Source organism: Erythrolamprus reginae, chromosome 2 (assembly GCF_031021105.1).
Source record: "Erythrolamprus reginae isolate rEryReg1 chromosome 2, rEryReg1.hap1, whole genome shotgun sequence".
NCBI lineage: Eukaryota > Metazoa > Chordata > Lepidosauria > Squamata > Dipsadidae > Erythrolamprus > Erythrolamprus reginae.
In genome coordinates this window covers 248,569,749-248,686,208 of record NC_091951.1, presented here as the reverse complement: position 1 = coordinate 248,686,208, position 116,460 = coordinate 248,569,749, and the positions used below count along the sequence as shown (strand labels likewise).

General features: G+C 41.5%; 1 protein-coding gene across 2 annotated transcripts; it reads right to left on the bottom strand.

The window, feature by feature from the left end:
* Positions 1–7,240: 7,240 nt before the first annotated feature.
* Positions 7,241–96,953, bottom strand: PTBP3 (polypyrimidine tract binding protein 3). Of its 2 annotated transcripts, XM_070742425.1 has the most exons (15): positions 96,835–96,950; positions 79,731–79,764; positions 50,394–50,469; positions 41,467–41,636; positions 34,068–34,214; positions 30,728–30,892; positions 29,575–29,685; positions 28,530–28,704; positions 25,403–25,480; positions 24,474–24,613; positions 21,322–21,355; positions 20,339–20,431; positions 19,387–19,603; positions 13,194–13,271; positions 7,241–12,773 (listed from the first exon to the last, which is right to left on the bottom strand). In XM_070742425.1, the coding sequence occupies exons 1-15, from the start codon at positions 96,840–96,842 to the stop codon at positions 12,641–12,643; spliced, it is 1,659 nt and encodes a 552-aa protein (XP_070598526.1). In that variant the 5' UTR covers positions 96,843–96,950; the 3' UTR covers positions 7,241–12,640. The 2 variants fall into 2 exon arrangements, with proteins under 2 accessions (XP_070598526.1, XP_070598527.1); XM_070742426.1 differs by lacking the exon at positions 79,731–79,764 and having other exon boundaries at positions 96,835–96,953.
* Between the last annotated feature and the right edge of the window lie 19,507 nt (positions 96,954–116,460).

Sequence of the window (116,460 nt, the reverse complement as noted above, 5' to 3'; positions counted from 1 at the left end):
TTCAGCTCTGCTGCACATGCATGGGGGCTGCACGCATGCACTGGGGGGCATGAATAGGTGCATGCATGGGGGAGGCGCTTTGGTACTTGGACCAGAAAAAGTTAGCCTTCACTAGGATAGAAGAATGGGGGAGAGAAGAAAAAGTTTAGAAGTGTACTTAAAAATAAAAGCAATAAAACAATGGTGTATAGAGGCTCTTACAAGACCACTAGGTCCAAGGCCTAAAATTCTAAATGGAAGGATTGGTTTCCATATTTGAGGAGGACCAGTTCACGGGAGGACGGGGGGGGGGGGCTTACTCTGTTACTCAATTACTCCTCTCAGCAAACCTGGCTACCATTAAGAGATGTTGAATGTGACCATTTGGGAACATTAGGCGGTTGATGTAATGATAGGAAATGTCCATAAAACTGGTCTTTGATGGTCAGAATGTGAGCGTCATGAATCTGACACTATGCCCTCAAGGGGTTTTTGTTTGTTTGTTTTGCCTTGAAAAAAAATTATAAATTCCACATGCCAAAAACAAGTTAATGGCTTTGGCAGCCACATCCTTGCAAATTTCCTGGAAGGGCTCCTTTTCACAGCCAAGAAACGAGGGGGTACAGGTGGCAAAGAAGTGATATTGTGTCACTGGCAGGGAATGGGTAGGAATGTTTTGCTTGACTGTGTGTGTGTGTTTTAAAGGAGTTTGGTAGAATTGATCTAGGGCAGTGATGGCGGGACGTTTTTGGCTTGGGTGCCAAAATAGCATGTGTGCATGCCCACACCCATAATGCAATGCCCTCCCCCACATGCATGCATACAACCCCCCCGAGCTGTCCCCACGTGTATGTCCACAGGCCTCACTGAAGCCTCTGGACTGCTATTGGGTCATTTTTCGCCATCCCCAGAGTTCAGAAAAGTCCCCTGAAGCCTAAGGTTGGTGAAAAATACCCCAATGGGAATTTCCAGTTGGGCCATTTATCACTGTCTCCAGGCTTCACAAGGCTTTCCTGAAGCCTGGGATGGTGTAAATGGCCAAAAAGAAGGCAAAAATATCAGCTGGCCAATGCGCACATGTGCGCTGAAGCTGACATGGCAACACCTGACGTGCCTTAGATATGGCTCCATATGCCGCCTGTGGCACACATGCCATAGATTCACCATCACTGACCCGGGGCAACAGCAGTGCTTTCCAGTGAGGATGGAAATAAGGGTAGGGTTTTCTGTGGTGTTAGATGGCAAGAGAGATCTTTGCCTAGGACAGTGTTTCCCAACCTTGGCAAATTGAAGATATTTGGACTTCAACTCCCAGAATTCCCCAGCCAGCCTTGACTTTCCTGACAGCAGGAAACCACCTTCCCACTAGGCTCAATGGCCTTATTTTGGTGGTATAGCAAAAGGAGCTGTTTCTCCGTTTTCTTTTAGCATCTTTGCATACTCCTATTTTTATTTTTTATTATTCAAAGTGTTGGTCATGACCTTTAAAGCCCTACATGGCAATGGACCAGATTACCTCCGGAACCGCCTGCTACCGCACGAATCCCAGCAACCGATAAGGTCCCACAGAGTTGGCCTTCTCCAGGTCCCGTTGACTAAACAATGTTGTTTGGCAGGCCCCAGGGGAAGAGCCTTCTCTGTGGCGGCCCCAGCCCTCTGGAACCAACTCCCCCCGGAGATTAGAACTGCCCCCACCCTCCCTGTCTTTCGTAAACTACTCAAGACGCATTTATACTGCCAGGTATGGGGGAGTTGAGATAGCTCTTCCCCCTAGGCCATTACAAGTTATGCATGGTATGTTTGTGTGTATGTTTGGTTTTATAATAGGGGTTTTTAGTTGTTTTTATTATTGGATTGTACATGTTGTGTTTATTATTGTTGTTAGCCTCCCCGAGTCTGCGGAGAGGGGCGGCATACAAATCCAATAAATTATTATTATTTTCTACCAACTAACCCTGCTCCCCATTTCAGTAGAACATTGCATAAAGCCCTGATATCCTTCATCAATACTGTCAGAAATGAAACACAACCTTCTTGTGTTGTGCCATGACATATTATACTTGAGCAGAATTATTTTTCTTTGCTAATGTTAACATGGGCGTACCTGTATGTGTCTCTCCCTCCATTAACAGAAATGCCTGGCCAGTGAAAGATTCAATCTAACCTTCCAGAGATGCATGTTGAAAGGTCCCTGGGGGATCCTTGGTGCGCTCTGCTTTCTTGCAGACCTTTCATTACCCAAACTAAGTAACATCATCAGGGCTAGTAAGGAGCAGGGCTTGTTATCGATTTGCTCAGAGGTCCCTATAATAAGTAAACACTGGTCATCTTGAAATCAGTCTTGGGAGAGCTTTAGCACCGCAGAAAACTTTTTATTTACGCATTATCACAGTCTCGTCTTTAAAAGAACAATACAGTTTAAGTCTCTCTTGGTGCCCTAGATTTATGTTCTTCCAAGCAAAAACAAACTTAGCGAAAGGAAAAAGGCATAAATCTACAGTGCAAGCAACCAAATAAATAAATATGAAAGACATGAACGGCTTGGGCAGTAGTTGCCTTTTTGAAGAAAAAAAAATGCAATAAAAATTATTCTCCAACTCAGATAAATGGAAGTGAGCCCAGAGCCTCAATGAATACAGATTGCCCATTCACAATGGAACTTACATTTATTTTTATATGCCTTGCTGTCATTTGCTTCCTGCTGAAGGGCTGAGATGAGAACAGCGGAGCATGATGGAGGACTGCTATTGTGCACATCAAATAGAGAGCAAATATTGTCCTACTGGCTTGGTTGTAATCAGATTAACAATTGCCTCCTGGTTTGCTGATTAGACAACCAGGCAAGCATAAGCAATAAAGTGTGCTGGAGCAGATAGAAATGAAACTGTGTGTGAATGGGGGAGTGAGAGAGAAAGAAGGGGAGAGGAGTCTTGGTTCCCATCAAAATGCTTCAGTGGTTATTGTGGTGCTTGAGCATTTTTCCTGTAATAACATTGACCGCAAAGGGAATACGGCACCCCTTATAATATTAAGCAACATCTCTCTTCCATGGATAGATTTTATTGCTTAGCAGGCAGCTGTTGTGCTAAACTGTGCTTAAACTGTACAAATGGCCATCAACTGAAACCAGCACATTACAGGAAAAAAGGGAGGCTATTGATGCTACAGTATATATAGGAATATTAAGCAAACACAACACGACAGCAAAGCTATTAAGAACCTTCATTGTAGCCTAAGATGGGGATATAAGGCAAAAGTTAGCATGTAAGAGCTAGACATAGCATTGTGTAAACGCATTTCAAATTTCATCCTATTTTCACCAGAGTTCTTCCTTTCTCTTGCTCTCCCAGAGCCTGAAGATGTGGGATTTTTTTTTAATGATGCTGATGCAGGAACTGTAACTATAGAGACCTCTAATAGTCATTAGAAAAGCCCATTTCCTTCAGTATTGCTATACTGAAAGTTGCTGGCTGCCGATTGGTCTCCGAACACAAATCAAGATGTTAGTCATCACCTATAAAGCCCTACATGGCATTGGACCAGATTATTTATGGGACTGTCCTCTGCCTCACACATCCCAGCGACCAGTTAGTCACACCCAAGTTGGCGTCCTCCAAGCCCCATTGGCCAAACAATGTCGACTGGTGGGTCCATGGGGGAGAGCCTTCTCTGTTGCGGCCCCGGCCCTCTGGAATCAACTCCCCCAGAGATCTACACCGCCCCCACTCTCCTTGCCTTTCAAAAGGCATTGAAAACACATCTATGCCAGCAGGCCTAGGGACTGTGAGCGATAGCTTTGCTCCGGCCACTTTTATGAAAGAGGAATGATTGTCTTGTTTTATTGTGGGTTTTTAGTATTTTTAATGTTTTAATAGTATTTGTCATTGTATTTATTTTTATTCTTGTGTGTGCTCTGAATCTGCGAGAAGGGTGGACTATAAATCTAATAAATAAATAAATAATAAATATATCCTGCCATTGAGTTTGGCTTGGTATGATGTGTAGATAGTTCTGCTCTGGAGATGCCGTTGGAGGGAGAATGGGAGAGGGACAATGCTCACATTGGAGGAGTGGGTGTTGTGGTGCCTGCTGGGAAATAAAGCAAATGGTGCATGGGAGCATAGGCAGGGGGTGAAACCCTGCCAGCTTCCCCAGTGACTTTCCTTGTGGAAATGTGACTAGCACCAACAGGATTGATGGATCTCAAATGTTTAGTTCTATTGTCTAAGTCAGTGTTTTTCAACCAGTGTGCCGTGAGACATGGTCAGGTGTGCCGCGAAGCTCAGAGAGAGAAAGAAAGCAAGAGAGAGAAAGAGAACAAGAGAGAGAAGGAAAGCAAGAGAAAGAGCGAGAGAAAGAGAACAAGAGTGAAAGCAAGAGAGAGAGAAAGAGAACAAGAGAAAGAAAGCAAGAGAGAGAGAAAGAGAAAGAAAGAAATAGAGAAAGAGAGAGGGAGGGAAGGAGAGAGAGAGAAAGACATAGAGGGAGGTAGAGAGGGAGAGAGAGAGCAAAAAAGAGGAAGGAAGGAAGAGAAAGAAAGAGGGATGGATAAGGGAGAGAAAGAGGGAGAGAAATAGAGCGAAAGGGAGGAAGAGAGAGAATTTTTTTGTCCAAACTTTTTTTAGCCCCCACCCTCCCCCCGCTCAATGTGCCCCAGGGTTTCATAAATGTAAAAAATGTGCCGCAGCTCAAAAAAGGTTGAAAATCACTGGTCTAAGTTAGCCCATTTTAGGAACCTTTGATTCAAAAACTGTTGCCCTATGACAGAGATGTCAAACTTAATTTCATTGAGGGCCACATCAGGGTCATGTTTGACCGTGGAAGGCCGAGGTGGGCGTGGCCAGCTCGTCACTTGTGTCTGGGGCACCTTTGGTGGTCCGAGTGCACTGCCAGTGAAAACGGACTCTCGTGCTCCATTTTCGCCTGCAACGGCCTCCTGCAACCCTCTGCCTGCAAACAGAGCGTAGGAGTGCCACCTGTGGCCCTCGTTAGCTCAATTTTTGGTTGCAATGGCCTCCTGCAACCCTCTGCCAGTGAAAATGGAGCTCAGGAGGCCACACACAACCCTCTCAAGCTCAGTTTTCACTCGCAAAGGTACCGCAGACTAGTCCTTCATTTTTTACAGGGTGGCCCTACAGGCCAGATCTAAGGACCTGGTGTGATCCAGCCCTCGGACCTCGAATTTGACACCCTGCTCTATGATTAACTGTTTTGCTCAATTTAAGGTTACAGACAGAAGTTTTAGTAGTATGTAGACAGCCCAGGCTAAGTGCCTCTTTCTTTAACTGCCGTTATAGGCATGTGGGTGGCTAACATTAAAGTGGAAAAATAGTGGATGTATTAAAAATGGACCATCCAATGTTGCAATTTAATCCCCACCCTCATTTTCATATGCAGTACACCAATGGAAGTTTAAATTTAGAGACTTTAGTCATAGAATGTTGACAAAAGGGAAACAGAGGTCTGTTCTTCTTCTTTTCTCTTTTACATTTTGCAAAACTTCCACAACTGTCCCACAAGTTAAAGAAGCCAGAACATACTGTAACTGCTTGTGAAAGCAGGATGCACTTGTTACATCACTGCAGCTCTCACCAGAAACCTCTTGTGCAGTGTAATTACTGTATTGTCCCATCATGGTTAAGCTGTTATTTCCCCCCTCCATAACTTTTCTTAATGCAAAGTTAACATCTGGAGTGCCAGAGCTGGGAATGAACATGCTTTGGCACAGCTCTGAACTTCCAGTCCTTGATATTTATGTCACCTTTCATCCTCCTCCAAAGAGCTCCAGATTATTTAACCATTGTTTTTTAAACTCCCATCTCCTTCACAGGGATGCTGTACAAAGCCCTTTCCTATGTCAGCCTCAGTCAGCCTCTGAGGCAGAATAAGCAAAGACTTTTGACTGGGTAATCAGGTAATTTCAGAATGGGATAGAATTTCAAGGCTCAAGTTACAATTAATGAATTAGGAAAGAAAGAAAGTACCAATGCATTTGCAGCCAAAGTTACTTTTAAATGGCAGTCAGCATATGTGTGCAAGAGCTTGGAGATGAAATAAAAATGTTGAGAAGAGAGATAATGGGGTGTGCTGGGGGACAAAAGAGAAACAGGACAGATGTATTTGCTGCATTTGCATAAGGATGTCATTCCACCTATGCCATCATTGCAGTCTCCTGTGACCACTTCTGGATAATTCAATGGCATTTGATAAATTCCTAGCTTGCTCATCACTGCTATCTGTTAACTGTTTTGCAAATGCTTTCATGACCTTTGCAATATTGATATAATAAATTAATCAGCTATTCTTGTGTACTTTAACAATTTCCTGCTGTGGTCTAGCAACAAATACAATAGCATGACTTTGGTCTAGTGCAGGGGTGTCAAACCTGCGGTGTCACGTGACGTATCGGGACTTTTCCCTTTGCTAACCAGTCGTGGCTGTGGCCAGTGTGGGACAAATCTGGCCCACACGTTTGACGGCCCTGATCTAGTGAAATGGCAAGACAATCTAGTGTCCAAAGAGAGAGAGGCAAGATTATAAAATCATCTCTGTTGGGACTTAATCCAATGGAAATGCAAAGAAAAGATTTGCTCTTATTTTCCTCCAGCCACTCCCCCAAATGAAGCAGATTAGAATTAAGAGTTGGCGATGGTATTCTGACTTGATGAAATGAACAAGGACAAAACAGTTCAGAATGTGTTTTACTCATGGCAAAATGTTTCTCATGTTTGCTGGCTTGGGGTGGCAAGTGATGACTTGTAGCTGACAAGCTATCTGCTGTTATACTTTCTCTGCTGTTAAGTAGGCTCAGATGGCCAGATACTGTATGTGTGAACTAAAATGGATAACTATTTCTTCTAAAGAGTATTTGTCCTAGAACAGATTAAAACAAAACAGTACATTATTTGTCTTACATTATATATTACTTTTTATAAGGTGGTTTCATGGAAACATGATTATCAAAGACTTGAGACAAAACCCAAAGAGAGCAGGTATAGATGGCCAATAGAAGAAAGAAACACAAATAAGAGACAGACATTAGCTCAACAATTAAAAAGGGAAACCTAAAGTAATAGACAAGAACGCAGAAAAATTTGAGAGTACAGATGTCATGACATTTATTAAGAGGCATGCTACAACTAGAGTTTTAGAAAAAGAGTTAGGTAGATACTCAAGTAATAATCAGCAAGTACACAAAACTTAAAAGAAATGGAATAAAACGGCAGCGTACAGAAATTCAAATTAACCATGCACTACACAGTTAGAAAATAGGTTTCTTTAATATTTCAATTTCTTTGCATTTATAACATCAAGTTATCTCAACAACACGGAATCCTTTCTCCCCTCCAATGCCACAAGCTGCTTAACAAACAAAAGCTGGTACTGTTGCTTATCAAAATATACAAGACAATTGATGTTCTTTTTATTAATAATATAAAACCATTTTATACTTGTTCCCAAAAACCTTTTTTTTTTTTGCCAGGTAAAAAAATGTTGTTACAAATATTTACAGCATTTTCTTGTGTTAGATGAATATTTTTACAAACTTAAAAAGGAATTTGTGAACACATGAAAAATTAGGGAATGTCTGGCTCCTGTAACTGTGTGCCTTCGTCTGAATACAGTATTAAATATCCATTAACCCCCTTCCCTTAGACCATTTTATTTGGTCCACATTTTTAGAAAAATCTTATCTTGTTTCATTAATTAGTCTGTTCACCACCAACAATCACATAAAAGGCCACTTTACATGGAGTCTTTCAAGAAAAATACCTCAAGGACAGAACTGGCAAGATGTTTCAGTAAAACCAGAGCAAGCAATCTTTGGTCATTGCAAATGAGGTGACAATCTAATAATGCAACGTTTTGTTTGGTCAGCAACCGTAACTTGAGAAAGTGGGAGGCTTGTTTGTCCAGAAACTGGAGAATGAATTGGGGAAGGGAAAAAAACACGATTAAAGAGATGAATTAAAAGTATAACTGATTGGGAGTTTTCCTCCTATCTTCAATAATGATGCACATTAATCCAAGAATGGGGATTTCTGCAAGATCTTATTTATAACAGAGGAAATATGTATCCTCCTCACTAATTTATTGTTTTTCAGGTTAAAACTTATTGTGAGAACCATAAAGCCAGATGTCTTAAACTCCTGAACGGTACAGCATGATTCATGTTACAATGGTAGACAGCAAAAGAGCTATAAACTGACTGAAACAGTAAGCAATCAACTGCACATAAGGACATTATGTATTCATGGGTCATTTGGTATTTTAGTCTATATAAATACATATTTTCTTGAACATAAGAGTACTGATTTTAAAGACTGAAAGACTTAGCAAAATAAAAATAAAAATACAGAAATCTACTGAAGGCACATAAACTTTGGTCCCATTTTGTTTTCTTCTTTGTAAAACCCTGAAATTAAGATTTATGAAGCTTTCATTTTTTTAAAAATAATTCCTAACTGTTAAGATTTGCTTTAAAATTGAATAACAATTTCATATACTACATACAGATTTTTGCAAAGACAATTAGGAGTTTGCTTCAAAAACATATGTGTGCAAATTTCAACAGTTTTCAGCACAATTCAAATCTGGCAGTTGTAATTAAAGTTACCAGTCCACAAAAGTGTCAAGCTCAGTTTTGCTATTCCCAGAAGTACCACCATGGTCTTCCTTGGTCATACTTAAATAGGCAGCAATGGATTTGGCTCACAAAATGCCCCCCACATGCTAAACTTTAGAGTAAGGATCCATTACAAGTGGAGCCTTTCAGTCTGGAAGAAGAGGTACTACACAGACAGCTCAAGGCTACTTTTGAAAATATAGGCACACAGAGCCTACCCACAGAGTATCCTTCAAGCACAATTAAGAGAGTACAAAAGGTGAGAAACAGGAAAGGCAACCAAGTTAGGGCAAGGTTTCAAATTAATGTTGCTTTGACATTCAGAAACCTGCAAATATGTCAGATAGAAACAAAAATTGTGGCGTAATTAATTAAATTAAGCCATATTAAAATTTCGGCACATATATATATATACCAATTATTATTAAAGACAGAATGCATGGTATGAAGAGACTGTAAGAGATTGCAGCTCTACCAGCATGCATACCGCAGTTATTCTTCCAGAACCAATTTTGAAAGGAAAAAAACAGTCTATTTATTTCCTAGTTTATAGTCAAAAATAGCCAGTTTGCATTTCATTGTTAAACTATTATGGCTTTACCTCTAGGAATAAAAATCCTAAGGAGTGTGGGTGATTACTTGATTGAAAATGTGAGCTAATACTATTTCAAATTAGCCCCTCCACAGACCTGAGGTTTAAACCTGGTTGTTTTTGAAGGCATTTTAACTCCGATGCATTGCTATCAGATGAGGAATGTGCCACAATTCCTAATTTAGAAAGCATTTCATCACAAATGTTTATCTACGGAACTGCAAATCCCTCTTCATTAAACACGCTAATCAGTTTACTATAAAGAGCACCTTTGCTACTACTGTTATTTATAAATATGCTCTATACATTGATTAAAACCCAATTACCTTCAATTCTTCAACCCAAACAGTAAAGATCATAAAAATGCCTGACAAGGAAGATTGTTACTTCAACTGCACTTCCAAAGGAATTGCAAGGGCCACAGAGTTTTACAGCTTAACAGAAAATAAATGATAAGACAATGAAAAGTGGTGAGGATGATCAAATAATTTCCTATACCAGGGTGTTTGATAAGGCAATATTTGCAAAAAAAATATGTTACCCAATAACATATACTTAATTAAGCCATTTGCTATTCTATGGTAACATTATTTGTTGCTAATGTTCTGCAGCAAGGGAATAAAAGGGCAAAAAAATGGTAGTATCTGTTTTTATCATAATCCAAATTCAAGAGGTTGCCTTCTAAAACATTCCACGGAAGGAGAAAATTAAGCTAACTATTGCTATAAATGGAATTCCTGTTTTAAACGCAAAGTTTGTACTGCCATTTTTTATATTTGCAACTCATGGAAAAAACAAGTTTGCCAAGTAAAATCAAACTCAAAATGTTAAACACACATACACTACAACCATGATTTATACAGAATATAATGTAATTATGAGGAGACCTAACTAAAAGAATATATCCAAAATAAAATCCAAAACATTTGCCAGCATATTAACTATAATTATAGGTCTAAAAACTCAAGGCTGAAATAGGAAATTTTATAGGAACTATGGTATTTTTTTAATCTTAAATTGACCATTTAATTCTCTTAACTCTACAAAATTGTTTTTTAAGATTAGTAAAATCAATAAATTAAATGCTTGCAATGTTTATCAGCATAAAACATAAGGTATTTCACATAATACACATGCGCACGCACACACTCACACACAACACTCTTGATATTATACATGTTAATGCTCAGTCTCATTTTTTTCCTGCTTCAGTTACATTCATCAAGTCCAACTACATCCCCCTCTGTAGCAGCATTAAACACATGGTGACCAAGCCTAAAAGTAATTTAGCAAGTTACAATAGAAGGCAAATTTATTGGTTCTCTAATCCAAGAAGCTATTTTAATGGCTTAAGGAGCTGTCATCCTGAATATACTTATTTTGAGCCATGGTCCACTAAAATTGTTAGAATGAAAGGGAAACACTAAGGCTCATGTGCCATAATAGAATCAGGCACTTGGTTTTAATCACTTTGCTAAACTAAGAAAATATGTTGCTAGTCTAGAGTTGGCTTGTTTTAATAGACTTATTATTTTCAAACAGCTGCAAGTCATAGTTAAAATGGGATCAGATCTTACTGGACACTAATGTAGCTTTACATGAAGAAACATACATGTTGACAAAAAAACACACATGCTAATCAAGTGTCCAAACTGTGATTATCAACTATCTTCCACACACAACTATATAAATTTAAGGCAGCCAGTGTCTCACTGCGTATCCTTTCATGCTACAGCAATGTTAGTAAGAAACTTGCATTTCAAAGGTAACTTATAATTTTGTCATTTTAAGGAGTTTAGAGATGACTCTACAGCTGTGAAATTCTTTTTGCCAAGCAAAAGCTGGTATTCACAGAAAAACCTGATCTGCTAAACCTTCCAAAGACAATAAGCACACATCATATTATCGTGTTCCATTTCTTTTTCTAAATCTTTGTCTCCATTTTCAAATCAATGGAAAGGATTTGCCATCCTTTACTGACAAGGAATATTTTATAAAACAATGCATTTTTTTCAGTAGACGTAACATCTTGAGACCCTTCTAAAAACATTGTATTACAATCATAGAAATAACTTGAGTATACCTATATTTCACAAAAAAATAGTTAAGATTGCATCTTTCTCTCCAAAAAGGAGTGAACATTCAGTCCTGAAGTCTTGACATTTGTGAATGCAAGTCCATCTGCGCTAAGCACAACAAACCCATTACTGTTGGGTGAAAAGAATCCTGAGGCAAAATATTCTCAGAGTCAATAACTCAACTGTTAGATATCAACCAGAAACTGAGAACATTCTCTAAAGCCCAACAAGGGCATCACTCAACTGCAACCCCTAAAATATTGTGAAGAGGTCTAAAAGCAGGAGCACTGACTTATCTTCATTCCCAACCTACCCATCCCTATACCAAAGCACCAAAATTTGATTTGACTATTACTTATTAAAAACATCTTTAAAATCACCAAATGTTTAAAAACTAAGACAAAGGGAAAAAATTTCACAAAGCCACAATACAGTTAAAGATACTTCAGATAAAACTCTAAACTATTATATCATTATAAGCACATAATAAGGCACATAAGAAATTAAGTAAGTACACAGTAATTTTGATTTACATATTAGAGATTATAGTGGTACAAAAAACCCTTGAGGTTTAATTTTATATGTTTAAACAAGACCTTACCAAAAAAATAACCTTTCTAAAAATTTGTCAAACCATATGACAGACCTGATTTTTTTTTTCCTTAGGAGTGTAAACAATTATTTTTCTGAAAGAAATGTACAAAACTTGAAATTGGGACATATTTCTTCTTTCATTTTCTCCAATATCTTATTACACTTCATCCATAGTAACAACAGTTATCTCTCACACTCTGATGTAATGCCTAGTTAAAACTGTTGACATGGTCACCTTAGGACAATTTACCTATATGGGTTACAGAATTAATTGGATATCATTATATTACTCCAAGGAGAAATAAGGCACGGCCTTTCCTCCAATATTTTCAATAGTGAATGATTAAAACATTAATTGGTAAAAAAATCTATTCCCATCAAAAATATTTTGAATGTAACTGATATATAAAGTAATTTACCAAAATTATTTTTAAAACATTCCATCAATCACATTGTTTGACAGGGAACATAAATATTGTCTAGAAATAAAAGCTTGACTATGTTCCTGAAATCACACACACACACACACACACACAAAGGTTCTACTAAAGAAAGTAATTAACATAATTTTTTTTTGTGGAGGACTATTTGCCATTACAGCAAAAGATAAACCCATGATTTGTTACAATGTCTAGAATTACACATGAACCACACAAGTTTCATTGTTTAAGGATGCAGCGTTGGTTTGGCCTGTTATGGTCTCTGCCTGAAATTTTTACTGGAATTATGGGCACACGCGCTGAACTCCAAAAGGTCCTCAATGCATCAGATTCAGATTGTAGATTTAGAAAAGGAAACTCTGAGGTGATGATTTTCTCCAAGATCATGATTATGAAGCTCAGTAAGGGCTTGGATTGCTTCTTCCACAGTGCCCAATTGGATAAGAGCCATTTTGCGGTCTTTTCTAGAAGCAAAAAGGTAACAGTTAAGTTCATATATGTATAAAGCACCATGCTCACTACCACAACTCTCAGGATTCTGCCTGTATGGTACTTATTTCAGAAAATCTTCAGAGGCTCTCATTCTGCTTACATTGCAAGAGAAAAACAATGCTAAAAATCCTGGTTGTTATTTAGACTCCAATTTTTTTTCTTCTATGTCAGTGTTCTAAAATTTGTTACTGTTAATTTTGTTAAAGCAAACCCTTTTCAGCTACAGCTTTCCAGTTCTATGCTTTTAATTTCATAAAAGAAAATTCAAAGACACAGTCAAGCTTTTAATTTTATGCAAGCATGTTCCTTCCCCCCGCCCCCAACAGAGGTCAATCAATATTAATTCAAGTTCATATTGTCCTTCATTCTTTACTCAAAATGCAAAAACTTACGGAAAGAATTTGAAGGCTTTCACAATACACCCAGTACCAGCAAAAAGATCCTTTAGGTCATCAACTGTGATAGAAGGCCTGTAACATGGAATTAAGTACCCAACGTTAGCAAACATTCAAGAAAAATATTCTTCCCACTGCCTCAGAGGTGCTTTTTCAAGAGGCAACTGGACTTTCTGAAGAAGGTTCTTGGAAGAGAAGTGAAATGTATTCAAAGAAAAAATAGAAAGTCCAGTTGCCTCTTGAAAAAAGCACCTTTGGGACAACCATCACCTGGATGACTGACAATCTCCATAGACATTCTTCCCATTTGCGCTTAACAATAACATAATTGTGTGCTGATGATACCAATCTCCCATTTTTCCTTTATCTCATTACAAAAGCAAGCCCATATGTAAGGCAATTGTGAGCAGAATTATTGTAAAAGTTCTATTTTCAGCCTCCTCATTTGGCGTTGTCTAAATACAGTTTCAAGATACATAAAACCTGTAAAACTCCATTGCCAATTATCATGGAGCCATGTTTGATGGCATGTGCTGCCATGACTAGATAATCTACAGAGGCCTGCACTGCAGCTGTTCCTTTGCTATGGTGCTTTTGCTTCCCGGATAGCTTTTATATCTTTCACCCCCATTTCCGTTCACCCCCACTTCCACCTTTGAAAACTCTCCAGGACTTCAACAAGTAACGGACAGGACAAGTGATTAAAGTGAAAATGATTCTATTCTCCCAGAAGCTACCCTGAACGGCAGAGAAGTGAATCCTGTGAAACCCAGCAAGACTCCAGCCAATCTTGCTGCTGCAGATTGGTGGATATTTTTCATACTGGTTGTGAGGTACATCTTGCCTGTAATAATTGGCCTGCCCATATTTCAAAACACCCTCCAGCAATAACTCTGAAAAGTTCAGTATAGTGATAGGGATTGTCTACGGCTGCGATGGCAAACTTATGGCACACGTGCCACAGGTGGCACACGGAGCCATACCGCAAGGCACGTGAGATATTGGCCTATGTCAGCTCCAGAGTGCATGTGTGTGCTGGCCCGCTGATTTTCAGCTTTGGGGAAGATTGTTTCGCCCTCTGGACACTCCGGGGAATCTTCCCTGAAACCCTGGAGTGTGAAAAATCGCCCAACAGGCAAGCCTGACATTCAGAAAACGCACTTCTGATTTGCCCGTCGGGATGTTTTTCACACTCCGGGGCTTCAGGAAGCTTCCCTGGACCTTCTGGAGTGCAAAAAGCAGCACAAAAGGCAAACTGAAAGTTCATTTTTCCAAACTTCTGTTTTGCCTGTTTTTTTCACGGTCCCAGGCTTCAGTGTGGCCTGTGTGCATGCGTGGGGATGGGGGGTTGTACACATGTGCCGAGACAGCGTGGGGTGTGTGCGCATGCGTGGGAGGAGGGAAGGAGTGCATGCTAGCACACACACACGTTTGCCACGCAAACCAAAAAAGGTTTGCTATCACTGGTCTAGGGCAGTGTCTAGCTTGGTAAGTTTCACGTGTCCCTTGGTAAGTTCCACATGTATAGACATCAACTCTCAAAATTCTCATAAGTGCTGAGGACCTGGAAGTTCATACATCTGGAAAATGCCATATTTGGGAAGTGCTGATATGAGGGACGTATATGTTATATCAGCCTTGTTTAGGGCCAAGTCAAGGATGAGTAGATAGCACTTTAATTCAGAGGTCCATTACAGAATCACATGCACCAAGTGATGCCAATCCACAACTTTTTATGACATAATAGATAGAGGGTTAGCATTAAAGTTGCCAAGAGGATTTTTTTTTTAATTACTGCATCCAATGAATACATTTCCCTCTGAAAAAAGAACAATGTTTAGAGTATGAAGGCCAAGGATGGAAACAACTTAATTCCTGCAGAAGTCAAATTATCCTGAGCAAAGGCAGTAAGTAATGTATCAGAATAATGCCTAATGTTCCCCATTCATGCCAAATGAGCTTCCTTGGCTGCAACTGGGCTGTGTCTCTTGGTAGACCAGCAGGAAAATGCAATATAGGCTAAAAATAATTTTCTGCTGTACATTCTTCATTAAGTTAGAGTATTTTTGGAGTATAAGACGCACCTTAGTTTTGGGGGAGGAAAATAGGGAAAAGAATCTGCTTACCAGATATTCATCTGGCTAGCATCCTTAGTCTGGTCAGCTTCAGCACATTATTTTATCCCCTGGTTAAGGCTTTAAAAAAACCTTATTTGGGGAGCGTAACAATGAAAGAGCTTGCAAGCCAGTAAGAGCTAGTAACATCATTAGCACCTGGTTAGGGCTGGAAAGAAACATTCAGAGCAAGCAGAGCAATGAAACAACCCTACAAAGACTTAGGGCTTGGAAAACGTTCTTTGCAAAGAGTAACAATGAAAGAGCTTGCAAGCCAGTAAGAGCTGGTAACATCATTAGCACCTGGTTAGGGCTGGAAAGAAACATTCAGAGCAAGCAGAGCAATGAAAAAAAGCCCTACAATGGTTTTTCCAAGACAGGGTTTGGAAAACATTCTTTGCAGAAAATAAAAATGAAAGAGCTTGCAAGCTAAGAGCTGGGAAGATCGTTAGCATTTAGTTAGGGCTGGGGGGAAAAGCTGCAAAAAAGCTACATTCAGAGTATAAAGATGCACCCAAATTTTGCCAACAACAACCTGGGTCCTTGTTTTACCAATCTCGGAAGGATGGAAGGCTGAGTCAACTTTGAGCTGGTGAGGCTTGAAACTGCCAAACCGCTGGCAGCCAGCAGAAGTAGCCTGCAGTACTGCATTTTAACTACTGTGCCACCATGTCTTTCTCTATATGTATGTATGTATGTATGTATGTATGTATGTATGTATGTATGTATGTATGTATGCATGTATGTACACACACAGACACATATACACAAACATATACAGGTGAAACTAGAAAAATTAGAATAAAGTTCACTTATTTCAGTAATGCAACTTTAAAGGTAAAACGTATTATTTATTTATTGGATTTCTATGCCGCCCCTCTCTGAAGACTCAGGGTGGCTTACGACATATAAAACAGTAAAATACAATAAAATGAATCCAATTACATTAAAATTACAAAGCAATCTAAAATCCTAAATTAAATTAAAAATCAATCACATCCATTCGTACAACAACTATACAATCATTCTTGGGCAGGGACTAAGATCAAATCGGCCCAAGCCTGATGATATAAATGAGTCTTAAGACTCTTTCGAAAAGCAAGGAGGGTGAGGGCAGTATAAATCTCCAGGGGGGAGCTGATTCCAGAGGGCCAGGGTCCCCACAGAGAAGACACTTCCCCTAGGTCCCGCCAAATGACATAGTCTAGTTGACAGGACCTGGAGAAGGCCGACTCTGTGCATTCTAACCGGTCGCTGGGATTCATGTGGCAGTAGGCGGTCCCACAAGTAATCTGGTCTGATGCCATGTAGGGCTTTATTGGTCATAACCAACACTTTGAATTGAGTCTGGAAACCAACTGGCAGCCAATGCAGACTGTGGAGTGTTGGAGAGACATGGCCATGCCTGGGCAGGCCCATGACCGCTTGTGCGGCTGCGTTCTGCACAATTTGCAGTTTTCAAACACTCTTCAAAGGTAGCCCCATGTAGAGAGCATTACAGGAGTCGAACCTCAAGGTGATAAGAGCATGAGTGATTGTGAGTAAAGACTCCCTGTCCAGATAGGGCCAAAACTGGTGAACGTGGGCAAACGCCCCCTTCGCCACAGCTGACAGATGATATTCCAAGGTCAGCTGTGGATCGAGGAGGACGCCCAAGTTGCGGACCCTCTCTGAGGGGGTCAAAAGCTCCCCCTCCCAGGATAATGGATGGACAGATGGAAGTGTCCTTGAGAGGCAGAACACACAGCCACTCCGTCTTGTTGGGGTTGAGCTTGAGCCTGTTAGCACCCATCCAAACCCTAACAGCCTCCAAACACCGGCACATCACATCCACTGTTTCACTGAGCCCTTGGATGATCTCGCCTAGCGGTTTCATGTAGATACTAAAAAGCAGGGAGAGAGGACCGACCCCTAAGGAACCCCACAAGAAAGGGAGTTGACCTCTGACCCCCTGCTAACACCAACTGCAACTGACTGGAGAGGTAGGAGGAAAACCACCGTAAAAGGGTGCCTCCCACTCCCAAACCCTCCAGACGGCACAGAAGGATACCCTGGTCAAAATGAGAGAGATTCATTACATGCAAGGCAAGATAGTTCAAGCCATGATTTGTCGTAATTGTGATGATTATGGGGTTACAGCTCATGAAAACCTCAAATCCACCATCTCAGAAAATTGGAATATTGCAGGCAATCAATAAAACAAGGATTGTACATGGAACAATATTGGATCTCTGAAAAGTATAAATATGCATATGTACTCAAAACTTAGTTTGGGCCCCTTCTGCAGAAATTACTGCCTCAATGTGGCATGGCATGGAAGCTATCAGCCTGTGGCATTGCTGAGGTATTGTGAAAGACCAGGATGCTTTCAGCTCTTCTGCATTGTTTGGTCTCATGTCTCTCATCTTTCTCTTGGCAATGCCCCATAGATTGTCAATGGAGTTCAGGTCAGACGAGTTTGCTGGCCAATCAAACATAGTAATCCCACGGTCATTGAACCAGGTTTTGGTGCTTTTGGCGGTGTGGGCAGGTGTCAGGTTCTGCTGGAAAATTGAAGTCAGCATCCCCATAAAGCTTGGTTGTGGAAGGAAGCATGAAGTCTCCTGGTAGACAGCTGCATTGACCCTAGACTTAATGAAGCAAAGTGGACCAATACCAGCAGATGGCATGACTTCCCAAATCAACATAGACTGGAAACTTCACACTAGACTTCAAGCATCTTGCTATGCGTGCTTCTCCATTCTTCCTCCATACTCTTGGTTTCTAAATAAGATGCAAACATTTTCAGTCTGTGTTGATTTGGGGAGCCATGTCATCTGCTGGTGTTGGTCCACTGTGCTTCATTAAGTCCAGGGTCAACGCAGAGAGATTTTAATTTTTCAACTTTCACCTGAAATAATAAATTATAAATGGGGCCTGTATACTAGACTTTTTACTCTACCTAACTTTTTCCCCACCAGTCTCTCCTATTTAATATTTATAATAACAAGGCTTACCGTTTGGCCATTGTATGTATTGGGTAAGAGTATAAAAGGTATCTCAGAGTGCGCATCTGGCCATGTTGGAATGATTTCATTTAGACAATTTTAAATGTCTCATTGTGCTTCCCTTTATACCACAGGAGAACTTGACACTCCAAGTGGATTTTTCTCTACTTACTAAATGTACAGATTAGCCTGATATTGAAGTTGCATCTTTTTCTCATAGTTCAATCTAGTGACATATCTCTATTCTCAAAACTTGTTAAGTGCAATTGCTGTTAAAAGATGATGGATTTGAATTACAGTATGTTCAAGCTTGGATATTCTGGCAAAATGTGTCTTGCACAAAATTTATGATTGTCACGTCTGCCATCTATAATATGCTAATTTCTCATCTAGTTTTATTAGCTAATACTGTTTTACTGCTTTCCTTTTGGTCCTTGACTATAAATTAATAAATAAACTCCTATGAAGTTTTATTTATTGTCCCATAGTTAATTAAGACTTTTTATAGGCTTGTGGCATTATAAATACATTTTATGATCCCACACTGAAATGAGACAGTGCTGAGTTGTATTTAGGGAAAAAATAAACAAATGTTCTTGGGCTTAATGATGTCACCACTCTGATGTTTCTAAACTACTCTACACATTATTTAATTTATGCACACCAAGCTACAATTATAAACAGGCAAAAGAATTCTAAAATTCAGATACCTGCAGTTTCAAAAACAGCTTTCTTCCCACATGTATCGTATCATGCTCTACCAATCAAATTCATATCCTGGTAATAAAATTGGCAGGACAACAATACAATGGTCTCTGGATGTTCCAAATACAATAAGAAACACCTTTTTTTAAAAAATGCTCTCTTAAAACTCAGAAGTATGAGTTTTTGCCACTATTGCAAACTCAGAAGCATGTATCATTACCAACCTCAAATCAACTACTCTTATCTTGAACTGGCCTACGATGCAGCAGATTCCCTCAAACATCTAATGAAGGAGGCAACAAATCACATGTTTAGGCTGAATGGAAAGGAGGGAGACACAACAGCTCTCTTAAGCAAGCCTTCTTTATATCTGGATGTACTTACGGAATGTTGGAGAGGTGAAGAGTGGCAGATGGAGGGAAGATATTTTGGAAGTTTTTGGAGCCAGGCTTCTTAAAGCGATGCAAAGGGCTATTGCCATAGTCCTTGGTTAAGCCCTGGTCTTCTTGGCCCTCACGAGGGAGCTGTACTGTTTGATGCTTTGAGAGTGTAATACGGAGCACTTTCCCATATAGTTTTTGTCCATTTAAATGATTCATGGCTGAAGTATTTAAGACAATAAAGTTAAGATTGGGGCAAAATAAATAAAAAGATACTGTCCTAAAGCAGTATTTTAAAAGATCTGTTCCAATAATCAGTATATTAGATTCACCTTTTGCTAATTTTCAACTACACTGATTTTCATTATGCTATTTACAGCAAAAATTTCAATAGCAACAGCCCTTAGGCTTATTTGCTGCATCATAGTGCTTTGCAGTCCTCTCTAAGCAGTTTATAGAATCAGCATATTGCTTCCAACAATCTGAGTCCTCATTTTACTGACTTTGGAAAGGTGGAAGGCTGAGTCAACCTGAGCCGATCAGGACTGAACTTTTGGCAATGGGAAGCGTCAGCCTGCAATACTGCTTTTTAACCATTATACCACCATGGCTGTTTCATTTTATAATGTTTCTGAATTAGAATCAAATATATTCTAATTATTATTTGTAAGAACAGGAGATCACTATGCACAATTAATAAAGTATAGAAAATGAAACATGCATTAACTTCACATTAAAAAAACTTCAGTTGAAAAATAATCAAATTAATTTTTAATGAAATGAAAACCAATATCCTATTGCAGAGGTAAAAGCAGCAGTAGCATTTAGTTTCCATTCTTAAGAGTTTTACTGTTTTTTTAAAAGAGGAAAATAACAATAGATGTTTACTATAAAGTAAACGAAACAAGCAGTTTATACAGTGCAATCACATGATATTTGATTAATATGTTTCATACCTAGTTGGGCTTGAGTTGCATCTGCCATTTGAACTAAGGCATTTTCCTTCTTATTAAACATGATTTTTACACGGTGGACATCACCATAAACACCTGCAAAAATAAAACACATTTTGAATTCATTTTCTGCAGCAAGATCATTCCAGTTATATATACATACCAGTAGCTGGATACCTATGCTTTGCTACGAAACTGAACTTAACATCAAGTGGAATGTCTAAACTCCCAGCCACTAAGTTGGATGAGTCATGTGCTGGCCAAGTCCACTGACTATTGGAATAGAGTTCTTTTCAGGTAGGGAGGTGTAGTAGAACATCTAACTCCTTAACATCAGAGCATGGTAATAATAATATAAGAAGTAATTAATGATCTGATGGTCATTTAGAAAAATCCTTTCTTAGCAAGCAGCCAGAAACCAAGAGGAACATATGTGCCAAGTTTCAAGTTTGTAGGCTTTATGGATCTGCAGATTTTGTGATGATGCATGAGTGGTGCCGTGGTGCCCCAAAAATAAGCAGTACCCCCAAAATACATTTCCTCTGGTTAAGGTTAGGGAGACAGAACTGGAAATCAGGTAAGACGGCAAAAGGAGCCATCTTGTTCCACATGTCCCAAAATAATAAGACCTCCCCAAAAATAAGCCCAAAAATCATGGTCTGATTTTTGGGGAAACATGGTATTTGGCTTTTTTAATATATAGGTGTTATAATGCCTCTGCTATGCCAAGGAAAGCTTTAAAAGTAACATATATTAAGCACATCTGAGAACTGTGCAAGAACTAGGAGAAGAGATATGAAAATCTACAAGTCGGATATATTCTAATTATTTATAAACGAATCAAGTTCCTATACAGACACTGACAAATATAGAGATGTGACTTAGTATTTTCAAAAACATAAATCAATTACAATTTGTATTTCAACAGGAAACATTAGCTTCTCAGACAATATTATGTATTTTCTGTATATAGAAACTAAACTTACCAAACAAGATAAAAAGCCCATCTGGTGTGATTGCCTGCAGAGAATATAACAACAATTTTGTAATGTATAATTTGTAAATCTGGAATTTTCATATAGTTACTGTGTAAGTTTGTTTTAATATATTCTATACTATAGTACTGTACATCATTTAGCCATGTTTTTCATTGATAAGGCCATATGATTGTTTAGATTTTAACAAATAGCATAAATCTACTTATAATAGTTGGCAGTTCAATTAAGTTTGAAATAAGATATTAGGAACTGCAATATTGTCAAAAATCAGCTTTGTTATATATCTATGGCTGAATTTAAAGGCATTGTTATTGTGAAAAGAGAATTGTTCTGGCACTAGAAAGCTTAACAGCTTCTTTTTCTGTAACCTGCCATAACTATATCAGATAGTCAAGAGCATAAGAAGGTACAGAACAAGGAATGGAATGTCTGTTATATCAATGCAATATATACATTGATACAATATATATGTAAAAGCCATTCTGGCCACACGTCATATTATTACACATTTACAATTAATTTAAAAATACTATTGTGTGTCTTCCAATTTAGGTACAATTTTTTTTAGAAAAAAAATTGACAAGTTCATTTAATAGTGGAGATGTGATGCTCAAAATGTAAAGTGTGTTATTAACAATGAGGGCAGGTACTACCGTGTTTCCCCGATAGTAAGACAGCGTCTTACTTTCTTTTTACCCCCAAAAGCCCCCCTACGTCTTACTTTCGGGGTATGTCTTATATTGGAAAAAAATTGTCGAATTTTTTGTTTTAACCATAAAATTAACATTTATTAACAACCTGAACAGTATTGTATTCACCACTGTCTCTTTCCTTTCTCTCATTCCCTCTTTCTCTCTATCCTTTCTATCTCTCACTCTTTCCTTCTCTCCCTCCCTTTCTCTCTCTTTCCTTTCTCTCATTCCCTCTTTCTCTCTATCCTTTCTATCTCTCACTCTTTCCTTCTCTCCCTCCCTTTCTCTCTCTTTCCTTTCTCTCATTCCCTCTTTCTCTCTATCCTTTCTATCTCTCACTCTTTCCTTCTCTCCCTCCCTTTCTCTCTCTTTCCTTTCTCTCATTCCCTCTTTCTCTCTATCCTTTCTATCTCTCACTCTTTCCTTCTCCCTCCCTTTCTCTTTCCTTTCTCTCATTCCCTCTTTCTATCCTTTCTATCTCTCACTCTTTCCTTCTCTCCCTCCCTTTCTCTCTCTTTCCTTTCTCTCATTCCCTCTTTCTCTCTATCCTTTCTATCTCTCACTCTTTCTTTCTCTCCCTCCCTTTCTTTCTCTTTCCTTTCTCTCATTCCCTCTTTCTCTCTATCCTTTCTATCTCTCACTCTTTCCTTCTCTCCCTCCCTTTCTCTCTCTTTCCTTTCTCTCATTCCCTCTTTCTCTCTATCCTTTCTATCTCTCACTCTTTCCTTCTCTCCCTCCCTTTCTCTCTCTTTCCTTTCTCTCATTCCCTCTTTCTCTCTATCCTTTCTATCTCTCACTCTTTCTTCCTCTCCCTCCCTTTCTCTCTCTTTCCTTTCTCTCATTCTCTCTTTGTCTCCTGGGGCTGACTGTGCCTGCCCTGCACCCCCCACCGCGGAGGGAAAGCATTTGGCATCGGCACCCCCCCCTCCACGAGCAGCAAAAGCCTAAGCGTCGGAGCCGAAAGGCAAACAGCGCACCCCGCTGCTTAGGCTTTTGCTGCTCCTGGAGCGGGGGAAGAGGATTTTCTCCTCCCCGCCCCCCCGGCAGCCAAACGGCGCTGAGGCTTTCGGCATCGGCGCCCACCCCTCCAGAAGCAGCAAAAGCGTAAGCGACTGGGCACGCTGTTTGCCTTTCGGCTCCGTCGTTGAGGCTTTTGCTGCTCGTGGAGGGGAAGGCGCAGATGCCGAAAGGCAAACGGCGCGCCCCGCCGCTTAGGCTTTTGCTGCTCCTGGAGGGGGGGGGATCGGTGCCCACCCCTCCAGAAGCAGCAAAAGCCTAAGCATCTGAGTCGAAAGGCAAACAGCGCGCCCCGCCGCTTAGGCTTTTGTTGCTCCTGGAGGGGGGGGGATCGGCGCCCACCCCTCCAGAAGCAGCAAAAGCCTAAGCGGCGGGGCGCGCCGTTTGCCTTTTGGCGGAAGAGGAGAGGGAGCGGATTGGGCAGGCGGGGGCAGCGCCTTCTACTGCCGGCGCCTCCCCGCCCCCCGCCTCCCCCCGCGGGCTGGCAGGGGGATGGGGACTGTGCGCCCATGGAAAAGGGTGCGCGGGGGGGTATTTTGGGGTCCGAAGGCAAACAAGACAGGAGTTGCCATGGAGAGGACTTTGGAAGTGACGCCGGCTGCTTTAAAATAATAAATTTACTCAGCGGTAAGTTCCGCGGTGTCTTTCAGCGCTTCCTTACAAAAATGGGGGTGGGGGAGAAGGAAAGAAACTGGTACAGCAGCCGGTGTCACTTCCAAAGTCCTCTCCAAGCAGAGGATGCTACCTCTACAAGCAGAGGATGAAACCACAGCCGGCTCCAGCGGAGGCAGAAAGTGACTGCAGCAGCAGCCAGCGGACGCTCGTAGACTGCCGGCGGCGGCAAAAGCAAGCGTAACGTAGAGAGGATCCGGCGGCAATACCCCCCGTGTTTTCCCGAAAGTAAGACATATGTCTTACTTTCGGGGTATGGCTTATATTAGCCGACCCCCCTGAAACCCCCGATATGTCTTACAATCGGGGGTGTCTTACTATCGGGGAAACACGGTATAATATTCCCTTTTTAAAATAAGATTTTGTTCTGAGAGAAACCAGTGGTTTTTGAGGATGCTTACAATGACACTCATGTTCAGTGAATTACCCAATGGTGATAAGAGTTTACCTCTTTTTCTTTATTTGAGCAAACATTTCAGAAGGAATCAGACTCAAGAGGATTACTTGCTATTTGGACTGTATATATTAGTTTTTCTGTTTGATTACTCCCTTTCCTTGTTTTCAAGTGCACTGACGTGTGTTAATTAAGGACATGAATGTCACTAGCAGATATATGTGTGTGGAGGGGGGGTGTTTACAAATGTAAAATACACATTCTTTTTGGGGGGGATTATGACCTTTTTTTGGCAAAAGAATTAAAAAACTATTAAAACAAAAGCTATGTTTGAGTTGTGGCATATGCACATGTGTTACCCTTACATCAGGATTGAGATTGCTAACAAGTAACACGGAATTTCCAGGCAATCCTGTAACTCCTTGGAGAGCCATCCTCCCAGTCATTGCAGAGGTGGAAATTGCAAGAGGACCAAGTGCACTAGGAACAGCCGAGATCGATAAACCTGGAACAATCAAGAGTTCCAAAAAGCATTTCAATAAAAACAAAGGTAACTTCATTTTTATTTCTCAGGTTAAAAGTAAATCTAATCTGAAAATGCACCTCAGTCTATTTCTCCCCACTGGATTAAATATCATACTTTGTGTTTCCATTCCATTTTGAAACAGCAACCTCAATGAAATCAAACTCTCATCCCAATCTTTGAAACTTCTCCCCATGTTTTATGGAAGAAGGATTCTTTCAAAATGCTGTATTAGCCAAGGCCTTCATTCTGATGTTTCCCACTAATCCCGCTAGTTAAATATGGATAAAACACTCTCTTTTATTCTCCTGGCCAATTGCAGTTTAATAACGAAATATCTTTGATTTTCTAACTGGAATACAAACAAATCCAGAATGGAAAAATAGTCAAGCGATATTAAAAGCTTTGTTTTTAGTGCTTTGTTAATGTGCTGTCAAATCAAATAATAACAAGTGACCAGTGAAGGGCTACCAAAATTTTTATTACCACACTGTGGGGGTGGCTTATGCAGCATGTCCTGCATTTTCTTTCAACATCTTTCAGTGCAAATTGGGTGCTCCAGGATGGAGCTCCATTTTTGCTACCCCACTGCGTTCCCCCCCCCCCCAGTCCGGGCAGTAGCCCACCCCTGCACGTGACCCAAACCATTAAAAAGTTGCCAACATATTTGCCAGCGTTTGATTCTAACACAGATATAAATATTTAACAAACCTAAATGAAATATTAAAGGCAAACAATTAGATCTTTACTATACTAAAAAAAAGTCTTTACCTGCAGCTTGAGGGAAGCCAATGGCAGGAGCAAAACCAGCTGCTCCTGCATATGGTGAGGAGATGATACTTGGAGCGCCTGAAGAAGGGAAACAAATTAGACCAGATTGCAAGTGGTTAATTTCTAGAAAAAGTAAAGTTATTCAACCCCTAAAGGAAAGATTCTTGTCTTAGATTTATTGCAGGAGATGAATATATGCCCTGTTCAATTCAGTTTATGTGATTCTCTGCTCTGCTTCTATCTGAAGATTGTACTAGTAATTAAGTGATGAATAATAGCTGTACAATCTTTTCCCTCAATATTAGTATAATTCTAATAGGCATTTTAGGATCTGTTTCTCTGACAGGATATTAAGTGCAAATAGCATGTATACATGTAACACTTTCTCTGTAGTTTATTAACAAGGGCCCAGTGCTTCTTTTTTCTTTTTAGGTTAAATTATATAATGCTATTTAATTTTTTTCAACCTTCAATGAGATAGCAAGAAAAATACAGCAGTTGATTGATTGCTTAGCCGTTGAAGATTACTTATTGAAAGTACTCTTTTCAACTTTTAGGTGAAACTATGACATTAAAAACAATTGCAGCAACTTGTACAAAATGTAGAATATGATGTGCAGAAATAAGCACTGAGCAAAGAATTCAAGTAGGCTCTATTTCATGAGGCCAATTCACATGATACAGCTATGATGCTTTGGAAACAGCAGGAAATTGCCACATTCAGGACTACAACCTTTACAACTCAATAGCTTCCCAAACCTCTTATCTTTATTCACAATATGGCAGTTACACAAATACTGCAAAACACTATATATTTTATAGTTATAATACAGCATGCATTGGTATTGTGACTTGTATTTGGCAATATAGGCATTTATCATTTAATTCACACTTCTGCTCTCCATTATAATTCATTATGCAAACAGCTAGCAACAAAGAGCTTATTCAGCCAGATAGGGCCTGCGTGAATACTGATATCAAATACATACAATACCCTGTATTTCTATCCAAGAATAGTAAAGAGTTTTTGCATACAGCATGTAAACTCTCTTTGCAGATTCGCACAAATGGATACCCCAACAAACTAATTAATTCACGATACTGGATCAACATATGGCTGCTTGAAAGAGAAGGTGAATGTTTTCTTCTCTTAGTACTGCCACTTATTTGTTCTTCTAATTTTTAAAGCTTAGGCTCAGAGTTTCCTGAAGCTGCGTATTGTGTATTTAGATAATTACTAATAGAAAAAGCTGGACAGGAGGAGAGGAAATTCACAAAAGCCTGCATTCATCTATTTTGAGCAAAGGTGTCAGGGATCAGAGTGCATCTTGTTCACAAAAATACAAATGCAAGGTTTGGGAAATTCTTTCCAGGACAAATTTCTGCTTGAACACTGCTCATCTGGAGTAGATCTGTATCAATCAGTTACCTGCCAGGATCCTCAGAAGCCGGCCTGGCAGAACCTGCCTCCTGAGCCCTCTTGGCTGGCGGGAGGCGAAGCGCTAGGGGGGGAGGTATCAGGCTCCATCAAGCGGGCGATGGCCGGGAGCCGCTGAAATGAGAGAGAACTAGGGGCAGGGCCATCGCCCGCTTGATGGAGCCTGACACTTCTCTCCCCCCCCCCCCCCGTGCTTCAGGATCCCGGCCAGCAGCTTCAAGTGGGCAGTGGACGGGAGGGACCTCCTCGCCTCCCGCCCACCGCCCGCTTGCAGCTGCTGGCCGGGATCCTGAATAGCTGGCCGGCAGAACCTGCCTCCTGAGCCTGACACCCGCCCTCCAGCGCTTAGCCTCACGCCGGGCAAGAGGGCTCAGGAGGCAGGTTCTGCCAGCCAGCTATTCAGGATCCCAGCCAGCAGCTTCTTCAAGCAGGTGGTGGGTGGGAGGGGGAGGCAGGGAGGGCTCTGAGTCAGCCACCACAGTCATCAGCCACCATGGTGGTGTGTTGCTTGAGCTGCTCCAGCACCGATTCCATCTTCTGTTTTTTCACGGGGGAAACTGACATGATTGCGCGCGCGGGTGGCGAAAGAAATTAAAGCAAGAGGCGCACTGCAGCATCCGAGCCTTTTCTGTAAGAAATAAAAGGGGATCGGCATGCATGCAGTTTCTGGGCCTGCGCCGCCCGAAGGTTTTGTCTGACAGGCGGCCGCGGTCTGCTTTGGCGGAAGATGGGAGGGCGGGGCCTACATCAACACAGAACCCGCACCCGCCCCTTTCCAAAGAGCACTGGGGTGAGCTAAGGCTGCCCTGGGCAATGGGCACAACAGGCGATTGGTGCAGACTTTGGTTTTGTTTCCTGCTCGGCAGCCAATCAGTATTGCTCTGGGTTGCATAACGAGCAAGGCGGTGTCGTGGCCTTAACTTCCTTATTTATTTAGTCCAACCGTGGTAACTTTTAAGACTTGTGGACTTCAACTCCCAGTTTCTCAGCCAGCTTTGCTGAGTCAGAGCCCTCCCCACCCACTGTGGTGTTCAAGCGAACGCTGAACCTGAACACGGAGTCCGGGTTCGGTATGCCGAACACCGCAAAGTTCGGCACAGACCCGAACTATGCAAGTTCGTTTCACCCAACACTAATTATGAGCTATCTTCAAATCAATATGCAATATGTAGTCCTTCACTTTTTACAAATAAAATTTCCCCGGAAATAAGAGGAAGCAAAATTTATCTTCATTATTCTCCCGGGTTAGCTAAGGAAGAAAAGTTTGATGGTGATTTCCAACAGATGCTGGCAAACTGAATACAACAAAACTGTAAAAGTAATTTTGCCAATTATTTCCAATTCACAGGGAGGAAAGTCCTTTTTAAGGCCCAAATTTGACAAACTCTGTTTCATATCATCAGTGATGAATAGGACACAAATGGTTAAAAAAAAGAGAAAGAATCTGAACTTTGGATCTTAATAATTTCATGAGAGACAGTTTTCATAAGCAGTAGTGTTCCCATTAAAATAATAATTAATATAAAATCATAACCTATATTAATAATCAATATTTTACAAAGCCACTTCTTCCAAATGACGGGGTGTGCATTTTACTGCTATATAATGTCTCTTTGTGGAAATAAAAATCTCATGGTAAAAGGCAGGGGCAATTTGTTCTATTGCCAGCTACCAAAGAAGAGTTCTTACCAAAAGCAGCAGCCATAGTAGTGTCAAGTGAAGGCTGCCCATCTCCTGAAGGAAGGTCCAGACGTGTGAAGTCTCTGCTCTTATCATTGTTATATTTTACATTAAGGCTTGTTAGCTTGGAGAAATCGATACGAAGAGTGCAGCAAGCATTATAGATATTCTGACCATCCAGAGTCTATAGAGATGTAAAAAAAGTTGAAGTTATGAAATGCTTCCTGGGTTTTTGTAATCTAGTTCACATAAATGCATGCAAAATTATAGTGTGGACATATATTCTGGTTGAAACAAAGGGGCATATGAGTTCACATTTTCAATGTTGCTTGGGCCCATTGTTTTGTAAACAACAAAGAATCGTATTGCTAGAATTTTGTAACTATTGTTATACTGAAATTATACACCAAACATTGTTTTGAAATTGCATTTCTTTGAGACTACACATAATGCTTATGCTTCATCAGTCATGCTGTCAAATTAGTAAAATATAGCTACCAAATGGTGCACAGCTCTATCAGATTATTTGAAAGATTTAAATAATTAACCAAACAGCTTTTGTGGACACACCTGTTTAGAACTTTTCAGGACAGTTCTAAAAAGTTTTTACTATCACTCTTGAAGGCTTACCAGAATAATATTTCAAAACTAGAACAATCAAATTAGCATCTGGCTTTAATTTACAATAGAAGAGTAAAGAGAGGAAAACGATGAGAGAAAATTGTAGGCATCTCTGATATAATGAAATAGACCTTTTTGGAAAGCTGCATTGTGCACATTGCCCTAAACAACATTCAAAAATGAAGCATGTTTATAATGTACAATTATGTCCCTTCATCACACAAGTTATTATGCAGTCTGTGAATTTCAAAGAAATATACGATACTTTAATGCAAAGAAGTAACTGTATAAAATGATTGTTCTAGTGTGGGCTGCAAACATTATTTCTGTAGCATAAGAATATTTGCGTAACATAGCACCAGAAAAATAAGACATTTCATTTGCAGTAAACTGTTATAATGCAAGCATATCAGGAATCTATTCACATAGTTACCATTTTGGCATACTGTGCATTCAAAGGGTCAGCATATTGAAGCAAGGCCTGAAATTGATTATTCTTTGTAAATGTTATGATCTTCAGAACTGTTCCAAACTTGGAGAAGATCTAAATAAAAAGTTCAAACAGTCAATTCATGATTAATGCTTTATTGGGAGTTTGAGATATAATGATATTTCCAACTATCTAAATTTACAACCACAGGAATTATTATTATAATTTGGAAGTGTAGGCCTCTGAACATAGTAATAATGTTAATAATGTTACGCACTGGGGGTTATAACAAATTTGCTAAGTGAAACAATTCTCTCAATAAAAACAAAAATAATAAAGACTGATTTTTCTTCAATATGTACAAATTATAATTAAACATAATTTAATTAAACTGGCCAGTTACAATACTGGTTTTGCTGCAAGAAAAATATCACCTAAGCTTGAAAGACTTTCTCCCCAATATTTAATGCAAATAAGGTAAATAATCACAATAAAGAAACAAAGAATAAAGAGTACCATAGTTCTGACATTATGTACAAATGACAAAACAGGGCTGCATAAAGCCTTTGAAAGGGTTGTTTTGCAACACAAAACATAGCATCTCTCTTTGAATTGCTAAGGCAGCTGTGTCCTTTGCAAGGCTTATGCAGGTGCTTTGGAAGTTATTCCTAGCTGTTTCCATATGCATGTGTGTGGATATCTGTTAGGCTTCATGGAGGGGGGGAGTAGATTTCCTTTTTTGAAAAGCAAACAAAACAAAAAGGCTCTGTGTACACAAACAGGCAGAGATAGCCAGAAACCGGCTTTCAAGCCAGCCATGCAACCCTTGCAAAAGACACAGCTGCTTTAATAATCCAAGGAGAGGTGTTATAGTTGCAACCTGGCCATTCAAAAGCTTTCCACCACCATAATAATCAACATTAATATAGTACTGGGATTAAATGTACCATAAAACTATGGTCTAACAAAATTTATTCATTCCAGTTTCTTATTATTGTTATTGGTAAATAATTGGTTTTTATTACTTTTATTAAGAGGAAGGACAATCATTCCATGCTTAAGATATTTAGCAAAGGGAAAACATAACCGATAACCATAATTTAATGTTAAATATATCCAAATAAATAATTATAACAAGAAGGAAATTTGTTTATACCTGATATAGCACTTCTAGAGTAACAGGATAGAAGAGATTTTCCACAATAATTCGAAGAACCGAACTCGGTCCAGGAGGCAGCCCGCTCTCAGTAACTGGAGCACCTGTGAGGGCCATGCCTCCAGACTGCATAGCATTCACTGCCTGCAATGCAGCTTGAGTTCTCTGAGAGGGAGATGGAAATTTGGTATATTATCACATATGCTAAAAACATTACATACATACATATGCTAAAAACATTACATACATTTTGTTCCTGTAGGAACAAAATCCTACAGGAATCAGTAGGACTCCAGGGGATAGTCTTAGGCTTCCTTTTTTTCCATCTGTCTCAGCAATAGTGCAGGTTACTAATTTTTCATTCTGCCGCATCTCAAATTTTTAGAAACATCTAAACCATGTTCTAAACTTTTGCAATAATTGAATAGTTATATATAAGGTAAAGTAAATCTATTTCTAAATTGTTGTTTCTTTTGAAAATACTAACCAAACAAGATAAGATTGGCTCAACGATTTATTCAAGTGTGCCCCAACAGCAGTTCTCCTACATCAACCTCACTACATCAACCTCACCAGGAAGTCATAAGAAAAATGGATACAGAGTTGTTGCTGAAGCTAAAAAATAGACTTGTCAGAGGCCTGCTAGACACACTGTTCCATTTATTTCAATGTTGAATTCCAAGTATCTTCTTGAAGTTGCTATATTGAATGAATCTTAGAGACTGCTATGATCCAACAACTTCAAGCGGTTTCTTGCTATAATACAATTACTCCAGTAGAACATCTCAAACTGATCTCCAAATTCCATTTTCTCTTGAATTGATGGGATACAAGCACAAATAACAAAATTCCCTTCAGAATAGCTTTAACTATGCTTCATCAGTTCCTGAAACTATAGAATTTCATTGTTCATCTGATTTTTTTTCACCATAGCTAAGGTACAAATTTTATCTAAAGTTTAATAAGAATAAATTGTTCCTGAACAGAAACATATGCAAAGCGCCCTGCTGAAATTGGAAGTACAATTCCACATTTATTCTGTCATGGTTCCTCTTGGCAGGTCCTAATACCAAATATACAATATTGTTGTTTCTCAAAGTCTAACATAACATTGGCTTAATGGGTATAATACACAGCTAGTCCTCAACATAACCACCATTGAACCCAAAGCTTCTATTGCTAAATAAGGTAGTTAAGTGAGTTTTGCCCCATTTTACAACTTTCTTCACCACAATTTTTAAGTGAATCACTGAGTTGAAGTGAATCATATGGTTGTTAAGTGAATCTGGTCTCCCCAACACTGATTTTGCTTGTCAGAAGCTGGCTGAGGTTACAAATGGTAATCCATGACCACGGAACAATGTAACTCTCATAAATACATGCCAGTTGCCAAGACCCCAAGTTTTGATCACATGACCATAGGGACATGTGGTTGCAAGAGTGAAAACCCATCATAAGTCATAATTTTCAGTGCTGTTGTGACTTTGGTCACTAAACAAATGGTTGTAAATCAAGAAGTACCTATAGTTAAGGTGTTGGGGTGACTGTGAGCAAGACCCACATCAAGTCCACAGTTATGGAAGCTCACTGGTTGGCTAGTCTTTCTCTCTCAGCCCAACTTACTACCTCCAAGTAAAGTTGTGGAAAATTAATAGGAGGGAGCATTTATATGCTACCTTAAGCTCCAGAATAAAAAGTATTCTAACAAATGAACAAAATATACTGTATACATAAAAGGTCTACAGAGCGAAGAGGACAGAATTCTTAAGAATACTATTAGGACCTTCACATCCTTGAATTGAAAGAAAATTGTCTTCACTGCTTACTACTTTACAGTGTTGTCCGTTTGCTGTATTGAATAGATACGTCAATGCAGTTTGCTTTTAATATGTATGTGGCTGAGGTAATTGGAGTATAGCTGTTTTGAGTGCAAAGATTATCTACATATAGAAACTGTATACTATGGAGATATTCTGGATCACATACAAAAATTTCTTATAGGCATCTGATTAACATTTTATTCTCAGGCCAGCTACAATGGAATAATATTTCTCCTGATGCAAGTGTATTCCCCGATGCATTCTTCCCCCAAGATTTTCAGTTCCAGTATCAAATAGCTAAGTCTTTTCTCTTCAACTATCTGCCATCTGAGAATGCAAAGTATATTTCTCTTCTATGTAATCTGCCATAATTTGGGTTAAATCAATCTATACACGTGTCTCTGCCCGCTCTGTTTGAGACACGTTTTAGGCTGCTGGGATCACTACAGCACATCACCACCGATTGCATTTTTGGCCTCTGTGCATCTCATTTTTGGCCGGTTCCAGGCGGTGGGGATCAGCGGTGGCAGAAAATGTGATGTGCATGGGTAGCGATGGGCTCTGGCAATCCACGCAGCCTGGAACAGCTGATTGGCGGTATTCCAGGATGCTGATCCACCCGCCAATCATCTGCTCGTGCTAAATCAGGCTGCGACAATGTGCTGAAGCTGACCAGGCTGTTTGCTGCAAGGACACTAGCCAGATGAATACCGATGGATGCCAATAAGAAGAGATCGATTTTGTTTTCTTGTTTTCCTCCCCCAAAAAGGTATGTGTGTCTTATAGTCCAGAGCATTTTATACTCCAAAAAATACAGTACATATATTAATCTACACTGCTCAAAAAAATAAAGGGAACACTTAAACAACACAATATAACTCCAAGTAAATCAAACTTCTGTAAAATCAAACTGTCCACTTAGGAAGCAACACTGATTGACAATCAATTTCACATGCTGTTGTGTACATTCACCTTTGTACAGAACAAAATATTCAATGAGAATATTTCATTCATTCAGATCTAGGATGTGTTATTTGAGTGTTCCCTTTATTTTCTTGAGCAGTATATATGGAATGGGAAACAAACATAATTGCAATACTGTCAAAGGAACATCAAACAGTAAAATGATTTTCTAACTCGACAAGTAGTTGAAGCAATAGAATTACATGATAATAATTCATGACCTTTTTAATAAGCAGAGATCTTACATATATACATCCCAAAAAGAAAAAAAGATGAAGTGGCCATAATAATATTAGTAGTAATAATTTAAAAAGTGGGTCATCATTAGTAATATAAAATTACAGGCATTGGGTGAAAATGATGCAACATGCATGAATTTATTATCACACTAATGCCATAAATTATTACTTCTATCAGAAATTAGAATGCACCTATTCAATGGCAACATATGCATGATAATGTCATGTTTGTATGTTATCATTCTGATAGCATTGCAGTTTGCTGAGACATCCCTGCGTTTGAGGTTCAAATACTTTACTCAGAGGTAGCATACTTACAGCATAGTTGGGTAGATTGTCAGTCTTAAGTTCTCTATGATTGGAATACTGAATATACACAGGCTGACTGCGAAGGTGAGGAGTAACAGGAGTGTAGTAGTTCACCATAGTAACAGCAGCTTCTTCTGAAGCCATTTCTAGAAAAGCCTGAAATTAATACAGAGAAATGTCTTGACAGGAAAACCACTACCCTAACTTGGCAAATATGTAATACAGGGGTCCCCAAACTTTTTACACAGGGGGCCAGTTCACTGTCCCTCAGACTGTTGCAGGGCCGGACTATTAAAAAAAACTACGAAAAAGTAAAATACCAATAGAAAAATAATGCATCAATTAATATATTTCCATAAATTATACCTTTCTATCATTTCATTCAATATTTACAAGCTCAATTAATTTTCAGGCACTTAGCATTTACTATTATTAACTTTCATCAATCTTCTACATTTCCAAGTATATTTTAAATGCATAATGCAAACTCATAAAATCATACAATACATATCATAAACCCCTTGTTTATCATATGTATCTTCCGTTAATTTTACCTATGTAATTCTATAGTTCTAAAATTCTAATCCAATTTTACAAATTAATACATCCTAATATTAAACAACATTTAAATATATCTTTTACCAATATTCCATAGTCAATCCATATTTAATAATCAATCATCCCTCCTCAAATTTCTACCACTGTTCTCATTTCTGGGTACCTGTCCTCTCTCTCCCCCTTTTCTCTCTCATTTGTTTCTCATTTCTCCCTCTTCCTCCCTTTTTCTCTCATTCCTTCCCTCTCTCTCACTTCTCTTTTTCCATTCCTGTCTCCTTCCTCTGTGTGTGTGTGTGTGTGTGTGTGTGTGTGAACTATTGAACCATTTACAAAAACAAGTGAGGGCTGGGTTTTTTTTCTGTTATTACTTGGGTGCTTTTTACTGTATGCTTAAATCAAGAGTCACTTCTCTCTCTCTCTTTCCCTTCCTTCCTTCCCTCCCTTTCTCTCTCCCTCCTTCTTCCCCCCTCTCTTTCTCTCTCTCTTCCTCCCTCCCTCCCTTTCTCGACACAGCAGAGCCGTTCGCTTTCCCTCTCAGCAGGAAGGGACAAAGGCAGGTCTCTCTTGCCTCCAGCTCGCAAGGGGGACTGCTGTGGCCATGGCTGACCACCAGGGGGCTCCCTCCACAGGGGGCTCAGCCCAGGCAGCTCATTAGCATGAGCATGCACTTCTACCTTTTGCCCATCTCTGCTTCTCTCGCTCCACAGCTGAAAAGGCACGAAGGGGGAGGGGAGGAAAGGCTTCCCCGGCATCCGTCCCCTCCCCCTGCCGGCTTGTTTTGTTTTATTTAACCAGAGGGACCAGCCTAGAAGTGGCCCCAATGCCTCATCACTTTCCCCGGGCTTGCAAGCAGTCGCCCCCCCCCCCGCCCCGTAGCACAAGGCGACCACGGCGGTCAGAGGGTTGCTGTCGTGGCAGCAGGGGCCCCCTGATGTCAAGCCCGGCGGCGCCAAACAAAGCTGGCTGCCCAGGGAAGCAGTGCATTTGAAAAGTGCGTCTTTGAAAAGCGCACTGCTTCCCTGGGCAGGCGGCTTTGCTGGCAGGCGCAGGGCTTGATGTCAGCGGGCCCCTGCTGCCCCGACAGCAATCTCCCGACCGCCATGGTCCCTGCCCCCCAGCAACGGACTGTTAACGGCGCTGGAAGTCACCCGCGGGCTGGATAAATGGCCTCAGCGGGCCATATCCATCCTGCAGGCCGTAGTTTGGGCACCGCTGATGAATACATATAGGTGCCATCTGCAGTACTGGCCGTATATGATCCAGTTTTGCTGTAAAGTACCAGAAATCAATACAAATTACAATTCATAAAATTTATAAAGTAACAAAAACTGCACTAGTGTTACTTACCTCCCAAAAAGTTGCTATTTTTTTCTAATTTAAAATAGGGCGGGGGCTGTTGGAGCTGGGAGTCTGACTTTGAGTCAGTGTTAATTTCTGATGACTACCTGAACTAATTCCTGCAATTTTCAGAGATAGTTTGCCATTTCCTCCTTTCTGCTTCCTTTCTAGGGATTGGCCCAAAATCACACAGCTGGATCCTGTCTGAGGTAGAACCAGAACATAGAGTTTCCATGTTTCTAGCCTGGTGCTTAATCGCTATACCAAACTGCTTCTCAGTTCTTTATTAGTGATGTAAATGATAACGTTGCAAATCTGACCAAGTCAATATCTGATTATGCCAGGTACACATCAACCAAACTGATGTGGCCACATAGCCTGCTTTTATGGAAATATACATTTATGTGGCCACATAGCCTGCTTTTATGGAAATATACATTTATAAATATAAATATATAACTACTGGTAAATCCAGTCTGCTTTCATTCCTCAATTCTAAATGTATAATATTATGGTGCAAAAGGGCACTGCCAAAAACGAATGGAAGTTTTTTAAAAAAAAATCAATTTAAATGGTAAAGCAACAGCAGGAATGATTTTGCAAAACTTTATAAATTTGCTTTTAAATTTTAAATACAACAAGAAACCTAGATTTCTTATAAGAAATACTGAATTGATGGTGTTCATGCTTTTCATCTACTGTAGACAGGAAGAAAGTATAAAAGATTAAAGATTAAACCAATCAAATTTCAGGGGATCTGAGATTTGTTCAATGCTAAACTTTGGAGGGCATGAATTGTATGAAGGCACATTTTCTCATTTTGTATGAAATTTACTTAGTGTTTTGTACATTCTATTTAACATCTTTTGTAATCAGAAAGCAAAATATATTTTGTAATTATTCCGGTAAAATGTCTCAAATCATGAATCATGGTATTTTTATTTTAGTTGAATCACTGAATATTTTAAATATAATTAAATAGTTCATGACGTTGGTAGCTATTAACTTTTAGCAATGAAAATATTTATAGATTAGACGTTAAAAGGCAGGCAATAGTTTTAATGGATTATATTTCACAAAAATAAACTTTATACAGTAGAACCCCGACTTACGAGACTAATTGGTTCCGGAAGGAGGCTCGTAAGTCGGAACGCTCGTATGACGAAACATTGTTTCCCATAGGAAACAATGTAAAGTCAATTAATCCGTGCAACAACAAAAAAAAACCGCTGCCGCCGAACGCGGAAGTTAGCGTTCGGCTTCAGGAGACAGCTGCGAAGCGGCGCACGTGTTTTAAAACGTGGCAGCCGGCCTGGGGGGCTTGCCAGCACCCCCCCGAGCCCCCCAGGCCGGCTGCAACCTTTTAAAACACGCGGGATACGAGCGCCAAGGAGCTGTCTCCTGAAGCCGAACGCGGAAGTTAGCGTTCGGCTTCAGGAGACAGCTCCTTGGCGCTCGTATCCCGAATGTGAGCTCGGGAGGCGAACAAAAATGTCGCTCCCCTCCCAGCTCTTATCTCGAGTAGCTCGTAAGTAGAGCTGCTCGTATGTCGAGGTTCCACTGTAGAATTATTTGCAGCAGTTGCTAAATTCTGACCCCTTAGGTTAGCTTTTGGGCGAATTTGGAATTAGATTTAAAGTTCTTGTCATTTTCAACCTAGGCAACTTTAAAATATGTGAACTTGAGAATTTCCCCAGCATGCTAAGGAGGAATTCTGAAAGTTGAATTCCAAGTCTTACAAAAGTTGCCAAGGTTGAAAAACGCTGGGCTAGAGTATATAACACTATTTTTAAATCAAATAATTATGCCAAAACTGACACCTTTTCACAAAATCAAAATGAATGTTTGGGTGTAAATCAGGATCCAGTCTCCTCCAAATAGGGCAGTGTATGAGGAAAGTATATGAAAAATTTGGTTCTCAAGGCATTGATGAAGTTGTCCCTTTCAAACATTAAAGGAACCAAATCTTTTAGCAGATTTGCATGGATGCTTTATTGAATTGCCCCAGACTATCATCAAATTGAAGCAGCTGTGCGCTCTACACAAATTGCATGTACTAAGAGCCAATAAGAAATTTTAAGGTACTACAGAGCTTTCCAAATTAAACAACTGCTTCAAATGCTCTGAAAAAAGGATCATTAATATGATTTGCAAAGCATCTTTTCAATTGTAAAGCACCTCCACCACCCAGGCACTATGCACTCCACATAATGGCCTTACAGTTGCTTAATGACTGCAGTGAAGAGAACCAGGACTGCAGTGATTCAGCAAAGCTGTCACATGGGTGCCTTGCTTAATTACTGAAACAACTTACAACCAAAATTTAGGCCTCAAGTAAGGCTGTAAGTCAAGGACTACTTGAAGACAGGAACCAGTTTACCTGAGAAATGTCTTCCCTCAGTTATTTCTATCTGCCCAATCAGGTCTGGCAAGATGAACATGCTCCGAATCCTATCAGCCAAAGAATGTCAGGTGGCAAGGACCAGAAGGCATGCATCTCTGCTATGATGCCTGCTCTCTGAAACATCCTCTCCCGGGGTATTAGGATGGCCCTGGCCCCTTTTGGACTTTTTGTAATGCCATAAAAGCTACTATTGTGCCCAGGTGGGGGTTGCAAGTAAATAAAGAGCCCTATTGCCTGGTTATGTTAACGTCTGAAGCAGGAATGGATTCCTCCCGGTTCAGACGTATTCATCCGAACTGGTAGCGACCTGCTGGTGACATCACAATGACGTTACCAAACTGGATCAGTCAGTGCTGCTTCCTCAGCGCTGCCATCTTTTTTTTTTTTTTTATAAAGATTTTTTTCCCCCCTTCTGAGAATGCACAGAAGTCGAGTTCCGGCACTATGCATGCGGTCACCATCATTTTTTCGGCACCTAAGTGAATTGGAACCTACCCCTTCACAGGGTCACTTTTTCTCCATGCCTCAGAAATATCAAAAGGCATGGAACAGCTTTTTAAAAATTATTATTATTATTATTATTATTATTATTATTATTATTATTATTATTATTATTATTTATTAGACTTGTATGCCGTCCCTTTCCGAGGACTCGGAGCAGCATACAAAAAGACAAAATTTGCCTAAAGGTAAGAAAATAAATTACTGAGGCAAGGAGCCCCCAAAGCTGCCAGCATTGCAGCCATCCCCCTCCCCCCCAGGAGTTTGGAGCTCTGGGTGCATCACACCCACTTTGTGTAATTCCCAAATAAGCGTGAAAAGCATTACAGCTTTAAAACCCAAGTTCAACACCAATGATTTAGTAACCAACAACTGTAGTAATTGAACATATTTGGAAATCCTATAACAGGAACCTTGTAAGAAATTCACCAGAAAACCTTACTGAATTTTATTAATACTTTTGAGCATTTATATGCTAATCGGGAGAGGGAAGGACTAAGAATGTGGCAAGAAACTGATGCCTGCCTATTTCTGAAACATTAGGTGTTGTAGTTTCAAACTGGTTTGCATTTTGACAATTGAATTGCTGATGATAGCCTTGATAATAGCCTTGACCACTCTAATCTAATCCATTAAACAGAGCAGGCAGCGAGGAGAGGGAAAGGAAAGAAACAACACAGCCTCTCATCAAGTATTTGGTTCCCCATCTCTCTCTCCCTCTCTCTCAAATTGCATTCAGTTGCTATGACCACCTCCCTTAATTCTCCAGGTCAGAGGAAACTACTGACTGCCAGTCCCCTTCCAGCTCCTGTTCTCAATAGGACCTTGATAGTGAGTCAGAGGTCTCGGGCAATTTATCTCCCGAGTCAAAAATGAGGGAACTTTAGTGTGTCTCTGGGCTCTTGCCTGCCCTGCTAAAGGGGTGCAACTCCTGAAGAAGGCAGTACTCTGTAAAAGCCGACAAGGTCTAGCAAAGCAGAAGGTCACATTGTAAACTCCGTCGCAAGAAGAGACCAGTTGCTGCCTCCTAGTTTGGGCGCCAGCCGGGGCGATGGCAATGGCAGAGTTTGGCACTTGGGGAGGGCAAGGTTAGCATGCTCCACCCATGTCCTAGGGCAACGAGCTCAGGCAGGGCGAAGGGAGGGAATGGCCCATCTGGAACAGCTCCCTCGCACCAGGGAGGAAGGGAAGAGAAGGAGGGAGGGAGGGAAGGAGGGAAGGAGGGAGGGAAGGAAGGAGGGAGGGAGGGAGGGAGGAAGGAAGACCACAATTGAACTCAAAATTGTGGTTGCTAAGCAAGAGCATTATTAAGTGAGATTCACCACATTTTATAAGTTGGCCACACCCACCAGGTCACCTGACTAAGCCACACCTACCTGAAGCCACGCCCAGCTAACCTCTAAGCCACACCCACAAAATAAGCCACATCCACAGTAAAAAAAAATAGATCCACCCCTGAAGATTGTAATACAGTGATACCTTGTCTTACGAACTTAATTGGTTCCGGGAGGAGGTTCGTAAGGTGAACAGTTCGTAAGATGAAACAATGTTTCCCATAGGAATCAATGGGGAAGCAAATAATGCATGCAAGCCCAAAACTCACCCCGTTTTCCTCATTACTGCCAGAATTCAGACCTTTTCGGGGGCAGGCGGGACAGCGCAGGCTGCCCGGAGGGAGCCTCCTGGGTGGATTGACACCCATGGGAAGCTGCCTTGTGGCTTGTCAACTGGCGGGGCTCCAACCCTCCTTGAAAGTTTTCCCAACGAAGCACTGCGCCGGGCTCTGTAGTGGCGCAAAGCTCTCCCCATCTCCTCTGCGGCCGGGAGGCTCCAGGGGAAGGCGGCCGGAGGAGGAGGACAAGAAAGAGGAGAAGCTGCAGCGGGCACCGCCGCTGCGGCCACCATTTCCTTTAGAGCCGCGCCAAGCTCCGAAGCGCCGCAAAACTCTCCCCACCTCCTCTGCGGCCGGGAGGCTCCAGGGGAAGGCGGCCAGAGGAGGAGGAGGAAGAAGAGAAGCCGCAGTGGGCATCGCCGCTGCGGCCACCGTTTCCTTCAGAGCTGTGCCGGGCTCTGAAGCAGCACAAAACTCTCATCGCCTCCTCTGTGGCCGGGAGGCTCCAGGGGAAGGCAGCCGGGGAAGGAGGACGAGAAAGAGGAGAAGCCGCAGGTTCAGGTTCGTAAGACACAAATGGTTCTTAAGACGAGGCAAAAAAAATCGTAAACCTCGGGTTCGTATCACGAAAAGCTTGTATGACGAGGGGTTCGTAAGACGAGGTATCACTGTATTTTTCTTGACTGCTGTGAGTATTTAATTTTTAGTATTATAGTTGTAATTCAGAATTTTAACTGTATGATTGTTCATTGCCTGGAGTCACTTTTTTGAGAGGAGTGGCCATACAAACTGAATAAAATAAAGTAAATATAGATTTACATTTTTTTAAATGAAGTTTCATTTAGAAGTAGAAATTATTTCCCTTTTTCAGGCTAAGAATGTTTAATTTCTGTACCACTGATGTAATAGTGAAATCTAGCAATTCAGACAAATTCATCATATATTACACACATTATTTTGTGTGGCTGTTTATATGTTATAAAATATGCACGTACCTGACTTTTTCCTTTCAACATCAAGAGATTAGTTACTTTGCCAAAAGGTACACCTAGAGAAATTACTTCTGCTTCAGTGACATCATTTGGAATTTTACGAAGATGAAGAACTCGAGAAGGCGAACAAGGTGATCTGTCTCCTTTAAATTTCTTGTTGTCATTCCCATTAGCTAAAACATATATACAAAGTGCTTCAGCATATAAAGTATACCTAACACAAAGTGTGATTGCTATATGAGCTCCAAAGTTTAAAATTATTTCAAATTAACTAGAATCAACAATAGTAACCTGTACTTTGCTGTTTCTGTTTGTTGACTCTTTTTTTTTTGCTTTGGTATAGGAAAAAAGTTAACACAGGAAATTTACAATTCTAGTTATGATCAGTTAATATGCATGGTGTATTTCACTGAACTTTTGTTGCTTTAGCATGCTTGCAAAGAGACTGAACCAACAGTCAGAAGATATATGAAAGCAGAATCAGCTACTGGTAATCTTCTTCTACAGAAATATTTACAAGTACAGTATAGGACAGTGATGGCGAACCTATGACACGCGTGTCAGCACTGACACGCGGAGCCATTTTAGGTGACACGCCGGAGAAACAGGGAGCTTAGAGTGGTGAAGATGCAAATCTCCCCGCTTTCCAATTTCCCACCGACTACAAGTACAGCAACTGCAATTATTATTATTATTTTTCCTCTCCCCTTAATTTTGTTTTGCACCAATTTTTTTAAAAATTGCGCCGGTTGCAATTTTAATTTTACTCCCAGGGCTATTTACCCGGGGTCCTACTTTGCTTACACATTAAACTGCTCATCCCATATCGCTCCGCCAGGATAGAAAGGATAGAGAGAAAGGGAATGAGAGAAAGGAAAGAGAGAGAAAGGGAGGGAGAGAAGGAAAGAGATAGAAAGGATAGAGAGAATGAGGGAATGAGAGAAAGGAAAGAGAGAAAGGGAGGGAGAGAAGGAAAGAGTGAGAGATAGAAAGGATAGAGAGAAAGGGAATGAGAGAAAGGAAAGAGAGAGAAAGGGAGGGAGAGAAGGAAAGAGAGATAGAAAGGATAGAGAGAAAGAGGGAATGAGGGAAAGGAAAGAGAGAGAAAGGGAGGGAGAGAAGGAAAGAGTGAGAGATAGAAAGGAGAGAGAGAAAGAGGGAATGAGAGAAAAGAAAGAGAGAAAGGGAGGGAGAGAAGGAAAGAGTGAGAGATAGAAAGGATAGAGAGAAAGGGAATGAGAGAAAGGGAAGAGAGATGAGAGAGGAAGGAGGAGAGAGAAAGAGAGAGAGGAGGGGTAGCGAATTATGGATGTCAGAACTCACGCATGCGTAGTAGCGTGCGCCCACACTTTTTAAAAAATTTTAAAAGAACAAGAGAAAGCATGAGAGAGAAAGAACAAGAGAGAGAGAGAAAGAAAATAAGAGAACAAGAGAGAGAGAGAAGGAAAGCAAGAGAGAAAAAAGATAGCAAGAGAAAGCAAGACAGATAGGGAGAGGAAAGGAGAGTGACAGAAATGAGAACAAAAAGGGGAGAAAAAAGGAGAAATGAGAAAATGATTGAGGCAGAGAATGAGAGGAGAGAGAAACAAAAGAGAGAGAGAGGTGATTTTTGAAGCATATGGTAAAAAGCATCCAAATAATAAGAACCCACCCCCAGCCCACACCTGTTTTTGAAAAGAATTTAATGATAAAAAAAACCCAGCCCTCAACTGGTTTTGGAAATGGTTCGAGTGTATACACACACACACATAAGGGGGGGAAAGAGACAGGGATGGAAAAAGAGGAGAAGTGAGAGGGAGAAGGAATGAGGGGAAAAGGGAGGAAGAGAGAGAAATGAGAAACATGAGAGAAAAGGGGGAAAGACAGGAGAAATACCCAGAAATGAGACAGTGGTATAAATTTGAGGAGGGATGATTGATGATTGACTGTACAGTGGAACCCCGACATAAGAGCTGCTCTACTTAAGAGCAACTCGAGATAAGAGCTGGGAGGGGAGAGATATTTTTGTTCTACTTACAAGCCCAAATTCGAGATACAAGCGCCAAGGAGCTGTCTCCTGAAGCCAAACGCTAACTTCCGCGTTCGGCTTCAAGAGACAGCTGCGAAGCGGCACGCGTGTTTTAAAAGGTTGCAGCCGGCCTGGGGGGCTCGGGGGGGTGCTTGCAGCTTTCTTTCTTGCTCTTTTTCTTTCTCTCTTTTACCTTCCCTTCCTCTATTTCTTCTTTTCTTTCTCCTTCCCACCTTCTTCCCTCCCTCCCTCCCTTCCCTCATTCCTCTCTTACTCTCCCCTTTCATAAGTTTCCTTGCTTCCTTCCTCTGTTCCTATCCCTTCCCCCTTTCTTTCTTTCTTTCTTTCTTTCTTTCTTTCTTTTTTGCTCTTTTTCTTTCTCTCTTTTACCTTCCCTTCCTCTATTTCTTCTTTTCTTTCTCCTTCCCACCTTCTTCCCTCCCTCCCTCCCTTCACTCATTCCTCTCTTACTCTCCCCTTTCATAAGTTTCCTTGCTTCCTTCCTCTGTTCCTGTCCCTTCCCTCTTTCCTTCCTTCCTTCCCACCCTCCGTCCATTCATTCACCCATTCCTCTCTTGATCGCTTAAAGCCGGTCCCTGGTGCAAAAAGGGTTGGGGACCTCTTTCCTACAGGATTGGGTGGCAGAGAAGTTGAACATATGTAAATTTAAAAGTTTAAGAAAGTTTACAAGTTAAATGAAAGAAACTTCATTATTCATTTATATGTACATGTACATTTCTTCATTAAAAACATGTCTTTCTGCATAATTTAGACTAACTTTGTGAGTTTTTTGAGGGCTGGAACCAATTAAAATTATTTACATTAATTCCTATGGGGAAAAGTCGTTCGAGATAAGAGCTGCTCGACTTAAGAGCCCAGGTCCGGAACGAATTAAACTCGTATCTCGAGGTACCACTGTATTTATAAGGGGATGTTACATGGGATTGTATATATGAGGGGGTTATTTATGTATGTATGTATGTATGTATGTATGTATGTATGTATGTATGTATGTATGTATTTATTTATTTATTTATTTATTTATTTATTTATTTATTTATTAGATTTGTGTCATTTTGGTTGGTGGTGTGCCCCAGGATTTTGTAAATGTAAAAAATGTGCCGCGGCTCAAAAAAGGTTGAAAATCACTGATTTAAAGCATATGGTAAAAGCACTTAAATAATAACAGAGAAAGAAAACCCCCAACCCTCACCTGTTTTTATTAATAGTTATGTTTTTGAATTTGCTGGTTGTTTTAGTTTTAATAGTAATAGAGTTTGGTTTGGTTTTATTATTAATTTCTTTTAATAAAAAAGAAGGGATTTATTATTTATTTATATTTATATTTATTTTTTGTTTGTTTATCTGTCTATCTACCTACCTACCTACCTATCTACCTATATATCTACCTACCTACCTATATATATATATATATATATATATACTTCTATGCCGCCCAGTTTTTTTCTCAAGGTGACACACCACCCGAGTTATGCTCAGTTTTTTGGCGAATTTTGACACACCAAGCTCAAAAGGTTGCCCATCACTGGTATAGGACCTAGTGATTTAATTGTCTCCTCTGGACTTATACAAAGTCATAGGGAATGACTATGGCTACTTTCTAAAATATATACATTAGTATGACTCTGCCAACAGTCATAGTCAATGCCAGGATGAGGTTTAGTCTTGAAGAAGAGTACAATAGCAAGCATTGTCCAGCTTTTGCTAGAAATGCATAATCCAGATCCCCTAGCTGGCAAATGCAGAGTAATCACAGGTTGCCTTTGCAGGAAATAACTTGCCATTTCCAAGGTCTTCAATTTAAGTGAAAATATCTCCATTTGCTACTCAACCTGCCTAGGAAACTGGCTAGCAAATTATAGAGGAGAATATACAATAATTGGAAGTGGTTTATATATGTCTGACAATATTAGACTGTCCTAGGATCAAGCCGGGAACTTAAGAAACTATTTTGTGTCAAATTTTAACATTACAAATGGTTATAGAGGATTCAAACCGTAATATTTGCTATATGTGAAAATACTTTGTGATGCTTACTTTTTATTATATCATGGTTCAGGTGGATCAGACACTTTTCTTTGCTCTCCTTATTTAATTTGCAAGATTAAACATAGGCGTTTCCCCAAACCAAGTGCCTTCAAAATTCTGGCAACTTTAGTTCATAAACTCTCAAAGCAACTTCCATCTATTCGCAATTTCAATTTACGAAAACAGAAAATGAATCCTCATGTTGTGATTGTAGCCTCCACAAGCTGTGAGCATGGAAATCCATATGAATTGCCCTAGATTCGTATGTGTGGGAGAGATGCACACTCTGGATAGAGTCTGGTTACCACTGCTTTTCTGCTAGAAAAAAATTAGACTGGTCCTTTTACTAAAACAGAAGTAGAAGTGAAGGAAAACACTGTGTCAGGAACTTAATTATTTGAGGTAGGGTGCATCATCTCTTTTGTAGCTTCTGCTTAAACTGCTGCTTAAAAGCTGCAGTAGTTCAAATAATGAAGCAAAATGAACCATTTGCTTCAGCAAATTGCTATTTTGGCAATGATCTAGCCGGGAATTTCAATTATTCTTTTCTTTGTGATGTTAAGTCATGCTTGGTGTTCAGATTTCTATCTCTCTCTCTCCCCCCCCCTCCTTGTGTGTGTGTATGGGGGGGTGTATCTTCACCTCTTTCCATTCTTCACAATGAGCATGAAGATAATTATTTTTATCATCTTTCTGTACTTTGTAATATTAAACTGTAGTATCTTCCCTCTCAAGGGGAGAACATGCCACTTATATGCATCTATTGCTATAGTACCCTATGACTATTATTAAGTGTTGCACCTTATGATTATTGATGAACTTATCTTGTCTTTTTATGTACACTGAGAACATATGCACCAAGACAAATTCCTTATGTGTCCAGTTACACTTGGCTAATAAAGAATTCAATTCAATTCATTATTCTGTTCTTGTTCTTTTCTTTTTCTTGTTCTTCTTGTTTTCTATTTTTATTTATTTTTATTTTTATTTATTATTATTATTATTATTATTATTATTATTATTATTATTATTATTATATTCCGGTGATGGCTAACCTTTTTGGGCCTAGTATGCCTCCCTGTAGCCTCCTAGGACTAAATACAGACTGTTGAGGGGAGCACCACACACCCTACACTCCTTTTGGGCTTAGTAGGCCTCCCTGCAGCCGCCTTGGACAAAAAACAAGGCCGGGGGGGCACACACACACCATGCTGCCCTCCATGCATGCACATACGATCCACACATCCCAAGATCAGCTGGCCAGCATAAGGCATGCATGTGCAGTGGAGATGAGCTGGGTGACAGCTCATGTGCCCATAGATATGGCTCTTTATGCCAGCTCTGGCACACATGCCATAGGTTCACCATCACAGTTCTATTCTATTGTTCTATTATTCTATTATTATTCTTATTGTTATTGTTGTTATTATTATTGTTGTTGTTGTTGTTGTTGTTATTATTATTACTATTATTATTATGTCAATACAACACAGCAAACGAGATCACTGCTGGATTTCGTATTTCATCACCAGTCGGGCGCTTCCCAAGCACCTAGGACTGCTTGTTGTAGCGGTGAATTATGTTTGCCGATCCCAGTAAAGTGGCCTTTTGCAATTGACAGATGGAGATTTTGTCAAATCCGATGGTTTTCAAATGTCCGCTGAGATCCTTTGGCACTGCACCCAGCGTGCCAAGTACCACTGGGACCACTTTCACTGGCTTATGCCAGAGTCGTTGCAGCTCGATTTTTAGATCTTCTCCTCAATTCTGCTGTCCCCTGGAATTGCAATGTTGATGGTCCATACTTTCTTTTTCTCCACAATCAGGATGTCTGGTGTGTTATGCTTCAGAATTCGGTCAGTCTGAAGTCGGAAGTCCCACAGTAGTTTTGCTTGCTCATTTTTGACCACTTTTTCGGGCTTATGATCCCACCAGTTCTTTGCCACTGGTAAATGGTAGCTCCGGCACAAGTTCCAGTGGATCATCTGTGCCACAGCATCATGTCTATGCTTGTAGTCAGTCTGTGCGATCTTTTTGCAGCAGCTGAGTATGTGATCAATTGTTTTATCTGTTTCTTTACAGAGTCTGCACTTTGGATCGTCTGTTGATTTTTCAATTCTGGCTTTGACAGCATTTGTTCTAATGGCCTGTTCTTGTGCCGCCAGTATTAGTCCTTCTGTCTCCTTTTTGAGTGTTCCACTTGTAAGCCATGACCAGGTCTTTTCTTTATCCTTTTGCCTTCAATCTTCTCCAAGAACTGGTCATGCAATGCTTTGTTCCGCCAACTGTCCTTACGACATTGAGTTACAGTTTTTCTGTACTGGTCCTTAGTTTGCTTCACCTTGAGAAGCTTCTTATTGTTGACCTCCATCAACGCTGACTCTTTGCTCTCCTTCACATAGTCAGCTAATGCATGCTTCTCTTCTTCTACTGTCTGCTTCACTTGCAAAAGTCCTCTGCCGCCTATTTTCCTTGGTAAATACAGCCTGTCAACGTCACTGTGGAGGTGTAGTGCATGATGGATCGTCATTAATTTTCTGGTTTTCCTGTCCAAGTTGTCCAGCTGTGCTTGAGTCCAATTCACTATGCCTGCTGTGTATCTAATGACAGGTATGGCCAAAGTATTTATAGCCTTGATAGTGTTGCCACCATTCAGTTTGCTCTTCAAAACTTTTCTGGTCCTCTGGATGTACTCTTTGCTGATCACAGTTTTCATATGACCATGCTTGTACCCAATTGCAAGATGCCCAAATATCTGTAGGCTTCTGGCTGGTGGCACTTGATGGTTCGACCATTTGGCATTTCAATGCCCTCACTTTCAGTGATTTCCCCCTTTTTCAGTGCCACTGTGGCACATTTATCCAGGCCAAACTCCATGCTAATGTCATTGCTGAAGATTCACACAGTGTTGGTTAGTGACTGTATTATTATTATTATTATTATTATTATTATTATTATTATTATATCCTATTATTAATCCATTCAATTCTATTCTATTCCAATCTTCTATTCTATTATCTGGGGGTCTGATGAAAGCACTATTCATTTTTATAATTTTCCTTTCAAACTGACAATTGAATCACTGGGATATATACAGCAATGTCATTTATATCTACCAATATTAATTATTTGCATTTTAATATTTAAAGTTGAAGTGGGGGGGTTACATTTTGCTTTTTAGAAAAAATATCTCTACAGCTCTGTCTTTGCAGAAAAAAAATGTGAACTGAAGTTTCTAGACTAATACAGTGGTACCTCGAGATACGAGTTTAATTCGTTCCGGACCTGGGCTCTTAAGTCGAGCAGCTCTTATCTCGAACGACTTTTCCCCATAGGAATTAATGTAAATAATTTTAATTGGTTCCAGCCCTCAAAAAACTCACAAAGTTAGTCTAAATTATGCAGAAAGACATGTTTTTAATGAAGAAATGTACATGTACATATAAATGAATAATGAAGTTTCTTTCACTTAACTTGTAAACTTTCTTAAACTTTTAAATTTACATATGTTCAACTTCTCTGCCACCCAATCCTGTAGGACAGAGGTCCCCAACCCTTTTTGCACCAGGGACCGGCTTTAAGCGATCAAGAGAGGAATGGGTGAATGAATGGACGGAGGGTGGGAAGGAAGGAAAGAAAGAGGGAAGGGACAGGAACAGAGGAAGGAAGCAAGGAAACTTATGAAAGGGGAGAGTAAGAGAGGAATGAGTGAAGGGAGGGAGGGAGGGAAGAAGGTGGGAAGGAGAAAGAAAAGAAGAAATAGAGGAAGGGAAGGTAAAAGAGAGAAAGAAAAAGAGCAAGAAAGAAAGCAAGAAAGAAAGAAAGAAAGAAAGAAAGGGGGAAGGGACAGGAACAGAGGAAGGAAGGAAGGAAGGAAACTTATGAAAGGGGAGAGTAAGAGAGGAATGAGTGAAGGGAGGGAGGGAGGGAAGAAGGTGGGAAGGAGAAAGAAAAGAAGAAATAGAGGAAGGGAAGGTAAAAGAGAGAAAGAAAAAGAGCAAGAAAGAAAGCTGCAAGCACCCCCCCCCGAGCCCCCCAGGCCGGCTGCAACCTTTTAAAACACGCGCGCCGCTTCGCAGCTGTCTCCTGAAGCCGAACGCGGAAGTTAGCGTTTGGCTTCAGGAGACAGCTCCTTGGCGCTTGTATCTCGAATTTGGGCTTGTAAGTAGAACAAAAATATCTCTCCCCTCCCAGCTCTTATCTCGAGTTGCTCTTAAGTAGAGCAGCTCTTATGTCGGGGTTCCACTGTATCTCTATGCGACAGATTACAGTACTGAAATAATTTTGCTTTGTTTACCTTCTAATAGCCAGAAAGGGACTAAAGGCTGTGGCAGCCCTCTGACTCATATACATTCAGGTTAAGGGTGCCAGATAAGTGTTCCCTGGAGAGCAGATGGGGAAAGCAGGAACTACTAAGCTGCTATCAGAAACAGGAGACAGAAACAGGATGTGAATACTCAAGAGAGCTTCTGGGAGTGGATGCTTGAGACTTCCAACCTTCCACTCTATGGGATCAGCTGTCTAATACACTAACCCAGCCAGTTCAATCCATGGTTAACCTCTCATAAACTATGGGACTGTGATATGTTCCTCTTGTAAAACAAAATAACAAGCTACAGTTTCATATTTTGACTTACTTCAAAAAAACATGCCAGTGTTTCTGGTTCATATGATGGAATAAACAAACAATGGATACATGTAAACATGGTCACTGATTTTTTTCTTGCAGGTAAGACCTTATTCCTACAGTTCTAACCAATCTGCTTTAAAAGAAAATAGAAAAGAATGGTTGCAACCATCCTTATCAGTCCCTACATTAACTTATTGAGAAAACATTTATAGGAGCATATACAAAATGCATTCTTAATCATACCAGTAGCAGGAGTAGGATTGCTCATCGTAAGAGTCCCGTATGTGATACCAGAAGGAAGAAGCTCATCAGATCCACGCTGAAAAGAAAATTGAAAATATATTTGATCCCCATTTAGGCAAAGACATTTTGTTGAAAATGCAATTTAAAAAGACATTAAAAGCAGTTTAACATAAACATTAACATAAATCTATTTTTATTCCATTTTATGTTGCCTTATAAGATAATTACCAGTAGGCTACCGAGTTGAAAAAATATAATACATTATATGAACTGTATATAAAAGCACGTATTTCAGGAACGATACTTGCTAAAAGGTTCCACATTAATATTTTTTCCCATTTATTGGCTTATAATAACTAACTAATGATAGGTTTATATTTTCAAACAATCTGGCTGCTCCATCTATACATCTAATACCATTTTGCCTTTTCATTGTTCATTTTTTTCAACTTCTATACTTGATTAAGTAAGCCAAAATATTCCAGAAACATTCTTCTAAGCAGTATGTTGTATTTCAAAATTATTTTCTAAATTATTGAGAGGTCTTTTTACTAATACATCTGATCAGGGATCTCGGACACCATTACAGACCAACTAATAGACAACATTTTCATTTTTTTTTAAAAACAAGATGTACAGAGGTATGGTACAATTCTGCCTCATTTGGTTTACTATTTCTGCAAGCAACTTTATCCAGTACAGTATATGCACTGCAAGCAGTAGATAATTTATGAGACCTGCATATCCTATAAAATTGGTATTCCATAGAAATAGGCATATCCACAACATCGTGAGACAATACATTAATATGATGTACAAAATGTTGATCAATATCAAGTAGAGTAAGGCGTAGCTATTGTTTTATAATACCATTACATTTTTTTTGTAAACCTTCCTTCAATAGCTTGATGCATCAGAAGTCAAAGCAAAACTAACAACCCCTTTTATATTAAGGGGTTTTAATTCACTTTTAGTATTGGATTATTATTGTACAGTTTATGATTGCTGTTAGCCGCCCCGAGTTTTCGGAGAGGGGCGGCATATAAATCCAATAAATTTTTTAAAAAAACTTCAGATTTTTTTAAAAAATATTTTATTTGCAACTCTTTCGGGAAACAGAAACAATGTATCATATAGCATGCCAGCTGATGAAATCTATCATACAATAATAAACTCTAACTTCACAAACTAAGAGAAAGGAAAATCAGCACAAAGGAATTACTTTTATCGGTTCAGCTGCTGCCGTTAGTCATCTTTAATTCACATGGCTGTAAATATTAATAAAATAGAGGACAAGTATTCCATGTTTTTAATGACCTTATACGGCAGGGGTATCAAACTCTATGCCTGCGGGGCAAGAGACGGCCTGTGGGGTGGATCAGGCCCACAGGCACATGCTAGAAACAGTGGACCAGCCCGCGGTGCCTCGGGCAGCGGAAATGGGCTCCCAAGCTCCACTTTCACTGGCAAAGGATTGCAGGAGACCGTTGCATCTGAAAACGGAACTTGGAAGCCTGTTTTCACTGATACAGGGCTTGGGCTGTCACAGGGACCAAAAGGAGTGATGTTGAGCTGGCCATGTCCACCCTGGCCCCCCAAAATCAAATACAACCCTGCTGCAACCCTCAATGAAATAGTTTGACACCCGTTATATGAAAAGGTTCAATGCCTTAAACTTTAAAATTAACATATCCCAAAATTACCAAATTAAGTAGCAACAAACTACAGTACATGATATCTGTGATACCCATGTGAAAATTATGAGTTGATTTTTTATTACATATTATTAAATAAAAATTGTAGGTGTTCCTTAACATTTCAGAGAAAATTAAGGCCACAATAGGTTTTTTTCTAGTTTCACTTGTTATAATTAAAGGACTGGGTTGTTCAAAGTTTTCCCTTATGGACAACTGAGTAACAACACCACAGAGAAACCAAACAGTTATTCCTAATCGCATCAATATACTTTCAAACGATTTGGTAATGAGTTATGTATTTGATCTCAATAAATTAAAGATGCTTTGGGATAAAATCAGAGTGTTTATTCAGCAACGATATAGAATTGACAACTGTAATTCCAATTAATGCAGAGAAAATAGGCGTTGATTGCTTACCTGAACGCCTCTTCTCGTACGGTGAGCGGGTACAGCAGTCACATGGGTTGCTCATGTCCAATCCGGTGGAACTGAGCCTAGTATTAAAAAAGCTTGCCGGATCCGCCCCTTCCCCAGAATTCGCGAATCCATAGACTAGGCTCAGTTGTGAAGCTCTGTATTGTTCAACTCTCATTGTTAGAGGAAGAAGGATATAGAAAGGTAAAGAAGACACATACAAGGGCGGGAAGTGACTGCTGTACCCGCTCACCGTACGAGAAGAGGCGTTCAGGTAAGCAATCAACGCCTATTCTCCGTACTGAAGGAGCGGGTCCAGCAGTCACATGGGACATACCCAATAGATGGTCCCTAGGGTGGGATTAGCTTGCTATCGAGTGAGATAACGGATTGGAGTACCCTTCTGCCGAAGGCAGCGTCCGCTGAAGCGTAAGAATCAATTTTGTAGTGCCTGATGAAGGAATTTGGCGAGGCCCAAGTGGCTGCTTTGCAGACCTCCTCCAACGGGGCTTGAGTCGCCCAAGCGGCCGAGGTGGCTGCGCTCCTGGTGGAATGCGCAGTGATGTTCCTTGGAACTGAGAGGGAGGCCGACTCATAGGCCTTAGATATAGTCCCTCTGATCCAACGGCCTATTACTGTTGAAGACACTTTGGCCCCCATGACTCTGGGATGATAGGCTACAAAAAGTGCTTCTGACCTCCGAAAGGGTCCTGTGCGTTGGATATATATTCTCAGCGCTCTGGTGAGATCCAGGGTGTGCCATCTAATTGCCAAGGGATGGTCTCGTTGGAGGCAGAAGGAAGGTAGGACAATATCCTGAGATCTGTGGAACATGGAACTGACCTTGGGTAAGAAGGTGGGGTCCAGTCGCAAGACTACCTTGTCCTGATGGAATTGACAAAGGTCCTGCCTGATTGAGAGGGCAGCCAGCTCCGAAATGCGTCGGGCAGAGGTAATAGCCACCAGGAAAGCTACTTTAAAGGATAGGTACCTGAGGGACGCCGATTTTAGGGGTTCGTATGGTGCCTGCGTGAGGGAATGGAGAACCCGTGGCAAATCCCAGGATGGATACCTGTGGACCTTGGAAGGTCTGAGGTTGGCTATGCCCTTGAGGAATTCCTGAACTTCAGGGAGGGATCGGAGAGGCTGTCTGCGGGGACCCCCTAGGACAGATGAAATGGCTGCCAGATGACGCCGGAGGGTGCTGGTGGAAAGTCCTTTATGGAAGCCTTGCATAAGGAAGGAAATAATTCTGTGTATGGGGATGCACAGAGGGGAGAGACCTTCCTGTAGACACCACTGGTGAAACTTGGACCACGTGTGGTCGTAGATTCGATTGGTCGAGCCCCTCCTGGCCTTTAAAATGACCTCCACTGAATCGGGGTCATGCCCACGCAGTTCTAAATCTCTCCTGATAACAGCCAGGCGGTGAGGTGGAACCACTCCGGGTCTGGATGGAAAGAGGCCCCCTGCCGCAGCATATCCCCCGAAACGGGGAGTCGCCAAGGGTCCTGGACGGACAGCTGTTGGAGATCCGCGAACCAGGGCCGGCGGGGCCAATGAGGGGCGATTAAGATTACTCGGGCCCTCTCGGTGAGGACCTTGTGAATCACGTCCGGGAGGATTGGAATTGGAGGAAATGCGTAGAGTAGGCCTGGAGGCCATGGACTCCGGAGGGCATTGATTGCTTCCGCTCCCGGGGATGGAAATCTGGAATAGAAGCGAGGGAGTTGGGCGTTCGCATTGGTCGCGAAGAGATCCAGGACTGGTAGGCCGAATCTGAGGGTGATTTGATGGAACAGGTCTTGATGGAGGTTCCACTCTCCTGGGTCTATTGTTGCTCGGGATAGCCAATCCGCCTGGACGTTGAGACTCCCCGAGATGTGATCGGCTAGGAGCGACTGGAGATGTTTTTCCGCCCAAAGGCCCAACTTGAGGGCCTCCCTCATGAGAGCCTTGGATCTCGTGCCCCCCTGTCTGCAGATATGGCTTTTTGTGGCAATGTTGTCGGTGAGAATGAGAACGTGCCGGTTGGGAATGCGAGGAGAGAAATGCTTCAGAGCCAGGGAAACGGCTCTTAACTCTAGCCAATTGATTGGCCTGGAAGCTTCCTCCGGGGACCACGTGCCCTGGGCTATCATCCCCTGGGCGTGGGCGCCCCATCCCGATAGACTGGCATCTGTGGTGATGACAAATTGATCCGGGCACCTGAACGGGGATCCTCTGTCCATGGCCGGAGACTTCCACCACTTGAAGGATCTGCGAACACTCAGTGGGATGACAATGCGTCGATTTGAGTTGCTGTGCCCCGATCTCTGAAAAGGCAACAGTAGCCACTGGAGTTCCCTAGCATGAAGGCGAGCCCAGGGAATGATGCCTATGCATGACACCATCTTCCCCAAAAGGGAAGATAGAGTAACTATGGATACTGAAGGATTAGATAAAATGTTAGAAATTAACTCCACTATACTGAGTTTTCTCTCGGGAGAGAGAAAAACCTGGGAGGATTTTGAATCAATAATGGATCCCAGGTGAGAAAAAGTGGAAGGTTGGAGGTGACTTTTATCAAAGTTGATGGAAAACCCATGGTCCTGAAGGACTGACATGGTGACAGAAAGGTCTGTTTTCACTCTCTCTAGGGAGTTCCCATGAATTAAAATATCATCAAGATAACATAAAATGTGGATGGGAGACGCCCGGATATAGGCCGCCAGGGACCCCAAGAGCTTTGTAAAGACCCGAGGGGCCGAGGAAAGGCCAAATGGCATCGCCCTATACTGGAAATGCCTGCCTTGAAAGGAAAAACGTAAAAATTTTCTGTGGCATTTGGCTATAGGAATGTGAAGGTAGGCCTCAGTGAGGTCTAAGGAGACCATGAAATCTCCCGAGTGAATGGCGGCCAAAATAGAAGACAAGGAGTGCATCTTAAACTTCCTATATTTGATGAATAGGTTTAGTTTCTTTAAATCCAAAATGGCTCTCCAACCTCCGGAGGACTTTGGAACCATAAATAGGATGGAGTAAAAACCTAGGCCCTTCTGACCGGAAGGAACCGGTTGAATGGCTCTGATGGACAATAGATGAGAAATGGCCTCCTCCATACGGTTACAATCTGAGGATGACCTGGGAGAAGGGCAGGAAATAAAACGTTTAGGGGGAGGAGAAATAAATTCTAAAAGAAGGCCTGTTTGAACAGTGTCAATGACCCAAGGGTCCTTGGAGGTGAGACGCCAATTAGAGGCGAAATGAGCTAGGCGACCCCCTATGGGAATGGAGGTAAGATTACCATCTAGGTTTTTTTGAAGCCCTGTTAGAGGAAGCTCCCCTTTGGAAACGAAAACCTCTACCCCTGGAGTTCCTACCTTGGGAACGAAAGCGGGGGGAATACTGACCTGGAGATCTCTGATAGGAAGCCGCTTGATCTTGCTGGCGCCCTGGGCGACGAAAGGACTGCGTTTTGGTAACCTTTTTCGTGGTTGGACCCAAAACCTTCTTCTTGTCCGTGGTCTCCGTGAGGAGTGGATCCAGAAGATCACCGAAGAGAAGGTCGCGCTTTAAGGGGCCCTGGGATAACTGCCACTTTTGGCGAACTCCCGCTTGCCAAGGGCGAATCCATAGGAGTCTTCTTGCCGTTGTAGAAGCTGCAATAGACTTAGCAGAAAATCTAGTAGATTGCAAGGTGGCATCAGCCACGTACTGGGCAGCTGCAAAGACCTTGTTGAAGTCTTGTTGACCTCTCAAGTCATCGGGAGGAATGTGCTGTTGAAGTTGGCGAAGCCACAGCAGCATGGCTCTGGAGAAGAAGGAGGCCGCTGCAGAACTTTTAATGGCCCAGGAATCAGCGGAGAATCCTCTTTTGAGCATTTGCTCGATGCGCTTGTCCTCTGGGCGGAGGACTTCCTCCGCCTCGCCTGGCACAGCCGCTGCCGAGTGAAGTATCTTGACAGGTTCATCTGGTTTGGGAAAAGATAGAAGCTCTTCATAGGAAGAGGAGAGTTTATACAACTTTCTGTCCTTGGTGGAGGGATTAAGGCCAGAGGCTGGAAAATCCCACTGTTTGAGTAAGGCATCTTTAAACAATTTAGGCATAGGAATTACCTCGTTATCCTCCTGTTCCTCTGTGAAGTAAGGTAAATTCTCCTCCGGGGGATCAGTGGAAGTGGAGGCTTGTTTCTCCTGGGCCGCTAATCCCGTAGAAATTCTAGCTTTGAGGAGGAGAGATTTGAATAGTTGAGAAGGAAAAATAGTAATTGGAGGAGGGACCTTTATTTGGGATTCCTCATCCTCTGATAAGCCCTGAAAAGGGTCTTCATCCTCCTCTACATCCTCATATTCATCCTGGGAGGATTCTGAATCATCCTGAATAGGAGCTCTGACCGCTGGGGAAGAACCCAAGGGGCGGGAGGAACGAGAAGGAGGAAGAGGTAAAGGAAGCTCATTGATGGTGGAGAGTTTGGCATCAATGGCTTTGGACAACACAGCAAAAATAGATTGGAACTCAGGAGGTAAACTGGAAATATCAGCAGAAATGGCAGAAGAATCCCTAAAGGCCTGGGAGGATCCTGGCTGGGGGGAATCTTCAATAATATCTGGTTCCTCTGGACCTATGCCCCATAGGTTAGGTTGGGGTCTGTCTAGGTTTGGCTCATCCAGAGATAACACAGGGACCCCAGAAGGAGGCAGACTAGAGGCCTCTGGTGGGTCTTGACTACTGATAACTTGGGCCTGCACTTTCAAACGTTTTGCTGATTTGTCATGAATTTTTTGTAGGGCTAGGTCCCTTCTCTTCTCGGCCCTGGTGACCTTGGTCGAGGGGCGGGCCCCTGGAGAAGAGGAGGAAGAGGCCTGGGGGATACTAGTAATCTCATCGCCTGTAGGCCTGGCCTCTCTGGGACCTTTAGTTGTGCCTCTCTTGGGAAAAGTAGCCATAGTCTGACAATTAACAGAAGACAAGGCTGAGCCAATAACTGAATTATAAGGAGAAGATTTCAAGGACTTCCCAAGAGGAATGGATCCTGCTTCGAGGCCTCGAAGCTGCTGAAACGTGAGGACAATCTGGGCAAACCCAGAGTTCGTGCCCCCAAATCCAGCGGGGCCAGCCTCCCTAAACTTTGTAATTAAGTAAACCAAGGCACTCTGGTTGGAGGCTTAGCCGGTGGAGAATTTAGCCTGGGACCCCCAAGGCCCGCTCCCGGATCCACGCGGTGGACTGAGGCCTACGCGGCTGGCAGAAGGCCAACACGAGAGGCCTAGATTTTAAAAAAAGGGCGCGAAGGCCTTCGCGCCGAAAAAATCGCTCCGTAGAATTTCTTAAGGGAAAAGCGATCGACTAAGTCCAGGAGACTAGAAGGCGTCTCACTCCGCAGGAGGTATTTTATAAGCCCTTAAATATTTGAATACAATAAATAATCAATAATTCAATGATAAATACTTGCACCAGGACCTCCAGGCCAAAGGATTAAAAGAATCCACAAGCGGCCGCAGGAATCGTAACCGGCAAAACCGCCGGGGGAAAACGAAACCGCAACTTCTCCCAAGGAAAAAAGCCGAGCCGCTTTTTTTCTTTTTTTCTTTTAAACGGCTGGCGCAATTAGTGCAAGTAATTAAATAAAGACAATAAATCTTACTACTTTTTGAAGGAAAGATCGAAGGGAAGGTGTTAGAATGTTGAACGAGCTATCACAATACAACCGCAGGATATGCGAACTGAGCGAATTCTGGAGAAGGGGCGGATCCGGCAAGCTTTTTTAATACTAGGCTCAGTTCCACCGGATTGGACATGAGCAACCCATGTGACTGCTGGACCCGCTCCTTCAGTACGGAGAAATATATGTAATCCTAAAATTTTATATACATAAAGATCTAAAAAGTTCTTATACTATCAAAACAACTTTTAAAATTAAACTTAAAATGCATAATTACTTGCATCAGAGCTATACATTCAACCACAAAGGGCTCAACTTTGACTAAAGTATGGAGATTTATTCTCAGACTACAGTAATCGTTTTGATCAAAATCTTATATAATGACAAGAATGAATTTGCTTAAAAAATCTGAACTCTAACTGAACATACTTCAATTTACTTTTTTTAAATACTGTATAGCACTAAGTCATAAAAGTAAATAAAGGGCAGGTGATATTATTTTTTGCCATGCTAGATTTGATAAAATTCTTAGTTTTGATTGCTAGATCTCTCTCTTTGGCCAGCTACTTAAACTCTGTCTTGGTTAATAATTCTCAGTACAATATTGCCATGTTTTATAGCACTATTTATTATATTGTAAGTATGTATTTTTATTAAGAGTCCCCAAAGTGGTGGTTTCTGTTCATTCAGCAGACAGAAAGCTTCAGCTTTGATGTTTTGATATGTCAGTAAGATTTATAGAATTTAGACGCAAAATATCAAATTTATAATCATCATATAAGATTTATCTTTCACAACAGTAAGAGTGAGTAATATAGTGGATGCCCTCCTTTTAGCAATCTGTAAACCAGAAGTATTTTCTCCATTTTGTCTGGAACGTGGCAGGCATAGTCCATTAAATAATGATGCAACTGCTACATCCATTTGGCTGGGAAACACCACAATTAAGAACAGTGGAATGTCAAATGGTTGCCCACTAAAGTTAACCAGAAAAGTTGAAGTTTTAAGAGAATCATTTTCCTCATTACAAAATAGAGCTGATTTAATCTGCTTGAAGAAAGTTGCTTTAAATGAGTTGAACCCTAACTTTTCCATTGATACATTATATATTTCCTTAATCTTCAGTCATCATGCACAAGTCAAACATTTCAAAAAAATATAGTTGAGCATTAGATTATTGCATGCATAGCTATAGATACTTTCTTGGCCTACAGAAATAATACAGCAATCTGCAAGCCTACTAGTTTTCCCTTGTTTTCCGATATTAATTTAATTATTAGATTTATAAGCCGCTCTTCTCCTCGTGGACTCCCCCTTTTTATTTAGTTCTATATTGGGCCATCCTTCTTCTCACAAAGAGGCAAAACAAACAAAAGTGAATGAGCATCACTGATGGTCTGAGTAAGATCTGAATTATTTAATAAATTATTTAAACTCGTTACTGTAACTTTTAAAAAATGACACCTTGGAAACCAATTAAGGATAACGAATTGCCTGGTCTACCATAAAAGCAGTCACTGACAATATGACTAATGGTAAAGAACACTGGGATTTATTATGTAACACAAACCCACAGGCTTAAAAATCCTCATAAAAATGCTATTTGAAGAACAATTAAGCTGGTCATAGAAGATCTTCCTATAATTCAATGTATATAGCAAAAGCATTAATTTTATAGAACATTAATTTTGAGCACAGTATACAGTGGTACCTCAAGATACGAACCCCTCGTCTTACGAACAACTCGTGATACAAACCCGGGGTTCAGAAAAATTTTGCCTCTTCTTACGAACTTTTTTCGAGTTACGAACCGACGTTCGGAGACTGCTGGGAAGCCGCGCGGCTGTTTTAAAAGGTGACAGCCGGGCGGCGGGGCTTCCCAGAAGCCTCCCGAACGCCGGTTCGTAACTCGAACAAAGTTCGTAAGAAGAGGCAAAATTTTTCTGAACCCCGGGTTCGGTTCGGGAGGTTGCTGGGAAGCCCCCCAGCCCGGCTGTCACCTTTTAAAACAGCCGCGCCGCTTCCCAGCTGTCTCCCGAAGCCGAAAGCCAAAGCCAAACTTCCGCGTTCGGCTTCAGGAGACAGCTGGGAAGCGGCGCGGCTGTTTTAAAAGGTCGCATCCGGCCTGGGGGGCTTGCCAACACCCCCCCGAACCCCGGTTCGGGGGGGTGCTGGGAAGCCCCCCAGGCCGGCTGTCACCTTTTAAAACAGCCGCGCGGCTTCCCAGCAGTCGCCGAAAGCCGTTTTTTTTGCGGGGTTTTTTTTGGTTGCACGGATTAATTGACTTTACATTGTTTCCTATGGGAAACAATGTTTCGTCTTACGAACCTTTCGTCTTATGAACCCCCTCCTTGCACCAATTAAGTTCGTATCATGAGGTATTACTGTACTAATATTTCCAGATTTAATAAAATACGTATTGTTTGCAAAATGTTATCTGTAAGTGAAAGAAATCCAATTTAAAATGAACTATTATTTGTTCCCAAAGAAAAAGGTTGCTAATAAATTATTGCTCCCTATTTATATTTGAAGCAGTTGATTTTAATACTCAAGCCCAATTCATTTTTATGCAGCACCATAAAATCTACATGGGCTGATATCTGACACACACATACACGATAATAGCTTGATATTAATTTTATCAAACAAAAATTTGTTTAATATTGAACAAACATAATGCTAGTGTGCATTGTTATTGCCTACTCCTCTTAAGATAAGCAAAAACAAGAGGGTTTGCATTTACATTGCTCTCCAACTTGCCCTGACAGGTACAAATTACAGTTCTCTGTACTATATACACAGCAACCTGTAAGTAGCAATTCTATTTGCTAAAAGAGCCAGATATTGAGGAGGATAAATACTAAGCAAACTTGCAGCTTAACTTGCCATCCACACATAATCAATGGCAAGGATTGTGTTTTGCTTGGCAGGAGGGAGGAGCAGAGGAGGAGGATATGACCTACACCTAACCTTTTAGTATGGTATAAGCCAGTGTTTTTCAACCAGTGTGCCGTGGCATACTAGTGTGCCGCAAGACATGGTCAGGTGTGCCACGAAGCTCAGCGAGAGAAAGAAAGCAAGAGAGAGAGAAAGAGAGAGAGAAAGAGAAAGCAAGCAAGAGAGAGAGAGAGAAAGAAAGGCAGGGAAGGAGGGAGATAGAAAGAGAGCAAAAAAGAGAGGAAGGAAGGAAGAGAGAGAGAAAGAAAGAGGGATGGAGAGAGAGAGGAAGGAAGGGAAAGAGAAAGAGGGAGAGAAATAGAGCGAAAGGTAGAGAGAGAGAGAGAGAATTTTTTTGTCCAAACTTTTTTAGCCCCCCCCCCTCCCCCTGCTCAATGTGCCCCATGATTTTGTATATGTAAAAAATGTGCTGCAGCTCAAAAAAGGTTGAAAATCACTGGTATAAGCTACATGTCAAAATAGGCCTGTAGTAACACCCAACTTCCCCAAGTACTGTACATCAGAAACAAATTGAGAAAATCATAAGCAGATATTCCACATGGGTTATCAAACACCTTCCAACTTGGAACATGCCGAATTATGCCAGATGAACTACACAGTTCTGCACTGACTGTCGCTCCCCCCACATACACATACCTCAACTCCAAAGATAGAAAGAAGGGTGGAAATTGTCTGGCTCCCATACAATAAAAGCATCTGAAGAATCTCAAGCCATTATGCTTGAGTAAATCTGGGGGATGATGTAATCACTATAGTCTTTAGCTTTGTGGATCAATGCGTTAAAAAGTTATCAATTCTTGTCATTGGCACTGATAAATGATAAAATGCATTATTTCTTATACTTAAAAGTCTTAAAACCTTTAATCACATGTGTTGTCACATGTTATTACAATCTCTTGCCAAGGGGTCAAATTAGTTCTAATTTTAGGAATTTTATATTGAAGAAAAATATATAGTAAACATAAGTCATTAGATGAAGTTGCTTTTTTCCTTTTTTGCTCTAAATAATCTACATCCCATTAGCAGACAAGGTCACCTCAAGGTTTGCAATTTCTATTACTGTAGATTTAGTTAATGTGGTCAAATGCATGACTATTTCTTAAAATGTAAACCAGACATAACTAGACCTCAAAATCACCACAGAATACTGCTACACCCTGATCTACAATAAGTCACCTGGACCACCACAAAGCATACATGCTTTTATATGACATACTGTATTTAATATTGATAGCCAACTGAGATCTAGGGAGCAAGTAAGTATATTGGGTTGTCCATGTCCAATCAGAGTGAGGTCTGAGTCTGTCAGTCATCTTTAAAGCTCTGTCCGCCATCTTGACGAAGCCAAAAAAGCCCAGATCCAATGTGGCTAGACACATAAAACTGGCAAGTATCAGTTAGAGTCCCAAAGCCCATCTGACAACTATTGGAGCTGTCTCTATTGCAGTTGGAAGGGGGGGGGGACGGGACTGGAAGGGGCCGAATGCTAGTGTTGTCTGCCTCCTTTGTCTCTGGCTGTGGGCAAGATTGTGGAGGAGAGGGCAGGCTGATTAAGAGCAAGCCCAAATGTTCAATCAAGCCCCCCCACCAGCAGCCAAAGAATGGGTAGGGAATGGTCCTTCCTACCCATGACGCATGAGCACGAGTCTCCTGCAACTGGCACTGGACTAATAAGGTTGTGACAGCCTGTCCTGCACCTGTCAGAAATGGCCGATGTTGGTTGAAAGTTTGAACAAAAAACCGCTCTGATGGCCCCAGCAAAAACCAGTCAATTCGCATCCCAAGGGAAACTGATAGATCAGGCACAAGTACCTCAGCAATCTCCAAAGTTACACAAGGCGTGGCAGCTGCTTCCGTGCCTTAGAACCAAAGCTCGATGCCAACACTCTTCCAATGGTTCCAATGTTACTGGAAGAAGCGGAGGCTAACTCAAAGACTCCAGATGTAAAACCAGCCGAGTTTTCTGGTCAACATGACGGTGCAGCTAGCAAGTTCAGAATGAGTGAAAATTTAGGTACATCTGTCCTCTTCTGAGGACTGAGCCAAAGCTGGGCCAAGATGGCAGCCACAGCTTCAAAGATGATTGACTCAGTCCTTACTCTGACTGGATGAGGACAAGCCATTCTGAACGCTAGCTTCACCCACCATGCAGAAGGCTCGGTATGGTGGTGATGGGGAGTGGGTCTGCTACAGTGCTGGAACTTGTGGCTGGTCAATGCTGCTGGGGCATGAGGCCTACAGAGGGGACTTAACTGTATCCCAGGGCTTGAGGTGACTTCTGGTCAGCACTGCCTTGAAGCATGGGTCCAGGTCAGCAGTGGCAGGGTGAGATTGTTGAAGGCTACCACTGAGGAATGCTGCCTCAAGTCCCATGCTGAGACAAACTCTGTGCTCTCTTATACCTTCAACACTGTTCCCACCCATTATTCTCACCCACTGGCCTGCTTTTCTAGGAATCCTGCCTCTTCCTATACGATCATGGAAGGTCTTCATTTAATGACCTGCAAGGTCCTGGGTTTACAACAGCAACCAGTATTGCCAAGATTTCTGCTGTTAAGATAATGTGGTTATGCGACACTACATTTTACATCTGGATCACTAGTGAGGAAATCATGGCCCCTGCTGCCGTCATAACCCAAAGATTACCTGTACCTATAGAGAGGAAATTATTTTTTCTCTATGTAGAACTTTAAAAAATTATGAACATTTCAGTATTGTCATGGGACTACTTTTTCAATTTTAAAAAACTACTAGTATCATTTTTCATGATTCTCCAAAGAATCTGCCTCTGGAAAAGAAGAATTAGAACAATTCCAAAATAACATTATAGTTCTACAACTTGCAGTTTTGTTCCTCAGGAAATCTGCCTAATGTTTATCATGTAAAAAGTTACAATTTATAAAACAATTATTATACTGTAGGAATATAGCACCAAACAATGGATTATACAAAGTATCAAACGAGGTCAGTTCCCACAATGATCATTCTTAGACGTGGTCTATGTGTCTTTCAATGTCAAGGAATATCCATTTTATAAAGTTTTGTTGTGCAATTGTTGGAACGCTTGTACGGAATGCAAACAGCCAAATCCCCTTTTCAAAACTTCTGATGTTTTGTTCCTGAGTTCCCTTTACACATACATACTTAGCAAAGATTATAGGTAGCACCATATCCCACAAATCTATTTTTATTTTATTTAATGTTAAGGAAGAAAGGTGTGTTGTGTATGCCATCCTGAGCTCTTGAAGAAAAGAGAGGGTATAAATCTAATAACTAAGTAAATATTGTTGGTTTGAAAAATTCTATCTTCACAAACCTTTCTACCATTTGAAGGACAACTGAAAACTCTTTCTAATGAAGTAATTTGACACATACAACTTTCTGGTGTTACTTCACAAATCCACAGTAAAACCTATGTATGAGAATGCCTAAATGATTTTGTATTTATTATTTTACTATTTTGTAAACTGCAGTGTCACTTTATCACTGAGATTAGATGAGAAAGAGGGAGGGGAAGGGAGGGAAAGGAAGGAGGGAGGGAAAGAAGGAAGGGCTGTTCTAAAGAAAAAAAAATAAACTGATGTCAGTTTACAAAAAGTGCCAATGGAAAGGGAAATAGTTTAGGATTACATCTGGCCTCAGTAACTGTATACAGAAAATGTCTAGAAACAAAATATTGTGGAAGAGCTAAACTTATGCAAAGAATGCCATTTCACTGCAATAAATCACTTAAATGAAATAGCAACAAGCTTCACAAAACAACCCACAACCCATTTTAGTACAAGTTCATTATCAGTAATCTCCTTAGAAACAAGGTTCTTAGTTTAACACAAGGAGCAAGCAGCTGTTTCAGTCTTGTTTTCTCATTGGCACCATTTGCATGAGGCTAGTTCCATTGTCTAATGTATCAATTACTCAAGCTTCCTGCTAGATCAGTATCAGGATCTGGTATGTCTTAAAAACACACACACAGAAAATATGACAATCATCAAGGGAATTAACTCAGTATCTATATAATAAACTAGTAGGATAAACAAAATCAAGATACTTTATCCTCAAGAAATTCTTACTAGAATTCTTAACTGGGAAACCCAACAGTGTCCTAAATGACTGCTTTAGTTTCAGGCTTATCCTCTTTCAATTTTATGAAGGCTGGAATGGAGAAGCTAAGAGATCAATTGAATAAACTGTATTAATTGCTGATTGAATAGCCTAAATTAATATAATTGGCTGTTGTATAGATTTGCAGAATAATAGTAATAATAGTAATAGTAATAACAACAACAACAACAACAATCACAACTACAACAACAAAAATTGGAAGTGACCTTGAAGGTCTTCTAGTCCAACTCCCTGCTTGGGCAGGAGACCCTACACTAACTTCAGATGTTATCCAACACCTTCTTTAAAACTTCCAGTGTTGGAGCATTCACAGATGTTCCATTGATTAATTGTTCTAACTGTCAGGAAATTTCTCCTTAGTTCTAAGTTACTTCTCTCCTTGTTTAGTTTCCACCCATTGCTTCTTGTTCTACCCTCAGGTCCTATGGAGAATAGTTTGAGTCCCTCTTCTTTGTGGCAACCTGAGATATTGGAACACTGTTATCATGTCTCCCCTAGTCCTTCTTTTCATTAAACTAGACATACCTTGCAATGGAAGCTATCGGCCTGTGGCACTGCTGAGGTATTATGGAAGACCAAGACGCTTCAATAGCAGACTGTGGAAACTTCACACTAGACTTCAAGCATCATGCAATGTGTGCCTCTTCATTCTTCCTCCATACTCTAGGTCCTAGGTTTCCAAATGAGGTGCAAAGGTTTCTACAGTGTGGGTTGATTTGGGGAGCCGTGTCATCTGCTGGTGTTGGTCCACTGTGCTTCATTAAGTCCAGTATCAACGCAACAGTCTACTGGGAGATTTTGGAGCACTTCATGCTTCCTTCCACAGATGAGCTTTATGGGGATGCTGACTTCAATTTTCCAGCAGGACTTGGCACCTGCCCACATTGCCAAAAGAACCAAACCCTGGTTCAATATCCGTGGGATTACTGTGCTTGATTGGCCAGCAAACTCGCCTGACCTGAACCTCATAGATAATCTATTGAGCATTGCCAAGAGAAAGATGAGAGACATGAGACTGAACAATGCAGAAGAGCTAAAGGCCGCTATTGAAGCATCCTGATCTTCCATAACACCTCAGCAGTGCCAGAGGCTGATAGCTTCCATGCCATGCCACATTGAGGCAGTAAATGCTGCAGAAGGGGCCCAAACCAAGTTCATATGCATGCTTATACTTTTCAGAGGTCCAATACTGTTCCATGTACAATCCTTGTTTTATGATTGCATGTAATACTGTATTCTAATTTTCTGAGAAGGTGGATTTGGGGTTTTCATGAGCTGTACCCCATAATCATCACAATTATGACAAATCACGGCTTGAACTATCTTGCCTTGCATGTAATGAGTCTCTCTTATATTACGTTTCACCTTTTAAGTTGCATCACTGAAATAAACGAACTTTTGCATGATATTTAAATTTTCTGAGTTTTACCTGTATACATACAGTACTAAAGTCACACTGAGAACTTTAAGCTATTTTACTCTGCCACCAGAATTGCCACGTGTTTTCCAGATGACCGCATTACAAAAATTATGATCCCTTGCTGCTGGCCATGCTTTTTTTGGCATGACAGAAATTGAATTTTAAGAGATCTCTGCAGTTTCAGTTTACTTGTCTCTCCTTTAGCAAGAGCTTCAAAATAATCCATGTTATCAAAGAATTCTTTTGCAGATTAGGATATCACAATGCTAACAGTGCAGAACAGATCAATATTAAACAAGTTAACAACTTTGCCAACAGAATAGTGCATATGAAAATGCTAGTGTTAGAAAAGAACAAAGAGACTCTCTTAACACGTTCATTGTTCCATATTAGATAAGATTTGCACATTATAATAAATCTCTTCTACAAACAGGCAGAAGTGCTGAAGAAGATTACAAATGGATTGAAGTACAGCAAATCTAGAATCAAATGAACAAAGTTCATGGTATCAAGAAAAAAATTGAACCTATGTTATTAAAAGTTTTAGACTGGATAAAATAAGCTTTTATGACTGTGCATCTAACATTAGATCTAAAGATATTCAAACAAAATTCTGTTTAGCAAGAACATAGTTGTTTTTTAAGAAGCTATTGTATGTAATCTCTATAGCATTCTATTGTTTATTTTTCTGAATTATTACATCCAAAAATTGACTTTCACCCAGTATGCCTTAATGAAAGGTCAAATTACTTATTGGTAATAAATTAGCGTCATTTGAAAGGCAGTGCAGTCTACTTACAGAGACAAATAGTCATATGAATATAGTATTCTTTTTCTGCTGTGTATCCCTGACAATACAGTATTCTCCACAAAAATCCACAACAAAGAAGAACATAAAAAAGACAGAAGGTTCTTTTTATCATGTTAAATAAAAAATAGTTCAGAGACTATATATAGCCAATTTTCTTTTCAAAGGATCTCTTAAATTGTAAATTTCAGTTTAAACAGGGGTAAGGAATTATCCATTTCAATAAGTTTCCATCAACTCTGCAAACTTTTGTAGACTGGGTTCTTTTGTTTCCCAATACTAAAATACTAAAATGTTTCCCACAGGACAATGATTTCTGTCCCTGAAGTCTCTGCCACCTATGTTGCTCAGTAAACATTTCCATATATATGAAAAAAAGAATCATATGTATAAATGGACTGATCTGTTGAGGAAGCCAATTCCCGATCAGGAGACTCCCTATTCTTCTTTTGTTTCTTTTCCCCTGCTTTGAAGCTGAGGCTCTCGGCTGCCATGCTGGAGTGTGGCTCTTCCCCCTGAGATAGCTCCAAGATGGCTACACCCAGTGGGTCCACATGGAAGCACTAAAATGGCTGCCCCATGTGATTTCACATGGTCCAATGCCAGATGATCTGTGGGTCAATTAAGTCTCTGTCCCATCGCTCGGCCCCTTTCTCTCCCCCCACTTTCATTTTAGCATCCAGTTTCCTAATTGGCTCAGCGATCTGTGGGAATATGCCGGCTCTTCTGCGGCCAAGATGCACTGGTAATGCTAGGGCTCAGGTCTAAACCTGTCTCCTGCGACCAGTTCTGATAATCAATTGGGTGCTGCAAGAGACTCCAGTAGTGCTTGCTGCTGAGGAGCTTCTGAGGAGTGGGGTTTATAATTGCCAACAGGGCCCAAGAGAGTTCTCACTGGAGAGATCTGATCTTTTCCGTCTGGTCACACGCCGCTGTGCTGGGTAGAGCCGCATGAATTAAACGAAGACTGGGCACCACATATTGACTTTAGCAGCGCCCGCAGCTCTTCAGCTAGTAAGAGGGGGCTAACCACTTCCAACCGACCATGCGACTGCTATGCCATCTAAATTAGTTTTGCCGCATGACTGAGAAATGGTTGGGCGCTGTGAATTAGGCGTTGATTGCTTACCTGAACGCCTCTTCTCGTACGGTGAGCGGGTACAGCAGTCACATGGGTTGCTCATGTCCAATCCGGTGGAACTGAGCCTAGTATTAAAAAAGCTTGCCGGATCCGCCCCTTCCCCAGAATTCGCGAATCCATAGACTAGGCTCAGTTGTGAAGCTCTGTAGTGTTCAACTCTCATTGTTAGAGGAAGAAAGAGATAGAAAGGTAAAGAAGACACATACAAGGGCGGGAAGTGACTGCTGTACCCGCTCACCGTACGAGAAGAGGCGTTCAGGTAAGCAATCAACGCCTATTCTCCGTACTGAAGGAGCGGGTCCAGCAGTCACATGGGACATACCCAATAGATGGTCCCTAGGGTGGGATTAGCTTGCTATCGTGTGAGATAACGGATTGGAGTACCCTTCTGCCGAAGGCAGCGTCCGCTGAAGCGTAAGAATCAATTTTGTAGTGCCTAATGAAGGAATTTGGCGAGGCCCAAGTGGCTGCTTTGCAGACCTCCTCCAACGGGGCTTGAGTCGCCCAAGCGGCCGAGGTGGCTGCGCTCCTGGTGGAATGCGCAGTGATGTTCCTTGGAACTGAGAGGGAGGCCGACTCATAGGCCTTAGATATAGTCCCTCTGATCCAACGGCCTATTACTGTTGAAGACACTTTGGCTCCCATGACTCTGGGATGATAGGCTTCAAAAAGTGCTTCTGACCTCCGAAAGGGTCCTGTGCGTTGGATATATATTCTCAGCGCTCTGGTGAGATCCAGGGTGTGCCATCTAATTGCCAAGGGATGGTCTCGTTGGAGGCAGAAGGAAGGTAGGACAATATCCTGAGATCTGTGGAACATGGAACTGACCTTGGGTAAGAAGGTGGGGTCCAGTCGCAAGACTACCTTGTCCTGATGGAATTGGCAAAGGTCCTGCCTGATTGAGAGGGCAGCCAGCTCCGAAATGCGTCGGGCAGAGGTAATAGCCACCAGAAAAGCTACCTTAAAGGATAGGTACCTGAGGGACGCCGATTTTAGGGGTTCGTATGGTGCCTGCGTGAGGGAGTGGAGAACCCGTGGCAAATCCCAGGATGGATACCTGTGGACCTTGGAAGGTCTGAGGTTGGCTATGCCCTTGAGGAATTCCTGAACTTCAGGGAAGGATCGGAGAGGCTGTCTGCGGGGGCCCCCTAGGACAGATGAAATGGCTGCCAGATGACGCCGGAGGGTGCTGGTGGAGAGTCCTTTATGGAAACCTTGCATAAGGAAGGAAATAATTCTGTGTATGGGGATGCACAGAGGGGAGAGACCTTCCTGAAGACACCACTGGTGAAACTTGGACCACGTGTGGTCGTAGATTCGATTGGTCGAGCCCCTTCTGGCCTTTAGAATGACCTCCACTGAATCAGGGTCATGCCCACGCAGCTCTAAATCTCTCCTGATAACAGCCAGGCGGTGAGGTGGAACCACTCCGGGTCTGGATGGAAAGAGGCCCCCTGCCGCAGCATATCCCCCGAAACGGGGAGACGCCAAGGGTCCTGGACGGACAGCTGTTGGAGATCTGCGAACCAGGGCCGGCGGGGCCAATGAGGGGCGATTAAGATTACTCGGGCCCTCTCGGTGAGGACCTTGTGAATCACGTCCGGGAGGATTGGAATCGGAGGAAATGCATAGAGTAGGCCTGGAGGCCATGGACTCCGGAGGGCATTGATCGCTTCCGCTCCCGGGGATGGAAATCTGGAATAGAAGCGAGGGAGTTGGGCGTTCGCATTGGTCGCGAAGAGATCCAGGACTGGTAGGCCGAATCTGAGGGTGATTTGATGGAACAGGTCTTGATGGAGGTTCCACTCTCCTGGGTCTATCGTTGCTCGGGATAGCCAATCCGCCTGGATGTTGAGACTCCCCGAGATGTGATCGGCTAGGAGCGACTGGAGATGTTTTTCCGCCCAAAGGCCCAGCTTGAGGGCCTCCCTCATGAGAGCCTTGGATCTCGTGCCCCCTTGCCTGCAGATATGGCTTTTTGTGGCAATGTTGTCGGTGAGAATGAGAACGTGCCGGTTGGGGATGCGAGGAGAGAAATGCTTCAGAGCCAGGGAGACGGCTCTTAACTCTAGCCAATTTATTGGCCTGGAAGCTTCCTCCGGGGACCACGTGCCCTGGGCTATCATCCCCTGGGCGTGGGCGCCCCATCCCGATAGACTGGCATCTGTGGTGATGACAAATTGATCCGGGCACCTGAACGGGGATCCTCTGTCCATGGCCGGAGACTTCCACCACTTGAAGGATCTGCGAACACTCAGTGGGATGACAATGCGTCGATTTGAGTTGCTGTGCCCCGATCTCTGAAAAGGCAACAGAAGCCACTGGAGTTCCCTAGCATGAAGGCGAGCCCAGGGAATGATGCCTATGCATGACACCATCTTCCCCAAAAGAGAAGATAGAGTAACTATGGATACTGAAGGATTAGATAAAATGTTAGAAATTAACTCCACTATACTGAGTTTTCTCTCGGGAGAGAGAAAAACCTGGGAAGATTTTGAATCAATAATGGCTCCCAGGTGAGGAATGGAAGTGGAAGGTTGGAGGTGACTTTTTTCAAAGTTGATGGAAAACCCATGGTCCTGAAGGACTGACATGGTGACAGAAAGGTCTGATTTCACTCTCTCTAGGGAGTTCCCATGAATTAAAATATCATCAAGATAACATAAAATGTGGATGGGAGACGCCCGGATATAGGCCGCCAGGGACCCCAAAAGCTTTGTGAAGACCCGAGGGGCCGAGGAAAGGCCAAATGGCATCGCCCTATACTGGAAATGCCTGCCTTGAAAGGAAAAACGTAAAAATTTTCTGTGGCATTTGGCTATAGGAATGTGAAGGTAGGCCTCAGTGAGGTCTAAGGAGACCATGAAATCTCCTGAGTGAATGGCGGCCAAAATAGAAGACAAGGAGTGCATTTTAAACTTCCTATATTTGATGAATAGGTTTAGTTTCTTTAAATCCAAAATGGCTCTCCAACCTCCGGAGGACTTTGGAACCATAAATAGGATGGAGTAAAACCCTAGGCCCTTCTGACCGGAAGGGACCGGCTGAATGGCTCTAATGGACAATAGATGAGAAATGGCCTCCTCCATACGGTTACAATCTGAGGATGACCTGGGCGAAGGGCAGGAAATAAAACGTTTAGGGGGAGGAGAAATAAATTCTAAAAGAAGGCCTGATTGAACAGTGTCAATGACCCAAGGGTCCTTGGAGGTGAGACGCCAATTTGCAGCGAAATGAGCTAGGCGACCCCCTATGGGAATGGAGGAAAGGTTACCATCTAGGTTTTTTTGAAGCCCTGTTAGAGGCAGCTCCCCTTTGGAAACGAAAACCCCTACCCCTGGAGTTCCTACCTTGGGAACGAAAGCGGGGGGAATACTGACCTGGAGGTCTCTGATAGGAAGCCGCTTGATCTTGCTGGCGCCCTGGGCGACGAAAGGACTGCGTTTTAGTAACCTTTTTTGTGGTTGGGCCCAAAACCTTCTTCTTGTCTGTGGTCTCCGTGAGGAGAGGATCCAGAAGATCACCGAAGAGAAGGTCGCGCTTTAAGGGGCCCTGGGATAACTGCCACTTTTGGCGAACTCCCGCTTGCCAAGGGCGAATCCATAGGAGTCTTCTTGCCGTTGTAGAGGCTGCAATAGACTTAGCAGAAAATCTAGTAGATTGTAAGGTGGCATCAGCCACGTACTGGGCAGCTGCAAAGACCTTGTTGAAGTCTTGTTGACCTCTCAAGTCATCTGGAGGAATGTGCTGTTGAAGTTGGCGAAGCCACAGCAGCATGGCTCTGGAGAAGAAGGAGGCTGCTGCAGAACTTTTAATGGCCCAGGAATCAGCGGAGAAACCCCTTTTGAGCATTTGCTCGATGCGCTTGTCCTCTGGACGGAGGACTTCCTCCGCCTCGCCTGGCACAGCCGCTGCCGAGTGAAGAATTTTGACAGGTTCATCTGGTTTGGGAAAAGATAGAAGCTCCTCATAGGAAGAGGAGAGTTTATACAACTTTCTGTCCTTGGTAGAGGGATTAAGGCCAGAGGCTGGAAAATCCCACTGTTTAAGTAAGGCATCTTTAAATAATTTAGGCATAGGGATTACCTCGTTATCCTCCTGTTCCTCTGTGAAGTAAGGTAAATTCTCCTCCGGGGGATCAGTGGAAGTGGAGGCTTGTTTCTCCTGGGCCGCTAATCCCGTAGAAATTCTAGCTTTGAGGAGGAGAGATTTGAATAGTTGAGAAGGGAAAATAGTAATGGGAGGAGGGACCTTTATTTGGGATTCCTCGTCCTCAGATAAGCCCTGGAAAGGGTCTTCATCCTCCTCTACATCCTCATATTCATCTTGGGAGGACTCTGAGTCATCCTGAATAGGAGCTCTGACCGCTGGGGAAGAACCCAAGGGGCGGGAGGAACGAGAAGGAGGAAGAGATAAAGGAAGCTCATTGATGGAGGAGAGTTTGGCATCAATGGCTTTGGACAACACAGCAAAAATAGATTGGAACTCAGGAGGTAAACTGGAAATATCAGCAGAAATGGCAGAAGAATCCCTAAAGGCCTGGGAGGATCCTGGCTGGGGGGAATCTTCCATAATATCTGGTTCCTCTGGACCTATGCCCCATAGGTTAGGTTGGGGTCTGTCTAGGTTTGGCTCATCCAGAGATAACACAGGGACCCCAGAAGGAGGCAGGCTAGAGGCCTCTGGTGGGTCTTGACTACTGATTACTTGGGCCTGCACTTTCAAACGTTTAGCTGATTTATCATGAATCTTTTGTAGGGCTAGGTCCCTTCTCTTCTCGGCCCTGGTGACCTTGGTCGAGGGGCGGGCCCCTGGAGAAGAGGAGGAAGAGGCCTGGGGGATACTAGTAATCTCATCGCCTGTAGGCCTGGCCTCTCTGGGACCTTTAGTTGTGCCTCTCTTGGGAAAGGTAGCCATAGTCTGACAATTAACAGAAGACAAGGCTGAGCCAATAATTAAATTATAAGGAGAAGATTTCAAGGACTTCCCAAGAGGAATGGATCCTGCTTCGAGGCCTCGAAGCTGCTGAAACGTGAGGACAATCTGGGCAAACCCAGAGTTCGTGCCCCCAAATCCAGCGGGGCCAGCCTCCCTAAACTTTGCAATTAAGTAAAACCAAGGCACTCTGGTTGGAGGCTAGGCCGGTGGAGAATTTAGCCTGGGACCCCCAAGGCCCGCTCCCGGATCCACGCGGTGGACTGAGGCCTACGCGGCTGGCAGAAGGCCAACACGAGAGGCCTAGATATTTTAAGAAAGGGCGCGAAGGCCTTCGCGCCAAAAAATCGCTTCGTAGAATTTCTTAAGGGGAAAAGCGATCGACTAAGTCCAGGAGACTAAAGGCGTCCCACTCCGCAGGAGGTATTTTATAAGCCCTTAAATATATTTTATACAATAATTAAGCAATAATCCAATAATAAATACTTGCACCAGGACCTCCAGGCCAAGGGATTAGAAGAATCCACAAGCGGCCGCAGGAATCGTAACCGGCAAAACCGCCGGGGGAAAACGAAACCGCAACTTCTCCCAAGTAAAAAAGCCTAGCCGCTTTTTATTTTTTTTCCTTTTTAAAACGGCTGGCGCAAATAGTGCAAGTAATTGAATAAAGACAATAAATCTTACTACTTTTTTGAAGGAAAGGTCGAAGGGAAGGTGTTAGAATGTTGAACGAGCATTCACAATACAACCGCAGGATATGCGAACTGAGCGAATTCTGGGGAAGGGGCGGATCCGGCAAGCTTTTTTAATACTAGGCTCAGTTCCACCGGATTGGACATGAGCAACCCATGTGACTGCTGGACCCGCTCCTTCAGTACGGAGAATGACTCTAGCAGCGCCCGCAGCACTTTAAAAGGCTATTTGGGGCTGGGGCGGTATTCTTGTAGCCGAGCGCTTGCCTGACAGTCAGTTGAAATTGCCGAGTTCGCCTCCCTCCAGAATCTTGGTCCCTGGTGTAGTTGTGAGGTGGAATCCCATCTCTGGTGAAGAGAGCTGGTGAAGTAGCCCTGATAAAGGCTGTTGACTAAAAAGGGATGAACTAATCTTAAAATTAATTAAGAAATTTAGAAAATTTTGTAAAATTAGGAAAGGCTAACACTAGATAGGAACCTATCAAGAATCAAGAAAGGTTAAGACAGACTAGAAAGTGAAGCAGAAAAAAGAATAAAATCCACTATCTGTAATCTCAGGAAGGAATTCAGCCATGTCTATCCTCTTGAAGGATAGTCAGAACTGGGGTCTCTTAAGAGCCACCTTAGCGGATCCAAGTGAGTATTTAAATTGACTGACTAAATCCTCAAGTTGATTGGATGAGGAACTCCCATAGTGAAGGCTGGTTCCACCACAGGATTTTTTTTCTCAAGACGACCACAGAAATTTTTTGGGGTGTGTGTGTGTGTGTGAAACCTAACAATGTGCTCCCTTTAGTCCTTTTGACTCTTGACCCAATGAAAGCTCTGATATTATATACCATTATGTAATTTCATAGTGGTAGAACTTAGATGGGTAAAACTATGTACATGGAAGGCAGACTTTGAAATATTTCCTTGTGTTTTAATTGCAGGCAGTCTACAACGTACAATGGCAATTTGGAAAAGAGTCAGGGATTTTCATCACTAGACAACGTGGTTATAAAGCATGACCACATCACTTAGCAACAGAAATCCCTGCAGTCTCAGTTGCCATTAACTGAATCCCACAGTCATTAAGTGAGGCATCTTCCTGCCAGGTACTCACAACTGAGAAGTCATTGGGGAAATTGGCAGAAAATTGTACATTCTTAAAGGCAGGTAAATGGCAGCTGGGGGAATAAGGGAAGGTGTGAGGGGTTGATGTGCAAGAGTGTGGAGAGGATGTGTCAGGGAAGATTGGAAGGGTGTGTCTGAGGATGCAGTGGGGAAGGGATGCATTCATGCAGAGGGCATTTCATGAATCAGGGAAGGCTAGAAAAAGTATCCAAGACTGCAAGGCAGGGACAGGAAGTATTGGGCAGGGTAACAAGGGTGTGCGAGAGGAACTATATGGATGAGGAAGAGTTGGGGAGGGTGGTGTGAGAGGTATGATGAGGCATTTATGAAAGTGTGCGCAGGAGGCACTGTGCAGTCAGGGAGGAATTGTGGGGGCTAAGTACCAGTATGGTGCAAGCGCAAGAGTTTAGGAACAAAGTGTAGGGGCGGGGGGAGACTTATTTCAGAGAAATCATCAGCAGGGAAGATGACAAATAGCAAACACATCATTAATGGGTGCTTGGCAACCAATTTCTAAGTGGGAATGCCAAACACTCAGATCATAAACACACGACCAAAGGACCGTGATGGCAAACCTATGGCACACGTGCCACAGGTGGCACACGGAGTCATATCTAAGGGCAAGCGAGGCGTTGCCCTATATCAGCTCAATGGGCATGCGCGTGTTGGCAAACTGATTTTCAGTCATCTTTTTGGCCGTTTTCACTCTTCCCAGGCTTCAGGAAAGCCTCCTGAATAGCGAAAAACGTCTCAATGGGCCTACTGGAAGTCCGGAGGCTTCAGTGAGGCCTGTGCACATGTGCAGGCAGGGCAGCCTGGGGAGGATTGTATGCATGCAGAGGAGGCAGCATGAGGGTTGTGCGTGTGTGCGGAGAGAGGGACTGCATTATGGGTGTGGGCACACATGCTGGCCAGCTGATTTTCACACTTTGGAAACAAACAAACAAGCTGCCTTTGATTTTATGGATGGCGTGTTTGGGCTGTATAACTGTTTTAATAGGGGGTTTTTAAAGACTGTTTTAACATTGGATTTGTATATGATGTTTTATTGTTGTGAGCCGCTCCGAATCCTCGGAGAGGGGCGGCATACAAATCTAATATTATTATTATATTATTATTATTATTATTATTATTATTATTATTATTATTATTATTATTATTATTATTATTATTATTATTCTGGTAGGCCCATTGGGCTCTTTTTCGCCCTCCACAGGCTTTAGGAAACAGGCCTACAGGAAGCCCAAAAGCTTCAATGAGGCCTACATGCATTTGTGGGAGGGACAGCAAGGGGGGTTGTCCACACATTCTTGGGGAAGGCATTGTGCTATAGGTATGGGCAGGGGTGTGCAGCCTATCGCATGCCCTTTTGACACCCAAGCAAAAAAAGGTTCGCCATCAGTGCCATAGGAGATTTGGGACAGATGGAACTCTGAGAACTAACCACCATGCAGTCTGTTGTAACTTGGAATGATTGCTGATGCATGGTTGTATTCTCTGTACATTACCAGAAGTCCTCGCTTAATGACTGCCCTATCAGGCAACCATAGTAAGCCATCTCTCAAGTTTTCATGTAGTTCCTCCGCTACCAATTTTAGCAATAATATTGGGAGGATCAACAGAGCTGTTAACTGTAAGGAACGGAAGGCATCTGGATCAAAATCAACACACATAGTAGAAAAATGCATTTATAAGACGCAGATGATAAACTGTTCTACATTCTACAATAGGACTCTCTCTTTTATTTTAATATTTCAGTAATATATTGCTACCAAAAATAAAGAAACAGCTGGATTTCTTTTCACACGAAAAGTTGTTTACTTAAAACCACTACACACTTTTTAAAAATTAAACTCAAGCATATTTAGAAGAAAATTGTGCCTAAATATATGCTTCCTATTTTGGAATTATGTTATTCCACCTTTCAGCAACGATACAATTCATTTTCAATTCTGGATGCAGAAGGTTCTTGTAAGGCTTCAGAAAAATGCTCTCAGCATGATTTACAGCTTTTTTATCAGGCACAAGCAACCAAACTATTTGTTGATTGGCCCAAACAGATACTGCATTGCTGATCATCTACATTACAAGAAATCTAACCAGATCATCTGCCTTCACCTGAGATACAACAAATATAGACATATAGATTTGATGCCAAATGTTTTCTCCCTGAATGGATTCTAAAGTGGAATATTTCTTTACTCTCTCTTTACTTCACATTTTTCCTCTCACTAATATGCTAGAAAACTCAATGCTTGCTTTTTGCAATATTACTCTTCCCCTTCCCCCCAAAAAAATCCAATTAGAGATAATCGTTGGTTAATAATGTTAATTGGAACTGGAATTTCCAAAATGATGCTGCTATAGAGTGTGACATCAAGAGATTGCACTGTTAATGATGGCAATTCTAGCGGTTGGTTACAATTGTTAGGCAAGTACTGGGTCATTAAACAAGGATTTCAAGTATTTATGATTTCAAACTTCTTGCCAGCTTCCCCCGTTGACTTTACTTATATGGAAAGCCAGCAGGGAAGTTTGCAAATCATGAACATGTTGTCCCAAGGGCATTGCACCAGCCAGAACTTTGATGACCAGTCATATCCACCATTCGTTCAGCTTCTTATAACTTAAAACATTCAATTTAAAAATACATTTAACCAAAAGAATCTAAATAACGCAGCTCTGCTATCATAGTTAACTTCCTGGTGTGAATATGTAACAAGGGAAAAATAAAAATAGAGGGCTTTATCTCTAGGTCTGTCAATGACATTGCCCTATGCCTGTAGTCCAGAGGCATACATTCACCAAACCCTTTCTTGACAGTGTACACTGTCAGTATAAGCCCCAGGAATTAAGATAATTTTAGCATTACAAGGGTGTTATAATGGTGCATACATCATAGAGAAGGCCTATTTATGTGGTTGCTAATATCAATTGTGCATGCTGATTTACTATGACTATCTGCTACTATTTTAAAACATATATCCCTATACCACCTGAACATTTGTGCTTTTATTTGTGTGCATACGTATATGCCATTTCCTCTAAAATTATAATTGCAATGTAAAATATTATGTGAATTATCATATTACTCATTAGCAGTACTATAATATCAATGTTTCAGTACAATAATAAGTCTAATCATTAATTCTCTCTATAGCTCATGATGCAATATCTCTTTGATTAAACTGTAATACATTACTAGAATTTAATTTTGCTTTTAAATCCAATGCCTGGAAATGTTAAAGCAACATTTTTTTTATTTTTAAATTTGATTTCTATTGTATCACTTCTATTTTTATTGTTTTAGAAATGATTTTAATTTTTTAATGCTGTAAGCCATCCAGATTTGTTTCAATAAGAGATGCAAATAAATTTAACCAATAAATAAACCTTTGCAAAGCTCAAACCCAGAATTTGAAAACTGTCCTCCCCATTACCTTTGTATGTACGTCCAGAAAGACTTCAGCCAGGACTACCACTAAAGTGATATGGGCTGTGCACATAAACATATGTCAAGGGTTACAGATAGTTTTCCAACAACCACATAAATCTTGCTAAGGACTTGGTTGCATTTATTTATTTATTTATTTATGTATGTATGTATGTATGTATGTATGTATGTATGTATGTATGTATGTATGTATGTATGTATGTATGTTATAAAACAAAAAATCCCATAAAGATAAAAACAGTCACCGTCATACACATGCACACCATTCATAAAATTGGTCATCTAGAATGTAAAATTTATGGCCCCCAAGCCTGCCAGCATAGCCAGCATCGGGGACGGTGCGGACGTCGGGGGAAAGCTAGTTCCAAAGAGCCGGGGCAGCCACAGTGAAGGCCTTCCCTCCCCCGTGCGCCCGCCAACCTGCATTGCTTAGTCAATGGGACCAGGAGGCCAACTCTGTGAGCTCTTATTGGTCTCAGAGAAGTATGCGGCAAGAGGCGGTCCCGTAAATAGCCTGGCCCTGAGCCATATAGGGATTTATAGTTTAGAACTTTTGAAAGTAAAATTCTGGCGAATGTGCTCCACATGCACCTTTTTTTAATGCTATGGACTACTGTATTCAGCAGTGAGCGTTTAAAAATGGGTTGCAGCTTTTTATGACTTACCTTTGAACAGTATTCCAAGCATAGGAATGAGGTGAAATACACAGCCTTCTAAGTTATTAATTTCCTTAGCTGAATTGGAAGAAACATAAATTCTGAACTCTTTTAAGAGTTAAAGAGTTAAGATCCACTTTATGAAGAAAGAAATTGGATGGAAATAAAGCAATGCCACAAGAAAAAAATAATAATGATGCACAAGTTTCAATGTGTTATCCAGAAATAATAAAAATGTGGATAACAAGTTTATATGAAAGGACAGAAAAAGATTCCTACCTTTAAACCGACTGCTATAAGATCTGTAACAACACTGTGTGAAAACAAATGGGAGAAAATGGAAAAGTTAGAAAAGCAGTTATTGTACAGGCAATGATAAATAAAGCTAAAGGAAGAAAAAATATCATAAGAATGAAATGAATTATGGAGTGTTTTTGCAAAAGAAATGGAATAGTTTAGTAACACACAATATGAAAAAGAGAGGCTTAGATAGAGCAATCAGATAAAACTTTACAATTATTGTTAAAGGATTCCTTTTTCCAGACATGTGCAACAGAAAAAGCCTTTCTAATTTACCTGCCAAGCACACAGTTAAAGTATGCCATACTTTTTTGGAAATAAAGTCTCTACATTCACATATAAAGAATCAGAAGAAGTAAACTCTAGTCATCTAATGAACTATGAAAATAATATTTATTGCACATTACAGTTTCAAGGATGGTCTCATTTATTAGACAGAAAAGATATAATTTCTTCTTTGTGTTATCTATAAGTTGAATTATTATCAGAATATGTATCTTAAAAGCTATAGTAGATATAAACAATGGGAAAGAATAATAATCTTTTGGGTGAATGTTTTCATAAAAATAATAGATTAAGAGCAATGTCATAAAGTCTACTTCTACAAGGAGCAAGGCAGCCCCCAATACATCCAAGCTCATTTCAGCAGAAATTAAAAACTATGTCAATGCTGGTTGAAGTCGTAATTCCATACTTCTTTTGGGAGTTGAGAAAAGAGTTGAATTACATTAAGCTAAACAATTTCAGAATGTTAACTATCATTATAAGTGTAATTATTTCTAAAATAATTATGTCTGGTTTTCTTACATCTAGATATAACTAACTTAAAAGGGAAGCAGCATGTTTAACAGTATGCTTATATAAATAAAATTAATATAGTCAATACTAGTACTTTCAGGCATACTTTGGTTAGAATATCATTAGCTGAAGCTGAAAGCCTTGAGTTGCTGTAATACCATCCAATATCAATCAACTAACTTCCTTATATTAGTCAATATAAATTATCATAACAATACGGTGCTACTACTGAAACTGTTAAGCAAGACATTTAAGAGGATTATCTGTTCCCAGCATGTATTACCTGGACATGTAATTTCAGTAATGGTTCCACAAATTTTTATGCAATCTCTTTCTTAACCACTGACAAAATAACTAGGTTTTATTGGATAACAATGAAAATTCCTGAAATAGCTATTTTCTACCTATTAGCTATTCTGTCAAACTCATGGGATCTTGTCAAGAAAAAAAGCAATTTTTTTAAAAAATCCCATGGCCAACATAAATTGAAGCAAATTTAAGAGTTTCTCAAGAATACACTTATTAACCCATGAAAGTCTGTACATAGCCTCCTAACAAGCTTAGATAAACTAACAAATGAATACAAAAACTCTAGTATGCACAATACAGTAACAAAATTCAGGCTTGAATAGAAAGGAGGAATTAAAACATAAAAGTTGCTGTGTAAGAAGAGTATTACAGTATATGTAGTTTCAATATGTAGCATACAAATCTAATAAACGATAACTATAGTTTCAACCTAATAATCAGAATTGAGCCAAACATCTCTGTTGCTAAGCAAGATAGTTGTTAAGTGAATTTTGCCCATTTTATAACTTTTCTTGCCATAGTTAAGTAAATTACTGCAGTGGTTAAATGAATCTGGTTCCTCATTCACTTTTGTTTGTCAGGAGATCTCAAAACTGATCATATGACCCAAACATATTGCAATTGTCATAAATATATGCCAGTTGCCAATCATCCAAATTATGATCAATTGACCTTGACGATTCTGCTACAGTCCTGAGTGTTAAAAATGGTCATAAGTCAATTTCTTCAGTGCCACTGTAGCTTCGAATAGTCACTATATGAAAATCAAGGACATGAATTTGCAGTTTGCTCTTGCTACCGAAAATTAAAGGACTTAACGAACATAAATATATAAAGCAAGAATTTCATTTAAGACTTGTACAAGGATATAAGCAGCTAAAGTTTCCAAGTTAAAGTATTCAATTGTCAGAAATTAAAGTGTAACAAAAACCAGATATTTAATTCTGAATCTCCATCACTTACATTTGAAGTTTTAGTTTTAAGTGTGAGTTTTGGAGGAAGAATTGGCATTGTAGCAAGACATCTGTTTAGTGTACAGCAAAAAGGTGTCCACTAAATTTCTCATCCATAGCCAGGCTCTATATTACAACCCAATTTGTTCTGACCCCCCTTGATACAGATGTATGACTGACAGAATCAAAAGTGGTGTTCATAAGAGTGAACCCATTCAATGAGATCAGTAGACAAATCAATAGAGCTATATCAATTTCAGGGATGACCTATTAAAACACAGAGCACAGAAAAGTGAACCAAACATCACTGTTTGTCACCCGCAGTTTACAGCGCAAGCCACATTATTAATAAGCTACATCTCACACTGTAAAGATGACATTACGTTTTCTCAGGTGGAACTAGATGGCAGATGCACAACGAAATATACCAGGTCAATGGTGCCAATGAGGAAACCGGACCCTGCAATAAACCCAAATTACTGCTTTGTTCCCACATTGTTTTCCTCTGATATATACAGTACCATCATTTGCCAGTCATACCTCTCTTAATTCTATATTGGACGAATCAGGAATTGTTGTGCAAAATAATGGACATAAGTTTGATATCGGGATTTAAAATAAGAACAAATATCAGAGCATTTCAATTTTTCAAAATACCGCATAGCAAAGTTTGAAGAATCAGCTTTGGATATATGGAACTTTTAACACTAGTCCTCGGAGAGAGGCGGCATACAAATCTAATAAATAAATAAATAAATAAACACTAGCATGAGGGGAAAATCGATGAACTTGCATGTTTTAGGCAATCACAGGTGGTCTTAACAAAGTGAGTTTTTAAACACAATTTAACAACAGTTAATTGATAAAGTATTTATAATCTCTCTCATATGCATTTGCATAACCAACCTGTCTTTCTCTCCTCACCCCAATTCAAATCTGGCATCAATCTAGCCATTCCATGCACATGATGAAGTGACTAGCCATTCATGAAAACTTGTGTCTTTTAGTATAGCCAGAAAAGACTGTGTAATTTTAAATTATTACTGGGTTAACAAAGTCATACAATAAGCAGAACAGTTTGTTTTGGGGAGTACAGTGTTCCCTCGATTTTCGCGGGTTCGCTTTGCAAAAAGTCTATACCACGGTTTTTCAAAAATATTAATTAAAAATACTTCATGGTTTTTCCCCCTATACTACATTTTTTCCCGCCCAATGACATCATATGTCACCGCCAAACATTCGTCCGCTTTTAATAAATATTTTTTAATAAACTTTAATAAATAAACATGGTGAGTAATAATCTATATGGCTGCTAAGGGAATGAGAAATTGCAATTTAGGGGTTTAAAGTGTTAAGGGAAGGCTTGTGATACTGTTCATAGCCAAAATTTACTTCCGCATCTCTACTTCGCAGAAATTCGACTTTTGCGGGTGATCTCGGAATGCATCCCCCACAAAAAGTGAGGGAACACTATAGTCCAAAACAGCAAGAAACACAAAATATATCAGTTCAGTTTGATGGTAAAATCTACATACCTTCCCTAACATCACACATGCCTTTTCACCCTCTGCACATGCACAGAAGGCTTTGTACATGCACAGAGGGTTAAAAATAAGAAAATTGCAATTATTTTCTGAGTGGGCAGAGCGTCGCTCTGCAGCCACTACGGTTCTCCAAACCACCAGCGTCCACTGGTATCAGTACACCCACATTTGGGCCAAACTGGTAGCATTTCACCCCAGTTCAGCTAATTCAGAATGTCAGGCATAGCCTAGATAGAAATTAATCAAGGTGAACATTTCCTGGAGATTTGTCTTCTGAATGGGAAGACTCCAGTTATTTAAATTGGTATATAAATATATTCACCACTTTTGGTTATACAAAATAAAGTGTTTAATTATGTCTGATTCTAACATATCTCAAAGGTAAACTGAGAAGAATAATGCAGGGCAATTTCAATCCATGCAATACAGAAGCCTTTGGGAAAGGAGACAAATTCTAATATTTGTATTATGCTTATTCTTTTTTAAAGTGAATTATGTCATTCAACATTGTTTCATTTTATCATTGACAGTTGCACCATCCCATTTTCCTACATTTTATTAATGTCAACAATTATGGATGTCCAAAAGCATCCACTGAGTATAATTATATTTCTCAACAAATATTTACTGTTTCACAAAAATTGCATGGCATGTTTTTGGCCATCAAGATTTAAAGAAACAATTTTAAACATTACAACTTTAAATACTTGGGAGCCATTTGTACTAGAGTCATTTAAAAGGCATATGCATTCATATTCATACTATTACATTATTATTTATACAGGTTTTCCTATCCTGGCAACTATCTGACACACTGAACAGTTTCATCATGGTCATATCTGTTGGAGGATTCCACATTAAATGTAAATTTCATGTACAACTATAGTACAGACTTGTCAGAACCTGCTTACTTAGGGCCTCACTTTAACAAATTTTAAAAACTGTTCAGTAGACTCTCTTTAAAGATGGATATAGCCATGGAATTCATTACCCATCATTGCCAAAGGGCTATTTTCACAATTTAAAAAAAAATCATATTAGCCTTTTGAAACTCAGCTGGATTCATGAAGCTACATGCCTGCAATAGGAATAGAAACTGCTACAAATTCTACAGTACTAACTGCATCCTTTTCTAATTAATAGCAGGAAAACAATCATATCAATTAATAGTTTATCAGATTATGAAAGTTTTTACCAGTATGGTAGTGTGTACTTGCAGCTGCTAAGATATACAGTCAAAATTAAGTGGTACCTCTACTTAAGAACTTAATTCGTTCCGTGACCAGGTTCTTAAGTAGAAAAGTTTTTAAGTAGAAGCAATTTTTCTCATAGGAATCAATGTAAAAGCAAATAATGCGTGCAAACCCATTAAGAAAGAAATAATAGCTCGGAATTTGGGTGGGAAGAGGAGGAAGAAGAGGACAGTCACTGCCGAAGGAAGAAGGTGATATGAGGTGAATCAAAAAAATGCAAAACTTTTTTTAAAAAAAGAGGGACTCTGAGGCGACGAGGAGCACTCGCCTCCCATACACCCGGTGCGAGGCTGCCTCCCATACACTGCACCAGAGAGAAACCCAGGTGGGCGAGAGGGGGGAACCTGCTGCTTTGACCGAAAGGCGGCTGCTACTGCTGCTACTACCTGCTGCCTCTTCCTTACCATGCTGAAGGGCTCCCCTCTCCTCTTGCTCGCTCGCTTTATAGCCGGCGCCTTTCCTTCATTGTAGTGACTCCTTGGTTTGGTAGAAGCCAAGTGGATCCGGCTGGGGCAACTTCACGCCCGGTATATGGGAGGCAACAGGAGGAAGTCACCATAGCGAAGTGGTTTATTCCCTCTCCAAGTGCCCAGAGAAAGGAAAATGCTTCATTCGCTTTGGACTGCTAAATCCTCCTTAAGGGTCACCGAAAGGCTCCTCTGGCAGCCCAGAAAAGCCCGAGATGGCCAGGATTAAAGGGGAACGGCAGGAAACTACCCGAGTCTTTGTGCCGATCTCAAATTTCCTGAAAAATTTTTCCAGGCTCAGGTTCTTAAATAGAAAATGGTTCTTGAGGAGAGGCAAAAAAACCCTTGAATACCTGGTTCTTATCTAGAAAAGTTCTTAAGTAGAGGCATTCTTAGGTAGAGGTACCACTGTATTTTGAAGTAACTGTGCTATGTTATTTGAGAATAAAGTTTGAGAATATTCCTTTCAACCATTCAAGCAACTACAAATAAGTAGAAATCTAAACATGTTTTTAGACACTTCATTACATCATCAATTCCAAGGTCACTCACACCATAGCAGTTTTAACAGATTAACAGAGTTGGGCGAGATCTTGCAGGTCATCTAGTCCAACCCCCAACCCAAGCAAGAGCTCCACCACTAGGCCACAGCCTGCTGTTACAGTACAGTGTTATCAAAGTCTTTATTAACAGTTATCTTAGGGGTGTCAAACTCATGTTGCCATGGTAGCATCACGATTTTCCCCCCTTCACTAAACCAGGCATGGCCAGCACGTGATGCATCCAGCCTGTAGGCCGGGAGTTGGAAAGCCCTGCCTTAGATTAATGAAACAATTGAACTGAGCACAAAAACCAAGGTAAATTTTTTAGAAACAATTTTTTTTCTGATGAATTATCTGCAACTTCAATCAATTTTCAATATCTGACTGCTTCAGTTACCCATAAATCCGATTCCTACACTTCTAACTCATCAGTTCTCTAAAATTCAGGGGGTTGAAGTCTGTCATAGCTCCTATAGTGCTGAACAAGCCTTTACATGAAAGTTCAACCTTCCCCCACTTTGACAACTTTCTAGATACAAGGGAAGACAGAGATCTTCCAGATGGGTTTTATTTTATTTATTGTTAATATGGAACCATCTTGTGGCTGTTTTCTTTTATGAGGAATCAAATTTTAAATTGTATGCTGGCTTTAACATGCCATTATATTTCATAGATTGTTTTATAGCTTTTTGTACAGTCAAAATTAAGTGTTACCTCTACTTAAGAACTTAATTCGTTCCGTGACCAGGTTTTTAAGTAGAAAAGTTTTTAAGTAGAAGCAATTTTTCCCATAGGAATCAATATAAAAGCAAATAATGCATGCAAATCCATTAGGAAAGAAATAAAAGCTCGGAATTTGGGTGGGAGGAGGAGGAGGAAGAAGAGGAGGAGGACAGTTGCTACTGAAGGAAGGTGAGGGGAATCAAAAAAATCCAAAACTTAAAGGCTTAAAAAAAAAAAGAGGGACTCTGAGGTGGCAAGGAGGAGCATGCACCTCCCATACACCCGGCGCAAGGCTGCCTCCCATGCACTGCGCCAAAGAGAGAAACCCAGGGAGAATAGCAGGAAACTGGCCATGCTTTCGTGCTGCACTCAAATTTCCTGGGAAAAATTTTCGGGCTTGGGTTCTTAAGTAGAAAATAGTTCTTAAGAAGAGGCAAAAAAATCTTGAACACACAATTCTTATGTAGAAAAGTTCTTAAGTAGAGGTGTTCCTAAATAGAGGTACCACTGTATAGCTCTATAAAATTAAATATATCTGAAAATTGCACATTAAAGTTATTATATAAAATCAAAATATAGTTGTGAAAAATGAAATGACATTTAAAGTATGTTCTCATATTTAACATGCCAATATATTTAGTGGAATTTATTTTCAAACTAGCTAGCAAAATTTAACTGATAGTACACTAAACATTTTGCAAAATGGTTAGATTTACAATCTTATAAGAAACAGCTGCATCCTCAAGCTGCTCATTTTTTTCCACTTAGCTGCATTTGAGCAAGGCAAAACTGCAAAACCTGTTTTTCCAGATCAACTGATATTTTGGTTTTTCTTTTGCTAGAATGACCTTCACAAGAATAATGCACTGGACCACTATAAAATCAATTTAAGAATTTTAAGAACTGATACGTGGATTTAGTACAGTGGTACCTCAAGATACCAACCCCTCGTCTTACGAACAACTCGTGATACGAACCCGGGGTTCAGAAAAAATTTGCCTCTTCTTACGAACTTTTTTCGAGTTACAAACCGGCGTTCAGAGACTGCTGGGAAGCCACGCGGCTGTTTTAAAAGGTAACAGCCGGGCGGCGGGGCTTCCCAGAAGCCTCCCGAATGCCGGTTCGTAACTCGAACAAAGTTCGTAAGAAGAGGCAAAATTTTGCTGAACCCCGGGTTCGGTTCGTGAGGTTGCTGGGAAGCCCCCCAGGCCGGCTGCGACCTTTTAAAACAGCCGCGCCGCTTCCCAGCTGTCTCCCGAAGCCGAACGCGGAAGTTCGGCTTTAGGAGACAGCTGGGAAGTGGCGCGGGTGTTTTAAAAGGTCGCAGCCGGCCTGGGGGGCTTGCCAGCACCCCCCCGAACCCCAAACCCGGGTTCGGGGGGTGCTGGCAAGCCCCCCAGGCCGGCTGCAACCTTTTAAAACACCCGCGCCGCTTCGCAGCTGTCTCCCAAAGCCGAACGCGGAAGTTCGGCTTTGCGGTTCGGCTTCAGGAGACAGATGGGAAGCGGCGCGGCTCTTTTAAAAGGTCGCAGCCGGGTTCGGGGGGGTGCTGGGAAGCCCCCCAGGCCAGCTGTCACCTTTTAAAACAGCCGCGCGGCTTCCCAGCAGTCGCCGAAAGCCATTTTTTTGTGGGGGGGGGGTTTGGTTGCACGGATTAATTGACTTTACATTGTTTCCTATGGGAAACAATGTTTCGTCTTACGAACCTTTCGTCTTACGAACCTCCTCCTTGCACCAATTAAGTTCGTATCATGAGGTATTACTGTATTTTTATTATATTACAGGCTCATTGTAAGGTTTGTCTTTAAAAAAAACACTGCATAATATTTGAAAATAAACTTAGTCATCAACTTACAACAGTTCAATTAGTGAGTATTCAAAGTTACAGCATTGAAGAGATTTATGATTGTTTTTCACACTTACAACTGTTGCAGTATCCACATGATGAAAAATTGGATGCTTCGCAACTCATATTTATGACAATCGCAATGTCATGTGTTCACTTTTTGTGACCTTCTGACAAACAAAGTCAATGGGGAAGCCAAATTCACTTAACAACCATGTTATTAATTTAACAATTGCAGGGATTCTATTAACAACTGTGGCACATAAGTTTGAAAGATGGGATAAAATTCACTTAATGAATATTTCACTTAGCAACAAAAATTGTGGGCTGAATTGTGCTTGTAAGTTGAGGATTGTAGGGTACTGTACATTTTTACATGTTCTATGCATGAACATAATATGGTATGATAGAGGTAGACAAAAGGAAGCATTAAAATGATTGGGGGGGACATTCTGATTGTTCTTGAAGTCAAGGGCACTACAGTGATCCCCCGATCATTGCGAGGGTTCCGTTCCAGGACCCCTAGCAATGATCGGGTTTTCGCGAAGTAGCGCTGCGGAAGTAAAAACACCATCTGCGCATGCGCAGATGGTGTTTTTACTTCCGCAGCGCTAGCGAGGAGCCGAAGATTGGGGTTCCTGGGAAGGGGACTCAGCTGGGAAGCGGCGCTGGGGTTTCCCCACCGCCCACGCAAACTCCTCGCTGCCGCTCGCCCGCCCTTCGCCCGCCCACGCCGCTCGCTCGCGCCGCTTCCCAGCTGAGTCCTGAAGCGAATTCGCTTCAGGACTCAGCTGGGAAGCGGCGAGAATGAACGGCGTGGGCGGGCGAAGGGCGGGCGGGCGGCGGACAAGCCGCTCGCTTGGGCCGCTCGCTCGCGCCGCTTCCCAGCTGAGTCCTGAAGCGAATTCGCTTCAGGACTCAGCTGGGAAGCGGCGAGAATGAACGGCGTGGGTGGGCCGGAGCGCGGGCAGGCAGGCGGCGGACAAGCCGTTCGCTCGCGCCGCTTCCCAGCTGAGTCCTGAAGCGAATTCGCTTCAGGACTCAGCTGGGAAGCGGCGAGAATGAACGGCGTGGGCGGGCGAAGGGCGGGCGGCGGACAAGCCATTCGCTCGCGCCGCTCGCGCCGCTTCCCAGCTGAGTCCTGAAGCGAATTCACTTCAGGACTCAGCTGGGAAGCGGCGAGAATGAACGGCGTGGGCGGGCGGGCGGGCGGCGGACAAGCCGCTCGCTCGCACCGCTCGCTCGCGCCGCTTCCCAGCTGAGTCCTGAAGCCAATTCGCTTCAGGACTCAGCTGGGAAGCAGCGAGAATGAACGGTGTGGGCGGGCGAAGGGCGGGCGGCAGCGAGGAGTTTGCGTGGGCGGTGGGGAAACTCCTCGCTGATGCCCGCCGCTCGCCCTCCCGCCAGCAAGAGGGGGAAGACCTAGGGAAGCCGCCCAGCAGCTGATCTGCCCGGCGCCATCTACGCATGCGTGCCCATAGAAAAAAGGGCGCGCATGCGCAGATGGTGTTTTTACTTCCGGGTTGCAAAATCGTCATATAGCCATTTCGCAATGATCGGGGTCGCAATACCCGGGGGATCACTGTACTACTAAAAAACAGTAGTGAAAGGAAACTGCTTGAAGGTCAATTAGTAGAACAGTGTACAGGCCATGCAGAAAACCTAGAATGGTATCAAATTGGTACAAACATCATTGGTATAAGTTTCAAATGGAAATACACTTTGGATTTATGAAAGGAATTAAGGAGAAGAATAGAAAATAAAATATAAAGTATACATTTGCTTGCAATGCAAAAGAAATGAGTAGACTTGAAGTTAGTTTTCTATTGATTAAAACCAAATCAAAGTAGGTCATAAAAGATTTAACTTTTAGGAAATTTTAATATGATGCTTGTGTGGTAACACAGGGAACTGCACAAAAAAAGCAATACAGCAATAAAATACGGTAGGGCTGGATGCTTGAATGAAGTACCTTAACCCAAAATGTTGAACAGTTTTTAAGGACTTTATTCGGCTTACTAAACATCGTACATCATCTTATTTTTAAGAAATATCTTTTCTGTTTGTAATTTTTGGATAGGTTTCTCAAGGTACTAAGTGGAATTTTGTATCTGAAAAAAAAGCCCAATTGTTTTGTTTAAATCAAACAAACAGAAACAAGAATTTTACTATTCCATTTTGATCCATGCATGTACTTTTTAATACTGAAAAAGCAGGTCTCTAATTACATCGCTTTCTTTTGTTTGGATGAGTCTCTATATGAAATTATCTTGATTACTCCCACACCATTTTCAATATTAATCAATTTTTATTAGGGCTGCATTTCCCTCCAAACCTGCCGCTAAAGATCTTTAGGGGTTCAGCATGGCTTCTCTGAAACCACATTCTTCTTCTGAGCATATGTGTGCATGAACATCTTCTATTGGAACTGGTGGCTTCAGTGAAGTGAAGCTTGTCTTTTATTTCAAAGTCATCTGATAGCAGTGTTCCAGCTACATCACCTATGTCAGATGATGCAGTTTATCCTTCTAGCTGCAAACAAAATCCATCCTACAGAAGCAAGTATGAATAATTTCTGAATAAAATTGCAGCACAAAATGTAATTCATAAACACTGCTTAGTGTGATTATATACCAACTCTCCAGATAGTTGAAATTGCAGATTTCATTGATAGGGTTCAGTCATTTCTTATCAGGATACAATTCACCCAACAGAGTATATATTCCAGAATAATCATTAGAAAATTTGTAAGGAAGAAATTAAAGAAATCAAATACCTAGTGGATAATAGCTAACCTATATCTGGATGGCTAGAGCAATATATATTGTGACATAGCTTTATCTATTTTCTTCCTTACTGAAACCATCAGGAAATGCACGTTGCTGAATATTTACAGAAAAGACTATCACAAACTCTCAAATTAATTTTAAACAACTAAATATAAACTTTGCTATGGAGTATATTGCCAGTGTACAAAAGATTAGAAGAAATTCCATATTAGGAAATGAATATTCAGGTTAATGATATACATGGTTATAGGTCTGTGATGGCAAACCTTTTGGCGCATCCACAAGTGCCCACGCCCATAATTCAATGCCTGGGGAGCGCAAAAACAGCTTCCTCCATCCCCCCTGAGGCCAGAAACGGCCTGTCTCCCAACTTCTGGTGGGCCCAGCTCGTGTTTCACCCTTCCCAGGATCCAAAGGCTTCCCTGGAGCTGGGGGAGGGTAAAAAATGACCTCCCCCATCCCCCCCCCAAGCTCTCTGGCAGCCAAAAATGCCCTCCTTGAGCCTCTATGCGAGCCAAAAATCAGCTGGCCAGCACACATATGCATGTTGGTGCTGAGTTAGGGCAATGGCTCTTGTGCCAGCAGATATGGCTCTGCATGCCACTTGTGACACCTGTGCCATCATTGTTATAGGTCATGTAAAAGAGAAAATTATTGCCCAACCAGTATTATTCAGCCATGGCAAAGAAATGAAATCCAAATGTTTTGATTGTTCCAGGTTTTGTCAAACATCCAGATAGTTCCAAGTGATTTTATGGAATGGGTAAAACAAAGCTATAAATTGCACATACGCCTTCCTCTCTTGTCCATCCAATTTCCCAGCCTCTTCCTTTCCTGCCTCTCTTCAAACACCACTGGTATCCTATGCATTACTGAGTATAGGGAGAAGGGCCGCCTAGAAATCTTAACAACTTATTAAATCTACCCAGTGCCTTCCTTTTCTCTGCTACCAATCTATTGTTGCTACCAATCTCCACATATGATTGCCTAATAAACTCTTCAAGTCTTGGGTTTTTCCTGCTCCTCCCATCCAAAACAAGCTGTTCTGCCTGCATCATTTGCATTTTGATCTGTTTTAGGGGAGGGAACACAATACAACACTATTTTATTCCTCATAACTGGAGCACACTTAAAATAGTTGGGTTGCAAAGCGCCCAAAAGCAGGAGTTCTGTAAACAGAATAATTCATGCACGTAATGTTTTGTGCATCCTTAGTTGCAATGCTTATATTAGATACCTCTTGTACCTCAAGTGATATGCCTCCTACACTCCAATGTTCTAGAGTCTACACATAAAAGACAATGTGGCATACATTGAAAAGAACTTTCACAATAATCATTTTGCAGCAGCTGATCAGAAGAAAACACAGAGAACTTATTTTCCCAGAAGATGCCCCAAAGGATACATTAGTGGATTGCTTTAAATGCTATTACTAAAAACTAGCCCAATGTAATGAATATGTGTAAATGAATTTGTGAAGAAATAACTGACAATAAGAGGACCAAAATTCTTAATACTGATCAAATCAACTGAACATTTGATAAGAATACAAAAATCTATTCCTATAGCCCTGAATAGTACAAAGAAAAATTGGTTTTATTTCAGATAGTGTGAAAGATATGTAACTTTGAAAAAAAAAGAGGAAATGACAGTTTATAATTGCATTACCATTATTAAAACAATCCATGAAGCATTTCCATGTGCAGACTAATCTATTCTGGCAAAAGTGTTTTGGAGGAAGTGAAAAAGCTAACAATGGCAACTAAGTGGAGAAAGGCTAATGGCCAATCCACCACATAGGATGTGCAAAAGAGAAAGTGTCAAATTACCAGTAGGTAGGAAAAGGAACGCACGGAAAATATCAGCAAATGGGCACATTAGTCTTATTCTATTTACTCTGCAAGATACTTTCAGATTTTGTTTGGACTAAAACAAAGAGTACCAAAACATTCTGGGTTTCACTTTTACAAAATCCAAACTTACTCAGACAGATTAACAGAACTTCTAAAACACAGTGTGTTCATCTTGGATTTGAAACAAAACATATTTTTCTAAGTGAAAAAATTGAATTCAAGTTACATCAACCACAAAGATTTTATAACTAATTGAATTTTTAATGTAACATGTTAATTCCTTGACAAGGAATTGCAAACCCTGTGAGTAGCCACTAAAAACCTTATGTCTTGTATATCCACCAAAGCGTCCCAAATCATAGAAAATAAAAAACCTCCTCATACAATCATAAAACGCATTCATAAAAGGAAAAGATTTACAATCTATCTACTTAGTCATATAGTTGAGGTTTTGTACCTATTTAGGATTTTCAGAAAATATTAGGACACAGTCTGAAATAGATTGTCAAGGTACCAGAGTTACTAAAATAAATACCGTATATATTCTGAATAAATCATGTGTAATCATCATTATCAAAAAGTTCTATGTAATCATATTGTTATTCCCCATTTTAGAATGAGCCATCTAAGCAAAACTAGTACCCTTTATGCATTTCCTGCTTCTGGCCAATTCCTCATTGCATGGACAACAGTGTATCTATACATAAGGGCACAAGCAACATATTCTAATCCATTAGACAACCCCTCTCCAAGATAAAGCGCTACCCATGCATATCCCGAGTAACCCAGCTTCCTTTGCTTTAAATGTATTATTTATTAGATTTAATATAATTTCCATGTCAAGTAGCCTCTGGGTGGCTCACAGAGCATAATTAAAACATGCATGGTATTATTTTTTGCCATATTACATGTATGGCAAAAAAAAAAAAAATCCAAGAAAGAGGAAAAAAGCAAGAAAAGAAGTATGGGCTAATCTTATTGGCGTTTTCTATTTCCCAAAGGAAATGTTTGCATTAATATCAAACCCAGTTAACAAAGGAAAATGTCACATTGCAAAAAATGTTTGGAATCCTTTTAGAAATGAAATTCAACATGGTCTAATCACATCTGATATATCCCCTTAAGATTTCTAAGATGTTATATTATATGTTCAGCTTTTTAGAATAGGAAATATTGTTTTTACAATACAATTTTCAACTTGCTCTAGTAAAAGAAATTAACATGCAATAAAGGTAACCCAAGAATTTCAAGCTGCCACTGAATTATAGATCAAGAACCTGAATTTCATAAGTTTGGGAGTTATTTAAAGTATAATAAAATTAGATACCTATTTCCTCAGAAATCTCATATAATTATTTCCTCAAGCAAAGTGTTATAGTAATGCTGTTTTAACCAAAAAGGTGGTAATACCATTTGCAATATTGCTATATTCGGCAAGGCTTTTGAAAATAAATTTTCACATTTGTTTAGATCTAATGGTCACTGCCAATTAAATCCACAATTTATTATACTTAAAATACTTCCTTGCTTAGATAAATGTGAAGCGAATTTGTAGTATTACTAAATCAGAACAGAACATCTACAGAAATGTTTCTAATCCTATTTTTTGCCAAAACTGTGACACCTCAGGCAAACAACATTCAACTCAAATATTAGTGTGAAAATTATGTTCAGAATAACAGAAATCTTATCTCGGAAAAAGGTACCTAATTTATTTTGCTTCTCAAAAACCACAGAATTTAAAATACTACTTCAATGACTGTTAAAAACAGTCAACAGAGCAGAAGCTATTTTTTGGGATGCTTTTAAATACTGTATTGCCTTAGCTGTTTTATAGTTTTAGAACTGTCAGCCACCGGAGGGTGGCTTGGCTGAGATGAGGAGCTTTTAGAAACAGAATAAATCAAACACTGGAATGTCAAAGACAGCAGCACAAAGAGCAAGGTACGGAGCAGCTATCCTTTTCAGCCATTAAAGCATATTAAATATTTGGTAGTCCAAAGTAACACCCCACCCCCCAAAAAATAGGCCGACTTTCATGGTGATAAGAGAGATTTCCAATCAGTTAACAGACTTCATCAGCTCAAAAATCAAGCTCAAACTTGCAAGCTTTGTCAGCCATCACTGCCGGCGGTGCAATAAATATACAGTATTGTGGAAAGCTGTTGCTGGCGGAAAAACCGGGGGGGGGGGGACTACCACACGCACTTGGATTCTAAGATTCACGTTTTGCAGCCTTTTCTCGGGCCTGTCCGTCTGCCACCTTTTAACTTTTAAGGCGGCGCTCTCGATTTCCTGGTTTGTGTTTCCTCTCCGGTGGTTTGAAAGGCGTGACGCACAGACAACAACTCTCCCCACTCTCGGTGGGGGAACCTCCCATCCTCAAGACCACGTTCGTCTACTTCGCAAAAACTCTTCCTCTCTTACACACACAAACACACGCGCGCGCGCGCGCGCATTTAGGTTGCCACTTCTGGACCAAGCGCACAACTCCTGAAAACGATTCAACCGGCGGCAACTCCTATAAGCAAAACTCATATATAATAAAGCCGAAAAGCCACACCTGACAATCGGGGGGGGGGGGAGGGGGGGATTGGAAAGAAAAAAGCCCGAAGACCTTTTCAACCCTTTTTATTGTCGCAATCGAAGAGGAAGAGGAAGCAGGGTGGGAAGGAAAATTCGGGCCGTTGATCAAATGACACACCTCCTAGACCCGGCCCCCAAAGAAAAAAAGTACGTATGATTTCATTAAGGGGTTTTAAATTGTCTTTTAAATGTCCCTTGTTGTAAGCCGCCCAGAATCCTCGGGGAGTTGGGCGGCATATAAATTAAAGAGAGAGAGAGAGAGAGAGAGAGAGAGAGAGAGAGAGAGAGAGAGAGAAATTACAAATTAGAGAGGAAATATAAATTAGAGAGATAAATTATAAATTAGAGATAAATTATAAATTAGAGAAAGAAATTATAAATTAGAGAGAGAAATTATAAATTAGTTTCCCAATCTTGGCCACTTGAAGATACAGTATTTGGACTTCAACTCCCAGAATTCCCCAGGCACCGAATGCTGGCTGGGGAATTCTGGGAGTTGAAGTCCAGATATCTTCAAGTTGCTAAGGTTGGGAAACATTGAATGAGAGAGAGAAATTATAAATGAGATAAATTATAAATTAGAGAAAGAAATTATAAATTAGAGAAATTATAGAGAGACTGCTTTTTAAATTTTTTCCTCACGCTGTTCCCCCCCCCTTTTTTACGGAGACAAAAGGCCACCGAGGGACCCCATTCCAAATTGCGCGAGAGGAAAGAAAAGTTTCAAGGGCTGGGTTTAATGGGCGCCGGCCGGCCACACCTGAGGAAAGTTTTAAGCTCGCGTCTCGATTTTTTCGCCTCAGGGGGAGGGGGAGGGGAGAGAAACACCGTCTAAACCCAGTTCCTTTCTTCCTCCCTCGCCTTCGCACGCCTACCGGGAAGCGAGGTAATAAAAAAATAAGAAGAAAAAAAAAAACCCTCTCCGGGGATCGCTTGCTGCCCGGGTTCCGAGGAAGGGAAGGCGGAAGGAAAAGAAAACAAGGAGGGGCGGTCGGGGACTCGCTTTTCGACGGCTCCTCTTAATCCTAACCCTGGGTGAGGACTCCTCCACAGCTTCCGTCACCCGCGCCTTTGGGAGAGTGGACGATGGACGTTGTAGTCCGAGGGCGGCAGGGTGGGGGTGGGGAGAAACGACGCCTCCGCCCCACTGATTTCACTCCGTCGCCTCATAACCGGACGGAGGTCTCATTTGCTCCCTTCGCGGTCTTACTCCGCCTGCCCCGCCGCCTTAGTAACCCCCCCCCCCTCAAGCTGTGCATATAACCCGCCACCGAATGCAGGACGGCCACACGAAACTGAACGGGAAGGAAGGTGGAGAAGAAGAAAAAGAAAGGGGGGGGTCCTTTCGCCTCTTCTTCCTCCTCCTCCTTAGAGAACGGCGAGGAGAATTCGCAACGGCCGGGGCGAGGCAGGTACTCACCCATCCATGGCAAGACAGGAGGAAGGAAGCGCCGAGGGACGGGACAGGGTGAGGAGGGGGAAGGGAAGGGAAAAGGGAGCCGAACAGCCGCTCTCTCAGGAAGAAAACGAGAAAAAGGAGGGGCCGCCGGGGGGGCGGGGTTGCCGGCCGCGCGCATGCGCGAAGAGAGGTTCGACGCCCTGCTTCGCCTTCGCCTCTTCTTTTCCCGCCCCCTCCGCCGGGCCTTCGGGATCTGCGCGAGAGCGTATGAGGAAGTTGGGGGGGGGATGAGGAAGTACACAAGAAAGGTGCGCGCAGCTGGCTTTTGCCCCGTCAGTTTGGAGAGTTGGGTCGGACGGCGCTGGCGCCCCGCGAGCGTGACTGAACGTGCCCGAGAATGTGAACGGGAGGGGGGGGGACGCAGGGAGATTCGTGCGGGTGCCTGGGAGGTCGCTTCGCCTCAGCGCTTCGGAGGCGGCAACAACAGGCGGCAACCACCGCAGCGGAGAGGGGGCATGTGATCTGAGGGCATTGCTCTTTTTTCCCCTCTGGGAGATAGACAGATAAACGGCCAAAAAAAAACAACCACCACCTCCACCAATGAGGACAGAAATGTACACATTCTTGCGAGTACACGGTTTTAAGTTGTGTCGCAACATTTTATCTTGAAAGTTTCTCCCCTTATTTCCTGACTGAGGAATTTTAAAAAAAAACACCTTTAACTTAAAATATGTTTCTCATTGTATACCGCCAAATCGTCACCCCTCACAGTAAAACTTGTACCTTGTAATATGTTTAAAATGCACCTTGTAGTTTGAATGGTAAAATGGCCACAATATTTTGTACAGCGTGGAATGCGACAGAATCTTTAAATAAAACCTCAAAGAACAGTATTTTCTCATAATGATTACAGTACATAATGATCACTATTTTGATCATTTGACCCTCACCGTCAAAGACCTTGGGGTACTCATATCCAATGACCGAAGTCAGTGATGGGGAATCTATGGCCCGCGTGCCATAGGTCACACATGGAGCCATATCTATTGGCACGAGAGCTGTTGCCCTAGCTCATGGGTAGGCAAAGTTGGCTTGTCTATGACATGTGGACTTCACCTCCCAGAATTACTAAGATATGATTGGCTCGGGAATTCTGGAAGTTGAAGCCTACAAGTTATAGAAGAGCCAATTTTGACTACCTCTGCCCTATAGCTCAATTCATGCATGCATGTGCGTGCCGGCCAATTGTTTCTCGGTTTACGTGGAGGCTCTGGAAGGGTATTTTCGGCTTCTGGAGGGTCTCTGGGATGTTTTTGTCTGCCCCAGACTCCAGGAAAGCCTCTGGAACCTGAGTAGGGTGAAAAATGAGCCTAGCTGAGCCACCAGAAGTTGGGAAACCAGCCATTTCTGGCCTGAGGGCTTCCAGGGAAGCAGGGGAGACCATTTTCGCCCTCCCCAGGCATTGAATTATGGATATGGGCACTCGTGCATGCGTGCTATCACATATGAAGCCGGTTTTGGCACCCGAAGAAAAAAAGGTTCGCCATCACTGAACTAGGTGTTAGACACACTGTAACAATATTGCCAAAAAAGCAGTAAGAGTTTTAATCTAATTTTACATAGCTTCTTCTCTGTAAATATTACATTGCTAACCAGAGCTTACAAAACATTTGTTAGACCAATTCTGGAATACAGCTCAACTGTCTGAAACCCGCATTGTATATCAGATATTAATACAATTGGAGAAAGTCCAGAAATATTTCACAAGAAAAGTCCTTCACTCCTCCACTTGCAACAAAATACCTTATTCCACCAGAACTGAAATACTGGGATTAGATGATTTATAACTGTCGCCTCCGATCTGATCTAAATTTCGTTCATAAAATCATATACCAAAATGTCCTTCTTGTTAATGACTACTTTACCTTCAACAGTAGAAATACAAGAGCACATAATAGATTCAAACTCAATGTAAACTGCTCCAAACTCAATTGCAGAAAATACAACTTCAGCAATAAAGTGATTAATGCCTGGAATGCACTACCTGACTCTGTGGTTTCTTCCTCAAACCCCAAAAACTAACCTTACAGTCGACCTCTCCCCATTTCTAAGAGGCCTGTAAGGGGCGCCGTCCCTATCCTACTGTTCTCTTTTATTGTTACTTTTTACTTATGTTTATATAAACTACTACTATACTATATATGTTTGACAAATAAATAAAATGAATAAAATTTAAAATACATCCCATTCTAGTTCTTGAAAAGTCTTCTGCAAAAGATGGGTCATTAGAGATTTCTGGTGAGCTATTGGAGAGAAGACCCCATTATTCCTGTAAAGCAGCTGCAATATATTTCTTTTGCAAGTAATATGTTACACTAGTCGACAAGAAGCAGTTTGAACCAACTGCAGTTTCCAAATGGTCTACAGAGGCAATCCATCCAAAGCACAATACACAGGTTTAATCAAGTAATGACACAGACATGACTCACTAGCCAGATCCTGTTGCTCCAGGACTGGCTGCACATCAAAGCTAGGCAAAATCACTTCTGATCATGGACTTCATCTGCCCATCTAGTAGTAGCTGTGAGTTTAGGAGAATTCACTAATCTAAGGAGTTACTACGTTATGATCACTGTAATAATATAATCTTCTAAAAGATCTGAATTTTAATTTTTACATTTAATATAAATATATTAAATACATATAAATAAATGATAAAGATGTGATAAAATAATAAGATAATAAAATGAAAGCCTAATTACCATAAGTGTAATAGTTAAGGGGCTAGCCTAGACAGCAGGAGAGTTTTAATCCTGCCTGAGATGAAAAGCAGCTTGGTGACTGGTTGAGCCAGTTTTTCCACCCTCGGCCCAACTCACCCTGTAGGATTGTTCTTGTTGAGGAAATAGTATGTTCATTACCATGAGTTCTATAGGAAGAAAAGCAAGACAAAAATCTGCAAAAAGCAATCTTTCCCAAATTACAGTCAAGAGTTTAAATTTATGTATTGTATTTCAATGGGCAAACACTGACATTATGTATGCAGCATGACTGTATATAGTTTGATACTGTAGTCTAATATTTAGCAGGAAAATAGCTGTAGTGAAAAGAAGGACTAGGGGTGACATGATAGCAGTGTTCCAATATTTGAGAGGCTGCCACAAAGAAGAGAGGATCAACCTATTTTCCAAAGCATCAGAAGAGAAGACAAGTAACAATGGATAGGAACTAATAAAAGGAGAGAAACAACCTAGAACTTAACGAAAAATTTCCTAACAGAACAATTAAGTAGTGAAACTAGATGTGGGCGCTCCATCACTGGAGCTTTAAGAAGACATTGGACAGCCATATGTCTGAAATGGTATAGGGTCTCCTGCTTGAGAAGAAGACTAGAAGACCTCCAAGGTCCCTTCCAACTCTATTCTATTAAAACATTTGCCTCTGTATGGCTACATTGGCTGGGAATTCTAGAAGAATAATAGCAAGACATTTCAGCTGTGTTCCTTTTATGCTTTGATAAGATATAATACCAGTTCTTTGCAAACCATCCTTATCTGGTTTATACAACACACTGTTTTTTTTAATTAGCTTATGAATTTTTTTACACCACCTCAATCTCATTGGACACTTATATGTAAACAGGTACATATCCTAGTCTTTGACTTATGAACAGTTGCCTAGTAACTGTTCAAAGTTATGACAGATTCCACCCAAAAGATACTTATGATGTGATTGGAAGTTCTAATTGCTGCCATCCACCCCAAATTTGAATGTCTGATGGCTGCCACCTCCCTCCTCTCCAAATGTGATTGCAGTTATGGCCATTTGAGCAGCCTGTGGTCACATAACCGACATTTATGAGTCTCTTTTTTTTTTGCTAGAACCTGGTCTTTATTTCCTGTTTCTGTCAAAAACAGCCCCTTGCAATGGGTTCATGTAACAACCATGGTGTTTGCTTAACAACTATGGTAATTTGTTTAACTATTGCCACAAATATGGTGTAAAATTGAGGTTGGCCATATGATGGCCCACTTAATGATTGGCACTTTTAATCATAATTTTGGTTGTAAGTTGAAGATTATTTGTAAACTATAATTTCCTATATTGTTCAAACCTAACCAATGAAGGCATGATGTTTGAAAGCCTGCTAAATAATCTTCAGGATTTGTACAAGTATATTGTTTAATAAAATGCATTCAAAATGGACTAGGCATTGAGATTGAGAAGTTTAAAAGAGGTCATAATACTGTCTATTTTTGCTTGCCTTGTCTCAATGAGATCACTCTACTTGCTTTTCACATGCATGGGAAGAGAATGCATAGGGATTTGCATAACCACGTGTGAAAGAGCTATGCTAGACTGAAAGAAATGAACACAAAGACAAAAGAGAGCATCAGGCTTTTTAATAATTTTTTAAAATATATTATTCTAATGATTTAGTTGCAATTGTATACTTGCCTTAGCTTTGGGCCAAACAGTAAACATTGATTGATCATACATGCATTTTTCATGTTTGACTACTACAATAAAAAATTAAAGTGATGTGATGATGATCTCATGAGTTAAACATATTTGTTACTGATATTGGGATGCAAATATTAAAAGCAGTTTTACATTGTGATGTAACCATGTGTGCATTGTCACTTTTATACAATTGCACTTTTATACAATTGTGGCTAGGTGCGTAGTCCATCCTATTGACATTTACACAGACTTTTAGAATGGATTCACACATTGAACTCAGTTATGACACTGTTTATTCAGGCTTTGACATTTATAACACATACTGTAGTTTATGCTTTAGTATCTTTTAGGAATCCATTCTTGGATTATGCAAAGCAAAAAAATCACAATTAAACTTAGAAAACAGGAGGAGATAGGAGGTTCAGCCTGAAACTGTTTTAGTTGCTGAAGCTGCCAGTTCTGTTTGTTTTGATAAGAGATGCCTAAGCTCTTATGTAAGAGAGAAAGAATGGAGCCTTGAAATTTCTTCCACCCCAAAATATATTAGTATAGAATGTTTCCCACCAGATTCTTTAATACCCAGTATTGCCAGCCTTTTTAGGGTTTTAAAATCTGAATCACATTTTTTTAGTTTTCTTTTTTAATTGCAGTCATGCTTTAGTATTCAGAATATTTGCTGACATGGTTATTTTTATACCAATACGTGATAAATATCCAAACAATGCAATTATATATATGGTTCATGCACCATGTTAAACCAGGATTTGTTTTTTTTTGTTTTTTGTTTGTTAAACCAGGGGTGTCAAACACAACTCCCATGGATAATGCACAAGACAATGCAAAGAGAAAACATTGAGCGAGCGTGGTTTTGGTCCGGGCTACACAATGCAAAGAGGAAACATGGCAGCAGTTTGCGGACTGGTGTCAAGCTGGCCATGCCCACACCAACCCCAGTTGGCCACGGCCCACTCAGCCGCCCATGGTCAACTATAGCCCTGATGCAGCCCTTAAATGAAATTGAGTTTGGTATTAGAAACGGTATTAGAAAACGAACATATGCGCTCTTTTCCTGGAAAGGGATGGTCTGGAAAAGGAAATAAAAGTAACTAAGCTGGTAGAATTATCTAGCTAATTATCTGGGTCAATTATCAGGCTATAAGTTCCAAGTCAGAGCTTCAGAATTATTAGTACATAGGATTAAACTGCTGCGATGGACTGTAGCATAATTTCCCTTTAGACGTTTCCTCAAGAATGTGTACATCTGAATTTATATTTGCCAGTCTAAGAGCTTTGATGTCACTTATGAACATTCCAGGAAACCTCACAGTAGAGAGAGGTGGAGCAGTAATTGGTACCATTTTGTTCTTCCTCTTCAGGAGGCCCCTTCTTGTAAAAAAATAAGCCTTTGACACTAGCACACAAGAAAAAGAAATGCATTACATCTCTGTATCTTTAAAAATATCTCCCTTAGAAGCTTAGCAAATAAACCTCTGAGTTTTTTTTTTAAACAGGGCACATATGTTTTTTATTAAGGCTAAATTTAAAATCTGACTTAAAATAATATGGAGAATATTTCTATATTTGGTATACAAAAAGAAGTTGTCAATGCTCTCCAGCAAAGAAGCCAGATTAACTGTTTTTTTTCTTTTTGGTATTCACCATATAGCTAAGAAAGTACTTACTATGCAACTATAGCTCTGGTTATTGAGAAATATTAATTGAGTGGAGTTTCCTGTCAAATAGCTAAGTGGACAGATTTGTTGAAATCATTTGGAAATAGGCAGAGAAAAGCTAGGTAATAATTTCCCATACCCAAAGATGAAGTAGATGGGCAGGTAGCTCAAATTTATATAAAGTTCTGATATCCTATCTCTTCAGCTCTTGTTCTTAACACTGGTATACTACAAGATTGTGTGTTGAATCCTTTACTCTATACTCTTGTTGTACAAGATGCAATGACAATAAAGTAAACTAACTAATATTTTAGAATGCAACAAGATAATCATTGTTCAGAGAGAAGCAAGGAATTTCTTTATTTTCCTTCATTATAATCTGCAACTTGTAGTTTCACAATGCAGTTTGCCCCTTTAAGTATCTGTGTGTAAAAGCAGGGGGAAACAAATGAATGCAAGTAGTCACCTTTAAAAAATTGTTTACTGAGCCTTTAAAATTATAATAGCACTGAAAAATGTAACTTATGACCTTTTTTCATGGTTACAACTTTTCTCCATAATCATGTGATCAAAATTCAGATGCTTGGCAAGTAGTTCATATTTATGACCATTGCTGTGCCCAAGGTCACGTGATCACTATTTGCAAACTTCTCACAAGCAAAATTCACTTAGCAAGGTTACTTCGATTACTAGCTAATCAACTGCAGTGATTCACTTAGCAACTGGGCAAGAAAGGTCATAAAATGGGGCAGAATTAACTTAACAAATATCCCACATAACAACAGAAATTTTGGGCTCAAAGACTACAAATCTGTACATTATCCACATTTTATACATATTTTATACTGGCTTCAGTACTCTAAAAAATGCTAACTGAAGTCCAAGCTTTTGGAAGATTCACCCACATATCATTTGGGAAACATTAGATGGGGAAAGCCAGGCATTTTTCTGCCTGAAACAAAGCAACATGGATGGAAGCATTCCAAGGACAAATATTGGATGTTGAAGCAAATAGTTTATCACACAATCAGCCAGATGCCCAGACTAGATTTGACATTTTTAGCTATCAATTCCTGTGAATTTACCTGGGGTGGGCAGCTGCTGCCCTTTGCAGTTGACTAGTGGCGATTTTATCAATGCTGATGGGTGTTCAAGTGATTCTCCAGCTGTTCTGATTGCATTAAACGTGCTTATTACTATTGGTATTAACCTTACTTTCTGTTACAGCATTCCTGTCAAACAGACAACAAGTGGTAAAAATAGGAAGCACCATATCCACCCCGTCCCAGTTAAAAGCGGTGTTCCCCAAGGTAGTGTACTGGGACCAATGCTCTTCATTCTCTACATCAATGACCTTTGCGATTATATCACAAGCAACTGTGTCCTCTTCGCCGATGATGTAAAACTCTTCAACACCACCGATAACACAACTACTCTCCAAAAAGACCTTGACGCTGTTTCTGAGTGGTCTAACACATGGCAACTCCAAATCTCAACTAGCAAATGCTCTGTCCTACACATTGGGAAGAAGAATCTGAACTCCAAATACGAACTGAATAATCAAATTATCACAGATAATCCCCACTCGGTTAAAGACCTCGGTATACTAATAACAAAAGATTTAAGTGCCAAAGCCCACTGCAACAATATAGCCAAGAAGGCTTCAAGAGTTGTAAACCTAATCCTACATAGCTTCTGCTCTGGAAATCTCACACTATTTACCAGAGCTTACAAAACTTTTGCCAGACCCATCCTCGAATACAGCTCATCTGTTTGGAACCCATATCGCATCTCAGACATTAACACCCTTGAAAATGTCCAAAGATACTCCACCAGAAGAGCCCTTCACTCCTCCACTCGAAATAGAATACCCTATGAGACTAGACTTTCAATCCTGGGCCTAGAAACTTTAGAACTAAGACGCCTTAAACAAGATCTAAGTATTGCCCACAAGATCATATGCTGCAACGTCCTGCTTGTCGGTGACTATTTCAGCTTCAACCACAACAACACAAGGGCACACAACAGATTTAAACTTAATATTAACCGCTCCAAACTTGACTGTAAAAAATATGACTTCGGTAACCGAGTTGTCGAAGCGTGGAACTCATTACCGGACTCCATAGTGTCATCCCCAAACCCCCAACACTTTACCCTTAGATTATCTACGGTTGACCTATCCAGATTCCTAAGAGGTCAGTAAGGGGCGAGTACAAGTGCAGTAGAGTGCCTTCCGTCCCCTGTCCTATTGCTCTCCTATATCTCCTATACCTTTCTTCTATTCCTATATCTCTTCTTCTATTCTTTCATTGATATGTTCTATCACTATATCTTCTTTTCAATAATTTCTTAGATATATTTTACTATGAGTATCTCCTCTATAACCTTCATCATGTATTTTACTATGTGTATATAGATATATACCCACTAAACCCTCTTTGTGTATTGGACAAAATAAATAAATAAATACTACAAAAGTAGAACCAATAGTAATAGGCATCTTGGATGCAATCCCATAATAGCTGGAACATCACTCGATCTATTTCTATTTCTATTGCAAGTCTCTGGACAGTTACTTGTCCAGAACAGTAGGGTCTCCTGCTTGAGCAGTGAGTTGGACTAGAACATAGTTCTCCAACCTTTTAAGAGGTTAGAGCTGGGGTGGCGCAGTGGTTAGAGTGCAGCACTGCAGGTTAACTAACTAGCTGTAAATCAGCAGTTCAAATCTCACCACCGGCTCAAGGTTGATTCAGTTTTCCATCCTTTCAAGGTGGGTAAAATGAGGACCCAGATTGTTGGGGGCAATATGCTGATTCTGTAAACCGCTTAGAGAGGGCTGAAAAAAGGAGGGCTGAAAAAAGCACTATATAAGTCTAAATGCTATTGCTATTGCTATTTTCAGTTTTGTGGACCAGCAGGGGGAGAAGAGGGGACGGTTCCATACACATGGCAGGCAAGCACGCACATGTGTGCAGCTCCATTTGCGTGAGCCGCGGGCACACATATCACTACTCCCACAGATGGATCATGCATGCATGCTCTCACCTGCTGCTCAGGTGAGTGGGGATGCCCTACCACTTCTGCGGCCCAGTTCCAATAGGCCCAAGGTCTGGTAGTGGGCTGCAGCCTGGGAGTTGGGGGTCCCTGGACTAGAAGACCTCCAAGGTCCCTTCCCACTCGTTATTCTGATTTCTGACTCTCCTACTGTCTCCGGGTTACTGCCACATCCACTATCCAGACTATTTTGTCTTCCAATATTGACAGTTGTTCCAGCATATTATTTATAAGAAAACACTATTATATTTTCCTCACCGAGTGTAAATATTTTTAGCATGTGGTGGAGAGGAACATAATTTCTACAATGGAAGAGAATGAACATAGAGCCCATACAATATTGTTTAGCTTTATAGCCCTGCATATGCAGCTGCGAGAGCTATCATGGGCTTTCCCAAATATGCCCATGTTACACCAACACTCCGCAGTCTGCATTGGTTGCCGATCAGTTTCCAGTCACAATTCAAAGTGTTGGTTATGACCTATAAAGCCCTTCATGGCACCGGGCCAGAATATCTCCGGGACCGCCTTCTGCCGCACGAATCGCAGCGACCAGTTAGGTCTCACAGAGTTGGCCTTCTCCGGGTCCCGTCAACTAAACAATGTCATTTGGCAGGACCCAGGGGAAGAACCTTCTCTGTGGCAGCCCCAACCCCTTGGAACCAACTCCCCCCAGATATCAGAGTTGCCCCCACCCTCCTTACCTTTCGCAAGCTCCTTAAAACCCACCTCTGTCGTCAGGCATGGGGGAATTGAAATTTCCCTTCCCCCTAGGCTTATAGAATTTATGCATGGTATGTCAGTATGTATGATTGGTTTCTTAAATCAGGGTTTTTAAAATTAACTTAAATATTAGATTTGTTTACATTGTATTATTATTGTTGTTAGCCGCCCCGAGTCTACGGAGAGGGGCGGCATACAAATCTGATTAATAAATAAATAAATAAATAAATATGAGAATATTTGGTTGTTCTTATTAGATGCCTCTGACTTACATTATGTATCTTCATCTGCTGAAATATGGCAAGTATATGCAATATATGTGCTTACAATGAAATAGGCTATGGTAAAGCTGTAATTCGCAATGCTAATTTAAGAGTTATCTTCATTAAGCTGACATGGAGCAGCTGGTCTAGAATATTTAAATGAAGCATCAAAAGAAAGAAATCCTGAGTTCCTGCTGTACAGAATTATAGTATTTAACAGCAAAAAAACCAAAAAGACACCCCTAACCCAAAATTATCTGTACAAATGGTTAATTCCAACTGTTTCAGTCATTTACAATTAATTATAAGACGGTAGGCTAATGTGAGACTTTGCATGAAATAAATAATTTATGCAAGGTGTTCGCCACTCAGCTACGAGTACTTGTCACTTTTAAAAATGCATGTTGCCAGGCTCTCATTTGATGTGGAAGAATTGGTATGAAAAAATTAGCATGCAAACAAGTGAGCAAGCAATGGAGGCTGCTTAGCCTGCCTTCTATTTTTCCACCCACTTTTCTTGTTAGCCCACTATGCTTATTTTGCAACTTGTTCATCTCATAGAAAGTATAAGAGCTGCAAAGCTCTGCGTTGTTTTTCTGATCATGGTAGGGTTTATAAGATACAGTGAAAGTAATATAATAACTCGATTTTAAAGTTGACCCAACACAGACTGAAGATGTTTTTAGTAAGCCACTAATTCTTTGATTTGCAGAAGAAAATAATATGCAAGCCCTCAAAAGCAGTATCCATCAATGGAAGGATTTTGTTTACACTCACTTTCTCCATCTATTAGATAAAATCACATGTCCTTTAAACATTTATTTACCGTTTAAATCTACTTCAAATTTTATTAAGATGAAAACTGTCTAGTTTACTGTCATGTTTTCCAGTTGTCATAGAGTCTATAGGTCTACAAAAAAAAACCCTACAAAAAGTTGTGGTTTGATATTAATGTTTTATATTACTGTAACAGAGGGAGTCAGAAGTCAAAGCTTTATTCCCTTTTCCCAGACCTTCCTCCCTTCTCTTCCCACTTCCCCCCTTTCCTGTTTACTTTTATATTTTGTATCTTATAATCTAAAATGTTTTTTGAGTAAACAGAATTAAATAAAAGAAAAAGAAACTAGTAACAAATCATAGGTTTCCTGAAGCTACAAGAAATTCAAACCAAAGCAAAAAGTTGTGTTTAGCAATGGTTTAAAAGTTATTTGCTTTTTTAGTTTACAAAGTTTTAAATTTCCATTGAGGGAATACTAATCCCTAACCAAACCAGCCTTATCTGAAATGTATGTTGTGAAGGTTGCATGCTCAGCATTTTTTTTTTGCTATTTTTACTTGCAACAGAAAATATGAATCAGCATTTTATTCTCTGTGCATACACTGTCATACCAATAGGATGGTGAGATGGCCCTCTTCACAGACCCTAAAAAATGAAACATCCCTCTCATTACATTACTATCCTGTCAGCAAATCGGAGCCTTAGAATTTCACATTTCAGAGCTCAAAATACAGATGAAAAACCTTACTAAAATATATCAAGCCCGAATTCTCTTATCTGTACACTGGAATCCAACATTGCTTCAGTAATGTAGCAATATTCCTCCTCTTAACTGCACTCCATTTTTCAGCAAACTGCTATGCAAACAGTGACTTTGTCCATGTATGGTTTTGTCCATGTATTTATTTAAAACTAAGAGACCAACAAGGTCTTGAAAAGTGAGCCACATTTCAGTTTCACACAACTGTTCCTTTGTTTCTTAAAAAAGAATACCCCAAGGTATGTCATTTGAAATACAGTATATGATCTTAATAAAATGGATAGTTTGGATAGTTTGTTCAGATCAAGCAAGAGGTTTACCTAGAAGGGGGTTTGACTAGAAGACCTCTAAGGTCCCTTCCAACTCTTTTATTCTATGTTCTAAATCAGAGGTCCCCAACCTTTTTTGCACCAGGGACCGGCTTTAAGCTAGACCAGTTTTCCATGGCCCGGTGGGGGGGGGGAGCTAGCTGTCAGCGGCGCCGTAAAAGGGGCGATCAAGAGAGGAATGGGTGAATGAATGGACGGAGGGTGGGAAGGAAGGAAGGAAGGAAAGAGGGAAGGGACAGGAACAAAAGAAGGGTGCAAAGGAAGCAAGGAAAGGTGTGAAAGGGGAGAGTAAGAGAGGAAGGAGTGAAAGAAGGGAATGAGGGAGGAAAGAAGGGAGGAAGGAAAAGGAAAGCAAGAAATGGAGGGAGGAAAGGAAGGAAAGAAAGAAAGAAAGAAAGAAAGGGGAAGGGACAGGAACAGAGGAAGGAAGCAAGGAAACTTATGAAAGGGGAGAGTAAGGGAAGAAGGTAGGAAGGAGAAAGAAAAGAAGAAATAGAGGAAGGGAAGGTAAAAGAGAGAAAGAAAAAGAGCAAGAAAGAAAGCAAGAAAGAGAAAGAAAGAAAGGCAACTTCAAAGAAAGGCTCACTGAGCATCTCTCACTCTCTCTCTCTTTCTATCCCTCTTTCTTTCTTTCTCTTCCTTTCTCTCTCTCCTCTTCCTTTATCTCCTCTCTCTCTCCCCCTTTCCCTCTCTCCCTCTCTTGCTATCTCTCCCCCCTCTCCCTCTCTCTTTCTCCCTCTCCCTCTCTTTCTCTCTCTCCCCCTCTCTCTTTCTCTCTCTCTCCCCCTCTTTCTCTCTCTTCTTCTCACTTTCTCTCTCTTGTTTTCTTTCTGTCTCTTTTGCTTTCTCTCTCTCTCACTCTTTCTTGTTTTCTTTCTCACGCTCTTTCTCTCTCTTGTTCTCTCTCTTGCTATCTCTTTCTCTCCCCCCTTTCTCACTCTCTCTTTCTCACTTTCTCTCTATCTTGCTGTCTGTTGCTCTCAGTCACTCTCGTTCTCTCTCCGTTCTTCTCAGCGATGACGCGCGCACGCCCTGCCCGCCTCACCTTTGCGAGAGCACTTTCGCCCCGGGCTCTCAGCAAGGGGGTTTGCAGGAGAGGCGGGGCCGGCGAAGGTGATATTGAATGTCGGGGGAGAACGGGCGGTTGCGCGCGCTCCCTATCCCCCTGCTAGCCCACTCGGAATATTCAAAATAAGAAAAGCCTTCGCCGGCAAAGGTTTTTCTTATTTTGAATATTGCGAGTGGGCTAGCAGGGAGATAGGGAGCGCGCGCAACCGCCCGTTCTCCCCCGACATTCAATATCACCTTCGCCGGCCTCCGCTGAGGAAAGCCTTTGCCGGCATTTCCTCTCGGCGTCAAGGAGGCGCAGCGGCGGGCGGAGAGAGGGAAGGGGGGGGCAGCGGCGTCCCTCCTGGCCTTGGCGGGCCGCCCAACCCTCCCCACCTCCTGCAAACGCGGCGGGCGGCGGGGGGAGAGCGAGGAGCCGGTTCCGGCGGGCGCGGGGCTTGGCTGGCTGGCGGGGGGAGCGCCGCTGGTGGTGCGGAAAGGCCGAGGGGGCCCTGGCGCCGCGGACCGGCTGAAAAGCCGCAACGGCCCGGTCCCGGTCCGCGGACCGGCGGTTGGGGACCTCTGTTCTAAATGATTATCTATCAAATCAAATAAAACAAAATTACAATACATACAAAATAAACAAAATCACAGTACAGTAATACCCCGGTTATTGCGTCCCCAACCATTGCGAACAGGGTAATTTGCGATTTTTCAACCCGGAAGTCAAAACACCATCTGCGCATGCGTGCCCTTTTTTCTATGGGCACGCATGCGTAGATGGCGCCCGGCAGATCAGCTGCTGGGCGGCTTCCCTGGGTCTTCCCCCTCTTGCTGGCGGGAGGGCGAGCAGCGGGCATCAGCAAGGAGTTTCCCCACCGCCCACGCAAACTCCTCGCTGCCGCCCGCCCTTCGCCCGCCCACGCCGTTCATTCTCGCCGCTTTGGAGCTGAGTCCTGAAGCGAATTCGCTTCAGGACTCAGCTCCAAAGCGGCGAGAGGGAGCGCCAGCGAACGGTTTGTCCGCGCTCCCTCTCGCCGCTTTGGAGCTGAGTTCTGAAGCGAATTCGCTTCAGGACTCAGCTCCAAAGCGACGAGAGGGAGCGCCAGCGAACGGTTTGTCCGCGCTCCCTCTCGCCGCTTTGGAGCTGAGTCCTGAAGCGAATTCGCTTCAGGACTCAGCTCCAAAGCGGCGAGAGGGAGCGCCAGCGAACGGCCTGCCTGCCCGCTAGCGAGGAGCCGAAGATTGGGGGCGGCGCGGCTGTTTTACAATGTCGCCACCGGCATGGGGGGCTTGCCAGCACCCCCCGGACTCCCAACCCGGGTTTGGGGGGCTGCTAGGAAGACCCCCATGCCGGCGGCGACGTTTTAAAACAGCCGCGCCGCCCCCAATCTTCGGCTCCTCGCTAGCGCTGCGGAAGTAAAAGCACCATCTGCACATGCGCAGATGGTATTTTTACTTCCGCAGCGCTACTTTGCGAAAACCCGCTCGTTGCGGGGGGTCCTGGAACGGAACCCTCGCAATGAGCGGGGGATCACTGTATTGCAGATCTTAATTTTAGCTGCTTACTCTCCAAAAGCTTTCCAGAACAGCTTGGCCTTAACCATTATCTGTAAACCCATGAAGAAGGGAGGTAATTGTTGCCTTGAATCATAAATAGTTTCAAAGGAAGGGACCAGCTAAGAATATATGACTCCATGCCCCTCTCATTTATCTTCGTGAGATACCGCTTAATAGGAGGGAACATTAAGCTGCTCTCTCGTGACCCAGGATGGAGGGGCAGAATATCCTTGGGATAGGAAAATATATATTATCTATCTAGAGATAAAAGGACAACTAAGATATCTAGGGACTGGGTCATATAGGGCTTTTGAGATGTTGCCAAGTATATTTGTTTGCTTTTGTGGCATTCTGATAACTCTAGCAAATATTTCAAAAGGTTATTGATAGTGATTCAACCAGGGTTCTACTGGAGCATTTTCTTCTTACAGTTGACATGAACAGCAACAGCAATAGTCCTTAGACCATAGCGCTTTACAACAATTTCTGAGCTGTTTTCAAAGTGAGCATATTGTCCCCAATAGTCTCTCATTTTATTGACCTCAGAAGGATGAAAGGCTGAGTCAACCTTGAGCCTGTCAAAATCGAACTCCAGACCGTGGGCAGAATTACCCTAAAATGTTGCATTCTGGCCACTGTGTCACCAGGGCTCTAACAAACATTGCCAAATATTCCAGTCCCAGCTCTGAGGGTGACTGACTGATCTGAGACTGCTAATTATTCATTAGAATTTACTTACATTTAGAATTAGTTTGATATGTCCTGAAAATCTAACATGGCTACAAATTTTAAAAGAGCCTTGGGTGACAAACAATAAGGCATGTCTGAGTTGCAGTTAGGGGGACATGCAGTCAAACAAAGACAGTGTTCCCAAATTGCATAATCACGCAACAACATCAGAGCTACCCAATCAGATTGGTAGGTCAGTAAGATAAGATGTCAGTAGGGGGCATACATAAGTGCACCAGCGTAACTTCCATCCCCTGTCCTAATGTCTCTCTTAAATACTATTATCAAGTATATAAACATTGTTATATCTTTGTATACTATCAAAATGTACTTGACAAACAAACAAACAAATGAAGATTGCTATGCCCCAGTTAATATTTTTCTACTGTATGGTGAAGGGGTAAAGCAAAGCTGGAAGGAAAGATCAATAATCTCACTTCTATGATCAGAATCCCCACAAATCAGGACAATATGATCCATAAGGGAGACAAGAAAGTAGTTATAGCAATACCGTGTTTCCCCGATAGTAAGGCAGTGTCTTACTATCTTTTTACCCCCAAAAGCCCCACTGTGTCTTACTTTGGGGGTATGTCTTACATTGTCCCGGGCACCGGGGCCGGCTTGTCTTCGGGCGCGGGGAGCTGCCGGAAAGGAGGGGGGCGAAGGAGGGCGCAGCTCCGGCCGCTCGCCTCGGAGCCGATCGGCCTCGCTGGCCGCTTGCAGCTGAGCCTCGGCAGGGGAAGCGGCCAGCGAGGCCGATCGGCTCTGAGGCGAGCGGCCGGAGCTGCGCCCTCCTTCACCAGCCTCCTTTCCGGCAGCTCCCTGCGCGCCCCTCGCCTTCGCTCGCCGCGGCGCCACCGCCTCTTCCCCTGCCGAGGCTCAGCTGCAAGCGGCCAGCGAGGCCGATCGGCTCCGAGGCGAGCGGAAAGGAGGCGGGCGAAGGAGGGCGCAGCTCCGGCCGCTCGCCTCGGAGCCGATCGGCCTCACTGGCCGCTTGCAGCTGAGCCTCGGCAGGGGAAGAGGTGGCGGCGCCGCGGCCCCCGCAATACCCCCGTGTTTCCCCGAAAGTAAGACATATGTCTTACTTTCGGGGTATGGCTTATATAAGCCGACCCCCCTGAAACCTCCCATATGTCTTACAATCGGGGGGGTCTTACTATCGGGGAAACACGGTAGCAACAGCACTTCGATTTATATGCCGCTTTACAGACAGTGCTTTATAGGCCTCTTTAAGTGGTTTAGTCAGCATATTGCCCCCAACAATTTAAGTTCTCATTTAACCACCTCAGAAGGATGGAAGGCTGAGTCAACCTTGAATTTAGGATGGAAGACTGAGTTAACAATTTATCCTCTCTTTCTCCTTGTGGCTTAATTTGCAAGCCTGATAGCTGGATATTCTATTATTATTATCATTATTATCATTATTATCATTATTATTATCATTATTATTATTATTAATTGGATTTGTATGCCGCCCCTCTCCTTAGGCTCGGGCGGCTAACAACAGTAGTACAAAACAGCATGCAAATCCAATACTAAAACAGTTAAAAAGCCTTATTTGTAAAACCAAACATACATACAAACAAACATACCATGCATAAATTGTAAAGGCCTAGGGGGAAAGAATATCTCAGTTCCCCCATGCCTGATGGCAGAGGTGGGTTTTAAGGAGCTTACGAAAGGCGAGGAGGGTGGGGGCAATTCTAATCTCCAGGGGGAGTTGGTTCCAGAGGGCCGGGGCTGGGTCCCGCCAAATGACATTGTTTTGTTGACGGGACCCGGAGAAGGCCCACTCTGTGGGACCTAACCGGTCGCTGGGATTCGTGCGGCAGAAGGCGGTCTCGTAGATACCCTGGTCCGGTGCCATGAAGGGCTTTATAGGGGATGACCAACACTTTGAATTGTGACCGGAAATGATACAAAAGCTTCAGTATATGTCTGAGAAGTGTAATAAAATTATGATTAAACTGATGAAAATATTATTTGCAAGTGTAAATGATATGCCAAATAAAAATGTTTATATAATGTTATGTATAATAGAACCAACTCAAAAATAAAGGATTGTTTATTTATGAAGATCGGTTGCAGGATTTGGGTTTGGCTAGAGTAAAGAAAAGAAGAGCTAAGGGGGACATGATAGCAGTACAGTAGTACCCCTAGATACGAGTATAATTCATTCCAGAAGGGAGCTTGTATGTCGAGCAACTCGTATCTCGAACAAATGGCTTTAGACTTTGTTTTTCCCCTCCGAGATAACCAAAAGCAAGGATTCTTGTGCCACCTAGTGGATGCTCGGCTCGTATCCCGAATTTGAGCTCGGGTCTGGAACAGAAATTTCTCTCCCCTCGTGGCTCGTATCTTGAAATACTCGCATGTGGAGCAGCTCGTATCTAGAGGTACTACTGTATTTCAATATTTGAGAGGCTGCCACAAAGAGGAAGGAGGATCAATTTATTTTTCAAAGCACCAGAGGGCAGGACAAGAAACTCCTCAACCAAGGAGAGAAGCAACCTGGAATTGAGAAGAAACTTCCTAATAGTGAAGACAATTAAACAGCGGAACAGCTAGCCTTTAGAAGTTGTGAGTGTTTCATCACTGGAGGTTTGTAAGAAGAGACTGGGCAGCCACTTGTCTGAAACGGTAAGGTCTCCTCTTTGATCAGGGGGCTGGACTAGAAGGCCTCCAGCATCCCTTCCAGCTCTATTCCGATTCTTATTGTATTGTGGACATGCTCTGGTTTCTCCCTAATAATGAAAGTCAAGCTGCTCCATCATCCTAATCTTCAGCCAACCATTTCTTGTCAAGTGGAATGTTGTGTTTAAGATACTGGACTAGAATGTAGATCTTCTTCAGCCATGGAAGCTTGACTGAAGGGTGACTTTTGTCCATCCTATTGTGGGAAGAGCAAAACAAAGCAATCATTTACCAAATAAGGCACACCTGATTGTGTTTGCATACTATGAAGAAAATCTAAGTCATGAATTACAAAGTCCAATAGCTAGGATTACATGTTTAAGGCAAAACATGAAAAGGGGATTCCCCCCCTCTTCAGCTAATAAGTCTGTCATTGTGAAAGTTGTTTTTTCTTTACTAGTAACTAGTTAATCCTTTGATGTTTTGACCTTTTTCTTTCAAACGGGAGGCCAAATTCATACCCTTGGCAAATCCAATCATAAGTTTAGGTTGGTATTTATTTATAGCAGGGGTCTCCAAGCTTGGCAACTTTAAGAGTTGTAGACTTCAATTCCCAGAATTCTTCAGCCAGCAAAGTGGCCAAGGTTGGAGACCCTTGATTTAGAGGATCTCATGTCCATCACCCCGCGATAAGATGCATTGCCTTATTTATTTATTTTTATTTTGTCAAATACTGTATATATTGACAGTGAAGGACTATCAAAAATTTTACTAACACACTGTGGGCATGGCTTATGCAGGATGCCCTGTATTTTCTTTCAACTTTCAGTGCAAATTGGGTGCTCTGGGATGGAGCTCTATTTTCGCTACCCCACTGCGTTCCCCCCCCCTCCAGCCAGCAGTCCACCCCTGCATATTGGTAGCATTCATAGATATATAACCCTGTTTATATACGAGATGGGTACTAATAAGAGGGAAACATTAGGACAAGGACAATAAGCCTGTTGGTACACTTATGCACGCGCCTTGCTAACCTCTTAGGAAGCAGATGAGGTCAGCAATGGATAATTCAAGAGTAAAGGAGTTATACCAAGGAGTATTTTCTACAGTCAAGTTTGGAGTGGTTCACTTTAAGTTTGTATCTGTTGTGGGCTCTTGTATTGTTATGGTTGAAGCTGAAGTAGTTATTCATAGGAAGGAGGTTGTAGCAGATGATTTTATGAGCATAGCTCCTATTAGGCTCATAAGCATATTAGGTCGTGTGGAAGGCGACCTAGTTCTAAGGTTTCTAAGCCCAGGATTTCAAGTCTGGTTGTGTAAAATATTCTGTTGTGAATATCCTACACCAGTGTTTCCCAACCTTGGCAACTGAAGATATCTGGACTTCAACTCCCATAATTCCCCAGCCAGCATTTGCTGGTTGAGGAATTCTGGGAGTTGAAGTCCAAATATCTTCAAGTTGCCAAGGTTGAGAAACACTGTCCTACACAACATATGATGCCTTGAGGAATAAAGTTATTAAACGAGCCGTGGATTAAAAGTCTTGGTTTCACACCTTGATGAGATTCGGTCTTGGTGACAGAATAGCGATAGAAGAGCTCAGCAAAACCAGCCGCATAACGAAAGGAAATCT

Excerpts from the sequence above, each read along its gene's own strand:
- PTBP3 (XM_070742425.1), bottom strand. Across the intron at positions 50,470-79,730 it reads TTATAGCAGTCGGTTTAAAG|CGTGGATCTGATGAGCTTCT; the intron begins GTAGGAATCTTT and ends TTTTCTTTTCAG. Across the intron at positions 41,637-50,393 it reads CAATCCTACTCCTGCTACTG|CTAATGGGAATGACAACAAG; the intron begins GTATGATTAAGA and ends TATATGTTTTAG.